Source organism: Hyla sarda, chromosome 6, assembly GCF_029499605.1.
Source record: "Hyla sarda isolate aHylSar1 chromosome 6, aHylSar1.hap1, whole genome shotgun sequence".
NCBI lineage: Eukaryota > Metazoa > Chordata > Amphibia > Anura > Hylidae > Hyla > Hyla sarda.
In genome coordinates, this window is record NC_079194.1 from 289,082,534 (window position 1) to 289,226,712 (window position 144,179).

General features: G+C 45.9%; 3 protein-coding genes across 9 annotated transcripts in view; 1 reads left to right on the forward strand and 2 right to left on the reverse strand.

The window, feature by feature from the left end:
• Window positions 1-1,134: 1,134 nt before the first annotated feature.
• On the reverse strand, window positions 1,135-121,428 carry AMBRA1 (autophagy and beclin 1 regulator 1; the record flags this gene model as incomplete). Of its 6 annotated transcripts, none has more annotated exon segments than XM_056527654.1 (17): window positions 1,135-1,325; window positions 1,784-1,873; window positions 12,072-12,211; window positions 28,957-29,111; window positions 29,195-29,383; window positions 29,482-29,592; window positions 40,239-40,339; window positions 40,624-40,722; window positions 47,421-47,600; window positions 50,137-50,223; window positions 75,384-76,876; window positions 82,050-82,116; window positions 91,117-91,289; window positions 94,337-94,520; window positions 97,577-97,635; window positions 99,586-99,806; window positions 121,111-121,428. In XM_056527654.1, coding segments are annotated over 16 exon segments (3,454 nt in total), but the record flags the coding sequence as incomplete, so codon positions are not given.
• Window positions 121,429-129,191: 7,763 nt separating this feature from the next.
• Window positions 129,192-140,985, reverse strand: HARBI1 (harbinger transposase derived 1). Of its 2 annotated transcripts, none has more exons than XM_056527661.1 (3): window positions 140,849-140,985; window positions 134,999-135,726; window positions 129,192-131,116 (listed from the first exon to the last, which is right to left on the reverse strand). In XM_056527661.1, exons 2-3 carry the CDS (start codon window positions 135,666-135,668, stop codon window positions 130,743-130,745), a joined length of 1,044 nt encoding a protein of 347 aa, XP_056383636.1. In that variant the 5' UTR covers window positions 135,669-135,726; window positions 140,849-140,985; the 3' UTR covers window positions 129,192-130,742. The 2 variants fall into 2 exon arrangements, with proteins under 2 accessions (XP_056383636.1, XP_056383637.1); XM_056527662.1 differs by having other exon boundaries at window positions 140,744-140,901.
• ATG13 (autophagy related 13) overlaps window positions 135,492-144,179 on the forward strand; it is a gene marked incomplete in the record, with an annotated part of 53,449 nt that continues 44,761 nt past the window's right edge. Inside the window, 1 exon segment of the mRNA XM_056527660.1 lies at window positions 135,492-135,631. Within this exon segment, the coding sequence (XP_056383635.1) occupies window positions 135,612-135,631 (20 nt within the window).

Here is a 144,179-nt window from a genome sequence, read left to right on the forward strand (position 1 = left end):
TGTGTCTATGACCTATATATCAGTAACAAATAGCATTTATATGTTGCTCACTTGCTTTGTGTTCTTGCCTTGTGGAGGGGGCGTGTCCATCTCTCTCCCTCACTGTGATGACTCATCTGCTGAGTCTGGGAGCAGCCTGGCAGTCTGCAAATCACTGCACAGTAGTTTTTATTCATACATTTTCTATCTGTTCCTAGTAAAGCTGGATGCTAACCAACATAGTGGTCACTATGTGTGTCATTCAGCTTTCACAGACTCCTGAATGTCTGATCAGCTTCTTTGGCATTCAGGAGTCAGAGAAAGCTTTGGCTGTTCAAGCATGCTGGGAGTTGTAGTTTTGCATTGCAACCGCTGGAGCTGTAGAGTTTGTAAAGCACTGTGTTAGAGCAGTGTTGCCTTTAGCTGTTGTCAAACTACAACTCCCAGCATGCCCACACATCCTTTGTCTGTAATTTTGCAAGAGCCGGGGACACACAGCTGGAGAATACACAGCTCTAAAACAGAGTTTTACAAAGATTGTACCCCCCCAGCTGTTGTAAAACTACAGCTCCCATTAAGGGATTTGTAGTTTAGGAACATCTGAAGGCTGTAGTGGTGCAATGGTGATCTCCTATACTGGATACCAACTCACTTTACGGCCGGTATCCAGTATGCTGCAAAATACAGAGTAGTCAGTCTGCATAAAGACAGATGACCCCTAGTGGTGGCTATTTAGATTTTTGATTTTTTTCAGTAAATTTTTGTATATGTATATTTAAAAAGTCATCTTATCAGTAGTACTACAAATTTTTTAATAATGACAGTGCCTCTTTAAAGGAGAAATCCAGCAAAAATAAACATATCCCCTATCCACAGATAGGGGATAAGTAGCTGGTTGAGCGGGGTCCAACCTGCTGGGACCCCCCCCTTGCAGCACGCGCTTCATTAATTTCTATCAGAGCACCATAAAGACTCGAGTACAGCTCTCGGAGGATAAGTAGCTGATCTCAGAGGGTCCGACCACTGGGACCCCACGCAATCAGCTACTTATCCCCCATCATGAGGATAGGGGATAATTTAATTTTCATTGGAGTTCTCCTTTAAGCCAAATATCTAGTTAACCATTACCCTGCTGACTAAAGATGCGTGACTTACCTTCAGCGTTTGGTGCAGCAGGCCGGGTCTCCGGCACCTCCCTCTCAGTCTGCGTCTCAGCGTTCTGTAACTGTGGGGCAGGGGTCTGTGTGCCCTGTGACGTCACGGAGGTGCTGGGATTTCGAGGTTGGAGGCCAATGGCGTTCATTAGACCCATTTCTCGGTCTGATCTCCAGGAGGCACGGCTGGTCCTGGAGAAGTGAACATGAAATGCGACTCTTTAATTTCTTTCCTTATACAGATCCCTTTTATCTTGCCATGACTGAATAAAGCTAGTGTGATCAAAGGGAAGGTCCACAGTCTCCACCATTTTTTTTTTTTTTTTTTTTTTTACCCGCATCCAATGTATTGCGAATAAAAAAAAAAAAAAAAAAAAAACTTTTCCAATAGTCTGTCTCGCTTACTGTCTACAGCCCCTCGTCTTTATGACAAAGGGGACTATGCCAAATTTTCTATTTTAGTTGCAAGGTGGCACCTAAAATAAGGTTCTCCAAACATGGTGTACCTCCAGCTGTTGCAAAACTACAACTCCCAGCATGCCCGGACAGCCGAAGGCTGTCCGGGCATGCTGGGAGTTGTAGTTTTGCAAAAGCTGGAGGCAGCGAGGTTGGGAAACACTGATCTAAGCGATCGCATCAGATCTTCTTACCCAGGTCTCTCAGTGGTTCGAGTAGTGTTATGCTGGAGAATAGCTTCATTCATTTGCTCCCAAAACTGGTCACAGACGTTGTCGAATGCCCTGAAAACATAGAATAAAATATATTATAGAAAAAAAAATATATATACTGACGAGGGGCAAGCACCCCGAAACAGCTGTCTGCAGATGGGTACTCTTTCCTTCTGGAGAGAGAGTTCTGGCTTGGCATTAATCCCGATTAGCTTTTTATATTCCGTAACTGGAGCTAAGCTGATACCAGGGAACATCGCCTGAAAAGGTGATGTAATGAGCTGATTTGCTTATTCCCCTATATATATATATATATATATATATAATATGGAGTGTATGAGATAGCATCGGGCCTCGACCTCTGTGCTCGTGGTTGCCCAGGCAGCCAGCCTAGGATAAATGTACAAGAAGTCCAAAAACACAGCACCAGTCAGGTCATGGATCATAGAAAAGCTGGGTTGTCTTTATTTTCCCCACAACAATAGCAATGTTTCGGCGATAGTAGCCTTTATCAAGCTTGTGTGTATATATGTATGCGTGTGTGTGTGTGTATATATTATATATAAACACACACTTATATATGTATATAATGTATGTATGAGTAAGTGGTATGACTAAGGCGGACATGCTCCGCTGAAACGCGTCACCTTTGTTCATGCCGCAGTGTTTGTGTCCGTCTAATGAAGAATAAAGCTGTCATTTTTACCGCATGCCGAGTGCTGGACGCCCATTTCTTCCTCGTCTATGTGTACGTATGTATGTATGTGTATATATATATCCCTATCTCATATATATATATATACACACATACATACACACATATTACCGCACCCACATCATTGTGCATTTGTAAACCAAAATGGAGCCTGTCCCATACCTGCCACATCAGCAAAAAGAGGTAAGCGAAAGGCATACAGAAGAACCTCTACATTATTTTCTAACAACAACCTATACTTTACTATATATAAAAGAAAAGAAAATTCCCTAGAGTACTTCTTTAAAGTTGACTAGACCCACCAATTTCAACAGGAAAGACTGAATGGCTGAGTGACGTGTATGGTGCCCTCCCAATTCTCCTCCAATAGAGAACAATTGGGTATTTAAAAAAAAAAAATAAAAAAAAAAAAAAAAATTTTTTATACAAACATGATCCCTTTGTTTTTAGGAAAATAAGCCGCCCTCCAGAGGTGTCTGGCAGCGGTTTTGTCCCTTATCCAGGCTATGTGCGTGTGCAAACACATAGCAGATTCTTCCTAGCCAAGCTGGAAGCCAGATAAATCTGTTTTTGCAATTTAGATATAAAGGAGAAGAATGCATTGCAGAGAGGGACGGGTCCAGCGAAAGCCTCAGGCTTTGGGCCTGTAAGTTCAAACTGGTCACGGCATACAAAATAAAAATAATTATATATTATATATTTTATATATATATATATATATATATATATATATATATATATCTCTATCTATATCTATACACACACACCCCCCCCCGTGTGTATATATATATATATATATATATATATAAATATATATATATATATACACACACACACCGTGTGTGTGTGTGTGTGTGTGTGTGTGTGTGTGTGTGTGTGTGTGTATGTATATATATATATATATATATATATATATATATATACACACACACACATATACACACACACACACACACACACACACACACACACACACCCCGTATGTGTATATATTTATACAGTGTTCCCTCAACTTACAATGGTCTCAACATACAATGGTTTCAACATACAATGGTCTTTTCTGGACCATCGTAAGTTGAAACCAGACTCAACATACAATGTACAGACAGTCCAGATCTGTGATACCTGTCAATGGCTGGAAGAATCGGCCAATCAGAATGGGCATTCACTTGTAAAACCCCTGTATTACTGAAGTGTATGCACTGACTGGTGTCTGGTAGCGCCCCCTACAGTACAGGGAGGTATTACATGTTCTGTACTCTTTACCTGTCCCAGGGTTAGCTGCTCCTTTGGACACCAGGTGAGGGCGACTCCATTACTTTTTAGGACAGTGTGTACTGTACAGGACCCTGAAGAAGCTCCTGTCCTCTACATAGACCAGTGTTTCCCAAGCAGGGTGGCCTCAGCTGTTGCAAAACTACAACTCCCAGCATGCCCGGACAGCCGTTGGCTGTCCGGGCATGCTGGGAGTTGTAGTTTTGCAACAGCTGGAGGCTCCCTGCTTGGGAAACACTACATAGACAGTGATTACAGCTCCCAGCAGATCTTTCTTACTTTTATATATAAGGATTTGCTTTATCTGTATTACTTATCTACTTATTTTTGTTTAATCCTCACTTTTTCCTATTTTTGGATGACATTTTGGTGCCTTTACAACCAATGACCAGGTTTCCATAGAGCTCTGGTCTCAGCATACAATGGATTCAACATACAATGGTCGTCCCAGAACCGATTAATATTGTAACTTGAGGGACCACTGTGTGTGTATATATATATATATATATATATATATATATATATATATATATATATATACACACACTGTGTATGTGTGTATATATATATATATATATATATATATATATATATATATATATATATATATATACACACACACACACAAGCAAAAAGAAAGATAGCCAGAACAACAGCCTAATACACGGGTGCACACGGCTATGGCAGATACAGAGTATACAATAAAAGAGGATTGCAGCAGCACACATTGGTCAAAAATTGCGGCTCTTAGCGCACTTTTTGATCAAAACGTGTCCCCCATCCACCACGGGGAGGTAGCCTAATTTGGGATGGGACCCTAGCACAAATTCTGAGCCTAACACTCACCTCTGCTGGGCATATATTTTTGACCAATGTGTGCTGCTGCAATCCTCTTTTTTTGTATACTCTGTATCTGCCACAGCAGTGTGCACCCGTGTATTAGGTTGTTGTTCTGGCTATCTTTCTTTTTGCTTGTATGTACAATTCAGGGGGTAATGGCACCCTCTTTAGCTGTGCACCCCTCCCCCTTTTTCACAGGTGGAGTTTTAAATTGTTTACGGATCCAGCATTGCGCCCAGTCAGAGGATATATGCCCAGCAGAGGTGAGTGGATAGTTGAGTGTTAGGCTCAGAATTTGTGCTAGGGTCCCATCCCAAATTAGGCCACCTCCCCGTGGTGGATGGGGGACACGTTTTGATCAAAAAGTGCGCTAAGAGCCTCAATTTTTGACCAATGTGTGCTGCTGCAATCCTCTTTTTTTGTATACTATATAATATATATATATATATATATATATATATATATATATATACACACACACACACACACACACACACACACACACACATACTAGAATCTCCCAATAGTGGACACTTACCGAATACTAAATGACCGAATACTGTACTGTACTCACTCCAGAGTGTAATTATCTATAAAACACCATTTAATTCCCCCTTTATCCTCCGTGCCACTTAATATCCCCTGTGCAAAATCTTCCCCCCCTACCAGGCTCAGGTGCAGGGGCTCTTAGCGAGCTTGACGTCCTATTGACGTCCTCTGTGCGGCACTGACAGTGAGCAGCTGCCGACACTGCTCACAGTCAATGCAGTGCAGAGGACGTCAAGCCCGCTAAGAGCTCTTGCACCTGAGCCTGCTGGCCAGGTAAGAACAACAACAGGGACGGGAAGGAAGGGGAAAAGTGATGTGGCACAGAAGGTAACAAAAGGGGGGGGATGCTTTGGCACATGGGGAATAAGTGGCATTGGGGGTGTGTGTGCGCGCACGCATGATGTTGGCAGCGGATGTAAAGAAGCAGGAGGCTGCTGTTTAAACAGCAGTCTTCTGCTTATGTGTTTGGGGGGGGGGGGGGGGGCAGCGTGGGCCAGGGCCTCCTTTGAGCCTGAGCCCCTTACTAGAGGAATTGGTTGTACGCCCCTGACAGCGGCCCAGTGTACCAGGTAGGGATGGCACATAAGCCTGGTTGTCCGTTATTGGGAGTGTTTTGCTCACTAAGGGCAAGTCCGTGTCTGCTATTGGGAGTGTCCCCTAGTTGGAGGGTGCAAATACATTAACACTTATAGGACTATGCAAGGGAATAAAAAAACTGTCCGCTATTGGGGGGTGTCCACTAAGGGAGATTTTACTGTATATGTGTGTGTGTATTAAAAAAAGTAAAAAATAAAAAAAGCTAAATATTATTTTAATGTACAATTAAAAACAAAACAGGAGACCCACAAGCCCTGATAATAGGGAGAATATATTTCAATTACGCACAATAGTCTTTACGATGATGCTTAAAGGGGTACTCCGGTGGAAAACATTTTTTTTAATCAACTGGTGACAGAAAGTTAAACAGATTTGTAAATTACTTCTATTTAAAAATCTTAATCCTTCCAGTACTTATCAGCTGCTGTTTAACAAAGAGGAAGTCTATTTCTTTTTTAATTTCTTTTCTGTCTGACCACAGTGCTCTCTGCTGACACCTCTGTCCATGTCAGGAACTGTCCAGAGTAGGAGCAAATCCCCACAGCAAACCTCTCCTGCTCTGGACAGTTCCTGACATGGACAGAGGTGTCAGCAGAGAGCACTGTGATCAGACAGAAAATAAATTAAAAAAGAAAAGAACTTCCTCTGTATTTTACAGCAGCTGATAAGTACTGGAAGGATTAAGATTTTTTTAATAGAAGTCATTTACAAATCTGTTTAACTTTCTGTCACCAGTTGATTTAAAAAAAAATAAAATGTTTTCCACCAGAGTACCCCTTTAAGGACAGTGGTCTCCAAACTCTGACCCCCAAAACCCCCCGCGATGTTGCAAAACAAGCAGTTGGCTGTCCGGGCATGCTGGGAGTTATAGTTTTGCAACATCTGGAGGTCCACAGTGTGGAGACCTTTGCTTTGGATTGGCGCGAGGCTCAGATGTCGCACAAAGCTCTGTACAGGTCACATAGGACAGAAGTCTGTGTCTTATCTCAGTATTCTCTCTCCAATGATGCATTGTTTAGGCTGAACATGGCATTTCTGCATTCAGAACAAAGCGCATCCTCCGCTGGTTGCTAAGCAATGGCCCCGATGCCAACGAGAGTTGTGATTAAAGAGTACGTCTTTGGCAAGCCTTCCCTTTCCACATCTGATCAAGTTACAATTATGGATCAAATCCCGGTCGACTCTCATTTAACGCAATTAAGGAATAAACCGCGGTACAAAAGTTAAAAAAAAGTTCTCCGCCTCACCAGTTAAAGGGACAGTGAACCCAGATACCAATCGGAGAAAACATTACACTGTCTCCCAGCTGTACTATGAGGCAGCACTCCAGGAATTTTTTATTCAGGTTTATATAATACAACATAGACTATAATTAGAGAATAATTAAGAGGTTCTTGTGTATGCCTTTTGTTTACCTGTTTTAGCTCATGTGGCAGGCATGGGTTTGCAGCTATACTTCGCAATTGCACGAGAAAGCGCAATTCCATCACTGAAATGATTTCCTGATGCTGCCTACATTTCCCATCAGTCCTCTGGCTTTGCAGAGAGGGGGACACGGGCAGAGGGGCAAGAGGGGAATGGGCAGAGGGCCAGAGAGACCGACCGAGAGACAGAGGCAGACCGACCGAGAGACAGAGGCAGACCGACCGAGAGACAGAGGCAGACCGACCGAGAGACAGAGGCAGACCGACCGAGAGACAGAGGCAGACCGACCGAGAGACAGAGGCAGACCGACCGAGAGACAGAGGCAGACCGAGCGAGACCGACAGAGGCAGACCGAGCGAGACCGACAGAGGCAGACCGAGCGAGACCGACAGAGGCAGACCGAGCGAGACCGACAGAGGCAGACCGAGCGAGACCGACAGAGGCAGACCGAGCGAGACCGACAGAGGCAGACCGAGCGAGACCGACAGAGGCAGACCGAGCGAGACCGACAGAGGCAGACCGAGCGAGACCGACAGAGGCAGACCGAGCGAGACCGACAGAGGCAGACCGAGCGAGACCGACAGAGGCAGACCGAGCGAGACCGACAGAGGCAGACCGAGCGAGACCGACAGAGGCAGACCGAGCGAGACCGACAGAGGCAGACCGAGCGAGACCGACAGAGGCAGACCGAGCGAGACCGACAGAGGCAGACCGAGCGAGACCGACAGAGGCAGACCGAGCGAGACCGACAGAGGCAGACCGAGCGAGACCGACAGAGACAGCGAGCGAGATCGAGAGACAGCGAGCGAGATCGAGAGACAGCGAGCGAGACCGACAGACAGCGAGCGAGACCGACAGACAGCGAGCGAGACCGACAGACAGCGAGCGAGACCGACAGACAGCGAGCGAGACCGACAGAGACAGCGAGCGAGACCGACAGAGACAGCGAGCGAGACCGACAGAGACAGCGAGCGAGACCGACAGAGACAGCGAGCGAGACCGACAGAGACAGCGAGCGAGACCGAGACAGCGAGCGAGACCGAGACAGCGAGCGAGACCGAGACAGCGAGCGAGACCGAGACAGCGAGCGAGACCGAGACAGCGAGCGAGACCGAGACAGCGAGTGAGACCGAGACAGCGAGCGAGACCGAGACAGCGAGCGAGACCGAGACAGCGAGCGAGACCGAGACAGCGAGCGAGACCGAGACAGCGAGCGAGACAGAGACAGCGAGCGAGACAGAGACAGCGAGCGAGACAGAGACAGCGAGCGAGACAGAGACAGCGAGCGAGACAGAGACAGCGAGCGAGACAGAGACAGCGAGCGAGACAGAGAGCCAGACAGACAGAGAGCCAGACAGACAGACAGCCAGACAGACAGACAGCCAGACAGACAGAGAGCCAGACAGACAGACAGACAGAGAGAGAGGGGGACACACAGACAGAGGGGGAGAGAGAGAGGGGGAGAGAGACACAGAGAGATGTGTGGGGGTGGAGTTTGATCACTGCACCTGGTCACCTATTCAGGCTACTTGTGCTGGAGTTTGATCCACCCGATGTACTCCGGGGAAGTCAACTTAAGTCTTGGGTGCCAAACCCTGGTACAATAATGGGGTGCAGTGTTTGATCCCTGCTATACGGCACTGTGCATTCATACCATTTTATAACATATAAACATATATGGATCGGGATCTCTCTAGGGATTCCCCCAGTCCAATGTACTGTGCACCTATTCCTACTCTTCATCAAATTACATGTTGTTGTCTGTGCTTTATGACATCCCTGGAGGACACAACAATGTATCTGGAAGGTTCCTGTTCATCAGGGATATTGATTGACAGATCAATAACCACAGGAAGCCATAAGTTAATGTTGCTAAGATGATGACCTGTTTTAGAAGAAATTACACAAACTACATAATATTACACTGACATAAGTGGCCAGGCCTCTGCGTGTCACCCCCGGGAGGTCGGCACCTAGAGGAATAACCTATATCCAATGCATATACAATCTATGCTGACTAATTAATGCTTTAAAGGTGGGGGGAAGAGACCATAGGGACCTTTATGCCTTAGGGCCGCACACATCATAAAAAGCTATTTACAAATACTATCCGAGATGACCGTCTCAAAGGAAAACTGGTTAAAAAACAACCTGAACAGTGTTTCCCTACCAGGGTGCCTCCAGCTCTTGCAAAAATACAACTCCCATCATGCCCGGACAGCCAAAAGCAGTGGCTGTGAATGTGCACCGCAGCATCATTCATTTGGGGGGAGTCCAAGCGGTGGGACCCACCACCATTAAGATACTTAGAACCTATTCTGTACATAATTATAATATCAGGATAACCCCTTTAACAACACAGGGTCACAGTCCGGGTGTATAAAGTGAACTTCCTACCCAGTGAGTACCGGCTGCCACCAGCAGCTAGGAGTCGCTGCTAATGAGTGATGGCTGAATTTTCAGAAATTAATTCTTTAGATGCCGCAATCAAAGTCGAATGTGGCATCTAAAGTGTAAAAAAAAAGCATTACTGGTTGCATAGAGGGGTTGATCGGGACCCCCCCACAAAAAAATTGTGGGCGTTTCTGAGAAATCGTAGTTTAAAAATACTGTCAGGACCTCGTTTAGTAGCCACTGGGGTGGTTCTGGCGGCTCCTCTCCACTCTGCAAGAGCTGTGGGACACGCCGCTCCCTATCTGTGTATAGGGAGAGGAGTGTCACACAGCGTATGCAGGGCGATCAGCTTGCCGGCGCGATCAATGGGCCGGCGCTGTGGTGTTACAGTCACGGAAGCCTGTGGCTTCCGTGATTGTGACGCCACACCCCCTCCATTCATGTCTATGGGAGGGGGCGTGACGGCTAGTACACAGCAATCACGCCTCCTCCCATAGATAGTGAATGGAGGGGGCATGGTGGCTGTGATCGCCAGTCATCCGCCAAGGAGTGGCGTTCGCTCTATGCACTGGATGAATGGGGTGACGCAGCGGAGATCGCGGGGTGACGCAGCGGAGATCGCGGGGTGACGCAGCGGAGATCGCGGGGTGACGCAGCGGAGATCGCGGGGTGACGCAGCGGAGATCGCGGGGTGACGCAGCGGAGATCGCGGGGTGACGCAGCGGAGATCGCGGGGTGACGCAGCGGAGATCGCGGGGTGACGCAGCAGAGATCGCGGGGTGACGCAGCAGAGATCGCGGGGTGACGCAGCAGAGATCGCGGGGTGACGCAGCGGAGATCGCGGGGTTCCCCAGTGACCAGATCCCCGTGATCAGACGCGTTATGTGTATCATATAACGTGTCTAGCGGCAGAGTACCCCTTTAAGGGGAGCTACAGAAGTACCCATTAGCCCTGTGTGGGATCATTTTCTACAGCGATGGCCTGTGCCCTCATATGATGGGGACTTATCGGCAGTCTCAGGGTTCACAGACTTATTTTCCAACCTTTAGTATCAGACTCAATTCATTAGGTCTGAAATTATTCTCCATAAATACATTTTATTTCAGAAGAGAAGCAGTTCTGTGTGATCGCTCAGCGGGGAGGAGAGGCAGAACTAAAGGGATATTAAAGATATGAAGGCATCAGCTAAATACTTGGCACATCTGAGGTTATAGCTATTACACCATCTGACAGCGATACGGTTAAAACAAAGGAGCGGATTCAATGGTCATCTGTGATTGCAGTAAGCCATGTGACGGAAACTAGGGCAACCCCATCCATTCAGAACACCTAAGGGCCAAGTCATCCTAAACACTTCAAATGTCTGGCACACTAATGTTGCCAAGACCACCCCCCCAATATCCAGGGGCAAGCCTGACTGTAATATTCAATTCTCCCTCAGCTAGTGGGTATAGCCTAACATCTATGATGGCTCCTATACACACTGCACACACAGAATAAGGGAATCACACTCTTTTATATCTCCATGTATAACCTAAGAAGCAGTATGGAGGACATCATAGAGCAGTAGTAACGAGTCTAAGCTGTGAATCAAGCCCTAGGGTGAGATCTAATACACAGCTGTCTTTGCAGTCTCTCTGAACTCATGTGTTTGTAACCTGATGCCTCAGTGAGCTGCTAGTCTGTAAAAAGAGGATGGAATTGAGCAGTTTTTTCTCCCCAGAGTGAATGAAGGTTTAGTGGGCGGCGGAGGGAAAAGAGACAGATAAGAGGATAAAGGAAGCATTTTTCTCTGATAAGACATATAACAAAGGTCCTTATACAAGTTGTACTACTAGTATGCTAAGTCTATTGACCATTTAAACAGTTTGCATAAACATAAATTTAGGAAATGACCAACACATCTTAAATAGGCACTGTTCGATCCAAAAACTTTTTATATGTTGTTACTGACAAAAAATCACCTTTTGTAAAATGGTTGTTTACAAAATGTTGAACATTTCATAAAGAAAACGGCTCCTGAAAAGCCCACCTCTAGGGGTCCCCATACCTCCTGAACACTTACCAGTCCTGCAGCAGTATCAGGCTTGTCCGTGAGTCATGGACAAGGCTGCATGAGCAGGCGCACCAATCACCTCCTACCACCACAAGGGAGGACATGCCCCCTCCCATCACTACAAGGTAGGGTCAAGCCCCCTTCCACCACACACCAATCATCTCCCACCACCACAAGGAGGGACAGGCCCCCTCCCACCACACACCAATCACCCCCCTCCCCCAAGGAGGGACACGCCCCCTTCACTTGAGAGGATTTCTAACACTGTGAGCTAATAAAAAGATGGATTTTTATAATAAATATAGGTTATAAAGACATAAAAATTAGATTTACATGGTCAGGATTAGGTACTGAGTAACATTTATTTTTGTGGCATCTGACAGGTTCGCTTTAAGCTTAGAAGGGGGCCAATACTTACTCTGGTCGACAGATCACCAGATCCCCCTTGTTGGTACCATAAGCTAATCCCAGGCCAGGCTCGGGTAGCCAACGAGCTGAATTGATGCTGACATGTCTCCTCTGATCCGCAGGCATAGGATATAGCACATTGAAGACACGCTAGAGGGGAAATAAAGAACAGTCAGTACAATAACTATATGGTTTTCTGAATCAAAGAAGGGAACATTTTTATGGAATGAATAAAAAAAAAAGGTACAAAAAAATTGACATGTTAAATGGACACTAGTAATTTAAATGGAAACTGTGTATTCATTTCCCCTGTGATGGCGCTGCTGGGGAACAGAATACTTGCTGATCACTGAGGTTCCAAGAAGCAATAACAACCAATATGGCTGCCACTGCAGCTCCCATACAGAGAGACAGCCACTAAGCTTCCCTAGAAGTGCAAACCCACCTAGCTATCGATCAATTCAGCAACAATAGATTCTTAAAGTCTACCTTTTATTTCAGGGGAATTGTCAGGATAAGCCCCCTGTGTGTACATAGCACTATTTCTTATCATTATTTAACTCATATATAGCATTTTTACCCCATTTCTGCTCTGCAGGGTCCATCTCTAGCTTTCAGTTCTCTCAGAGCTGGTGGGCAGAACCTTATGTCTATGATGTCTCCCCATACACTGCACACACAGAGGAGGAGATCCTGTACTTCTATGTCTCTATACACTGTACACACACAGAGGAAGAGATCCTGCACTTCTATATCTCTATACACTGTACACACAGAAGAGGAGATGCTGCACTTCTATATCTCTATACACTGTACACACAGAGGAGGAGACGCTGCACTTCTATATCTCTATAAACTGTACACACAGAGGAGGAGATCCTACACCTCTATATACTGAACACACAGACGAGGAGATCCTGCACTTCTATGCCTCTATACAATGTACACAGAGGAGGAGATCCTGCACTTCAATGTCTCTATACACTATACACACAGAGGAGGAGATCCTGCACTTCTATGTCTCTATACACTGTACACACAGAGGAGGAGATCCTGCACTTCTATGTCTTTATACACTGTACACACAGAGGAGGAGATCCTGCACTTCTATATCTCTATACACTGTACACAGAGGAGGAGATCCTGCACTTCTCCTCTGTGTACAGTGTATAGAGATATAGAAGTGCAGGATCTCCTCCTCTGTGTACAGTGTATAGAGATATAGAAGTGCAGGATCTCCTCCTCTGTGTACAGTGTATAGAGATATAGGAGATCCGGCACTTCTATATCTCTATACACTGTACACAGAGGAGGAGATCCTGCACTTCTATGTCTCTATACAGTGTACACACAGAGGAGGAGATCCTGCACTTTTATGTCTCTATACACTGTACACAGAGGAGGAGATACTGCACTTCAATGTCTCTATACACTGTACACACAGAGGAGGAGATGCTGCACGTCTATGTCTCTTTGCACTGTACACACAGGAGGAGATCCTGCACGTCTATGTCTCTATACACTGTACACAGAGGAGGATATGCTGCACTTCTATTTCTATACACTGTACACAGAGGAAGAGATCCTGCACTTCTATGTCTCTATACACTGTAAACACAGAGGAGGAGATCCTGCACTTCTATGTCTATACATTGTACACACAGAGGAGGAGATCCTGCACTTCTATGTCTCTATACACTGTACACACAGAGGAGGAGATCCTGCACTTCTATATCGCTATACACTGTAAACACAGAGGAGGAGATCCTGCACTTCTATGTCTCTATACACTGTACACACAGAGGAGGAGATCCTGTACTTCTATATCTCTATACACTGCACACACAGAGGAGGAGATCCTGCACTTCTATGTCTCTATAGACACAGCCTAAACAACAAAAGCAGCATGGAAGGCATGATAAAGCAGCATATGTTACTTACAGAGTTGTCTCTTTGCTGTCTCTTAGCAGCTTTTGTGTTTTACCTCCCATATACTTTTATTGCTTGCAATTTGACCTAGGAGTTAACAGTAGGCTGCGTTTTTGTCTAATAGGATATTAACTTGTACTATTGATTTATGCAAAGTTTGCTGTAACGACAGTGTCTATTTAAAGGGGATCTGTCAGCAGGTTTTTAGGGTAGAAAGCAAGGGCATGACTGTATAAGGCATTTGACCTGAATCTGTACAGACTAATGAGAGGTATGTACGGATTCAGGGTCAAAAACCCTATACAGTCATGCCCTTACTTTATACCCTTCAAACCCACTTACAGATCTGCAGTTCAGGAGCCTAGGAAAGTTGGTTGACGGCTCTATGCAAGCTATGATAATGTTAATTTTGGTCACCTAGCTTTCCCCACAAACAGATTGCTTGACCACGACGACACATTGTGTTCACAGGGTCATCTGATGGTGCTAGATGGAAATGCCCTTTAAACATCATAACCCAGTACAGCTAATAAGTTTCCATCAAGTACACAGGCTTAGCATGGGGGCTGCTAATCTCTGTAAGAGCAGTGAGTGGCGCGTAACGTGGTGATCCCCCAGCCACGGAAATACCCGTCTGTTGAGCGTCACCTCTCTGGCGTTATCTATCTTAAGAGCGGGGGATTGGAGGCAATGTGGTATTGACAGATAAGCCATTAAGGCATCATAAAGATGAATCAATGGCAGCAATAGGATACTGGAATCCGCAGGAGGTGCGCTGGTTAAAAGACGTTTATTGACATTCGGTGATTTCAAGTGACAGGGGGTCTTGCAATTACGATATGACGTCAATCCCGCGCCGGAACCTCCCGGGCCTACGAAAACAGACACTTTCACCTGTCCAGCTCAAGATATCTATGTCTTAAAGCTCAAGATTGTCTCTCTCCCCCCCCCCCCCCCCCAAATTACATTGTATTCGATTTGTCTTGTTCCTAAATCAACGCGAAAGATGACTAACAGAGAACCTACCTCTATGATCTTTAATGGGTTAACTGTTCGAACGGCCATAACAATCCCTGCCCCCCACATAAACATGTATGTGAATGAAATGCAGTCCAGGCATGTGTACCACCCAGGTAAATCCCTACTATGGCTTATGTCAGTGTTTTCCAACCAGGGAGCCTCCAGCTGCTGCAAAACTACAACTCCCAGCATGCATGGACAGCCGAAGGCTGTCCAGGCATGCTGGGAGTTGTAGTTTTGCAACAGCTGGAGGCACCCTGGTTAGGAAACACTGGTTTATGTTTTGTTCGACTCGGCTATTCATCTGAATGGGCTCCATATAATACCAAATTTTCCTCGCTGGTCGCCGTCACCTTTTCTGGCAAAATTTGCGTGTTTGCCAGGAGTGGGTACAAAGGTGATTTGCTGGTCACGCCAAGTGCAGTACGACTACAGCTTTAAATGCAATAGTGATCACACCACAAGTCCTAATGGGGAAACTCCAGTACTAAACTAATTATTCTCTATGCACCCACCTAAATCTACACCCCCCAACTCTCCTGGTGCACAAAGCGGTTTTGAGCACCGCACGAAGCGGAGGTCGACGCGCCGCTTCTATGCATCTCTATGGGAGAGCCAGAGACACACGAGCGCTGCATCTTCGGCTCTCCCATAGAGACGCATGGAGGGGGCGTGTTCACCATCATCCTGTGCGGTGGTCGACACCACTCCATGCACAAGGAGAGCAGGGCAGAAGATACCGTGTGGAGGAGGGGGGGTTACAGCGGTCAGACCCCCTACAATCAGACACTTATTCCCTATCCTCAGTATAAAGGAATAAGTAGTTAAAGTGTACCTCTCTTCAAATGAACTTTTGATACATTTTAGATTAATGAATGTTGAATAACTTTCCAATAACATGTTAATGAAAAATATGCTTCTTTCTATTGTACTTTTCCCGATCAGTCCTGTCAGCAAGCATTTCTGACTCATGCTGGAGTCCTAAACACTCAGAGCTGCCAGCCTGCTTTGTTCACAGCCAAACGGGCTGTGAACAAAGCAGGCTGGCAGCTCTGAGTGTTCTCCTTTGTGAACAAAGCAGACTGGCAGCTCGTAGTGTTTAGGACTCCAGCATGAGTCTGAAATGCTTGCTGCCAGGACTGGTAGGGAGACCCCTAGTGGTCATTTCTTCAAAGTGGAAAATTTAATAGAAAGAAGCATATTTTTTAATAACATGCAATTGTAAAGTTATTCTGCATACATTAATCTATAATATATCAAAAGTTTTTTTGATGAGAGGTACCCTTTAAAGGGGTACTCCAGTGGGAAAAAAAAAAATCTAAATCATCTGGTGCCAGAAATGTAAACAGATTTGTAAACTACAAGTGAAAAATGTAATCCTGCACTCAACTCACCGCATGGGTACCGACTATTCTGCTCCTTCTCCTGGATCCTCCGTCCGCTCAGAGGTGAATGCCGGCGGTTTCGCGCACAGTGATGATGCATCATCACTGTGCGCGAAACTGCCGGCAGTCGCCTCTGAGCGCCCCACGCCATGGAAGTCTGTTGAGCGGACGGAGGATCCAGGAGAAGGAGCAGAATAGTCGGTACCCATGCGGTGAGTGCAGGATTACATTTTTCACTTGCATTGCACTTTATGATTCTGGTTATCATTTGTCCTAGCACCGTCGAGGGACCCATTTACGCCTATAGATCCACTGCCGGTATCCTTTATTGTTCTATTTAAATTGGTAGCATTACTTACCTCACAGTAGGGCCACTTGGACCTTTCTTCTTCTTGTTTATAGATTTGTAAATTACGTCTATTTAAAAATCTTAATTCTTCCAGTACTTATCAGCTGCTGTATGCTCCACAGGAAGTGGTGTAGTTCTTTCCAGTCTGACCACAGTGCTCTCTGCTGACACCTCTGTCCATAAACAGGAACTGTCCAGAGCAGGAGATGTTTGCTATGGGGATTTGCTCCTGCTGTGGACAGTTCCTGACATGGACAGAGGTGTCAGCAGAGAGCACTGTGATCAGAAAGAAAAGAAATTCAAAAAGAAAAGAACTTCCTGTGGAGCATAGAGCAGCTGATGAGTGCTGGAAGGATTAAGATTTTATAATAGAAGTAATTTACAAATCTGTGTAACTTTCTGGCACCAGGTTATAAAAAATAAATAAAAACGTTTCCACCGGAGTTCCCCTTTAAACAGAAAATGCACTTGAAACCCCACACGAATAGGATATATTCTAAAAATGGTCCAGGTAAGTTAACTGATCTTTGGACAGGCAGATATGTAAAAAAAAAAAATAGCCTTGGCGGGGGTCCGTGACATCAAACCCAAGAACGAAGGGCTGTCGCCCTCCAACAAGCATCATGCTATCCCAATCAGGACAATAGAAGTGCCACCACTATAGCTTGAAGGTGTTTACAAGATATTCGGCCGCTTATACATTGAGCACGATTCTAAAACAACATACATTGGCTTCCTCTAGTTTTATCATTTCGTGCTGTCTATTCAGGAGATTTGGAGATCCGTATCAATAAAAGATATATCGGGATAAGATATGTACAAATTATCAGGACCACTTCATTCATTCTGGGCACTGTTCTGGAGAATGGGGTGGGCAGCAGACAGTCCCGCCGCAATCTTAGACTCTATACTGTGTATAAGGATAGGATATGAATACATCTTTAAGTGAGGGGTCACATTACTAATCCAGTGACTATTCGTGTGGCACCAACACTGAAATAACTGGGTGGTTTTAAAGTGTACCTGTCGTCAAATTTTTATTTTTTTATATAGTGTAGATAATACTATTATTATATGTATATTTGCAATATACATTGGTTAAAAAAAGGTGTATATTTTTGTCCCTGCAGCTATTGCCTGTGTGTCTCATTGAGGAGTCCAAATAAAGGAAGTGAGGGTGGACAAGCGGGGCTCTGTGCACCGAGGACAAGCGGGGCTCTGTACACCGAGGACAAGCGGGGCTCTGTGCACCGAGGACAAGCGGGGCTCTGTGCACCAAGGACAAGCGGGGCTCTGTGCACCGAGGACAAGCGGGGCTCTGTACACCGAGGACAAGCGGGGCTCTGTACACCGAGGACAAGCGGGGCTCTGTACACCGAGGACAAGCGGGGCTCTGTACACCGAGGACAAGCGGGGCTCTGTACACCGAGGACAAGCGGGGCTCTGTACACCGAGGACAAGCGGGGCTCTGTACACCGAGGACAAGCGGGGCCCTGTACACCGAGGGCAAGCGGGGCCCTGTACACCGAGGGCAAGCGGGGCCCTGTACACCGAGGGCAAGCAGGGCTCTGTACACCGAGGACAAGCAGGGCTCCGTACACCGAGGACAAGCAGGGCTCCGTACACCGAGGACAAGCAGGGCTCCGTACACTGAGGACAAGCAGGGCTCCGTACACTGAGGACAAGCAGGGCTCTGTACACTGAGGACAAGCAGGGCTCTGTACACTGAGGAAAAGCAGGGCTTTGTGCACTGAGGCTCTATGACATGCCCCTGGCCAACACATCAGGATGATTGACAAGCCAGGAGCCTGCACAGAGCCCTCCCTCACTTCCTGTATTTGGTCTCCTCACATAGACAAACAGGCAATAGCTGCAGGAACAGCATTTTTTCACCCAAAAATATACACATTTTTTAAACAAATATATATATATATATATATATATATATATATATAGGTATTATCTACATTATATAAAAAGTTTTTGTTGACGACAGGTACACTTTAAGGCTCCTACATGATCCGCACTCATCAAAAAGCACCCCAACGTAGGTGATGCCATGTTCTCGTGGCCACTGGAGGCAGTTCCATCACATTTGGGAGCACAGCGATGGGGTCTTCCGTACGACAGTACCGCTTCAGACGGCCCCAGTGTTCATTACGAGCGTCCAAAAAAGTGCCCTCCTTATATACAGGTAAGGATCGAAAACTCCATTCCCGTAAGTATTAACTCCACGTGAATGTTTTTCTTAAAGCTGCTTTTACAGGCCGCCAACTGCGCCATCCGTCAGTTTGTAACCTGCGTGCTTCTCGTGTAGACAAGCTCCCCGGAGAGCGTTCAAACTCGCATTGCCAATAAAAGCCTGTTCACGCAGCCCTACCGCTGAGGTCGCCCGTGTCATCATTACCGAGGAAGCAGCTTTTAATCGCATGACACCGTTCTACAGATAAAATTAACAAGATCGGCCCCAGAGAAGAGATAATGAGCGGCGACGGCCCGAGCGTTAATCCTTCTGCTCATCCCCTCTGCAAAACACGCTTGCAGCGTCTCTTCTTTAGAGACATCGCGCAGCCGAATGTGCTCCGCGCCATCCCGGCCAGGGGCATTGCCTTAAACCTTGTTCCTGATGCCAACCCAATCCTATCTCTATCGCCGCACCTTGGTGCGTGCCCTGCAGCGCTCAGAGCTATTCTGGATGAGCACCCACCCACACAGCAGAGAACTCTCTGTAATGCTCCTTGGTGTATACAGCGTGCTCCTGAGGCTGAACCTGAAACCCCCTCCCCCCCCCCCCCGTATTATACAGCTGACCTGTTGACAGTGACTGGCTGAACAGATGCTCCATGACCCAAAAGATAAACTATCCACGGAAAAGGGCTACTGAATATCTGCAAAAACATTTTGCCGTACTTTAAAGGTGTATTCTCATCTCCAAAAGTGATCTCCTATCCACAGAATAGAACACCGGTCTCCAATCTGTAGGAAAACTACAACTCCCAGCATGAACGGACAGCCGTTGGCTGTCCGTGCATGCTGGGAGTTGTGGTTTTCCAGCAGCTGGATTTCCACAGTGTGGAGACTACTGAAATTGGAGAAGAGTAGCTAAATTTTGTGGGGTGGTCCAACAGCTGGGACCCCCACCGATCATGAGAATGGAGGTCAGTTATCCTCGGAATGAGTGTAGCAGCAGTGCGCTTGCGCTCCATCTGTTCTCTATGGGGCTTCCAAACACTTCCCAAAGAGAATAAATAAAATAAATAAAAATGAATGCATGCAAATGCACGCTCATAAAAAAACATGAATATGGAGGTCAATTATCCTCAGAATGCGCGGCTAGAGCTAGTGTGCATGCGCGGCTAGAGCTTCATTCATTCATTCATTCGCTATGGGGCGTCAAATAGGAATTAATTATAAAAAATGAATGACTGCAAATGCTCATTCATGAAAATGGAGGTCAATTATCCTTCAAGTGAATGGAGCGGCAGTGCGCATGCGCGGCTAGTGCTCCATTCATTTTCTACAGGGCTAAACATTACCCATAGAGACTAAATGAATGCAAAAGCGCAATGGGGAAAATAAGGTAAACTACCCTTAAATGGGTACTCCGCTGAAACATTTTACTCCTATCCAAAAGATAGGAGAAGAGATGTTAGATCGTGGGGGTCCTGCCGCCGGGGACCCCTACGATCTCTGCTGCGGCACTCCGCTCAGTGCCCGATGACTGGCGATGCCAGTCGCCACTAGCCATCATGCCCCGTCCCATAGACATGAACGAGGGGGCGTGGCATAGGGATGTTAAGAGCAGAGTACCCCTTTAAAATTAATGGAGTAGCAGTGTGCATGGCAGCTAGAGCTCCATTCATTCTCTATGGGGCTTCTAAACATTCCTCAGAGAATGGATGAATGCAAAAGCGCACTGATGAAAACGGAGGTCAATTATCTTTTGAATAAATGGGGCGGAAGTGCGCATGCGCGACTAGTGCACCATTAGTTCTCTATAAGGCTTCTAAACATTCACCATAGAGAATGAATGCAAACGCGCACACATGAAAATGAAGTAAATTATCCGTAAAATGAATGGAGCAGCAGTGCGCATGGCAGCTAGAGCGCCATTCTCTCTCTATGGGGCTTCCAAACATTCCTTATGGAGAATTAATGCAAATGCGCACTTATGAAAACTGAGCTCAATTATCATTCGAATGAATGTAGCGGCAGTACGCATGCACAGCTAGTGGTCCAGGTCTTTATGGGGGCTTTCAAACATTTTCCATATCGAATGAACCAATTGCAAATGTGCACTCATTGGATTGGAGACCAAATAATCTTCGAATGAATAGAGCAGCTGTGCGCATGCGCGGGTAGTGCTCAGTTTGTTCTCTATGGGGCTTTCAAACATTACTTAGAGAATGAATGATTGCAAAAGTGCACTCATAAAAAACATGAAAATGGAAGTCAATTATCCTCTGAAAGGAACGCAAGTGCGCATGCGCAGCTAGTGCTCCGTTCATTCTTTGTGGGACTTCCAAACCATTGGCCATAGAAAACTATGTACTAGCAGCAAATAACACACTGCTGCTCCATTCATTCTGAGGATAATTGACCTCTGTTCTCAATATCTGAGGAGGTCCCCCCCCCCTACAGATTAGCTGCTACTTTTGATATTGGAATCACTTTGCCTTTAAGTATATGGGGAAGATGCATCAAGCTGTTTTACAAGAGCACACCTCTCAGAATAATCTATTTTCTGCAGCCTCCGCTAGAATTGGCCTTTAAGTCCGCGCAGAACATTAGGAGCCTCCCCATTGACTGTAGTGCAATTCCAAAAAAATTATCCGCCTCGGAAATTCCGCAACAGAACGTCTGAGTGCAGAGAGCAGTAGAATCCCACTGAAAACAATGGGAGGCTGCTGCAAGCGAAATTCCACTTCGAATTATTTTGAATGGAATTTCCATTGTGGGCATGGGCCCCAAGAAGCTGCGCTCTGATTGGCTGCTATGGGCAGCAAAGAGAATCTTATAAGACAGAAGGATAAACCTCCCCCTATACGTTTAAAGGGGCATTCCAGCCGAAAACATCTTCTCCCCTATCCAAAGAATAGGGTATAAGAGGTCTGATCGCAGGGGGGGGGGGGGGGCGCTGCTGGGGACCCACCACGATCTCTGTGCAGCACCCGCATTATATGCCAGGCTGCTGCTCAAGTCTCGGAAACCTCTTTGTTTCTGGGACTGGAGACGTGACATCACGCCACACTACGCCCCCTCCATTTATGTCTATGGGAGGGGCGTGACGGTAGTCACGCTCCCTCCCATAGACATGAATGGAGGGGGCGTGGTTGGGTGTCACGAGGGGCGTGGCCAGCTGCAGGCTCCCCACGATCAGACATCTTATCCGCTATCCTTTGGATAGGGGATAAGATGTCTTTGGCAGGAATACCCCTTTAAAGTAAAGGTGGAGGACCTTTCTAAAAGGCTATAATGCTAATACTCAGGCTTATCATTTTGCCTTTTTCTGCTTTGTCTTGTCAAGATCATCACGCAGTTCCGGACTCAGATTTTTGGAATTTCCGATTATAAGATGCAGGTTCTCCCGAAATTCAGGAATGCGGCCTGTAAATCCTTCGAGGTGATAAAGATCATCTACATTATCTGCCACAGATTATGTGCTGTTAGTAGAGATCCAACACTGCGCCAATCCTCTGAACAGACAATCTCCATTATGAACTCGTAACATCCCAGGACCATAGAGGTAAAATGTCGTGATGGTCACATGATCAGCTCCGCCACCCACCTTGTATCCGCATCACTACCCAACATACACGTGCAATATGGAAAACTGGCAGAGAAGGCGGCAGAACACGGGAGCTGATGATTTAATGAGGATTTTTGTAATTGTGATAATTTAGGACTAAACGCCAACATGCAAACTAATCCCGGATTAAGTCTGTCACAGAAGGAAAAAATATATATAAAGCAGTTCCATAGTGAAAAATGAATAAGGCACTCACCGGGCTGGAGAACATGCGGAACTAGTTTATTGGAAATGATAAAATAGTGTTATGGATAATAGATACAAAATGAAGATCATTCTTCTGAAATGGTGGTTGCATCCTGTACTACGCCCTATGGGACCATCCTCTTTTGGCACAGAGAAAATATGACGCAATGCTTATGTAAACATATTAAACTAACCAATTAGAATGCTTACACCATGTGCTACCCCCTACTGAAGGATATATCTTGTGTGTAAGCAATACAATAAACCGGTGAACCATTTTGACTCAGCCCTGTGTCAATGTGTTTTTCTCCGTGCACGTATTATCTAATTTGGAACAGGACATCAACCTAGAGTGGGCACTTGGAAAGCATCCAATACAATACAAATATACAAACTTCAGTGCAGGACAGACAGACAAACAGCAACAGGACTAACCTGGCGGGTGACTGTGCCGTTACGTGCACAATAGCGCTTCGACTGGCCCTTTAGGGCCAGTCGAAGCGCTATTGTGCACAAAACGGCTAGGGAATGATCCATGGATACCCATCAGCTGTAACATTACAACAACCAGACTAATCCTGTAGAGGTTCCCCTTTTGTGACCAAAACAGCTCTGACCCATCAAGGACTGGACTCCATAGACCTCTAATGGTGTCCTGTGGTTATCAGGCATCAAGGGGCTAACAGCAGATCCTGTAAGGTGTGAGGTGCGGCCTTTAAGAATCGGGATTGCTTTTCCAGCACATCTCATAGCTGATCAATGAGATTGGGATCAGGAGTATTTGGAGGCCAGAGTCACCACCTTGATCTTTGTCAGGTTCCTAATTCCAGAACATAGTCTGCAGTGCGGCCCTGGGCATTATCCTGGTAAAAGAAGCCACTGCCATTAGGGGACCCCTCTGCCATGACGTGGTCTGTATAATGGTTAGGTAGGTGGTTCTTGTCACAGGAACATCCACATGATGACAGGAACCAAGGCTGGTTTTCAGCAGAACATTGCCCATCACACTGCCCATGCCAGTTTGTTATTCCCATTGTGCATCCTGGTGCCTCCTCTGTTACCAGGTAAGTGACGCCACAGACCAGGCTGTCTTCTGCCATTGCTCCTGTTCCGATATTTGCATGCCCATTATAGACACGTTTGGTGACAGACACGAGTCAGCGCTGGTGCTCTGCCCGACCGCTTCTGGAGACACTCTGCCCGACCCCCTTCTGGAGACCCTCTGCCTAGGGCTGGGCGGTATGACCAAATGTGTGTATCACAGCATTTTTGTAACTTTTGGCGGTTCCACAGTATATAACTGTATTAAGTACTGGAAGGATTAAGATTTTTAAATAGATGTAATTTACAAATCTGTTTAACTTTCTGGCACCAGTTGATTAAAAAAATAAAAATAAATCATTTTCCACCGGAGTACCCCTTTAAGGTCCACTTGGCCTACAGCCAAAGTTCCTAACCCCAATGGGTACATGCCATGCTGGGAGTTGTAGTTCTGCAACATGTTAAGGTCCACAGTTTGAAGGCCATTGATTTCAAGCCAAGGTTCTCAACCCCAGTGGGTACATACCATGGTGGGAGTTGTCATTTTGCAACAGCTGGAGGTCCGCAGTTTACGTGCATATGAAACCTATAAAATCTCTATTCGTACGCATTCTCACTTTGGCGCATTTGATAGAAAAGGTCACCGTACCCCTCGGCGTGGGCATCGCTAATAAGCCAACCTGACAGTTGTTAAGAAATATCAATACAGACAATGAAAGAGACAAAAACACAATTACAATGGAGGAATCTCATCTGCTCATTGCTGCGGTCTAGACACAAGTCCGATAATGAGGAGACTATGTGCTGCGACCTACCCCGCGAGTCTCACAATTATGTCTTATTATCCCATGATCAATGCCAAAGTTTATCAACAGCGTATTGCGGTCTCTGCGTGGCTCGGGGCGCCCGTTGATCGAAAGAAAATGAAGTTTTAGTCCAATTAATAACTATTATATTTAAAGAGCAAGTACAAAAGGATGAGAAAACAGCGCCACATCTGTCTGCAAATTGTGTTTGGTATTACAGATTAAAGGGGTACTCCGGTGGAAAACTTTTCTTTTAAATCAACTGGTGCCAGAAAGTTAAACAGATTTGTAAATGACTTCTATTAAAAAATCTTAATCCTTCCAGTACTTATTAGCTGCTGTATGCTCCAGGGGAAGTTGTGTAGTTCTTTCCAGTCTGACCACTGTACTGGAAGGATAAAGATTTTTTTAATAGAAGTAATTTACAAATCTGTTTAACTTTCTTGCACCAGTTCATTTAAAAAAAAATATATATATATGTTTTCTATTAAAGACAATCACTGCCCCTTTTGCAAAATAGAGGGGGGTGTCAAGAATTCAGCACTTTACTTCTGTCACATTACAGCAAGGCACCTGCAGGGACCGGGACATAGGACTGGTAGTCAAAACAAGGAAATGGATTCATCCTCAATATAGCAAAGTGAGGGAGGCTCCAGCCGACATTTACATGGCACAAGCTCAGATTCCTACACAAACAGAGCCGGCCCCCGCATGCTAAGCTTCTACGCTGCCCACCCTGTGTGCCAATTTATTTCTGGCACTGCCATCACAGCGGAGATCTATGAGCAGTGGCTGTGCACAAACTAATGGGGATACCATAAAGGAAAGCAAACAGCCGGGGCGTGAACAGAAAACACAAACTTGGGCAAAGAAGGAAAACAAGTTACGATGTCGGAGAAAAGACAAAGTGCAGGGGTGATCTATAGAGGTGATCCTAGGTGCAAGTCCAGCAAGACGCTGCTCACGTTGGGCGATACTAGGGATGTCCTGATACCATTAAGACCAAGTACGAGTATGGATTTTTTTTTAAGTATTTGCCGATACCAATTACCGATCCTTTTTTCAGTCACGTGACAGTGTTTTTCTATTTTTTTTTCTTTAAAAAGGAAAAAAAAAATGTATTTATTTTTTATTTTTAGAATTTGTTTTAATTTTTTTTTTTAGGGACGATTACATGCAATCTGTAGATTGAATACACTGATCAATGCTATGCCATAAGTATAGCATTGATCAGTGTTATCGGTGTTCCTTTACTATTGCCTGCAGTAAAGAAGTGACGATTGGACGGCACAGAGTACGGTAAGTAACCTCCGGCCGTCTTTTCAGCTGATTGGGACACCGCGATTTCACTGCAGTGATCCCGATCAGCATCACTGAGCTAACCAGCAGTTAAAGGGGTATTCCAGGCAAAAACTTTTTTTTATATATCAACTGGCTCCGGAAAGTTAAACAGATTTGTAAATTACTTCTATTAAAAAATCTTAATCCTTCCAATAGTTATTAGCTTTTGAAGTTTTCTGTCTAACTGCTCAATGATGATTTCACGTCCCGGGAGCTGTGCATGATGGGAGAATATCCCTTGCATGATGGGAAAATATCCCCAAATGAGCTGGACAGCTCCCGGGACGTGAGTCATCAGAAAGCAGTTAGACAGAAAACAGCAACTCAACTTCAGAAGCTAATAACTATTGGAAGGATTAAGATTTTTTTAAATAGAAGTAATTTACAAATCTGTTTAACTTTCCGGAACCAGTTGATATATAAAAAAAAAAGTTTTTGCCTGGAATACCCCATTAACTTCAGGACTTTTAGAAGCCGCGATCAAAGGTTAATGTGGGTCCCGGCTATGACGCACACTCTGCATAGCTCGGGAGTGGGCGCAGGGGAGTTGATCCGTGCGGAAATTGCAGGCGGCTTACCGCACCTGTGACACCTGCCGGCGGGAGTCCCGCTGGCAGGTATCGGATTAGGTTTCAGGGACATTTGCACGAGTACAAATACTCGTGCAAATGTCCAGTATCTGTCCCAATACCCATACCTGTATCGGGACATCCCTAGGCAATACAGTTGCTGAGGCAAACGTACGACGCCCAGCTAATTGTGTGTGTGTGCATAGAACTTGTTGGGCCTCGCAAACTGTATCCCCTAGTGTGAACAGAGTCTCTCCGCACCGATCTGTGCAGAACCGGCAGGAGACAAACGCTGGACTTAGGTGATAACGTTAAAGTGCAAGTCCAGCGTTTGCCTCCTGCCCATTCTGCACAGATCGGTGCAGAAACATTTGGTTCTGATTGGGTGATACAACCATGCCACACCCAGCAAGTTCCAGTTCATCAGAAAAGGGCTCGTGAACGGAACTCGCTTGGCATCGCCCAGTCTGAGCATCGCCCAGTCTGAGCAGAGTCTCTCCGCACGGATCTGTGCAGAACGGGCAGAGACAAAATGTGCTGGACTTGCACTTTAAATGTATCTCCTATCCACAGTGAGCATGTGCGCTGCTCCAGTCACTCTATGCAACGTCTGAACATAGCCAAGTGTTATATCCGGCTTTGTTTGTAGGTCATAGAAAGCGAATGGAGCGGTGGCAGAGCATGCGTGTTGCCATTCTATATACTCAGGGCTCCATTCTCGTGATCAATGGGAGTCCCTGCAGACCATCCGACCAGCTAGTTATTCCCTGTCCTGTGTATAGGTGATAGTGCTGAATCTAAGGGAAATACCTATATGAGAAAAAAAAATCTATTTACTAGATGCCATCCTGTAACATGGATAATTCCTGACGTGCAGCTGGAGGCAACACCAGGATTCCTGACGGGCAGCTGGAGGCAACACCAGGGTCCCTGACGTGCAGCTGGAGGCAACACCAGGGTCCCTGACGTGCAGCTGGAGGCAACACCAGGGTTCCTGACGTGCAGCTGGAGGCAACACCAGGGTTCCTGACGTGCAGCTGGAGGCAACACCAGGGTTCCTGACGTGCAGCTGGAGGCAACACCAGGGTTCCTGACGTGCAGCTGGAGGCAACACCAGGGTTCCTGACGTGCAGCTGGAGGCAACACCAGGGTTCCTGACGTGCAGCTGGAGGCAACACCAGGGTTCCTGACGTGCAGCTGGAGGCAACACCAGGGTTCCTGACGTGCAGCTGGAGGCAACACCAGGGTTCCTGACGTGCAGCTGGAGGCAACACCAGGGTTCCTGACGTGCAGCTGGAGGCAACACCAGGGTTCCTGACGTGCAGCTGGAGGCAACACCAGGATTCCTGACGTGCAGCTGGAGGCAACACCAGGATTCCTGACGTGCAGCTGGAGGCATCACCAGGATGCCTCCAGGTGTTGCAAAACTACAACTCCCAGCATGCCCGGACAGCCAAAGGCTGTCCGGGCATGCTGGGAGTTGTAGTTTTGCAACATCTGGAGGCACCCTGGTTGGGAAGCACTGGGCTATGCTGTTCTATTCCTCTGTTACTCCACCTGGATATGAACGTATAATAGGCAATTGGGTTCTACCATGGTCACCCACCCCCGTCAATGGGGGCGTGTGCTTACAGTCGGACAATGTATTGATGCAATGTACTAATGGACTCCCAGTTGTAAATTAATTAATACATTTCCAGGAGGCATCAAAGAGTAACAAAACAACGTTCTAAGAAAACATGATCCGGAGCTGTTGTTATGGGGGGAAATACTAACTAGCAACAAGGCAAGAAGACAAAAAGGTGTCATGGTGACTTCACAAATAAAGAACTACTCTAGTATCCAAAAGATGAGTTAGGCTGGGTTCACACCAAGTTTATGCAGTACAGATCCCGTATACATTTTCAATTTGAAAACCGTACGGAACCGTATTGAAAACCGTATGCCAAAAGATGCATTAGGTTGTGTCCGTTTTGCATCTTGTACAGTTTGGTCCATTTTCTTCCCGTACCAAAACCGTAGCCCACCGCTCTTTTTGGTCCGGGTGATAAACTGTATTGAAACCGTACACGTTTACGTTTTTTTTAACATGGGAGTCAATGGGAACCATACAGAACTGTATGTGCGTACGGTTCCATTCGGTTTGCACCATCCGGTTTTTTACTTTGCACACCGAAAGTTTTCTTTTCTTGGAATTTTAATCAAACAAGTGAAACTTTATTCATAATGGAGTGAAAAGTGATAAACATATACTTTTTCTTAAAAAATGGATGCAACTGGACATCATTTTTCAAACCGTATAGGAGTTCAAATTTTGATACAGTTTAGTCCGGTTTTGAGGAATCTGTTTTTCATCAAAAACCTGATACGGGAACTGTATTGCAAAAACGTGGTGTGAACCCAGCCTAAAAGAGAGGAGCACAAGCTCAACCCAAATTATGTGCACAGATATGAACTTACTCTCATAGAAGTCTCTCCTCCATGGGGTTTCTGGAGTCGGAAGACTTGAGCCACCATGTGTTCTGTGGAAGGATGTAGCAGGATCCTACGTGAGGCTAGGCCCACCATGACGTATCGGCCCATAGGGGACAAACTCACAGAGATGGCGTTGGGACCTGCAGGAAGAAGAAAATGGTCACCGTGAGAACTCTGCAGACCGAGAAGGTTTCCCAGGTGATCAATGGAGTCTAAAGCATACCAAAACGCTTGGTGAACAGGATTTCTCCCAAGTTGTGTGGGGCCAAAGAATAGACGGCCAAGATGCCCTCATCGGGGAAACCGCGCTGGCTGCTAGGTATAAAAGCGGCAAGGAGCTGCCCGTCAGCAGAGATGTCACAACTGGCATCGTTGTAGATCTTGCAGTTCTGAACAAGCACGTTCGCGGTGGCTGCGGAAACACAAACGTGGGAAACTATAAAAGACCAGACCACGACAGGTGACCTGCAAAAGGAAGGACGAGAAACAATCCCATTGGACACCACGTACCATTGCTGATCTCCGGTAAATCATATTTGGTGAAGTCCCACCACTGCAACCTGTAGGTCGTGTTCGCAATGTTACTGGCCACGGCAGACTGCCCATCTCCGATCACGGCACCTTTAGAAAGAAAGAGCAAAGCAGTGACCATCATGACAAGACATGGATAAATGCTGATTTAGGGTAGGGTCACACGGAGCGCAACCGCAGCGTATTTTACTGCATCCGGGTAGCTCTGTGTGTCTGCTCGTTGCTGAGGAAATCCACTGATATGAGCAGACATAGAGCTACAAGGCGGCAGCAGGAAGTTCGCTCTAGTGACTGCTGTTTGCACATCTGCAGCGTAAAATATGCAGCGGATGTACTCGGTGTGACCCTACCCTAAGGGTGTATTCACATGTACAGTATCCTTATTTGATGCGCAGGATTTGAAGCTGAAGATTTCAATGTAAAGTACTTGACAGTTTCAAATCTGCAGCTTCAAATTCTGCACACTGGATGTTTCTATCCTCCCTGAGCTCGCCTTAGGACACCTGCGTTACGGTTTGACAGGTATACCGCCCCAGTCAAACTCCCCACCTGCAACTGTGCATGTAAGTAGGTCCTTACGGTATATTCACACCAACAGTATCCTGCAAATATTTGATGCTGCCTATTTGAAGCTGCAGAATTATAGTGAAAGCAAATATGCGCAGGCTTCTGGCTGTAGCTAGGCTCCGGCGGCCATCTTCGCAGATGTCTGCGTAAAAGGACACACTTTGGGCTCCTGAGCACCCCACCAATCACCAAGAAGAGTTCTGGGCCCCAACATTTCTGATCAGATCTCTTTGGCTTTCCTTGTAGAGGATCTATAGAAGTCTACAAGACTTTAAAATGAAAGGGGGCAGGGGGAGAGGGGGGGGGGGTCTCATCACCCCGACTCCTCATTGATCAAAACATTTAATATTTGTCAAGTCACTATTTAAAGTCCCTATGACATGCCAAAAGTAAAAAAAAAAAAAATCTTACAAAAAAAACAAAAAATAAAACCTTTATAACAAAATGTTTTATCTGGTTAGAAAATGGTTTATAGTACCTGAAAACCTCATCCAATATAATCACTTAATAAACCAGAACACAATCAGATCGGCGACAAAGAGCGTATTTCCCTGTTTGCATTACACAGTCAACCCATTGATTTCCATAGACAACATGTAATGCTTCATTTCCCCTGGGGTGGCGCTGCAGAGAATTGAACATATGTCCCCTATTGCTCTATGGGAAGGTTTCCCCTAACCAGTGTGCTTCTAGCTGTTGGCTGTCTGGGCATGCTGGAAGTTGTAGTTTTACAACAGCTGGAGGTACACTGGTTAGGGAACACTGCTCTATGGATTAGTATGGATGGCTAGAACTGCGGGGACACGTGTCACCATTCTTGTCACCTCGCCATTTTGGCGGAGTCCGGAATTCGAATTTCTAATGCGGAAATTCCGCAGTGAGGATAATAGGAGGCGGCTGAATGGGCCCTAAAACTGAAACTCCTATCGTGCCCTGACAGCTGGCCTGCTGGGAATTGTAGTTTTGCGACAACTGGGAGGGCTACGGAATCCCATAAACTGTGGTGTATAAAACAAAACAACATTTTTTATAAAAAATAAATAGATTACAAGATAGGATTACAAATAAAGGAAATAAATTAATATAAATGAAAAAAAGAAAGTAAATTAAAATAAATGTATAAATAAAAAAATAAAATAAAGAAATACATAAAAATAAAATAAATTAATAAAAAAATAACTCCAAATAAAAATAAGTAAAATATAAATGAAAAAATAAATGGCATAAAGTAAATAAAAAATATAAAAAAAAATATATAAATACAAACATTGATAAAATTAAAAATTAAACAAAAACTAAAAAATAATTTTTTTTTAAATAAAAAAAAGAAAAATTATTACAAATAAGAAAAAATAAATATAAAAAAATTATATATATATATATATATATATATATATATATATATATAAAATAAATGAAATAAAGAATAAATAAAAATAAATAAAAAAATAAATAAATAATATTTTTTTTATAAATAAAAAATAACTACCAACAACAAATTTATCCTTACATATTATGGACTTACCCTAACCGCTATGGTATATGAACACTTTTAAGGCATGCAATAGAAGTTAGAGCTATGAAAGGGTTACTCCTCGTCTATATCAGGTCACATTTAGTAGATCACTCAGGAGTTTCATGCCCTGAAAATTTTGAAAGGGAACAGACAGGGAGACGGTGGGGTCAGTGGAACATGTCCCATACAGCCTTTCAAGACGTGGCCCGGGGGCTCGCACACTCCAGGAGTTGGTTTAATGGAGAGAAAGGGGAAAAAACCTGAGCAGACGAGACTTCCTAATGCGGGTCCCATTAGGCCGCCTTCACACTCTGCGAATGTAGAGCTGTCCCCACGAGGCTGATGGCTCATTAGGGGGAACTTATTTACGGCGTTGGGAGCGAGACAAAAAGCCGGACGCTCAATATGGAGATGGTTAATGGAGAGAGACGTGGGCACTGCCGCCCTGTCATTTAGGAGAGTAAACTAATTACTGCTCCACTTTCCTCCGCTGCCGTCGGGTCATGGCGTTGGCGAGTGCCGGACTGTCAATGCCTGCGCAGGGGTCAGGAACAGAAAATACCTAGGCAATGATAGTTAGAGGGAATGCATGCTTATCGGAAAAAGTGACAGCGCTCCGGTGGAAGCGCAGAAAGAACTGGTACCGGCCAACTGCGGATACTGCTGAAAAATACCGTATACAAGTGATATAATGGCCAGAAATAGTGCTGCTCCTCATGTACACACACAGGACAGCCTATCCAAAAAATGTACCTGAAATGACAGGTATGGTACCATGTCACCCCTGGGCTGTCAGTAATGGGTATCTTCTCTCCTACAGAATCACTGTGCCACCTGTTTAAAAAGCTTCCATTTCCAATTTTGGAGGCTGCAGCACTTGATCGGCCGCTCCCATTCCTCTTCTCTGTTCTGCCCAGTTCACACTCATACACCTAATGTGGCCCTAAAGTTCCTCCCTTTTAAAGGGGTACTCCGGTGGAAAAGATTTTTATTTAAAATCAACTGGCGCCAGAAAGTTAAAACAGATCTGTAAATTACTTCTATATTAAAATCTTAACCCTTCCAGTGCTTATCAGCTGCTGTCTGCTCCAGAGGAAGTTCTTTTCTTTTTGAATTTCTTTTCTGTCTGACCACAGTGCTCTCTGCTGACACCTCTGTCCAGAGTAGAAGAGGTTTGCTATGGGGATTCGCTCCTACTCTGGACAGTTCCTGACATGGACAGAGGGGTCAGCAGAGAGCACAGTGGTCAGACAGAAAAGAAATTCAAAAAGAAAAGAACTTCCTGTGGAGCATACAGCAGCTGATAAGTACTGGAAGGATTAAGATTTTTAAATAGAAGTATTTTACAAATCTGTTTAACTTTCTGGCACCAGTTGATAAAAAAAAATATATGTAATAATAATAATAATAATTAATATAAATATATATATATCTATATATATATTTTTTTTTTTTTCCCAGGGGAGTAACCCTTTAAATTGGCTAGCCCGGTCCCTCCAATTGTTGCAAAACTACAACTCCTAACATGCCCAGACCGCTTTAAAAAAAAAAAAAAAAAAAAAAAAAATGAATAATAAAATGCATTCTCGGTATCCAATACTGTCGGTATTGGATTTCTCCTTAAAAAGGGTACACTGCCCCTAGACATCTTATTCCCTATCCAAAGGATAGGCGATAAGATGTCTGATCCCGGGGGTCCCACCGCTGGGACCCCCGCAATCTTTGAGTGCCGGCGGCAGGGGTCGTGACGTCACAACCATGCCCCCCTCAATGTAAAGTCCATGGACTTCCTCCCATAGACTTTTCATTGAAGGGGTGTGGTGTGAGGTCATGCCCCCTCCCATAGACTTTTCATTGAAGGGGCGTGGTGTGAGGTCACCAGGGGGCGTGGTTGTGACGTCACAACCCCTGCAGCCGACACCCAAAGATTGTGGGGGTCCCAGCGGCGGGACTCCCGCGATCAGACATCTTATCCTCTATCCTTTGAATAGGGGATAAGATGTCGAGGGACGTTACGACCCCTGCTCCAAGAGTTCGGAACAAAATGTTCCATTTCTCCTTTAAAGGGGTACTCAGCCCCTAGACATCTTATCACCTATGCAAAGGATAGGGGATAAGATATCTGATCGCGGGGGTCCCGCTGCTGGGACCCCGCAATCTTTGGGAGCCAGTGGCAGGGGTCGTGACGTCACGACCACGCCCCCTGGTGGCCTCACACCATGCCCCCTCAATGCAAAGTCTATGGGAGGGGGCGTGGCGACCGCCACGCCCCCTCCCATAGACTTTGCATTGAGGGGGTGTGGTGTGACGTCACGACCCCTGCCGCCGGCTCCCAAAGATTGTGGGGGTCCCAAGAGTTTGGAACAAAATGTTCCAAACGGTGGGGCAGCAGAGTACCCCCTTAACCCATAAGAAAAGAAGAACTGTTCTTACATAAGAGACCATTTGTAAGAAAGAAATAAAAAAGCAAGACATAAAAAAAAATAAAAAAGAATTCAAATAAATAAATAAACAACACCTATTATTCATGAGTGACAGCAGCTACAAATGGGATCCATGACAGCAGCCCCCACCGATCATTAGTATTGACCCCATTTAAAGACTTGAGAGCAGCCTTTAGGCACTACTAGCCAAGGGGCCCCGATCCGCCTCATCATACACGTTACTGCTTGGTACCTTATTATCTTGCTAATAAGCCGAGACGTTTGACCCTCCAGCGTGGAAATAGAATGGTCAGCAGGCAGTAAAGGGCGAAGAGTCCTCAAATGTTATTTAAAGCTGACCCCTCCAAAACGAAAGGTTAATTATAGGGAACTGCTGCTTTTATTATTGCCGAGCTCTTCGCATATCGTAGACAAAGAGTGAACCTGCTAAGTGAATGTGTCTCCAGAAAATGACCAGAGTTTTTATGTTAATCATATTTTTTAAGGATTTTTGGTGATGTTTTATCATATCTTCTATTTTTCTATATTTTATAATAATCCTGAAATTTTGCAGTTCCCATTCTGGCCACTAGGGCTAAAACTACAGTAATGCCTTTCTTCTCAGGAGTACAGTGATAGGTGACACCAAAGATAACACAGGGCCTACCACCATTATTAACAGCAGAGATCAGCCTCCCCCTCCCTCCCCATAGAATGACCTCTGAAAAGGGCATAGGGAATGCTCAGTAAGGTCTCCAATTCAATTAATAGGACAATTGTGAAGTCATGGAAAATGATTGCTTATTTTTCGAGAGAAATGGAAATTTTTTGTTTTATAAATTTAAAATCATTTCAATGCTGGATGTTGGTCGCACCATTTTACTGAGAGGAGGAAGATGAAACCAATTTACAAGTCAACCAGGGAGGAGGAGAACATTACCCGTGATGGGGGGGGGACGGGGCAGGAGGAGAACATTACCCGTGATGGGGGGGGGGGGGGGCAGGAGGAGAACATTACCCGTGATGGGGAGGGAGGGGAGAGAACATTATCCGTGATGGGGGGGAGGAGAACATTATCCGTGATGGGGGGGAGGAGAACATTATCCGTGATGGGGGGGAGGAGAACATTATCCGTGATGGGGGGGAGGAGAACATTACCCGTGATAGGGGGGAGGAGAACATTACCCGTGATAGGGGGCAGGAGAACATTACCCGTGATAGGGGGCAGGAGAACATTACCCGTGATAGGGGGCAGGAGAACATTACCCGTGATAGGGGGCAGGAGAACATTACCCGTGATAGGGGGCAGGAGAACATTACCCGTGATAGGGGGCAGGAGAACATTACCCGTGATGGGGGCAGGAGAACATTACCCGTGATGGGGGGAGGAGAACATTACCCGTGATGGGGGGAGGAGAACATTACCCGTGATGGGGGAGGAGAACATTACCCGTGATGGGGGGAGGAGAACATTACCCGTGATGGGGGGAGGAGAACATTACCCGTGATGGGGGGAGGAGAACATTACCCGTGATGGGGGGAGGAGAACATTACCCGTGATGGGGGGAGGAGAACATTACCCGTGATGGGGGGAGGAGAACATTACCCGTGATGGGGGGAGGAGAACATTACCCGTGATGGGGGGAGGAGAACATTACCCGTGATGGGGGGAGGAGAACATTACCCGTGATGGGGGGAGGAGAACATTACCCGTGATGGGGGGAGGAGAACATTACCCGTGATGGGGGGAGGAGAACATTACCCGTGATGGGGGAGGAGAACATTACCCGTGATGGGGGAGGAGAACATTACCCGTGATGGGGGAAGGAGAACATTATCCGTGACGGGGGAAGGAGAACATTATCCGTGACGGGGGGAGGAGAACATTATCCGTGACGGGGGGAGGAGAACATTATCCGTGACGGGGGGAGGAGAACATTATCCGTGACGGGGGGAGGAGAACATTATCCGTGACGGGGGGAGGAGAACATTATCCGTGACGGGGGGAGGAGAACATTATCCGTGACGGGGGAGGAGAGCATTATCCGTGACAGGGGAGGAGAACATTATCTGTGACAGGGGAGGAGAACATTATCTGTGACAGGGGAGGAGAACATTATCTGTGACAGGGGAGGAGAACATTATCTGTGACAGGGGAGGAGAACATTATCTGTGACAGGGGAGAAGAACATTATCTGTGACAGGGGAGGAGAACATTATCTGTGATGAGGAAGAACAATAATAGGAATCAGATAAATATCCATTGAGGCCAACCTGAGAGGACAGAAACAATCAATTACTGTTATACCAACAATATATAGCCCAGGCACAACCAAACTGAAACCTCTTCCCTGCAGCGCCCCTAAAGACAGAAATTGCTCTTTAAAAATTGCATTCTCTGTATTTGAATTGTATTCAAAAGGCTGTCCAGGCATGCTGGGAGTTGTAGTTTTGCAACAGCTGGAGAGTTGTCATTTTGCAAAAAGCACTACTATAAAGTGAGGGGCCTTATGTCCAGAACCACATAGGTTCCTTGCAGAACTTTCAAGTTTAACCCCCAAAGTTGTGAATGAAGGAAAAACTGCGAAATTACTGCGAAACTACAACTCCCAGCATGCTGAAGGCTATCATGGCATACCTGGGAATTGTCATTTTGCTACAGCTGGAGGCACACTGGTTGGGAAACACTGCTCTAAGGGGCTTATGAATACTCCCTTCTGGTCATCCATGGCGGTTCCCATTGTTCAGCTGCCCCCAATAAATCGCCTTGTTACCCCCTATCCTCCCTAAAAGCACTGCCATAAAGCGAGGAGCCTTCCGTCCAGAACCACATAGGTTAACACGTACCCATCTGCTGCCCCGTGACCCAGCACTGACAACCGCTGCAGATATGACATTTCAGAGGGAGACTACGAGGCTGACGGCTCATCTGCAGGGGAGGGGGGGATTCATTCATTTCCAAATTATCTTTCGGGAAAAAACACAAACAATTCTGCGGCTGATTTAACGCTCAATCGACTATTAAATGGCAGGGAAGATCATGCAAACAGCACCCTGGGGCACCGAAACACGGCGACAGAGCGAATCCCGGGAACGGCGAGGAGGATGGGGATATTCCATAGGTGCTGTCGGCGAGTGACTGAAGGACGGATGTGGAAGATGGAGACGGGTGACATGAGGACAGGGAAGAAAAACGACAGGGACTAACATTTCAGTGACGCTTATAGTCAAACAAGCGATGACTATAAGCTTCCCTTCGGGAAGATGCTGCTTTAAGGGAGCCCCCCCCCCCCCCCCCAAGGAATGATGGAACTTAGTAACTACGGCAACAGGAAGGAAAGAAGAGTGGGGGGTATTCTGTAACCTGGGCATTGTTTATTGCCGACTCAGGACAGCAAGGGGAGCGTCCTGCTCGAATTAAGCTCTTCAAGGGTCGCATCCAGCTGCACACGGGCTCTCGGTGTTGTCATGGCAACGAATCGCCGGCTTGCTTTTTGCTTGTTAAGAGCGAAGAGGTAATTGGGTTAATTATCCCCTCACGGAAAGGTTTCCTGATGCGCCATTTCATGGGGGGGGGGGGTCACTGGAATAACTAAGGCGGCATCTGCTGTAAATATCTTTTTACGACTTTTGAATTCCCTTAGAGAAAACACCTTACGAAATCCCAAAAGACGGTGCAAAGCTGGAGGGGGGGGGGGGGGGGTCATCTTTCAGTGGATCAAAATGTTAAAGGGGTACTCTCCTGGAAAACATTTTTTTTTTTTTTAAATCAACTGGTGCCAGAAAGTTATACAGATTTGTAAATGACTTCTATTTAAAAATGTTAATCCTTCCAGTACTTATCAGCTGCTGTATGCTCCACAGGAAGTTCTTTTATTTTTGAATTTCCTTTTTGTCTGACCACAGTGCTCTCTGCTGACACCTCTGTCCGTTTTAGGAACTGTCCGGGGCAGGTAAGGTTTGCTATGGGGATTTGCTCCTGCTGGACAGAGGTGTCAGCAGAGAGAACTGTGGTCAGACAGAAAGGAAATTCAAAAAGAAAAGAACTTCTTAAGCATACAGCAGCTGATAAGTACTGGAAGGATTAAGATTTTTAAATAGAAGTCATTTACAAACCTGTTTAACTTTCTGGCACCAGTTGATTTAAAAAATAAATAAAATAAAAAAATTTAAAAAAATATTAAATCTGAGGCGAAAGCCAAAACTGGGTCCGAAAAGCAATGGCACGTTACAGATTTAACAAGTAACACGGCAAAATTGTGCTGTTTCCTAGAGCAACCAATCCATTTTACCATCCACCTCCAATAAGCCACCTGGGCAGTAACGGGAGAACAGCGTCTCTGGCGTTTCAGACTTAGCAGTCTTTAGTCATGGCGTGCCAATTGGTTGCTATGGGCACTAAACTTCTAAAAGACTAACAAACTAGTGGCTATGACAGCGCAACCCAACCTGTGGTTCTCAAGCTGTTCCAGGAATACAACACCCAGCTGGACCACCACAGGTTGAGGAACACTGGACTAAAGCATAGATACAATCAAATTAAAGGGGTACTCCACTGCCCCAGCATCCGGAACATTTAGTTACAAATGCTGGGTGTGGGCTGCGGGGGTATTGTCGTCATGGCCACTCTCCTGTGATGTCATGTCATGCCCCCTCAATGCAAGTCAATGCAAGCCACGCCCCCCCCTCCCATAGACTTGCATTGAGGGGGAATGGCCGTGACATCATGACCCCCTGCAGACCACACCTAGCATTCGGAACTAGATGTTCCAGTGCTGGGGCAGTGGAGTACCCCTTTAAAAGGGGTTCGGAAGAACATGGCTGCTTACTTCCACAAACAATGCAACTCTTGCCCTCTGGTTGTTTGTGGTATTGCAGCTCCGTTCTATTTAAATGAATGGAGTTGAATTTTAATACCTGAGGACAGGGATGGCACCATTTTTGGAAGAAAGCAGCTATGATTTTTTTTATTTTATTTTACTCCTGGATAACTCCCTTTAATTCAAGTATTAAAAAATAAAATGTTATGCCGCCTGTTTTGTCAACTGCACATCATTAGTGTCCCCTCATCTCTCCCTGTGTCACTGTCATTAGTGTCCCCTCATCTCTCCCTGTGTCAGTCATTAGTGTCCGCTCATCTCTCCCTGTGTCACAGTCATTAGTGTCCCCTCATCTCCCCGTGTCACAGTCATTAGTTTCTCTCTCCCTGTATCACAATCATTAGTGTCCCCTCATCTCTCCCTGTGTCACAGTCATTAGTGTCCCCTCATCTCTCCCTGTGTCACAGTCATTAGTGTCCCCTCATCTCTCCCTGTGTCACAGTCATTAGTGTCCCCTCATCTCTCCCTGTGTCACAGTCCTCAGTGTCCACTCCTCTCCCCCTGTCACAGTCATTTATGTCACAAACATTAGTGTCCACTCCTCTCCCCTCATTTGTCACGATCATTAGTGTCCAATCACTTATGAATAAACAAAAACTTTACTTACTCCACCTCCGTTTCTGCACTGATCCTCCGGTCGGTGCTCCGGTGTTAAGCGACATTACAAGACCAACATTGCAGCCAACAAACAACCTTAGCGCTGTAGCTGACTGGAGGCAGAACAGGGGATCATAGCGGGCACAGAAGTGGAGGTAAGTAAAACTGTATTTTTTTTTTTATTCTAATAAAGGAGGACAACCCCTATAGAAAATGGGGCGCCAAAACGAAAAATTCTTAGTAGACATGGCAATCTGGGATTTGTCAAGCCCTGCCTTAGTCTACCTAGTGTCCACTCCAGACAGAGCACGGGGGAGGTTTGCGCTGCAGAAAGCTGCCACCCAGATAGAGACACCGCAGCTCAAGCCTCCCCCATGTCACAAACTTATTGTTTCATAGGCACTGATATACAGGTGCACAAAAAAAAAAAAAAAAATGTATACTTCTACGCAAAGCATTAAAAATACAAAAAAAAAGGAGCAAGTAGAAGAAATTTAAATAAATCAAATATAAATACATAAAAACAAGAAAATAAGAATAAAATAAATAAAATAAATAAAAAACAAATTAAATAAATAAAAATGAATAAATAAATACATAAAATAAAATACACAAATAAAACTAAATAAAATACATAAAATAAAATACATAAATAAAAATAAATAAATAAAATTTAAATAAATAAAAGAAAAAGAAAATACATAAATAAATAAAATAAATAAATAAATGAATGAATGGTGATTTTGCTCTCACCCGCCAAGACTCTGTTGACAGAAGAGTGCGTCGCTAATCCTGGCTGACCTCGCTCATGAAATATTCCAGCATACGGAAGGTATTCAGGCAGTAGAAACCTCCTGCAGCGAGAGGAAACAGGACAAGAATAAAAGGCAAAAATCAGTAAAAAAGCTAAATATACAAAACACAGGGTCAAAAGAAGAAGAAATGTAAAAAACCTAAGGCTGTAAGCACAGTGTTTCCCAACCAGGGTTCCTCCGGCTGTTGCAAAACTACAACTCTCAGCATGCCCGGACAGCCGAAGGCTGTCCGGGCATGCTGGGAGTTGTAGTTTTGCAACAGCTGGAGAAACCCTGGAGGAAAACACTGCTGTAATATTAGAATAAGTCATATATTACTATACCTGGGAACAAAGCGGCCCAATGATGGGGCTGACATCCGAGCATTTCTAGTAGTTCTGTGCCGAGATCGGTCCCCGTTATCCCTGCGGGAAGAATAAAAACTTTTTTACTTTAATAAAGTGGATATATGTATAAAAAAGAAAACTAAAAAAAAAAAAAAAAAAAAGAAAAAAAGAAAAAAGGTAACCTAAAAAGCTTGAGAACATGCACAGGACGATGGGGGGAGATTTATCCAAAACCCGTCCAGAGGAAAAGTTGCTGAGTTGCCCATAGCAACCAATCAGATCGCTTCTTTCATTTTTGAAAAGGCCTGATTGGTTGCTATGGGCAACTCAGCAACTTTTCCTCTGGACGGGTTTTGGATAAATCTCCCCCTATGTCTTTTGCCTAATATATCTTCAGCTACACGTGCACATGGTTAAAGGCGTTGTACAGAATTAGGAAAACATGGCTGCGTTCTACCAGTAACACTGCCACGCTTGTCCATCGCCACGATTGTGCAAGTGCGCCAAACGCTCCATTGATTCTTTATGGGGCTTCTGGACATTGTTGAGCTCCGAGCTCGGCGGCAGCGTTTGGACATGCCATAGAGGATGAATGGAGCTGGCTAGGCACGCGCTATGCACTAGGTTCATTGTGGGGGACATTTCACCCCAGTTGGGATTGGTCGCCCCTCCCCCACCAATGAGCTAGTTATCTCCTATAGGACAGTGGTCTTCAACCTGCTGACCTCCAGATGTTGCTAAACTACAACTACCAGCATGCCCGGGCATGCTGGTAGTTGTAGTTTTGCAACATCTGGAGGTCCGCAGGTTGAAGACCACTGTCCTATAGGATAGTTGCCCTCTCAAAGTAGGACACCTCTGTAGGTAGAACCCCCCCACCCCCCAACCCTTGTATGTAGTTTGCCCGCACATATGTACTCTACCTACTATAAGGGGTTCCTACAAGGGATACTTTGTCCATGTAGGTAGGACTCCTCTGAAGATAGCTTGCCCCCCCTACACATGGGATCCCTTTGAAGGTATTTGCTGCCCCCCTCCCCTATAGGTAGGACCCCATGTAAGTAGTTTGCCCCTTGTTTGTAGTTTGGCCACCCATATGCACTCTGCTCCCTTTATGTAGGAACTCAGTTGTAGGTAGTTTGCCCATGTAGGTAGGCCCCTGAGGGTAGACGTCCCCCCAGCAGATAAGACCCTAAAGGTAGTTTGCCCAAAATGTGTGACCCCAATGTAGGCAACTTGCTACCACTCGTAAGGCATTCCCGGCCTCCTGTGGCTTAGGACGCGCTAGGACTCCTGGTGCTGAGCAACAAGGGTCCTAGAATGTCCAGTCGCCATCTTCCCCACCAAACCTACCGCGGCACCCCTGGCGGGTCCTCACGGCACCCCGGTTGTGAACCACTGCTATAGATAAACCCTTTACATATATGACTTAATCTACTACTGAAGCTGAAACACTGATGTCAATATAGCTTAACCCTCAGCAGCAGTATATATATATATCTTCATTGTCGATTACTACCATTCACGCTATAATGGATATCACAAACACAAACACACACATTCCCGGAACCATAGGGGCTGGAAAACTCCTTTAAATGGGCACTGTCATTAAAACAAATCTTTGCTATTGCCCTCCTTATGGTAAATAAAAAAAAATCTTTCTAATGGACTTTGTTTAAAAAAAAGTGAAGTTTCCTATGTTTTATTTGTGTTTAAATCTTTCTCAATCTCTTGCACAGACTTTGGACTCCTTTGAAGTCCAAAATCAGGAAATGCAGTCTGGAGTGCTGAGGTGGGTGTGTGCGCAGCCTTAGCCAATCATAGCTCATCTCACACTGAACTGCTCTGGGCTGTGTGTAGCAGAGTGAGGGAGGAAGTTCTCCTCTGTATGGCTTCAGATGATGTCACGCTTGCTGGGGAACGCCCCTTCCCAGTCTGTGAATCTGACTGAGACTGAGCAGAAAATAGAGAGCGATATCAAGGTAGAAAACTAAAAAATAATAAAAAATAAAGGCAGGGGGTGGTTTATCATGATGGGGGCAGTGAGCTGGGAGGATTATAAAATTTAACAAGATCATGACAGGTTCTCTTTAACCAATAAGATGTGATTCTTTACATCCATGCATTAGTGTGTGCACAATTGTATATTTTCCTATAAGCACCCCCCCCCCATCCCCCCATATAACCCACCGCTGCAGACCATTGTGCACGCTCCATGGTTCGGCTACATTGATTCCAGTGCCTAAAAGTGGCACTTAAGCAGTTAAAGTATGCACTGGAATATGTGAATTGCTATTTCGGTTCACAAAGAACCTGCAGGTGCACAGACACAAAGATGATACTTCCTGCCTTCTGTAAAAAAAAAAGAAGAGAAAAAGACGGCAGCAACTGGGAGCTGCTGAGCGAGGAGAAAGGACTTTTCCTAAACTGTGTCAGCACCCCGCAGTCTACATCTCACAGCTCGTCTCCGACAGTACCCTGTGCAATGTTCTGACAGCGGAAGTCTCGTCTGCTGTGTGCAGAAATTCCCTTCTAAACATGTACACATAGGGGGAATGTATCATTGGCTTTACACTACTTCAATGTTCTAAATGTCCCTGCAAATTTTGCGCAATTGCATTTTTTTCACAATTTTTTATTTGCACAATTTTCGGTAGAACATCTATAAAAGTAGTCTACTGTTTGGTGCGCCATACACCACTTTTTGCAGTGGAGCTGTGTTCATTATTTGCGCAAATTAAATGTAGAATTTTTTTTCTTTTTTTGTGCAAATCTACACCATCTGACAGAACACGTAAAAAGTGTCAGATGCCAGAGCACAAAGCTTAAAGGGGTACTCTGCTGCTCAGCGTTTGGAACAAACTGTTCCTAACGCTGTAGCCGGTGCTGGGAACTCAAGGCCCCTCTCATAGACTTGCATTGAGGGGGCGTGGCCATGACATCACGAGCCTGCGCCCCACGTTCGCTCCGTGCACCGGATGTCTGGGATGCCACAGCCGAGATCGCCTATCCAAAGGAGTACCCCTTTAAAGAGACAGTGTATATGAAAAATCTTTTTATATTTTGTAGTACTATTGATGACTTTTTAAAATATACATGTCAATAAAAATGTCAATTTTACTAAAAAATCTAAAAAGGAAAATAGCCGCCACTAAGGGTCATCTATCTTTATGTAGACAGACATCTCTGTTTTGCAGCATACTGGATACTGGCCGTAAAGTGAGTTAGTTTCCAGTATAGGAGATCACCATTGCACCACTACAGCCTTCAGCTGTTTCTAAACTACAACTCCTATTTGCAACAGCTGGGGGTACAATCTTTGTAAAACTCTGTTTTAGAGCTGTGAATTCTCCAGCTGTGTGCCTCCAGCTCTTGCAAAACTACAAAGAATGTGTGGGCATGCAACTAAAACTACAACTCCCAGCATGCTTGAACAGCGAAAGCTTTCTCTGACTCCTGAGTCACAAAGAAGCTGATCAGACAATCAGGAGTCTGTGAAAGCTGAATGACACACATAGTGACAGCTATGTTGATTAGCATCCAGCTTTACCAGGAACAGATGGAAAATGTATGAATAAAAACTACTGTGCAGTGATTTGCAGACTGCCAGGCTGCTCCCAGACTCAGAGCAGATGAGTCATCACAGTGAGGGAGAGAGATGGACACTCCCCCTCCACAAGGCAAGAACACAAAACAAGTGAGCAACATATAAATGCTATTTGTTAGATATATATAGGTCCTCAACACATAAAAATTATATGTACATGATCAGGATTGGGTACTGAGTAAAATATCACATTTTTTTTTTTTTATTAAATTTTTTTGCACTATGACAGGTACACTATAAAGCACCCAGACAAGCTCTTAGCCCGAGTCTAACACAATCAGAGGACAAATTTCCGGAAGTCCAGTAGACTATACAAGGGACTTTCGGAAAAAAAGTCCTACGATTGCATCAATTTCGAAGCAAGTCTTGAGCTATGAGCTTTAAACTTCCCGGGCAACCACATAGCTCAGGAAAAGACAAACGTGACCAGTCTGATTCCCAGATGTCCGATGCAGGAAATCCCATGCATGTCCCGTCTCAGTCAGTGAGGTGACCACCGTTCTGCAGCCTCTATATTATGCTCCTGCTTCAGTAATCTTCCATAGTCTCTGTTCAGTCCCAGTCTCGATTCAAGCTTGGTTCAGACTGCGGAATTTCCGCCTGCAATTTTGCTTTGAAATTGCTGGCGGAAATTCCGCTTTCTAAAATGTATAGTGTAGTGAATGATTTTCCGTTCACAAATTCACACTTCGGAATTTGGGAAGCGGAATTTGTGAACGGACAATCCGATTGGAAATTTCCGCCTGAAGAAAGGCGGTGCTCTTTCTTCAGGCGGAAATCCGAACAGAACACATTGCAGTCTATTGGAGACTGCAGTGTCCACGCGGTCCTAGTGCTGACTGATTCAGCCGGCGCTGGCCGCACTCGGAATCTCCGGGCGGAAATTTTCTGCCTGGAGATTCCGTAGTCTAAACCTAGCCTTACTCACCAAACAGGACTGGAGTCGGGAGACTGTAGTTTTGGGAAACGGGTGCAGGATGCAGAGTTTAGACCTGCATATATGAGCCTTATACATCACACCCTGAGGAAAAGTCTTATATATCCAAGATGGGGCATCACTCTTGGTCTAAACATATACAGTGATCCCTCAACATACAATAGTTTTAAATATACAGTGATCTTTTCTGGACCATTGTAACTTGAAACCAGACCCAACATACAATGTACAGACAGTCCAGATCTGTGAAACATGTCAATGGCCGGAAGAACCGACCAATCAGAATGGGCATTCACTGGTAAAACCCCTGTATTACTGAAGCCTATGCACTGACTGGTGTCTGGTAGTGCCCCGTATAGTACAGGGAGGTATTACATGTTCTGTACTCTTTACCTGTATTACTGAAGTGTATGCACTGACTGGTGTCTGGTAGCACCCCCTACAGTACAGGGAGGTATTACATGTTCTGTACTCTTTATCTGTACCAGGGTTAGCTTCTCCTTTGGATACTTATTTAGGACATTACTTATATAGGACACTGTACAGGACCCTGAAGAAGCTCCTGTCCTCTACATAGACAGTGATTACAGCTCCCAGCAGATCTTTCGAACTTTTATATGTAAGGACTTGCTTTCTGAATTAATTATCCACTTATTTTTCTTTAATCCTCACTTTTTCCTATTTTTGGATGACATTTTTGGGGGAACCAATTACCAGGTTTCCATAGAGTTTTGGTCTCAACATACAATGGTTTCAGCATACAATGGTCGTCCTGGAACCAATTAATATTGTAACTTGAGGGACCACTGTACGTTGCTGGCATTGTAGTATGTATGGTTGGTTCTCATTGATGAGATAGATCCAGCTGGTGTAAAGTCTTATAAGTAATGCTCCAAGGGGAACAATGAACTCTCCTCCAGAAGGAAGAAAATCCATCTCTCTACCACCACCTAGAGGCAGCTAATGTGTAAGTCAATGTAAGACCTATTTAAAAAAAATATTTACACAGCCAACAGCTATTTGGCTGACAGCATTCTCTCCTGGCCTACCCATACACATGAAAGTTTTCTTGCGGCTGAATGTTCATGTTTCTCAATGGACAAAGGAGGGGTAAGCCGATGCCAGACTGCTCTGAGCAGTGCCTTATCTCTCTGAAAACAAAAGTGTCACGCAGTTGAAATCCAACATGGCCCATCCTTCTCTGCCCTGACATCATCTGCCAAAGTCGCTGGGTTCGCCTGACTAAAGGTGTATGGGGACCTTAAAGGGTACTCTGGTGAAAAACTATATATTTTTTTTTAAATCAATTGGTGCCAGAAAGTTAAACAGATTTATAAATGACTTCTATTTAATAATCTTAACCCTTCCAGTACTTATCAGCTGCTGTATTTAAATTTCTTTTTTGTCTTGTCCACAGTGCTCTCTGCTGACACTTCTGTCCATATCAGGAACTGTCCAGAGCAGGATATGTTTTCTATGGGGATTTGCTCCTGCTCTGGACAGTTCCTGACATGAACAGAGGTGTCAGCAGAGAGCACTGTGATCAGACACAAAAGAAATTTAAATAGAAAAGAACTTCCAGTGGAGCATACAGCAGCTGATAAGTACTGGAAGGATTAATATTTTTAAATAGAAGTCATTTACAAATTTGTTTAACTTTCTGGCACATGTGGAGTTATATATATATATATATATATATATATATATATATATATATATATATATATATACACACACACAAACAATATATATATTTATATATATCACAGACCAATTGTTTGCTTTTGTTTTTACTGTTTCCGATTACCAGAACCAATTGGAATCAGGTACCAGGATGCGGCGCTTCCGAGTGATAAATCTATGTCCTGTTTACAACGCTGATAAAATAAATACAAGCTCCCCCCCCCCCCCCTCTTTTCAGGGAATTCAGAGAACTGGCAGTGGATATGGAGAACGGCTTCAGAATAAAAGAATTTGATTATTTCATGTGTCCCTATTATATCAGGATTACAGATTACACAAGAAGCGACGCATGCTGAGGGTTGAATATATAAATAAAAAGGAGCCGGCAAACTCATTTGTTAGGGAATTTCAGTGGCCCCACAGAATTTCTATTATGCGGCAACCTATTTAGAAGCGGGGAATAATGGTTCTGGCTGCAACACATGGTCCTTTAGTTCTCATTATAAATGATAAGACGGAGGATTGATACAGGTCTCAGTGTGATGATAAACAAGAGAAGGCCCTTACTCAAACTCCTCGAACTCCAGGTCTCCGGTCTCCACAGCCCCTTGGCCCTCGCTGGAAGAAGGAGCGGTGGCGGAGGATCGGAGGCGGTTCTGCTGGTACCGCATAGAGCGCTGCCGGATGCTGTCCCTCCGAGACAGGTACTGAATCATTCTTTGTGCGTAATAAGCAGCTGGTGATAACCTGCGGAGGGAAGAGAAACGCTGTCTGTACAAATACACAAAATGACATCTGTAAAATCTACAGAAGCTGCGAGACCCCACAGAATCTACAAAACCCCACATAACCTGCAGAACCCACAGAAGATGCAGGACCTCAAGGCACCTACTGGAGCTGCAGGACCTCAAGAGGCCCTACAGAAGCCGCAGGTCCTCAAGGAAACCCTACAGAAGCCGCAGGTCCTCAAGGAAACCCTACAGAAGCCGCAGGTCCTCAAGGAAACCTACAGAAGCCGCAGGTCCTCAAGGAAACCTACAGAAGCCGCAGGTCCTCAAGGAAACCTACAGAAGCTGCAGGTCCTCAAGGAAACCTACAGAAGCTGCAGGTCCTCAAGGAAACCTACAGAAGCTGCAGGTCCTCAAGGAAACCTACAGAAGCTGCAGGTCCTCAAGGCACCTACAGGAGCTACAGGTCCTCAAGGCACCTACAGGAGCTACAATACCTCAAGAGGCCCTACAGAAGCTGCAGGACCTGAAGGAAACCAACAGAAGCTGCAGGACCTCAAGGAAACCTACAGAAGCTGCAGGACCTCAAGGAAACCTACAGAAGCTGCAGGACCTCAAGGAATCCTACACAAGCCGCAGGTCCTCAAGGCACCTACAGGAGCTGCAGGACCTCAAGGAAACCTACAGAAGCCGCAGGTCCTCAAGGCACCTACGGGAGCTACAACACCTCAAGAGGCCCTACAGAAGCTGCAGGACCTCAAGGAAACCTACAGAAACTGCAGGACCTCAAGGAAAACTACAGAAGCTGCAGGACCTCAAGGAAACCTACAGAAGCTGCGGGACCTCAAGGAATCTACAGAAGCTGCAGGACCTCAAGGAAACCTACAGAAACTGCAGGACCTCAAGGAAACCTACAGAAGCTGCGGGACCTCAAGGAATCTACAGAAGCTGCAGGACCTCAAGGAAATCTACAGAAACTGCAGGACCTCAAAGGAAATCTACAGAAACTGCAGGACCTCAAGGAAACCTACAAGACCTCAAGGAAACCTACAGAAGCTGTGGGACCTCAAGGAAACCTACAGAAGCTGCAGGACCTCAAGGAAACCTACAGAAGCTGCAGGACCTCAAGCAAACCTACAGAAACTGCAGGACCTCAAGGAAACCTACAGAAGCTGCAGGACCTCAAGGAAACCTACAGAAGCTGCAGGACCTCAAGGAATCTACAGAAGCTGCAGGACCTCAAGGAAACCTACAGAAACTACGGGATCTCAAGGAATCTACAGAAGCTACAGGATATCAAAGAAACCTACAGAAGCTGCAGGACCTCAAGGAAACCTAAAGAACATGCAGGACCTCAAGGAATCCTACAGAAGCTGCAGGACCTCAAGGAAACCTACAGAAGCTGCAGGACCTCACGTAATGTCAAAACTTCTGACTGGTCAGAGTCTGAAAGTTGAGACCTCAAATGACAGCTAGAACTAGCTGGGAGAGGAGCAGGGTAAGAGTGACAAACTTACAACGTAAGTCTATGGGATTGTCTCGGTCATCCGCGCTTTTCTCTCAGCTCGTTCTAACAATTGGTCGGGGATTTGAACTCTCAGACCCTGACTGATCAAAACTTTTGACATATCTCTAGGACATGTCAAAATTTTTTTGAAGCGGCAAGTACAGTTTAAAGAGTTTGCAATAGGGATATCCTGATAGCATTTTTTTTAAGACCGAGTACTGATACTTTTCTTTATTTTAAAGTACTCGCCAATACCAATTACCGATACTTTTTTCAATGCCATGTGACAAGGTTTTTTTTTTTTCTTCTTTAATGGGAAAAAGGGTGTTTTTTTTTTCAATTTTTATAATAGAAAGGGCTATTTTTTTTTTTTTTTTTTATAAAAAATATATTTAGTTTTATTTTATTTAAACTTTTTGAAAAGGGGGTGATTCCAATATTTTTATTGGGAAGGGGTTAATTCACATTTATTATTTTTTACACTTTTTTTTTTCTAACACTTTTTTTTACATGCAATCTGTAGACTGCATACTGATCAATGCTATGCCATAGCATGGCATTTATCAGTGTTATCAGCACTCCTTTGCTAATGTCTGCCACGGCTGGCCGCAGTAAAGGAGCGACGATCGGACGGCATGGAGCACGCTAAGGGACCTCCGGCCATCCTCTCGCCTGATGGGGACACCGCGATTTCACAGCGGTGATCCTGATCAGCATCCCTGGGCTAGCCGGCAATAAATCTCAGGACTGAAGGCTATGATCTGAGCGCACTGTAAAGCTCGGGAGCGGAGAGTGCAGGCGGTATACCGCACCTCCGTGATACCTGCTGGTGGGAGTCCCGCCGGCAGGTATCGGGGACATTTGTACAAGTACTCGTGCAAATGTCCAGTATCGGTCCCGATACAGATACCAGTATCGGGACATCCCGACTTTGCGATCAGAAAGAAGTTTTCTATACAGAATAGTTTCAGTTTATGCCAATGTGTCCGCTTGCAATGCAGGAAATCCAGTCGGTGTGATGTAAAGCCATGGAAAGAGAAAGCCTTACCTGGCTGGATCAGGGTAAATGGGATGCTCTCGGGATCCAGTGCCATCGTAGCGAGACAGGGAGATCAGCGAGGACTCCAGAAGACGCCTAGAAGAGACAACGGTTCAGAGATTACTCCAATATATTGATTTATTACTCCAATATATTGATTACTCAAAAATATATTGATTACTCCAATATATTCCTTGTCCCACCTACCACAATATAAGGGGCAGCATAGCCAAAAGCATGGAAATGCCCCTAATACATCACAACAAGAAAAGTTGTCTATGCAGTCACCTCCTGGATCAGTGGTCTCCAAACTGTGGCTATCCAGGTGTTGCAAAACTACAACTCCCAGCATGCCCAGACAGCCAACGGCTGTCTGGGCATGCTGGGAATTGTAGTTTTGCGACACCTGCATAGCCACAGTTTGGAAACCACTGTCCTACATCTAGAAGGTCTATGTTGGCATGACTGGTATCAATGGTCACAATCTGTCCAAGGTTCTACATTATGAGACAGAAACTCACTCTTAAAGGAGATCTCCGGTGAAAATTAACATATCCCCTGTCCATAGAATAGGGGATAAGTAGCTGATCGCGGGGGTTCCGATTGCTGGGGTCTGGAGCCGGCAAGTGCTCCATTCTTTCTTATAGGAGTGCCGAAAAGATCCGAGTACAGCTCTCGGGCAGCATCGACGCTCCCATAGAAATGAATGGAGCGCGTGCTGTCAACCGGTAGACCACACGCGCTCCTCACTGAGCGCCGCGCGATCAGCTACTTATCCCCTATCCTGTGGAAAGGAGATAAGTTAACTTTTGCCGGAGTTCTCCTTTAAAGGGGTACTCCGGTGGAAAACTTTTTTTTTTTTTTTTTTTTTAAATCAACTGATGACAGAAAGTTAAACAGATTTGTGAATGACTTCTATTAAAAAATCTTTACCCATCCAGTACTTTTTAGCAGCTGTATGCTACAGAGGAAATTATTTTTTCTCTTTTTGAATTTCTTTTTTGTTTTGTGCACAGTGCTCTCTGCTGACACCTGATGCCCATGTCAGGAACTGTCCAGAGCAGCATAGGTTTGCAATGGGGATTTTCTCCTGCTCTGGACAGTTCCTGATACGGGCATCAGGTGTCAGCAGAGAGCACTGGGGACAAGACAAAAAAGAAATTCAAAAAGAAAAGAATTTCCTCTGTAGCATACAGCTGCAAAAAAGTAGTGAGAGGGTTAAGATTTTTTAATAGAAGTAATTTACAAATCTGTTTAACTTTCTGGCATTTAAAAAAAAAAAAAAAAAAAAAAACAATAATAATAATGTTTTCCACCGGAGTACCCCTTTAAGCCTTGGTTCAAGTACAAAAGTTGCTATGTTACATAACTAGAACTGAATGAGGCTGGTTAATCAGATTTCTTACCTAAAACCGACTACAATCGTACTTCTAGTCATACCAATTCACAATGATAATAATAATAATAATAAATTATTATAATAATTATTATAATAATAATAATAAAAAATTATTATAATAATTATTATAATAATTATTATAATAATAAAATAAATATATATATATATATATATATATATATACACACACACGCTTCAATATATTGAACGCTTTTATCAGATTTTAACGTGCAGTAGGTTCGGAATGGTCTAGTAAGATCGAGAAAGTTCAAGAATTTTTCACAGAAAATAAATCTACCCCCTGTATATAAACTTTTGCAGAAAAGATTCATACACATAAAAAAGAAGGAAGAAAAAAAAGGACTACAACGTGACCGAAAGTTTTGATGTGAACTCACCATTACAGGGGTACTCCGGAGGAAAAAAATAAAAAAAAGGTTTTTAGATCAACTGGTGCCAAAAAATTATACAGATTTGTAAATTATTTTTATATAAAAATCTTAATACTTCCAGTACTGATCAGCTGCTGTATGCTCCATAAGAAGTTATTTTCTTTTTGAATTCCCTTTCCCTGTCTGAACACAGTCCATGTTGGGAACTGTTCAGAGCAGGAGAGGTTTGTTATGGGGATTTGCTTGTACTCTGGACAGTTCGTGACACAGACAGAGGTGTCAGCAGAGAGCACTGTGGTCAGACTGGAAAGAACTACACAACTTCCTCCGTAGTACACAGCAGCTGAGAAGTACTGGAAGGATTAAGATTATTAAATAGAAGTAATTTTGTATTACTTTCTGGAACCAGTTGGCCTGAAACATTTTTTAGTACCCATTTATTTAGTCTTGGTCTTCCCACCCCATCTGACATCAGATGTGGTGAAATGTTGGTGCACATTGGGGTGGACTCTACAACACCCATCAGAATATTGCCCATGCCCTACTTTTTAGAACACAACGCATACACCAGCCGGGCATGATTTGGCATTGAGTGGCAGCGTCTCTCCGTGCTGTTCAGAAAAGAAAAAAAGAGGTGCTGCCCAACTTCCAGAAACAGCGCCATTCATGTCCTCAGTTGGTGTGCGGTACTGCAGTTCAGTTTCAAGGAAGCAAAATGGAGCCAAGATGCAGTACCACATGCAATCTGAAGACAAGGTGGTGCTGATTTTTGGAAGAAAGCATCTGTGTCTTTCTAATCCTGGATGCCCCCTTCAAGGATTAAAAGGGGTACTCCGCTGCTCAGCATTTGGAACAAATTGTTCCGAAAGCTGGAGCCGGGAGTTTGTGATGTCAGAGCCCCGCCCCCTCATGACATCACGTCCCACCCCCTCAATGCAAGTCTATGGGAGAGGGCGTGACTTGCATTGAGGGGGTAGAGCGTGATGTCATGAGGGGGCTATGACGTCACGAGCTCCCGGCGCTGACTCCAGCATTTGCAACAACAGGGGAGTACTCCTTTAAGGACCCCATACCCACTAGAGAAGATTCAGCCGGACCCTATTTCGCAGGACCAACATACTGTCTAATATGTATAGGGAAGGCCTCTGGACTCTACCCGGCCAGATGATGTCAGGGAAGAGATAGACTAAGTTGCAATACCAATAACAACCTGGGATGACAGGTATGGCGCTGTTCTTCTGAAGCAGACGTGCTTTTTCTTCTAATTCTAAGTACATCTAAAAGCCTAGAACAATGGTCTCCAAACTGCAGACCTCCAGCTGTTGCAAAACTACAACTCCCAGCACGCCCGGACAGCCAACGGCTGTCCGGGCATGCTGGGAGTTGTAGTTTTGCAACGGCTGGAAGTCCGCAGTTTGGAGGCAGTTTTCAGACCAATAGGTGACAGAAAGTTATACAGATTTGTAAATGACTTCTATTTAATAATCTTAATCCTTCCAGTACTTATCAGCTGCTGTATACTACAGAGGAGGTTCTTTTCTGTCTGAGCACAGTGCTCTCTGCTGACACCTCTGTCCGTGTCAGGAACTGTCCAGAGTAGAAGCAAATCCCCATAGCAAACCTCTCCTGCTCTGGACAGTTCCTGACACGGACAGAGGTGTCAGCAGAGAGCACTGTGGTCAGACTGGAAAGAACTACACAACTTCCTCTGGAGCATACAGCAGCTGATAAGTACTGGAACGTTCTCAACCCCAGCGGGTCCACACTTTGAAAGCCATTGGACTACAGTAAAGGTTCTCAAACCCCAATGGGTAAATACCATGGGGGGAGATTTATCAAAACCTGTAGAGAGGCAAAGTTGAACAGTTTCCCCTTAGCAACCAATCAGATCGCTTCTTTCATTCTTCACAAGGCCTGTGAAAAATGAAAGAAGCGATCTGATTGGTTGCTATGGGCAACTTTTGATAAATCTCCCCCCATGTCTCTATGGTGGTGTTGCTTAACCTATGGCCGCCCGGGCATGCAGGGAGTTCTAGTTTTGCGACAGCTGGAGGCGCTACCAGTTTGGGAACACCGCTCAAGGGGGTAATTGTTCTCACAGCATATCGTAGCCTTGGGGGCAAGGAGTTCTTGCCATTTTAGGCTTTGCTGGCAAGACAGGACACATCCCAAGCTCTATGCCAACAACAGACTCTTGGAAACCCGGCTCGTTCTAGTGAATATACCTATATTCACGGACGACAAGACGTGACCGGTTGGTTCTACAATGATTCAGCTGACTGGCGGCCTCGGGGCACATTTGTGCCGTTGAGAACCCAAGTTGGAAGACGTCCATCGGGCAAGAGGTTTTGGCCTATAAAACTACATGAACTATAAGGATAATGAAAAAGCGTTGGCTGCGCTCCCGATGGGCCAAATGATAGTCAGGAAAGATTTATATTCAAGGCAATAAAAGTCATAAAGAGCGAGACACAGCACCGGAATACGGCACTCCATGGATTACATGATAATAGGGCTTGTAATGTAAGGCCCGGGCCTATCAGACGGCGGTCAAGCTGGGGCCCATTTATAATTCTCTAGAAGGGTTTTCTCGTCTTGGTCTTCCAAACCTACGCGCAATTGACCCCACCGCATATCAATTCTGATGCTTCCCATGGCTTCGGTAATATGGCACAAATACTAAGTATCTTCCCAAGATAGTATTATATGGATTTTATTAGAGGGCATTAGGCTGTAAAGCGTTCACAGGTCCCCATTGGAAATGCAAGCAATGTAATTACATAACCAATTTAAGCGGCTATAGGAACTGATGGGGTCCCGGGATCTGGGAATGCTCGAATGTTTCAGTATGGAGAGAGCAAAAAATGTCCTAATATACAAGTAAGAAAGGGTATTAGATAGTATCTATGGGGGAGCCGTGTACTAGAGCACTGCAATGGGATTGGGATCCCACAGGACCTGATATAACAGTGGGTCTCCCCCCAAATCCTGTGGAGTCCCGAAAACCTCTGAAGTGCAACAGGGGAATGATGAAATGGCACAAGGGGGAGTGATTAAAGTGTACCTGTCATCAACAAAAACTTTTTACATAATATAGATAATACCATAATATGTATATTTGCAATATACATTGATTAGAAAATGTGTATATTTTTGGGTAAAAAAGTTCTATCCCTGCAGCTATTGCCTGTGAGGAGTCCAAATACAGGAAGTGAGGGCGGGACAAGCAGGGCTCTGTGAAGACTTGTGGCTTGTCAATCATCCTCATGTGTGAGACCATAGCATGTCACAGAGCCTCACTGCACAGGGCCCTGCTTGTCCTCAGTGTACAGAGCCCTACTTGTCCTCAGTGCACAGAGCCCCGCTTGTCCTCAGTGCACAGAGCCCCGCTTGTCCTCAGTGCACAGAGCCCCGCTTGTCCTCAGTGCACAGAGCCCCGCTTGTCCTCAGTGCACAGAGCCCCGCTTGTCCTCAGTGCACAGAGCCCCGCTTGTCCTCAGTGCACAGAGCCCCGCTTGTCCTCAGTGCACAGAGCCCCGCTTGTCCTCAGTGCACAGAGCCCCGCTTGTCCTCAGTGCACAGAGCCCCGCTTGTCCTCAGTGCACAGAGCCCCGCTTGTCCTCAGTGCACAGAGCCCCGCTTGTCCTCAGTGCACAGAGCCCCGCTTGTCCTCAGTGCACAGAGCCCCGCTTGTCCTCAATGTACAGAGCCCTGCTTGTCGACCCTCACTTCCTGTATTTGGACTACTCAGAGATAAACAGGAAATAGATGCAGGGACAAAAATCTACACATTTTTTAACCAATGTATAATGGTATTATCTACATTACATAAAAAGTTTTTGTTGAGGACAGGTACACTTGAAATGGAACGGGGGGGGGCGACGATGACTTGGCACAGGGTGGCGGGGGGGGGGGGCGACGCTGAATTGGCACAAGGGGGACAGATGAATTGGCACACAACTGCACAAGGGGGGCTAATAAAATGCCACAAGGGGGGGGGGGGCTCTCTCAAAAAGCTGTGAACTCAGTTTAGTGGCCAAAACTAAAACATGGTCAAAAAATTTTCATTAAAGGTGAAAGCCTATGTGATCTGTACCTAAAATGACTACTTACCACAGAAAAACTGCTCTAAAAAGGACTATGTAAATATATTTCTTCCTTCTCTGAAATCTGCTGTCCGCTGCCTGTTGGTAGGGGAATTCTGTCTCTAGCAGCAAAGAGTCCAGAAGAGGGAACACAGAAAGTAGGACAGGGCTTAGCTAGCGCTATGTGCAGCAGAGAAAGCCTGAACTGTGTGCATGCACCCTGAGGTCCATGGCCATCACGCCCCCTCCCATAGTCATGAAAGGAGGGGGTGTGGCATGACGTCATGTCTCAAGTCCCGGAAACAAAGAGGTGCTGCACGAAGATTAGACATCGATTAGACATCTTATCCCCTATACTTTGGATAGGGGATAAGATGTCTTTGGCCAGAATACCCTTTTAAAGAAAGTTCTGGGCAGCTGTCCCTTGTGTAGCTTATCATCATCATCAGTGGTTCACTGCTTAGACCAGTGAAATGGGGACTTCAACTTAATAGGAGGATTCCTTACCTAGTCCTGAAGGCTTTTACCTAAATGCTGAGGGCAACTACCTAATAGGTTGGGATTCCCTACATAAATAACGGGGGCTTCTACCTAATAGGGTGGGACTCCCTGCCTAAATAATGGGGGGGGGGGGGGGGGGGGGGTTACCTACCTGCTAGGTGCTTCACCAATTTAGGGGTGGGGGGGGGGGGATTTTAAAGCAAATTCCGCGAAATACTGACCTGCATTGTTCATTGCTTGCAGACATTAGCCAGGGACTAAAACGGGAAACCCTAAATATGCCATAAGATCCGCAAACAACCCTATTGCTGTGCATAATATGAAATGCATGTTGTTTTTATCTTCCTTTCTTAGATATGGTGCCGTTTTTCTAGGTAGGAATGTACCCTAAATATATAGTTTGTCATACAGTCCCCTGTACGGTCACCATCTGACTTTAGACGGAATTCCCCAACCACGCTTCTAGCTGTTACAAAACCACAACTCCCAGCATGCCCGGACAGCCAACGGCTGTCCGGGCATGCTGGGGGTTGTAGTTTTGCAACAGCTGGAGGCACCCTGGTTGGGGAAACCCTGCATCTTTGTGAACTTTGGAGCTACACCGCTTGTCCTCTAACAACAGTAATGGCTGATGAAGGTCCCCTCCGCAACACTAAAGGGAAGGACGCAAACAATGCTGCAATCTAAAGGGACATTCTAGACTGACCCCATATAAAGAATATATAGGATTATATAATAGAACATAAAGGAGGTGAAATTCTCCAACCACACAAAAACATTAGCCAGTCCATCAACCTGTCAGATCGTTATAGGAACCTGCAAGGCCGGCCATAACTCAGACTATATTAGGAAATGACACCGGAGCAGTTACCCCGGGCTCTGCTCAGCCATTAAATCTAATAGACTACATAGTTACTTCAACAAAGGACTTCTGGGAGGTCGAGGGCCCGTGGGTCAAGTTTTTCTGTGTCTAAGTCACCAAACTAAACTTTTAATATATTGTTCCTTTTGTTATTATAAGACATTTTGCTATTTACTTGCTGTTAAAATTCTCAACCTTTATCTGTTCTTAATGTGATTGAAAAAATGGCCACTAGGTGGCTCTGTTCTGTTCCCAAACAGTAAATTTAGTCTCCACCCTGACTTGCAGAAGTCCAAACTCAGGAAGTGCGTGCTGGGCATGGTGAGGCACAGCTCTCGCAGGCTTCAGTGACGTTGTGCCTGCTGGGGAACGCCCACTTTGTCCTCCTGGGAGATCAGACAATGTGAGTAAGAGGAAAAGTATGATACACAGCTTTTTAAAGCTCGGAATTTTTTATTTTTTTTAGGGCGTTAAGAGTAGTTAGTTTAGAAAATATGGTTTGATGATAAGTACTCTTTAAGTCACTAAGTCATTGAGATTTTCATGAACATGCAGGCACCAAAATCCACCTCACTATGACTAGTTTAAGTGTAAAGAAGGGCATTGCCTTAAAGGGGAACCCAGGTGAAATATTTTATTTTATTTTTTTCAAATTAACTGGTGCCAAAAAGTTATATAGATTTGTAAATTAATTCTATTTAATAATCTTAACCCTTCCAGTACTTGTGAGAGGTTTGATATGGGGATTTGTTCCTGACGCGGACAGAGGTGTCAGCAGAGAGCACTGTGGTCAGACTGAAAAGAACTACACTACTTCCTCTGGAGCATGCAGCAGCTAAGTACTGGAAGGATTAAGATTATTAAAAAATTACTTCTTTTTAATTCGGGGTACTCCGGTGGCAAACTTTTTTTTATTTTTTATGAACTGGTGCCAGAAAGTTAAATTAATTCTATAAAAAAATCTCAATCCTTCCAGTACTTATTAGCAGCTGTATGCTACAGAGGAAATTTGAATTGAACACTTTTTGAATTTCGCTTTAGTGTTGTCCACAGTGCTCTCTGCTGACACATCTGTCTGTGTCAGGAACTGTCCAGAGTAGCATAGGTTTGCTATGGGGATTTTCTCCTTCTCTGGGCAGCTGCAGATACGGGCATCAGGTGTCAGCAGAGAGCACTGTGGACAACACAAAAAAATGTTTTTCCTCTGTAGCAAACAGCTGCTAACAATTCCTGAAAGGATTAAGATTTTTTTAATAGAAGTTATTTACAAATCTGTTTAACTTTCTGACACCAGTTGATTTAAAAAAAAAAAAAATGAAGGTTTCCACCGGAGTACCCCTTTAATCCTTCCAGTACTTATCAGCTGCTGTATGCTCCAGAGGAAGTTCTGTAGTTCTTTCCAGTCTGACCACAGTGCTCTCGACACCTCTGTCCGCATCAGGAACAAATCCCAATAGCAAACCTCCCCTGCTCTGGGTTCAACTTCTAAGACCCCTACTATTCCGAATATTTAGATATACAGTGACCTTGCATACATAGGAATGGTCTTACTGGGAATCGGAGGACCTAAGATCTCCCTGCAGAGCCCAGTGCCGTACGGTCAGCGCGCCAGGGACAAGCCAGCAGGGAACCAACGCGCAACCAGAACGCAGGACTATTCATTTTGCCAAGGGGCATGAAAGAACGGACTTGGTTCAACGAGATGACAAGTGTGGAGACAGAGGCCCATTCAACTTCTCCGCAATGTCTCTTCGAAACTCTGAAACCGAGCAGCAGATTCACAAGCGCTGGGATTTTCCTTTCGATTCGGAGTGCTTTTGTACTTAAACATTTTTTTTTCTTTCCATTTTCTTCCAGATTGGAATTTACATATCCTATTAGGACGAACAAAGAAGAAGACGACGCGGCACTGGCAAAGGCCTTTTACTGCGTTCTATGCTGCTCTCTCCCCCCCTCTGAAGAAGGAGGAGGGGGGGGGGACGGATGGTGGATGCAGGCTACCATTCTCTAGAGCGGAAGAATGGGAATTGAGGGCAGAGAAAGATGCTGAATTGTGTTTAACATTACTGGGAAATAAAAAAAAAAAAAAAAAAAAAGAACACTATCTGTGACAGCAGGTTTAGAGCGGCGCGGCAGGAAAACGCCAAGTTGCCTCGAATGCTTGGAGCCCGGGGTTAAGCTTCTTTTCAGAGAGGACAGATAAAGAATGAAGGGGAAAGAGAGAGAGAGAAAAAGAAGAAGCTGATAAGGCGGAGAGAACGAGAGAGAGAAGAGGGGATGGAAGGTACGCAGCGCTGAAGACGCCAGCGAGGAGAAGTCAGAAAGGGAACTCTACCCGGTACGAAAAAGCGGATGTCCAGAATAAGAGCAAAAGGACGATAGTGGCGGCTGAGATTAAGTGCAATTCAATCACATACAATATGGGATTTACATCTGTTTAAAAAAAATAAGGGAACACTAAGATAACACATCCTAGATCTGAATGAACTAATCGTATGAAATACTTTCATCTTTACATAGGTGAATGAGGTGACAATAAAAATCACACAAAAATGATCAATGGAAATCAAATGTATCAACCCATGGAGGTCTGGATATGGAGTCACACTTAAAATCACAGTGGAAAACCCCACTACAGGCTGATCCAACTTTATGTAATGTCCTTAAAGGGGTACTCCGGCGCTAAGACATCTTATCCCCTATCCAAAGGATAGGGGATAAGATGCCTGATCACGGGGGTCCCGCTGCTGGGGACCCCCGTGATCTTCCACGCCACACCCCGTTAGAATCAGCCCCGGAGCATGCTCGCTCCGGGTCCGATTACTGGCGATCACGGGGACGGAGCATAGTGACGTCACGGCTCCGCCCCCTCAATGCAAGCCTATGGAGGGGATGTGAAAGCTGTAGCACCGGAGTGTGTGTGGCCTCCACGTGCCCGTATGACCTCCCTACAATGCCTGGACATGCTCCTGATGAGGTGGAGGATGGTCTCCTGAGGGATGTCCTCCCAGACCTGGACTAAAGCATCCGCCAACTCCTGGACAGTCTGTGGTGGATGGAGCGAGACGTCCCAGATGTGCTCAATCGGATTCAGGTCTGGGGAACGGGCGGCCAGTTCATAGCATCAATGCCTTCCTCTTACAGGAACTGCTGACACACTCCAGCAACATGAGGTCTAGCATTGTCTTGCATTAGGAGGAACCCTGGGCCAACCGCACCAGCATATGGTCTCACAAGGGGTCTGAGGATCTCATCTCGGTACTTAATGGCAGTCAGGCTACCTCTGACAAGCACATGGAGGGCTGTGCGGCCCCCAAAGAAATGCCACCCCACACCATAACTGACCCACCGCCAAACTGGTCATGCTGGACAATGTTGCAGGCAGCAGAACGTTCTTCACGGCATCTCCAGACTCTGTCACATGTGTCACATGTGCTCAGTGTGAACCTGCTTTCATCTGTGAAGAGCACAGGGCGCCAGTGGTGAATTTGCCAATCTTGGTGTTCTCTGGTAAATGCCAAATGTCCTGCACGGTGTTGGGCTGTAAGCGCAACCCCCACCTGTGGATGTCGGGCCCTCATACCACCCTCATGGAGTCTGTTTCTGACTATTTGAGTGAACACATGCACATTTGTGTCCTGCTGGAGGTCATTTTGCAGGGCTCTGGCAGTGCTCCTCCTGCTCCTTCTTGCACAAAGGTGGAGGCAGCGGTCCTGCTGCTGGGTTGTTGCCTCCTACGGCCTCCTCAATGTTTCCTGATGTACTGGCCTGTCTACTGGTAGCGCCTCCATGCTCTGGACACTACGCTGACAGACACAGCAAACCTTCTTGCCACAGCTCGCATTGATGTGCCATCCTGGATGAGCTGCACTACCTGAGCCACTTGTGTGGGTTGTATACTCCGTCTCATGCTACCACTAGAGTGAAAGCACCGCCAGCATTCAAAAGTGACCAAAACATCAGCCAGGAAGCATAGGAACTGAGAAGTGGTCTGTGGTCACCACCAGCAGAGACACTCCTTTATTGGGGGTGTCTTGCTAATCGCCTATAATTTCCACCTGTTGTCTGTTCCATGTGAAATTGATTGTCAATCAGTGTTCTTCCTGAGTGGACAGTGGGATCTCACACAAGTGTCAGTGACTTGGAGTTACATTGTGTTGTTTAAGTGTTCTCTTTATTTATTTGAGCAGTGTATTATACTCTATACAACCATCGTGGCCGTTTTCGCCATATTGTACTATGAGATGCTGCAGAGCAGAGTTTGTCTTTGGGCTCATAAACCTGATGTGTCGTCTTATGGCAGTGGGTGCCTCCAGCTGTTGAAAAACTACAACCCCCAGCATGACCAGACAGCCTTCGGCTGACCGGGCATGCTGGAAGTTGTAATTTTGCAACAGCTGAAGGCACCCTGGTTGGAGAACACTGTCTTATGGTCATAAAACGAGAACGGAGATGTCCTTGCAACATGAAGTTTAAAGGGGTACTCCGGTGGAAAACAATTTATTTTAAATCAACTGGTGCCAGAAAGTTAAACAGATTTGTAAATTACTTCTATTAAAAAATCTGAATCCTTTCAGTACTTATGAGCTGCTGAAGTTGACTTGTCCTTTTCTATCTAAGTGCTCTCTGATGACACCTGTCTCGGGAACCGCCCAGTTTAGAAGCAAATCCCCATACTAAACCTCTTCTACTCTGTGCAGTTCACGAGACCAGCAGAGATGTCAGCAGAGAGCACTGTTGCCAGACAGAAAAGAACAACTCAACTTCAGCAGCTGATAATTATTGGAAGGATTAAGATTTTTTTAATAGAAATAATTTACAAATCTGTTTAACTTTCTGGAGCCAGTTGATCTAAAAAAAAAAAAAAAGTTTTTTCCAGGAATACCCCTTTAAAGGGGTACTCCAATGAAACCCTTTTTTCTTTTAAACCAACTGGTGACAGAAAGTTAAGCATATTTGTAAATTACTTCTATTAAAAAAATCTTAATCCTTCCAGTACTTATTAGCTGCTGAATGCTACAGAGGAAATTCCTTTCTTTTTGGAACACTGATGACATCACGAACACCGTACTCTCTGCTGACATCTCTGTCCATTTTAGCAACCGTGCATAGCAGATTTATCCTAAGGGCAGCATGGTGGCTCAGTGGTTAGCACTGCTGCCTTGCAATGCTGGGGACTTGGGTTCAAATCCCACTAAGGACAACAATAAATAAAGCGTTATTATTATTAATAATTAATCAATTATTATAATAACGTCAGCAGAGAGAACTGTGCTCGTGATGTCATCAGAGAGCATTCCAAAAAGAAAAAAATTTCCTCTGTAGTATTCAGCAGCTAATAAGTACAGGAAGGATTAAGATTTTTTTAATAGAAGTAATGTAAAAACCTGTTTAATTTTCCTGGAGCCAGTTGATTTAAAAGAAAAAAAAGGTTTTCTCCGGAGTACCCATTTAAAAGGATCCTCTCTGGTAGGAAAGCAGAGCCCCCAGGATCCCTGTCTATAAATAATTGTTTCCCCCCACCTTGGAGAGCATCCACAGAATGAGGGCAGCACCTGCCTGCGCAGCGGACGCTCCGTGACAGAAGCAGCTACATCTGGATGCAGCGGGGAAGCCTTTGGCCCACCCATTTATCCAGCTCCTAGAAAAAGGAATTGGAGCAGATACTCCAGTGACCGCCTCTGGTTCATGGACTCATGGCTATTCTCGCTGATCCGCGCCGGACAATCGGACTGCGCTGGCGAACGATCGAGAGGAGTGAACCAGACGTGGCATTCTCTGCTGATCCCAGATTTACGTTCGTACAAACCGGCCTAGGGTTCTGCAATCCTAAAAAGGTTGTTACTAGAGATGAGCGAACTTACAGTAAATTTGATTCGTCACGAACTTCTCGGCTCGGCAGTTGATGTCTTTTCCTGCATAAATTTGTTCAGCCTTTAGGTGCTCCGGTGGGCTGGAAAAGGTGGATACATTACGAGGAAAGAGTCTCCTAGGACTGTATCCACCTTTTCCAGCCCACCGGAGCACCTGAAAGCTGAATTCATTTGTGCAGGAAAAATCATCAACTGCCGAGCCGAGAAGTTTGTGACGAATCAAATTTACTGTAAGTTCGCTCATCTCTAGTTGTTACCCAACCAGGGTGCCTCCGACTTTTGCAAAACTACTACTCCCAGCATGCCCGGACAGCCTCTGGCTGTCCGGGCATGCTGGGAGTTGTAGTTTTGCAACAACTGGAGGCACCCTGGTTGGGAAACGCTGACATAACCAAACAGACTTGCAATTCGGTAAACAGGGAAAATGAAAGTTTATTAAGAGTTATTTCCTGTACAGGTTCCTGGGCAGCTCAGGACAAATCCTGTGCACAAGCAGACGTGCTGGACGTTCACTCTCTGGACTAGGTAAGTATATAGGGGTACTCCGCCCCTAGACATCTTATCCCCTAGCCAAAGGATAGGGGATAAGATATCTGATTGCACGCAGGGGGGGTTGTCCTGCCGCTGGTGACCCCAGCGATCTCGCTGCTCCACCCGGCGTTCGTTTAGAGCTTTGAGTGCAGCGCCACACCCCCTCAATGCAAGTCTATGGGAGGGGGCATGATGGCTGCCACGCCCCCTCCCATAGCCTAGCATTGAGGGGGCGTGACCGTGACATCATGAGTGGGGTGTGACCATGACGCCATGACCCTCCGCCCCCCATCGCCAGTTTGCTCCGTGCATCGGATGTCTGAGGTGTCGCAGCCATGATCGTGGGGGTCCCCAGTGGTGGGATTTCCGCAATCAGACATCTTATCCCCATTGACTCCCATTTTTTTTTTTTTTTTTTTTTTAAACATGGGAGTCAATGGGACCCCTACAAAACAGTACATGCGTACGGTTCCATCCGGTTTTTGACTTTGCACAGTTTTTTTTTTTATTCTTGGAATTTCAATCAAACAAAGTGAAACTTTATTCATAATGGAGTGAAAAGTTAAAAACGTATACGTTTTTTTTTTTTTCTTAAAAAACGGCGGCAACCGGACATCATTTTTCAAAACCGTATACGGATTAAAATTTGTACACACGTTTTGATACAGTTTGGACCGGTTTTTGAGGAATCAGTTTTTCATCAAAAACCTGATACGGGAACTGTATTGCAAAAACGTGGCGTGAACCCGGCCAAACAGAAGCCAACATTTATTACGTGGTCAAGAAGAAGAAGGTGGACCTGCGGCAACGGGATGAGTTAATGATGGGATAACAAATTAGGCTGGTGGTCTGACAGCTGGGAAGGTGGTCTCGGACATATCCATTGGAATAAAGCAGCAGTCGTGTGTTTGTACTTCTGTCCCACTCATCCGTTGCCCCAAGGTTCGGAACATTTTGTTCCAAACGCTTGGAGTGATCGGCAGGGGGTCGTGATGTCACTGCCGCGCCCCCTCAATGCAAGTCTATGGGAGGGGGCGTGGCCACGCCCCCTCCCATAGACTTGCATTGAGGGGGCACGAGGCGTGACATCCAGAGGGGGGGGGGGGGTGGCCGTGATGTCACAACCCTCGCCGCCGGCACCCAGCGTTCTAAACAAATGCTGGGTGCCATACAAAGATAGGGTGGGGGTGGTCCATCAGACATCTAATCCTCTATCCTTTGGATAGGGGATAAGATGTCAGGGGGCGGAGTACCCCTTTAAGCGGATATAAGCTGGAGAAGAATTAGGTCTCGCATTGTCTGCTCCTCCGTACAGCAGACAGCTACATGATGGATCACTTGCCTAATTTGACATTTAGAGGAGTCGGGGTTTTTAGAAAACGTTTGATGGATGAAGCGTGAAGAATCAGGAAGGAGACGTAGATCTGCATACAGAGTCCCGAATATGTCTCGTGTGTACGCAGAGTGATCAATGGTCGCTACGCCAGGGTCAGAGGCAGAACGGTCTCCAACTGATCAGAACATTACAGACAGGTTTCAAGGTCTTTTACCAAAAAAATGGGGAGAGGTGCAGAGTTTACAGACTGGTGTCCATGCCTGGACGAGAAGTTAGGGTGTCAATACTTGTGGCTACAAACTACAATTCCCAGCATACCCCGACAGCTGAATGGGAGAGTTGGCACACATCCATAAACATAAACAGACAGTCCTGGCGAGTTTGGACACCTTAAAGGGGTACTCCGGTGGAAAACTTTTTATTTTTATTTTTTTTAAATCAACTAGTGCCAGAAAGTTAAACAGATTGGTAAATTACTTCTATTAAAAAATCTTAATCCTTCCAGTACTTATTAGCTGATGAATACTACAGAGAAAATTATTTTCTTTTTGGAACACAGTGCTCTCTGCTGACATCATGACCACAGTGCTCTCTGCTGACATCTTAGGAACATCTGCGTCCATTTTAGGAACTGTCCAGAGCAGCATATGTTTGCTGTGGAGATTTTCGACTACTGCCGTCACGCCCCCTTCCATAGACTTGCACTGAGGGGGCGTGACCGTGACATCATGAGCCTCCGCCCTGCATCGCCAGTCATCTGGCACGGAGTGAAATTTGCTCCATGCGTCGGATGTTTGGAGTGCCGCAGCTGGGATCGCGGGGGTCCCCAGCGGTGGGACCCCCTGTGATCAGACATCTTATCCCCTATCCTTTGGGCAGAGTGCTTCTTTAAAGAGAACATTTCATGTGCCTGTACCCCACATCAGACAGGATTCCATCAGCCATACCAGCACAGGCAGCTTAGGCTCCTCTCATCTCACCAGACAGCGGCGGCGTCGTCCCACGTGTCTTATACAGCGTCGAGCGCAGCCATCAGTCATCCCCCGCTCATTACGTATGCGTTATCTGAGTCATTAACCGGAAGAGAGATAATTAACCTGGCACCTCCGATCTGTCGTGTGGAAAACCTCTCATTTTCCATCTCTGTGAACGACACCGGTCTCATCTCCCCTCATGTATCGCTCGCTGCGAGGTCCTGACTCCGGCAAGCGTGTTATTAAAAACGCTCGGGTGCCAACGCTGATCGCGCGCCGCTAATTGTTATATACAAATGAAGCTTCCCCTAATCACACCCTCCAGCTTTCTATATGTCACTACACAAATACACATCTGAAGCAGCTGGCTTTAAATATATATATGTCCACCCATCAGACATGGCAATACCAGATGACGCGAATAACAAGGATACGACACAGGGCGGGATGTATCCGGCGGTAAGGGATCAGTCAGTTCCTGGGGTTCATGTTGGGCGTAGAAAAAAAAAAAGGGGCAAATGTACGAATCAGAGCGAATAATGGCGAGACAACCGGGTCCGAACTTCTCCAAAAGAACCGGTTTTGTCCCTGGTAAGAAGGGGTTAGTACCTACCAAATGGAATACAAGGATGGACAACCAAGGAACTGGTGATGGAGGCTCAATTCTACGTATGGGAAGCAGAGGCTACCCCCCCCCCCCCTACAGTAAAGTGAACTGCTGAAAAGGTTTGTGCTGACTAGAAAGGAGTCAGATCACAGAGGACATCACAGTTTGCTGTATATGGTACCGAGTAGCCCCAGACCGGTAAAAGCGCCCATGCTGATCACTGTCCAGTGAGTATACTAATAATGGTCATTAGAGATGAGCGAACTTACAGTAAATTCGTCACGAACTTCTCGGCTCGGCAGTTGATGACTTTTCCTGCATAAATTAGTTCAGCTTTCCGGTGCTCCCGTGGGTTGGAAAAGGTGGATACAGTCCTAGGAGACTCTTTCCTAGGACTGTATCCACCTTTTCCATCCCACCGGAGCACCTGAAAGCTGAACTAATTTATGCAGGATAAGTCATCAACTGCCGAGCCGAGAAGTTCGTGACGAATCGAATTTACTGTAAGTTCGCTCATCTCTAATGGTCATGTGAGCATCAAAACTGGAGCATGAAGTAACGCAAAAAGGCAGCCTGGACTGTCGGGTCACTTTTTCTTTTCAGTCATGTGAACGTCAGGGTGTATGTGCAGGGATGTGGAATTCCTATCACCCCACGCCCGAGACATGCAGTTCCGGGTGCCGGGCAGGTGAATCTTTCCGGCCCTTAGCCTGGGCAAGAACTGTCCAGAGTAGGAGAAAATCCCCATAGAAAACTTATGCTGCTCTGGACAGTTCCTAAAATGGACAGAGATGTCAGCAGAGAGCACTGTGTTCCACAAAGAAAACCCATTTCCTCTGTAATATTCAGCAGCCAATAAGTAGTGGAAGGATTAAGATTTTTTAATAGAAGTAATTTACAAATCTGTTTAACTTTCTGGCACCAGTTGATTTAAAATATAAATAAATAAAGTTTTCCACGGGAGTACCCCTTTAAGTAATAACTATTGGTCTCCTATGTGAACCTGTGGCTGCACTATTTGTTTTGATCTATACTGTTCTATTATATATATTATTATCCATCTTTTATTACTAGCCCCTGAGGACGTCCGGCTGGTTTATACCAATCCGAACAGAAATGCGCTGGGCTTTATCTTTCCAAGCATTGGGGGTTCTTTAGATCAAGATTGAAGTCCCAGTTTTTGGGATAGACTGTGACACCTGGAATTAGTTGAGACTGTGGGAAGTTTTTGACCTATTGAGAGATTTTTATTTTACAAGGTGATTGAACTACACTGGTTATTTTCTTTTGGTGGCTTTTAGCTTCCCTTATCATTAAAAGTTAAAGGGGTACTCCGCTGGAAAAAAAAAAAACCTTAAAAAGTTAAACATATTTGTAAATTACTTTCATTAAAAACTCTTAATCCTTCCACTACCCATCAGCTGCTTTATGCTCCACAGGAAGTTCTTTTCCTTTTGAATTTATTTTTCTGTCTCACCATAGTGCTCTCTGCTGACACCTCTGTCCATTTTAGGAACAGTCCAGAGTAGAAACAAATCACTAGAGATGAGCGAACTTACAGTAAATTCAATTAGTCACGAACTTCTCGGCTCGGCAGTTGATGTCTTTCCCTGCATAAATTAGTTCAGCTTTCCGGTGCTCCCGTGGGCTGGAAAAGGTGGATACAGTCCTAGGAGACTCTTTCCTAGGACTGTATTCACCTTTTCCAGTCCACCGGAGCACCTTAAGGCTGAACTAATTTACGCAGGATACGTCATCAACCGCCGAGCCGAGAAGTTTGTGACGAATCGAATTTACTGTAAGTTTGCTCATCTCTACAAATCCCCATAGCAAACCTCTCCTGCTCTGGACAGTTCCTGACATGGACAGAGGTGTCAGCAGAGAGCACTGTGGTCAGACTGAAAAGGAAATTAAAAAAGAAAATAACTTCCTGTACAGCATACAGCAGCTGATAAGTACTGGAAGGATTAAGATTTTTAAATCGAAGTAATTTACAAATCTGTTTAACTTTCTGGCATCAGTTGATTTAATTTTTTATTTTTTTTTCCAGTGGAGCACCCCTTTAAGTGTTAAGGCACCTTAATATTTGATTTGCAGTTTTTGCTACCTAAACATTGTACAGACCAAGTTTCACTCATTCCAACCAGCTAATCCAGTGTTTCCCAACCAGGGTGCCTCCAGCTGTTGCAAAACTACAACTCCCAGCATGACCGGACAGCCGTTGGCTGTCCGGGCATGCTGGTAGTTGTAGTTTTGCAACTGCTGGAGGCACACTGGTTGGGAAACACTGAGCTAATCCAATGGCCGTGGGAATTAAAGCAACACTCCACCTCAAAGGGTCTTTGGGGCAATGTATGACACAGGGAAGAACAAGTTATAACTCATCATGACCAACAGGTCTCGTATATAGAAACAATAACGTTATGGGGGTAATATCCTACTGTAGATCTCCCTATAAACCTTTGGCGCACGCACAGTAATGCCGTGACAAATATCTGCTGCATTCACAAGTGACAGCCAGTGTAGGGCGCACATCACAGGATCTATTTTCAGGGGAAGCCTATTAACCTCCCGGCGGGGTTCCTGCACACGATCCACAGTCTACTGGAGGCCGAGTGAATGGATATTACATTACAGCAAATTAAAAGCAAACAATCCGGGAAAGACCAAAAAGCTGAAGGCCATAATGGTCAGTCTTTACTGCAGAACTACACCTCCCAGGATGGGTTGTAAGTTAGCCACAGGAGGGAGGGGACAAGGGTTAACTGTTGTTGAGGGGAGAAAGAAGGAGAAAGAGAGCGGAACGAGAGCCCGAGAGAGAGCGAGAGAACACGAGAGCCCGAGAAAGAGCGAGAGAACACGAGAGCCCGAGAAAGAGCGAGAGAGCGGAGCGAGAGCCCGAGAGAGCGGAGCGAGAGCCCGAGAGAGCGGAGCGAGAGCCCGAGAGAGCGGAGCGAGAGCCCGAGAGAGCGGAGCGAGAGCCCGAGAGAGCGGAGCGAGAGCCCGAGAGAGCGGAGCGAGAGCCCGAGAGAGCGGAGCGAGAGCCCGAGAGAGCGGAGCGAGAGCCCGAGAGAGCGGAGCGAGAGCCCGAGAGAGCGGAGCGAGAGCCCGAGAGAGCGGAGCGAGAGCCCGAGAGAGCGGAGCGAGAGCCCGAGAGAGCCCGAGAGAGAGAGAGCACGAGAGCACAAGAGAGAGAGAGCACAAGAGAGAGAGAGCACAAGAGAGAGCACAAGAGAGAGAGAGCACAAGAGAGAGAGAGCACAAGAGAGAGAGAGCACAAGAGAGAGAGAGCACAAGAGAGAGAGAGCACAAGAGAGAGAGAGAGAGAGAGAGAGAGAGAGAGAGAGAGAGCACAAGAGAGAGAGAGAGCACAAGAGAGAGAGAGAGCACAAGAGAGAGAGAGAGAGCACAAGAGAGAGAGAGAGAGCACAAGAGAGAGAGAGAGCACAAGAGAGAGAGAGAGAGCACAAGAGAGAGAGAGAGAGCACAAGAGAGAGAGAGAGAGAGAGAGAGAGAGAGAGCACAAGAGAGAGAGAGAGAGAGAGAGAGAGCACAAGAGAGAGAGAGAGAGAGAGAGCACAAGAGAGAGAGAGCACAAGAGAGAGCACGAGAGAGAGAGCACAAGAGAGAGAGCACAAGAGAGAGAGAGCACAAGAGAGAGAGAGCACAAGAGAGAGAGCACAAGTAGAGAAGAATGAGAGCGCATGAACGAAATAGAGCACGATATAGAGAGATGAAGAAAAAATACATTATGCACTGAGCAGAATAGTTTATCTTCAGTGTACAAGCAGTGGGGACGTTATCGAGCAGCCATCATAAGTGCCCGACGTGGTGCCAGCTTGGAAGGCTGAGGATTAAATACAAGATCTCATTTGCATTACGCTAAAGTATAGACTTCCCGATAAGAGGAATTGGGCAACGTGAGGGGATTGTTGAGCAGCGCGACATGGATTCCACTTTTCCATATTGCATGGCCTTTGGGCTGAAAAGCAGAGCACGTAATGCTTAAAGAGGAACCTCTCCTGCTCTGGACAGTTCCTGACATGGACAGAGGTGTCAGCAGAGAGCACTGTAGTCAGACAAAGGAAAAGAACTTCCTCTGGAGCATACAGCAGCTGATAAGTACTGGAAGGATTAAGATTTTTAAATAGAAGTAATTTACAAATCTGTTTAACTTTCTGGCACCATTTAGTTTGAAAACATTTCTCTTCCCTCCAGAGTACCCCCTTAAAACACAGGCCAGGTCCACCACCACTTATACGACAGAGGGGTTCAATACAGGGAGCTTCCTCTAAGACACACGACAGGAGCTGTTGCAAAACTACAATTGCCAGCATGCCCGGACTGCCAAAAGCTGCCTGAACATGCTGAGAGTTGTAGTTTTACAACAGGTGGAGACACGCTGGTTGTAAAACGCCGATATAAGGGCTCGGTTTTTGCGCGACCAATTGTACTTTGTAATGACACCTTTTATTCTACTATATATTTTATTCTTTTTATTATACTTTTATTCTTCAGACATTTCTGCACTTGGCGATAGAACAGGTTTTATTTTCCTTCTAGGACCAGGACCGCATTGTAATATCAATAGACATTGTGCAACAGGGTCTTCAGAGACTATCCAAGGAGAGCCAGGGATACCCCAACGCTGTATCTCAGACTGTCCCATATAGACACATGGAGCTTCGTGCAGGGGTCAACATGTCCCCTTCCTGGGGACAGCCGGGGTGCCGAGCTGGAGATTGTGGGGGACCCAGCGGTCGGACCCTCCCCCAGACAATCTAAAACGTATCCCCTATCCTTCGGATAGAGAATAAAAGGAGTACTCCAGTGCAGTATAAAAAATTATTTCCATTCGATAGGGGGAAAAGTTTTACTGCACTGGAGAACCCCTTTAATAGTTGGATTTAAAGGGGTACTATGCCGAAAATCATATGATGCCTGATCGCTGGGGTCCCGCCACTGGGGACCCCCACGATCTCCGGGCTTGGAGCTTCTGATTTTGTGACGTCACGCCACGCCCCCTCCATTCGTGTCAATGAGAGGAGATGTGACAGCTAGTACGTAACCATCACGCCTCCTCCCATAGACATGAATGGAGGGGGCATGGCGGCTGTTGTCGCCAGTCATCCGACACAGAGTGGGGTTCGCTCCGTGCATGGATGACTGGGGCCGCGCCGGAGTCCCACCGCTTTGGAAAAGGGATAAGATGTTTTTCTGCGGAGTACCCCTTTAAGCTCTGGAGTAGTCGCGACTAACTTCTAATCAGAAAATAAAAAGCAGGTTAGGGGAAAAAAAACTAAAACTGGTTAACGCTGCAGATCCGTCAGTGACCCAACCCATAGTGTGCCTCCAGATGTTGCCAAGCCCCCCGTCCCGCTTTGCCCCCTGGCCTGCTCGCAGAAGCAATCCGCCGCTCTAAGCAGCCACACAGGGGCACTGCAGTGTACTTAGACATCGCGGACCAGTAGCTGCAAGCAGGCCAGGGGTTGGGGCGAGGCAGGGCGGGAGGTGGCAACAGCTGGAGGCACACAGATCTGTTACATGTGACCCTACACTAATGCATTTTTTCCCCAACCTGTAGCTCTCTGTTGCAAAGCTATCACTCCCATCATGCCCCGACAGCCTTCGGCTGTCGGGGCATGATGGGAGTGGTAGTTTTGCAACAGCTGAAAAGCCACATATTTGGGGGGGGGGGGGGGGGGGCACTGCTCTAATATAGGTAAATAAAATATTAGTTCCCATTAAACCACTAGGCAGGATACCTACTAACTTCCTGATCTGCAGCACCACCAAGTGGACAGAAGGGATAACTGCAGTAACGGCCGGTGTGCGACAGCTGCGTTTTTTTTGTTTGTTTTTCAAGCGCATAAATAGTCTGGTGATCCTCTAGGCTCTAAAGAACCTCAGACGTCCATTAAGAGCTATAGGCGAGCTTGGATTTGGTCAAGTTTTTGGCTCGTGAACAAGAAAAAAAGATCACAATGCAAATGTGAACAGAGCCAAATATACTGATTCTCTGTTGTTCACCGAGTATCTAGGAAGACTCCGCTTGACATTTGATATCCCCACCTTTTCCTATATGGGGGGCATGACAATGGCTTAGGCCAGTATTCCACAACTTATGGGGGGGGGGGGGGGGGGTCGTATTTTTGCAAAAGCTGAGGAGTCACAAGTTGGGCAAATGCTGCATTAGGCATAAAGCGTAAAGCTTGTGGGGAATGTACGCCCCGGAAAACATGGGCAGGACATTCCATACATTGGAACGTTCCGGCGGGCGCGTGTCTATTCTTTCTGAAGACGCCAGAATGGGAAATTGTACCGTGTGCACAGTGCAGCGGAATCCTATTGAAGTCAACCTGACCCTGCTACAGCGGAATGTCCGTGCGGAATATTCCGGCGGATTTCTGCACGGGCATTCCACCATATGAACATACTCTTAGGCTAAGCGACATTGCTATTTAAAAAAAAAATAAATAAACTGCATCATCTGCAAATCTGGGTGGACTTTAGGTCTATGTTCACCTGAAAAATTTCGGGAAAACGGCAGGTGTTGGCATGTTAGGGCTGCTAAGAAATGCGGATTCCGCTGAAAGATTAGATGCATCAATTCTTTCCGTCCGTGGTGGCCAACATGAAGATTTCCACAGCAGATGTTTCTGCTGTGGAAATTCCACCATGTGCACAGTGCAGGAGAATCCCCTTGAAAACAATGGGACTCTGCTGCAATGAGAACAAGAGAGAGAGAGAGAAAACAAGAGAAAGATTGGAGAAAGCGAGAACAAGGCCATATTGGTCAGCCTTTACTGCAGAACTACACCTCCCAGGATGCCTTTTAAATTAGCCACAGGAAGGAGGGGGACAAGGGTTAACTGTCGTTAAGGGGAGAGAGAAGGAGAAAATGAGAGAAAGAGAGAACAAGAGAGAGAACAAGAAAAAAAAGACACAGAGAGAGAGACCAGAGAGAGAGAGAGAGAGAGACCAGAGAGAGAGAGAGAGAGACCAGAGAGAGAGAGAGAGACCAGAGAGAGAGAGAGAGAGAGAGAGACCAGAGAGAGAGAGAGAGAGAGACCAGAGAGAGAGAGAGACCAGAGAGAGAGAGAGACCAGAGAGAGACGAGAGACGAGAGAGAGAGAGAGAGAGAGAGAGAGAGAGACACAGAGAGACACAGAGAGACAGACACAGAGACACAGAGAGACAGACACAGAGAGACAGAGACACAGAGAGAGACAGAGACACAGAGAGAGACAGAGACACAGAGAGAGACAGAGACACAGAGAGAGACAGAGACACAGAGAGAGACAGAGACACAGAGAGAGACAGAGACACAGAGAGAGACAGAGACACAGAGACAGAGAGACAGAGACACAGAGACAGAGAGACAGAGACACAGAGAGACAGAGACACAGAGAGACAGAGACACAGAGAGACAGAGACACAGAGAGACAGAGACACAGAGAGACAGAGACACAGAGAGACAGAGACACAGAGAGACAGAGACACAGAGAGACAGAGACACAGAGAGACAGAGACACAGAGAGACAGAGACACAGAGACACAGAGAGACAGACACACAGAGACACAGAGAGACAGACACAGAGAGACAGAGACACAGAGAGACAGAGACAGAGAGACAGAGACACAGAGAGACAGAGACACAGAGAGAGACAGAGACACAGAGAGAGACAGAGACACAGAGACACAGAGACACAGAGAGACAGAGACACAGAGAGACAGAGACACAGAGACACAGAGAGACAGAGAGACAGAGAGACAGAGAGACAGAGAGACAGAGAGACAGAGAGACAGAGAGACAGAGAGACAGACACAGAGAGAGAGACAGAGAGAGAGACAGAGAGAGAGAAGAGATTGTGTCCCCCACACAATCAGACGCTGTCCCACCAGTGCCACAACAAAATGACAAAGAACGTCAACACCCAGTTGCCAATTTATTCATACATTACCAGGAGTGATAGCAGAGGAAATAGCACAATGCAGAGTTCCATTTCACGGAGAATACAATAACTCACTAAAACAGACATGTCAGAAGAGCTTATTGGTCCAAGGGGTACTTCTATGTCATAGAGTGACAGTGTATCGCTATGAAATGCTGTAAACCAATACAGGGAATGGCGCCGTAAACCAGCACTGTGGTCCCATCAGCCACCAGGTCAACAGGGAATTGCAGCCGCCCATTGATTTGAATGGAGCTGTACTGCGGTGTCCACTAGTAGGATGACAGGTGCTGTAGTGCAGGATGAGCTCCCCCACCGTTTATATCCTAGCGATATGCCATCACTGTATGGGAAAGGAGTAATCTTGCTGTATTGAAAACCTTCTGACAGGTTATAGTGCATTTCTTACCTTCTAAGAGAGTCGTCCTCTGTGCTCTCCTCGTGGTACTTCTATGTCATAGAGTGACAGCGTATTGCTATGAAATGCTGTAAACCCATAGAGGAAATTATGCCATAAACCAGCATTGTGGTCCCATCACCTGCCAGGTCTGCAGGGAATTGCAGCCGCCCCATTGATTTGAATGAAGCTGTACTGCGGTGCCCACTAGTAGCATGACAGGTGCCGTGGTGTAGGATGAGCTTCCCCACCGTTCATATCCTAGCGATATGCCATCACTGTATGGGAAAGGAGTACCCCTGCTGTATTGAAAACCTTCTGAGAGGTTATAGTGCATTTCTTACCTTCTTAGAGAGTCCTCCTCTGTGCTCTCCTCGTGGAGATCTTGTGGTAAGGCCTCTTGGGATACATTCGGAGCTCTGTTAACAGTAGCCGGTTGACTGTAGACCCGTTCCCAGTGTTCAGTCTCGGGATTATAAGCTACACCTACTGTTCTTTCTTCCTGTGATGTCCCTGGTTCCAAACGTCCACTGCCACTAGGTAAACTTCCTATATCTGGTCTCTCAACCCCTGTGGCACCAGGCTGCTCTGTGCTGCCAGCGGCCAGACCAGCCTGGAAAGTGCTTGGTGAAGGAACTGGGGGTGGTTGCCAGGAGGGCATGCCTGCACTCTCCGGATAAGTCGGCGGGGTCCTTTCCCAGCGCAGAGTGTCATTGTTGAACGTCAGCAGGTTGTGGCAGGCGCGGCAGCGGTTCATGTGCCCTCTAGGCTGATTTGCAGCACTCTCACCACTGTGAGCCTGGTTGGACTGATGCGAAGGACCCGGTTGTTCAGGTTCTAGATTGTTATTGAGCATCTCATGAGCTTGCCCCTGCGTGGTGCCCGGAGTCCCAGGTTCCAGGTCGTATTGCCTGTCATACTCAAGGAAGAAGCGTCTCAGGTCACACTGCAGCTCTGTTCGGGAGGTGGTGGGAAGTACAGGTGGCTGACTTCCAGAGTTATCCTGCTCTGTGGTGGAAAAACCTCGGCCCTCCGTAGCTGAAGTATACACCGAGGATGAGGCCTCGCCTTCCTGTTGCCTCAGAACAGACAGCAGGCTTACGGATGAGGCACTCGTCCGGGGAGGGGGCATGGGTTCCACCATTTCAGAACGGGATCCCATATTAAGCACTGTGCGAGTCCACTCAGAACCACCAATATCGGTGGTCGGCTGTTGATAGCGAGACGGCTGCCCAGCGAGTGAGCGGCGCATAGGTCCCAGACTCAGACTGCGCAGTGTGTTACCGGCGGTGCTGCTGTGCACGCTACTGAAGGCAGAAGGTCGGCTTAGAAGTCCATGGTCGTGCTGGGCAGAGGACTGGTGGTGCTGCTGCTGCCGTTCCAAAGAATGTTGGGGATCAGTTTGCACTGGAGAATAGGAAGTGGAGGTAGCCCCCGATGACGTGGAGGGAGTACCTGGTGCTTCAGGGTGGGGGAAAAGTGAAGACGACAACCGAGCACTAGAGCATCGGACGCAGAGGCACAGCATACTGGGGTCTTGGCAGCATGGAGTGGTGACACCTGGGGGCGGTCGGTCTCTAATGCGAGTATAAATAAGCCTTTGACTGCTTTCCGTTGTTGGGGGAGGGGGTGGAGGTGGCGGCGGCGGGGATGGGGTGGCAGAGTCTTGTACAGGAGGCTGCTCTCCGGCCTGGGTGCCTGATGAGCGCGATGAGAGCATGTGTAGAAAATTATGGAGCAGCGGCGTACGGCGGACTGGTTGAGTCTGCAACAGAGAACGTTGTCGGTAGATGGGAATCTCTGCACTGTCGAGGGGGATCTCCGATTCTTCATCACTCTAAAAAATAAAAATAAAGTGGGTCACTAAATGTACAATGCTAAAGCAGAGGTGATGGGTATGCAGAACTGCCCGCTGGCCGGATAGCCTCCAATAGATAGGACGACATCAAATGTTCCGCAACATTGTTGGCTTAAAGGGGTACTCTGTCCCTGGACATTTTATCACCTATCCAAAAGGATAGGGGATAAGATGTCAGATCACCGGGGTCCCGCTGCTGGGGACCCCAGGGATCGCTGCTGCAGCACCCCGCTATCATTACTGGGCAGAGCGATATCGCTCTGCACGTAATGATGGGCAATACAGGGGCCGGAGCATCGTTACGTCACGGCTCCGCCCCTCGTGACGTCACGGCCCGCCCTCGTCAATACAAGTCTATGGGAGGGGGCGTGACGACCATAGGCCATAGGCTTGCATTAAGGGGACGGGCCGTGATGTCATGAGGGGCGGAGCCATGACGTCACGCTGCTCTGGCCCCTGTACCGGCCGTCATTACGCACAGAGCGAACTCTTTCTGTGCAGTAATGATGGCGGGGTGCCGCAGCGGCGATCCCCAGGGTCCCCAGCAGCGGGACCGCGGCGATCTAACATCTTATCCCCTATCCTTTGGATAGAGGATAAGATGCCAGGGGCGGAGTACCCCTTTAATCCTTCCACTACTTTTTAGCAGCGGATTGCTGGAGGAAATTATTTTGTTTTTGAATTTCTATTTTGTCTTGTCCACAGTGCTCTCTGCTGACACCTCTGTCCATGTCAGGAACTGTACAGAGCAGCATAGATTTGCAATAGGGAATTTCTCCTGCTCTGGACAAATCCTGATACGGGCATTAGGTGTCAGCAGAGAGCACTGTGGACAAGACACAAAAGAAATTCAAAAATAAAAATTTCCTCTGTAGCATACAGCTGCTAAAAAGTACTGGAAGGGTAAATATTTTTTTTAATAGAAGTAATTTACAAATCTGTTTAACTTTCTGGCACCAGTTGATTTAAAAAAAATGTTTTCCACCGGAGTACCCCTTTAAGCAGATCATGGGCAGGCCAGGTTTGCATTGTGTTTTGCGTGTACAGTAGACATATGCTCTGGGATGGTGCCCTCCAGCCAAAAAGATCCAAAGGGCCCCATTGCCAAAAAGAGTGAGCTTACTCCAGGATGATAAGTGAAATCGATTAAAGCAGGTAGGCATAGGCCACAATAGTTCGGGGGCACTGCAGAGCTACATAGATGATCTTCACTTGGATATGGTCACTTTTGCAATCAAAAGAGAGTCACTATCGGGAAAACTTTGACTCTGTTACCAGGTAAGGGTGCGTTCACACGGCCGTCTGTCCCTGTTTTTTTATCCCCGTTTCGGTTCTGTTCATGCAGGCTGAAAACAGATTAAAGACGGTTTTAAAAAAATCCCATTCATGTCAATGGGATTTTTTTTTACAATCCGTTCACATCCGTTTGTACCTGTCTGCGCTCATTTTCATTTTTTTGACAGCAGAAAAAACAGCACATTCCATAAAAAAAAAACTGAAGAAAAAACGGATACAGTAAACTTAACATTAAAGTCTATGGAATACAAATGAGCCTTTAATGTCATCCGTTCGCATCAGTTTTTTTATTTGTTTTTACTTCTAAGCATGCTCAGAACAAAAAAAAAAATGGGGGGGGGGGGGGGGAGTTTATTAGCTGAACAATAACTGATACAAACGGATACAAATAGATAAAATAAAATTGACAATAACTGATGCAAACGGATGTCAAGTCCGTTTTTATTTTTGACGGGAGAAGAACGGGACGGGTCTAGACGGCCGTGTGAACGCAGCCTAAAAGGAGAAAAAGAAGTAGGGCCTAGCTAATATGGCTGACAGGAAGAAGCAAGATTAGCATAGGGCACAAATAATGCCCTCTTTATGTCTCTAAGGTGCACGATCCAAAACGAGAGGGGACGGGTGAAAAGTCTCGTATCATCGTGCAGCTTATTGGACATTGCACGTGCGTTTACCCTGCAAACGAGGATCATAACTTCGCACCCGCTCCCTTCTCGTCTCGGAAGGTATACTTCAGAGACATGACGAGGGCAGACGTGAGTAGTAAAGTAAACCCTCTCCCGTTTTACTGGACAACCCCTTTTTTTTTTAGAGTACATTCACACGTACAGCATCTGCTGCTGATGAGGAAGAAAATGAGCTGCAGCAAAATATGCAGCAGATCCTGTATGTGAAAACGGACTCTAAGGGTACTTTCAGGAGAGCGGATTTACAGCGCGTATTTTACGCTGCAGATCCGCCGCTGAAGGACCTCTGTATGGTGCCTTTGCATGTGCCTGCCCGGAGCGACAATACGCAGCTACGTGCAGACACACTGAAGTAGGGCTGCAGCTAATGATTATTTTAAAAGGAGTTCTCCCACTGAAATCTTTTATCCCCCGCTGTGCCCAGGCTGTAAAACTATACATAATAAACCTTTCACTTACCTGCCTACGATCCCCCGTTGTTCCAATATCGCCATCCCGTTCTCTGGTCCCTGTCAGCTTCCTCTTCCTGCGGGTCGGTGACTTCACTCAGCCTATCAGCAGCCGCGACGGGACATTGCTGCGGCCGCTGATAGGCTGAGCGCAGAGTGAAGTCATCGACCCGCAGGAAGAGGAAGCTGACAGGGACCAGAGAACGGGATGGCGATATCGGAACAACGGGGGATCGTAGGCAGGTAAGTGAACGTTTATTATGTATAGTTTTACAGCCCGGGCACAGCGGGGGTTAAAAGTTTTAGCTTAGAGAACTCCTTTAATAATCGATTAGTTGTCGATTATTTTATCAGGAAAAATTTTTAAAATGCCAAAAAGCTGATTCTACTTGAAAAACTATGTACAATGGCCATATTAAAAGTTTCTAGCATGCGATGTGTCATTATTAATGATCCTGTACAGAAACCAGCGTAAATTTGATACTGACGCATGAGTAACTGTCTGAACTTTAAAAAAAAAATGTTAATGATTCACTAATATTTTAATAGTTCAGACAGTTAGCCATGCGGTAGTATCAAATATGTATAAGAAAAAAATTATTTTACTTTTTTTGCATAGCAATAGGAAAATTTTTATTGGGGGAGCAGTAAATTTACATTTTATTTCTTTACTTTTTTTTTATCTAGAACTCCTATACACATGTGTTTGTGCAGAATGCAGACCATTGCCTTTACAGATCCCTTTAGACAGCAGGGCCCCCCCCCCTTTAGACAGCAGGGCCCCCCCCTTTAGACAGCAGGGCCCCCCCCCCCCTTTAGACAGCAGGGCCCCCCCCCCCTTTAGACAGCAGGGCCCCCCCCCCCTTTAGACAGCAGGGCCCCCCCCCCCTTTAGACAGCAGGGCCCCCCCCCCCCTTTAGACAGCAGGGCCCCCCCCACCCTTTAGACAGCAGGGCCCCCCCCCCACCCGTTAGACAGCAGGGCCCCCCCCCCCACCCTTTAGACAGCAGGGCCCCCCCCACCCTTTAGACAGCAGGGCCCCCCCCCACCCTTTAGACAGCAGGGCCCCCCCCACCCTTTAGACAGCAGGGCCCCCACCCTTTAGACAGCAGGGCCCCCACCCTTTAGACAGCAGGGCCCCCACCCTTTAGACAGCAGGGCCCCCACCCTTTAGACAGCAGGGCCCCCACCCTTTAGACAGCAGGGCCCCCACCCTTTAGACAGCAGGGCCCCCACCCTTTAGACAGCAGGGCCCCCACCCTTTAGACAGCAGGGCCCCCACCCTTTAGACAGCAGGGCCCCCACCCTTTAGACAGCAGGGCCCCCACCCTTTAGACAGCAGGGCCCCCCTTTAGCCCGCAGCCCCCACCCTTGTAGACAGCTCAACTGCAGCTATCCTCTGTCGGGGCTGCCGCTCCGCTGCACAGTTCTCCCGTCCGCATCACGTTGTCCTTTGGAGGACCATGTGACATACACATCACCCTGCTTCCTGCGTAACGTTACGCCGGGCACAGGGGAGGAGGTGGAGTGACGTGTATGTCACATGGTCCTCCATAGCACAACGTGATGCAGACGGGAGAACGGGGCAGCGGAGCGGCAGCCCCCGACAGAGGACAGCTGTAGGCTACTGATCGCAGCTTCAAATCCTGCGCATCAAAGAGGCACAGAGATACTGTACGTGTGAATACACCCTAAAGAAGAAGTACAGTAAAATGTTTTTATTATTATTATACTTTTTTTTTCTTATATAGTGCAGCTTACTATAAAAAATAAAAAAAGCGGAGGCGGTTGAGTACGCCTTTTGTGTATATTTGTTTTAGCTTACGTATACTCTAATGTATAGAAAAAACTAAAAGCAGACAAAAGCGCTAACTATGTGCCGTTATTCTTGGAGTTACCAATAGCAACAATATGGTTGTGCTAACCTGATGGTGTTATGCTGAGAGCACAACACCTTTTGGAGCTTGAATACCCAATCTCTGGGGGAATAGCCGGGGTGCTGTCTGGATCAAACCAGTCTGTAGGATCCCTCCGGACGGAGGGATCCTACAGAGCCGCAGAAGCAGGAGAAGAAGAGAAGAATACGGTCCTTTTTGGCGCTCTCCCGTGGAGATATGTCACAAACCGAATCAGACAAGGAAAATACTAAATAAAAGCGATGTTTATTAAAAGTGCTGTGGACTACGCGTTTCAAGGGGTGGGATCCCTTCTTCGTCAGGACCTGATGAAGAGGTGGTCCCACCCCTTGAAACGCGTAGTCCACAGCGCTTTTAATAAACATTGCTTTTATTCAGTATTTTCCTTGTCCGATTCGGTTTGTGACATATCTCCACGAGAGAGGGCCAAAGAGGACCAAATACTTCTCCTGCTTCTGTGGCTTTTCACAAGAGTTTTAGCTTATGTGGCATGCACGGATTGTCTGCCATCTTGGTTCCTATTTCTCTCTAATATGATTTCCCATGATGCTACAGCAGGGCCCCCACCCTTGTAGACAGCAGGGCCCCCCTTTAGACCCCCTTTAGTGGGGCAGAGTGTCATCATTGCATTACATTACAAGTGCAGTAAGTGACAGGGCAGTGTTTCCTAACCAGGGTGCCTCCAGCTGTTGCAAAACTACAACTCCCGGCATGCCCGGACCGCCGGCATGCTGGGAGTTGTAGTTTTTCAACAGCTGGAGGTACCCTGGTTGGGAAAGATTGGTCTAGTCTATATGAAGCTTACCTGCTGGTTAGAGGGGTTCACAATAGCTGTAAGAAGATAATGCCCAAGAGGATCAAATCGTACCAATCTGTGGGGAAAAGAAACACAAACAGACTTATTGATTTCACTGGATATAATGCCATTCTTATTCCTCCTAACTATTGATCTCCGCTAACAGAGATGTCTAAAGGGACATTTCAATGGTCCTTGGTGGTTTAGTGGTATTCATCCCTCCTCCAAAGGTGGGGAAGGGGTTGTCTTACCTAGCCTTTAAGAGGTACTACGGTGAAAAACATAATTTTTTTAAAAAAAAATTTTTTTATCAACTGGTGCCAGAAAGTTTAACAGATTTGTAAATTACTTCTATTAAAAAATCTTTACCCTTCCAGTACTTTTTAGCAGCTGTATGCTACAGAGGAAATTAATTTATTTTTGAATTTCTTTTTTGTCTTGTCCACAGTGCTCTCTGCTGACACCTGATGCCCGTATCAGGAACTGTCCAGGGCAGCATAGGTTTGCAATGGGGATTTTCTCCTGCTCTGGACAGTTCCTGATACGGGCATCAGGTGTCAACAGAGAGCACTGTGGACAAGACAAAAAAGAAATTCAAAAAGAAATGAATTTCCTCTGTAGCATACAGCTGCTTAAAAGTACAGGAAGGATTAAGATTTTTTTAATAGAAGTAATCTACAAATCTGTTTAACTTTCAGGCACCAGTTGATTAAAAAAAAAATATATATATATATATATATATATATATATATATATATATATATATATCTCAAATACTAAAATTGCTGATTACAATATTTCAGTGAAATCTGTGCTCTGTTGATTGAGCCTGCCCTAGGTAATCTCTATCAATATGAAGATCCTGGAAGGTTAAAGGGGTACTCTGGTGGAAAACATTATATATATTATATATATATATATATATATATATATATATATATATATATATATATATATATATATATATATATATATATATATATATATATTATTTTATTTTTTTACAGGATAAGCATCAACCGCCGAGCCGAGAAGTTCGTGACGAATCGAATTTACTGTAAGTTCGCTCATCTCTAATATATTATATATATATATATATATATATTTAATCAAAGGAATTAAATATATAAAAAAAAATTCTCTTTATACACATACATATATATATATATATATATATATATATATATATATATATATATATATATATATATTAGTCTTTTTAATTAAATTATTTTTTTAATTCACACTATTTAAGTCCCCATAAAGGTACTATAACAAGCAATCTTTCGATTGCAAACACCGTTCAATTCTATCCCACAGCACAGCATTGATCAGTGTTATAAGCACTTGTCCAGCCTGCTGAAGCAGACTAAATTAGCAGAGCACCGATCAAACAGCAGGGAGGCAGGTAAGGGAACTCCGCCTTCATTTCAGCTGATCGGGAACTCGTGATTACCAAGCGGAAGTCTAGATCAGCGCCTCTGGAACTAGGAATTTACAATTTTAGATGCCGCAGCTACTCACCAGATCCTGAGCTCGCTATAAAGGGGTACTCCGGCCCCATGACATCTTATCCCCTATCCAAAGGATAGGGGATAAGATGTCTGATCGCGGAGGTCCCGCCACTGGGGACCCTCGCAATCTAGCATGCAGCACCCACCTGTAAGTACTGCCAGAAGCGCTGGAGGTTCGCAGTCTTTTGCCTCCCGACCACGGGGACGGAGTATTGTGACATCACGACTCCGCCCCTGTGTGATGTCATGCCCCGCCCCCGCAAAGAAAGTCGATGGGAGGGGGCGTGACGGCCTTCAGACTTGCATTGAGGAGGCGGGGCATGACATCACACGGGGGGCGAGTCGTGACTAGGGATCGACCGATTATCGGTTTGGCCGATATTATCCGCTGATATTCAAGATTTTGGGCGTTATCGGCAATTACCTTGCCGATAATCCGATAATGCCCCGAGCCGCACCACCCACCGCACCGTGGCGAGTGCTGCATGCTAGAATGCGGGGGTCCCCGGCGGCGGGATTAAAGACCCTTAGTGCACACAGGACGTACACGTACGTCCTGTGGCATCGAGGGAGTAATAAATAATTTCAGGATCAGACTAAAGTTTTTTACATTCTGTAACCTAAAAGAAATAAAAAAATAAAACAACATTTGCGTGGAAATTTGCGCAAAAAGGAGATTTTATGCTTATCGTAAAATCTTTCTCGAAGGATCCATTGGGGGACACAGACTGTGGTAAATGCTGCTGTCTCTAGAAGGTTCGACACTATGGCAACAGGAAAAGTCAGCTCCTCCCAGCAGGGTATACCTGCCCACAGGCACCTGAGGTAATCAGTTTTAGTCCCAGAGCAATAGGAGAAGACCGACAGGTCCAGAGAAAAAAGCCACAGACTGTCCAAGCAACCAGAAGAAAAGGTAACTGAACACACCCTCGGACAGATGACTGAAATAGAAACACCAGAACAGGGGGGGAGCTGTGTCCCCCAACGGATCCTTCGAGAAAGAGATTTTACTGTAAGTATAAAAAATCTCCTTTTCTCTATCGGCTCCATTGGGGGACACAGACTGTGGGACGTACCAAAGCCGTCCCTTGGGTGGGTATGGAATCAGACAGGTGGACGGTTGGACCATCACCACCTGCAACGTCTTACGGCCCAGAGTAGCATCAGTTGATGCGAGGGCATGAATCTGGTAGCACCTTGTCACTGCAAACCCCTCCGGATGAAGGGACCACTTGCCTTGGACGGCTAAGGACGTCTGAGAAAGACCACAACCCAGAAACGTCTGGAATGAAGATCGCTGAGATGCCGGAACAAGAGTTCCGCACCGAAGGGAATTTCCCAAGAAGCAGGCCAAGAAAGAATTGAACTAGGCCTAAACATGTTGAAGGGGAAAAAGGGCTTCTCGGAGGACCAAGGCCCCGAAAATGATCTTGCGGTCGAGAGACAATGGAGACCTGTCCCACCAGAAGAGAATCACCAGTTGAAGGGGTCGGTGATGACACTGGGCAAATGGCATGGCCTCCATGGCCGCCACTAACTGATGCAGGACATCCATGCAAAAGCGAATGTAAACTGGAGCAGGATGCCGAAGTCATCGGACTCATGGTAAGAGAGTCAGCCGACTGGTTGGCGGAAACGAAAGCGGGTAGAGGCCGCGTCGAACTAGAGCCCCAGGAGAGCAGTTGGACTTGTCCCGATTGAACACCCAACCTAAGAGAGACAAAGGTCTGGAGGTTGAGACTAAGACTGTCAAGGATCTGTGCCCTGGCTTGAGCTCTGATCAGGAGGTCGTCCAAGTAAGGAATCACGGAAACAACTGTTGTCCGTAAAGGGGGTTATCACAGGCGCCAGGACTTTGTGAAAGGTCCGCGGAGAAGTGGTGAGACCGAAATGGAGAGCCACAATAGGAAATGACTGTCCGCTGCAAAGCGGAGCTACCGCTGATGACTGGGAAACAATGAGATATGGAGGCAGGCATCCTTGATGTCCACCGAGGAAAGAAAACTCCCCATGAAAACTCCCCGGCAATCCCAAGGAAGGGAAGCAAATTCGATCCTGTATCCGTGGACTACCACATCCCTGACCTAGGAGTCCTGAGTGTGTGTAGTCCAGGCATCCCGGAAGAGTAAGAGGCGACCAACCACCCGAGAAAGGTCGGCGGGTGGGGGCGACCCTTCAGACTTAGGAAGGCCTACGGGTGCCTGATGGGGCCGCAAAATGTCCGGAAAGGATAGCCGACCTCCGGGGCAGGTCCGAAAGGAGGGAGCCCTCTTCCCGTGAAAGCACCTGGCTGGACCCTTGTTGGTACCCCTTGATGGTACCAAAGGTCCGCAGAACCAGAAGGAGGACTTACGATGGAAAGCAGTTCTGTGAGCCTTATCAGTGGTAATAAAGAACTTACTATGCCCATCGCCTCATTTCCTGAAGGCGGCGTTCGCATTTCAGGCTTTAAGCCATAAGGAGGGACGGTGGCTACCAGGTAAGCTTGTGGCAAAGGCAACACAGTGGCTGCGCATGGAAGCAGAACAGAGAAAAACTCCAGCTACGGAGCATCGGAGAGCTAGATTAAACAAATCCTCTAGAGGGATCATGAGCTGAAAGGGCCTTTGACACCCAGGCTGAAGCAAAAGCAGGAAGAACCTGCTGTCTCAAAGGCAAAGTTTGCCAAAGTTTCCACCTTCATGTCTGCTGGATCCTTATATGCAGCCGCATCAGCCAAACGTCGGGTAGGCGCCTTAGAGAGGCGGGAGACCGATATATTCACAGTTGGAGAGAAGGTCCACCTAGCAATGAGGTCAATGGCGAAGGGATACTGCGCTCGAACTTTCTTGTCAGGGTGCCTCCAGGCGGATACCAGCAGGGCGTAAAATTCAGCTTGAGAGCTGAAAGCCTTGGTGCCGGTCGGGCACGAAGCAAGGAGACTTCTGGAGCCACGTCCAAAGTTCCTGGGTCCTTTAGATGGAAGGTGTGTCTTATGGCCGAAACCAATGAATACACCACATCAGGCATCCGTGCGTTCCTTGAGTCAGAGGCCGAATCAGAAGCCTCACCCACAAGTCCTCCAGTTGAATGGGAACGAGGTGAGGCAGCCCTGGAAGAGGTCGGGCACGATGAGAGGAAACTTCTGGACCACGTCCGAAGTTCCTGGGTCCTTCAGTTGGAAGGAGTCTCTTACGGCCGAAACCAATGAGTACACCACAACAGGATTATCCATGCGATCCTCTATGAAAGGAAACTTCTGGAGCTACGTCCGAAGATCCTGATAAGAGGAAACTTCTGGACCGTGTCCGAAGTTCCTGGGTCCTTTTGCTGGAAGGTGTCTCTTTTGGCCAAAACCAATGAGTACACCACATCAGTCATATCCGTGCTGTCCCCTCTGAAAGGAAATTTCTGGAGCCACGTCCGAAGTTCCTGGGTCCACTAGATGGAAGGTGTCTTATGGCCGAAACCAATGAGTGCACCATGTCAGATGTATCCAATCGGAAACACCATCCACAAGTTCTCCAGTTAAACGGGAATGAGGTGAGCCAGATGAAACATCTTTATGACGCTTGCAAGAGCGGTTAGTATAGGGGGAGAGCGTGCCCCTCTGGAGGGCCAGCATAGGACGGACCTCTCCAAGGCTGTCACCACAGAACGGGAGACCTGAGCCAAGTCGATATAGACTGGGAGAGTGGTAGAAATAGCAGGGGAAGCAGTGGTGCAGGCAGAGCAAGTGGGTTTAGCAGAACCAAGTATGGTAGAGTTGCTAACCCCTACAAGAACAATAGGTGACCAGGCCGGACACCTCCATTCTATATAGTTAATTACATTTATTTTATTTATTTATTTTTTAAAGAAACTGCTCACTCAGTGTATGTGTCCCCAATAAGGTAGCGGCTGTGAGGAGCGCTGTACGGCTGAGGGGAGAGAGCGAAGGAGAAGAAGGATAGCCAATGAGAATAGAGAGAGAGACCGGCCTAGCCAAAGGGTGCCACTCATTGGCCCTCAGAAATCCTCTGCACGCGTTTAGCGCTGATGGGCAGAGAAGGGACTAGCCGCATACAGAGCAGGAGAGAGAGAAGGATTCCCGCAGCTGTGAGTGGGCGGGGCTAGAGCCAGACAATGGCCCGAGGCCAGAGAAAGAAAAATGGCTGGGCTCTAATGGCATCCTCACTCCCGTAAATAAAAAGCACCGCTGGCAGCACGCCGATGCCGACAGGAGAGCAGGGCTGTGTTCCGGCGCAATGAGCGACATGGCCGGAGATAGGGGCCGCGCTCACTGAGAGCTCAGGTGGAGTCGGCAGTGCTCCGCTGCCGAAATAAAATCCTAGAACACTAAGCTAAAACTGATTACCTCAGGTGCCTGTGGGCGGGTATACCCTGCTGGGAGGAGCCGACTTTTCCTGTTGCCATAGTGTCGAACCTCCTAGAGACAGCAGCATACACCCACGGTCTGTGTCCCCCCCCAATGGAGCAGATTGAGAAATTTTTTTTTTGTGTGCAGTTTTTCTGCATAAGGGCAAGCTGGGAGTTGTAGTTTTGCAACACTGGGAAAAAGTGACTGGTTGAGGGGAACATCGCAATGAAGTGGAACAACAAAAATGTCACCTTAAAGTGGTACCCCGATGGAAATTTATTTTTTTAAATCAACTGGTGCCAGAGAGTTGTACAGATTCTTATCAGCTGCTGTATACTACAGAGGAAATGTGGTCAGTCAGAAAGGAAATTCAAAAAGACAAAGAACTTCCTCTGGAGCATACAGCAGCTGATAAGTACTGGAAGGGTTAAGATTTTTAAATAGAAGTAATTTACAAATCAGTTTAACTTTCTGGCACCAGTTGATTTAAAAAATAAAATAAAAAATTTCATCGGGGTACCCCCTTATGGTGACATTTTTGTTGTTCTACTTTATTGCGATGTTTAAATAGAAGTCATTTACAAATCTGTTTAAACTTTCTGGAACAAGTGGATTTAAAAAAAAACTTTTTTTCCAGAGTAACCCTTTAAGTCAGAGTTTCCCAACCAGAGAGCCTCCAGCAGTTGCAAAACTACAACTACTAGCATGTCAGGACAGCCTTTGGCTGTCCCGTCATGCTGGGAGTTGTAATTTTGTAGTTTTGCAGAGTTACCCAACCAGTGTGCCTCCAGCAGTTGCAAAACTATAACTCTCAGCATGCCCGGACAGCCAAAGGCTATCCAGCCATGCAGGGAGTCGTAGTTTGGCAGTGTAAATTTGCTATGTTGTAGTTTTGCAGAGTTTCCAAACCAGGGTGCGTCCAGCGGTTGCAAAACTACAACTGCCAGCACGCCCGGACAGCCTACGGCTGTCCGGGCATGCTGGAAATTGTAGTTTTGCAGTGCAGATTTCCAATTTTGTAGTTTTGCAGAGTTTCCCAACCGGGGTGCCTGCTGTGGTTGCAAAACTACAACTCCCAGCATGCTCAGACAAAGGAATCTCTCCGCTCAATGAAATCTTCTTAAAGATAACACCACCTAGATCTAGACATGTCCTCCTCATACATAAGGGTACAAAAAACAAACAAAAAAAATGAGCGACTGAAGACTGAAGGGGTGCTTAGACAGATAAAAAAAAAAAAAAAACACCACATTTCTCGCTGCTCCCGATACACAGCAAACCGCAGTTTGTTATCGCAACAGAGATAAAAGCCGCGAGAAATCAGGCGAACAATGGCTGGAGCAAGAACATCTGCAAAATTCCCAGCTCTCCAATGAATGTACGAGATTGCACAGCGGCGCTCCCTTTAACGAACGATGGAGACGGAGACACAATGAGGACGTTCTCCTGACAATTATATCCTTCCCAGGCTTCCTGTAATGCGTTACAGTGTCAGGTAGCAGAAAGCGAACAGGGACAGCGACATTCAGAATGACACGTCCGTACATTATATACAAACACGTGGCGGGGACAGATAGCTACCAGGATGGCGGCCTATTATGAGGATGGTGAATGTACAACATGACAAGAACAGGGAGGAGGGGGGGGGGGGGGGACAGAGTTCTAAATGAGAAACGTAAAAAAACGAAACACGTTGGCCAGTTTCATACCTTTCCCCATGGGGTGCATGATGGGTAAAGGTCTTATTGTGAATTGTTTCCTATTGCAATTTGAGTGTACTGCACTGCGGAATTTGTGTGCCCTATATAAATATTATAATAATATTTTATAAATAATAATGATAATAATAAGAAATAATATAAAATAAGAAACAATATTTTTAATTAATTAAATTATTATTATTTCATTTATTATTTAATTAATTAATATTAATATTGTTTCTTTAATTTTATATTATTATTTCTTATTAATAATAATATTCTTCATTAAAGGGGTACTCCGGTGGAAAACATTATTTTTTTTTAATCAACTGGTGCCAGAAAGTTAAACAGATTTGTAAATGACTTCTATTAAAAAATCTTTACCCTTCCAGTACTTTTTAGCAGCTGTATGCTACAGAGGAAATTCTTTTCTTTTCGAATTTCTTTTTTGGTCTTGTCCACAGCGCTCTCTGCTGACACCTGATGCCCGTATCAGGAACTGTCCAGAGCAGCATAGGTTTGCTATGGGGATTTTCTCCTGCTCTGGACAGCTCCTGACACGGACAGAGGTCAGCAGAGAGCACTGTGGACAAGACAAAAAAGAAATTCAAAAAGAAATTAATTTCTTCTGTAGCATACAGCTGCTAAAAAGTACTGGAAGGATTAAGATTTTTTAATAGAAGTCCTTTACAAATCTGTTTAACTTTCTGGCACCAGTTGATTTAAAAAAAAAAAAATTTCCACCGGAGTACCCCTTTAATATTTATTAACATTATTATTTCTTATTAATATATTATTGCAGATCAGGGGGGGGGGGGGAGGGCTCATGCTTACAAAGACATAACATGTGATCACAACTAATAATACTACAAATCTGCAGAGCCTATAGCAAATATTATTATAATTGTGGGTTTGTACTAAGGAATCGATGGCCGGAAAACCTTTAGACACGTGAAGACATTGCCGTCCCCATAGATGCGCTGATTGGTGGCGGAATCCCATTGACAGCAAAAGTTTGAAAATTTTAGCGAGAAAGGTTTGACCCTATGATAAGTCGTTGCTATTTTCCAAACAAAATTCAATCCAATCCAACAATGGTAGGTATGGTGAACCAAGTGGATTTATTAAGCAAAAGTTAAACAAAATGTAACGTGTTTCGGTAGAAACACCCTCTTCTTCAGGTCAGTATTGTGAGCAACAGGATTCTGGGTTTTCTGAGCATAATTTCTAAGCGGAATTACGGAAATTCTGAATCTAGATGCGGAATATCCGCCCAGAAAAATTTCAGGTGCATAGTCTGTGTGGGACATGTTCTGACTGAATCAGGAAATGCAGCAGCTCCATAAACTGTGCAACATCTGGAGGGCCACAGTTTGAGACCACTGCTGTTTTTTTTTGTTTTCTTTATTTTTTTTTTAATTGACAGTAATGTTTAAAAAGATACACAAAACAAACCATTGGAAGGACCTTAAATCACCCACAACCCTACAGTTTTCTTGGGCCTCGCAAAACAATGAACTTACCGAACTCGCTCCATTTCACTGGCCGTCTTTACCACAGCAAAGGGCTCCCGCCGACTCCAGTCCCAGAAATGGATTTCATTGACAGTGGCAATAAGAAGCAGCTGAACGGTGGGGTGAAAGGCCAAAGATGCAATAGCGTTGTTACTATCTGTAAACCAGCTCTCGCTCCCACCCTAAGGAAAGAAAGAGTAGAGAGACTGTTATACACCTCAAAAGACTCTGCCATCCGCAATAATTGCCTCCTCCCTCCCAAAGGACAGAGAACCACCAGCAGCAAACCAGCACTCAAGGCGTATTCACACGTACAGCATCCTCGGCATATTTGATGCGCAGGATTTGAAGCTGCAGATTTGGAGGTTTTCAGTCAATTAGTTTACATCAAAATCTGCAACTTTAAATTCTTTGCATAAAATATGCAGAGGATACTGTGTGTGTGTGAAAACACCCTTTAAAGGGAAACTCTGGTTATGCAAAACATATCCACTATCCACAGAATCGCGTGGGGTCCAACCGACCACTAGCACCCACCATAATCTCCAGAACGTTACGGTCTTTTAACTTATGAGCGCTTTGGCCCCCACCTTCAAAGATGAACTGGTCTTGGGAGTTTCGGCGGCAGCAACGTCCTTCCTTATCCGATTGGCTGAGCGGGTCATCACTGTTGAGACCAGTTCATCATGGAAGGTGGGTGTCTAAGTGCTCAGCAGTAAGAGATGGACCCCATTCTGGAGATTGAGGGATGGGGGTCGCTGCAGTCAGGCCCACTACGATTGGACACATAGTTAACATATACAGATTGTAGAATCTTTCCCATATACAGATTAATGTGACTGTAAGCATCGGACTAGTTAAAGGAGATCTGCAACCATAGATACCCCGGCTCTGTCGCAGCTCTCTCGTGAAGATGGCATGTCGGCCGCAGCATGACGCCGCGGCAGACACCCCCTCCATGTGTCTCTATACATCTCTCCCATAGAGCTGTATGGAGGAGGCGTGTCGTCTACCTCAGTGAGGTCAACAACACGCACATTAGCCGCGCAGAGCAGCAGCAATACCGTGTCCCCGTATGGGAGTTCCTGCGGATAGGGGATAAGTGTCTAAGACTGCAGTACTCCTTTAATTGAGCAGTGAGAGCTAGGCACGTCCTCGAGATCATGGGGGGGGGGGGGGGGGGGTCCAAGAATGTCAGACACTTATCCCCTGTGCCAGGGAATACAGTGGTCCCTCAAGTTACAATATTAATCGGTTCCAGGACGACCATTGTATGATGAAACCATTGTATGTTGAGACCAGAACTCTATGGAAACCTGGTAATTGGTTCTGAAGCCCCCAAAATGTCATCCAAAAATAGGAAAAAGTGAGGATTAAAGAAAAATAAGTAGATAACCAATACAGATAAAGCAAATCCTTACAGATAATAGTAATAAAGATCTGCTGGGAGCTGTAAATCACTGTCTATGTAGAGGACAGGAGCTTCTTCAGGGTCCTGTACAGTACACAGTGTCCTAAAAAAGTAATGGAGCCGCCCTCACCTGGTGTCCAAAGGAGCAGCTAACCCTGGTACAGGTAAAAAGTACAGAACATGTAATACCTCCCTGTACTGTAGGGGGCGCTACCAGACACCAGTCAGTGCATACACTTCAGTAATACAGGTAAAGAGTAGTCCAGAACATATAATACCACCCTGTACTGTAGGGGGCGCTACCAGACACCAGTCAGTGCATACACTTCAGTAATACAGGTAAAGCGTACAGAACATGTAATACCTCCCTGTACTGTAGGGGGCACTACCAGACACCAGTCAGTGCATGCACTTCAGTAATACAGGTAAAGAGTACAGAACATGTAATACCTCCCTGTACTGTAACATAACAACATAGTTCATAAGGTTGAAAAATGACCAGAGTCCATAAAGTTCAACCTATAACCCAAATAAGTCCCTATTGAGTTGAGTTGATCCAGAGGAAGGCAAAAAACCCTCATACTAGAGGTAAAAATACCTTCCTGACTCCAAATATGGCATCAGAATAAATCCCTGGATCAACCTTCTGTCCCTATCAATCTAGTATATATAACCAGTAATGTTATTAATCTCCAAAAATGCATCCAGACCCCTTTTGAACTCTATTACAGAGTTCACTATGACCACCTCCTCCGGGAAAGAATTCCACAGTCTCACTGCTCTTACAGTAAAGAATCCCCGTCTGTGCTGGTGTAGAAACCTTCTTTCCTGTAGACGTAGAGGATGCCCCCTTGTTATAGATACAGTTCTGGGTATAACTAGGTCATGGGAGAGATCTCTGTACGGCCCCTGATATATTTATACATAGTTATTAGGTCTCCCCTAAGCCTTCTTTTTTCTAAACTAAATAACCCCAATTCTGATAATCTTTCTGGGTACTGTTGTCCTCCCATTCCCCGTATTACTCTGGGTGCCGTCTTTGAACCCTGTAGGGGGCGCTACCAGACACCAGTCAGTGCATGCATTTCAGTAATACAGGTGTTTTACCAGTGAATGCCCATTCTGATTGGTCGGTTCTTCCAGCCATTGACACGTTTCACAGATCTGGACTGTCTGTACATTGTATGTTGAGTCTGGTTACAAGTTACAATGGTCCAGAAAAGACCATTGTATGTTGAAACTATTGTAAGTTAAGGAATCACTGTATGTTTTTACCAAACCGGGAGCACCCCTTTAAAGGGCACCTCTCATCAAATAAACTTTTGATATATTTTAGATTAATGAATGTTGAATAACTTTCCAATAGCATGTTAATGAAAAATATGCTTCTTTCTATTGTATTTTTTCCCGATCAGTCCTGTCAGCAAGCATTTCTGACTCATGCTGGAGTCCTAAACACTCAGAGCTGCCAGCCTGCTTTGTTCACAGTCAAACAGGCTGTGAACAAAGCAGGCTGGCAGCTCTGAGTGTTCTCCTTTGTGAACAAAGCAGACTGGCAGCTCGTAGTGTTTAGGACTCCAGCATGAGTCTGAAATGCTTGCTGCCAGGACTGGTAGGGAGACCCCTAGTGGTCATTTCTTCAAAGTGGAAAATTAAATAGAAAGAAGCATATTTTTTAATAACATGCAATTGTAAAGTTATTCTGCATACATTAATCTATAAAATATAACAAAAGTTTTTTTGATGAGAGGTACGCTTTAAGAAAAGGAACAATTCAGGCAATATTCTTCCCGTGTGAAGCCCAAAGTTAATACTCACATGTAAATCCCATATTCGCACTTCCCCATCAAGGCAACCGGATGCAATGAGGCCTGGAATGGTGGGGTGAAAGGTTACACACCACGGGGTGCGGCGATGTCCTACCAGAGAATGTATACATCGCCCCGTCTTCACTTCTGTTATGTAGATGTTGTGATTGACGTGAGTGGATGCCAGCAGGGTCCTGCGGGGATAAAGCACACGTGACTGATGGGCTCCGGGGGACATATGGCTATATTACAGCAAGGTTACCTATAACAGTCTGCACTGAAGAAGCAGGAGAAGGCTTGGAACCACTGTCACTCTATCCTATAGGGCAGTGTTTTCCCAACCAGGGTGCCTCCAGCTGTTGCAAAACTACAACTCCCAGCATGTTGTAGTTTTGCAACAGCTGGAGGCACCCTGGTTGGGAAAACCTGTGATAAGGAACAGCAAGCTGAAGGGTAGGGTCTAACAATTGTAAGAACATAGAAAAATTGCCCCACAAATGAATGGCGCATACAGCGAGTGCGCGGCCAGCGCTGCAAATGTTTACTGCTGATCGTCCTGTTTCAGGATTGTCTCATTCAAGTGAACAGGGCAGCACTGCCGTTTATTTTTTGCACCGCCGTTACAAACGGTACAAGCGGCAGTAGACATTGGAAGAGGCTGCAGCGCTCGCACGCAAGCAGCTGATCAGCAAGGGAGGTGTTAAGAATCGGACCCCTGCCGATATAAGGCCGGGTTCACACCACGTTTTTGCAATACAGTTCCCGTATCAGGTTTTTGGATGAAAAACTGATTCCTCAACACCTGACTAAACGGTATCAAAACGTGTGTACAAATTTTAACCCGTAAAACGGTTTTAAAAAATGATGTCCGGTTGCATCCGTTTTTAAGAAAAAAAACGTATACGTTTTTAACTTCTCACTCCGTTATGAATAAAGTTTCCCTTGTTTCATTGAAATTCTAAGAGAAAAACACTGTGCAAAGTCAAAAACCGTAGGGTGAAAACCGGATGGAACCGTACACACATCCCGTTCTCATTGACTCCAATTAAAAAAAAAAAAAAACGTATACAGTTTTTCACCCAGACCAAAAACCATGGAAGGCTATGGTTTTGGGTACGGGGGGAAAAAAAACAAAAAAACGGACAAAACCATACAGCACGCAAAACTGACACAACCTGATGCATCTTTTGGAATACGGTTTTCAATGGAGAGTCAATGCATAAGGTTTTCAATACGGTTCCGTACGGTTTTCACATTGAAACGTATACGGGAACTGTTTTGCAGCGAAGTGATGGCGGCGACAAATAGAGACAGTGCAGTGGCGAAGTAGTGATACTGCAGGAGAGGATCGGCAAACGGACAGGCCAGAGCAGCGGGGACATGCGAGTATGATCCATGGTACGAATCCCTCAACAAACGATGGTCCGCCCGGAACCAATTACCATCGTATGTTGAGGGACCACTGTAGTCTGCCCTTAGAGATGAGCGAACTTACAGTAAATTCAATTCGTCACGAACTTCTGGGCTCGGCAGTTGATGACTTTTCCTGCATAAATTAGTTCAGCTTTCAGGTGCTCCGGTGGGCTGGAAAAGGTGGATACAGTCCTAGGAGACTCTTTCCTAGGACTGTATCCACCTTTTCCAGCCCACCGGAGCACCTGAAGGCTGAACTCATTTACGCAGGATAAGTCATCAACTGCCGAGCCGAGACGTTCCTGACGAATCGAATTTACTGTAAGTTCGTTCATCTCTATCTGCCCTCTACTGATCCTAAGGGGAACTACGGAGGGGGAAAAAATAAAAAAATAAAAAACATGTTTTCAAATAAACTGGTGCCAGAAAGTTATACAGATTTGTAAATTCCTTCTATATAAAAATCTTAATCCTTCCAGTACTTAGTTGCTGTATGCCGCAGAGGAAGTTGTATAGTTTTTTCCAGTCTGACCACAGTACTCTCCGCTTATACCCCTGTCCATGTCAGGAACTGTCCAGAGCAGGAGAGGTTTGCTATGGGGATTTGCCATTTGAACATCTGGACAGTTCCTGACACGGACAGAGGTGCCAGCAGAGAGCACTGTGGTCAAACTGGAAAGAACTACACAACTTCCTGTGGAGCATACAGCAGCTGATAAGTACTGGAAGGATTAAGATTTTTAAATAGAAGTAATTTACAAATCTGTATAACTTTCTGGCACCGGTTGATTTGAAAACATTTTTCTCCTCCTCTGAAGTACCCCTTTTTAAGGATAGGCCATCAATATTAAAGTTTTAGAAAACCCCTTTAAAAGGGTTGTACAGTAAAAAAATAAATAAATAAATAACTTACCCCTATCCACAGGATAGGGATAAGCATGTGATCGTGATCTCCAGAACAGAACCCGGGCTTTCAGAGAGAGCGTGTACTTTAGACGGCACGCACTCTATTAATCGCTATAGGAGCGCCAGAGATGACCTTGAGTGCAGAACTGGGCATTTTTGGAGCTCCTAGAGTAGTGAAAGGTCGGGGCCATTTTTGGAGATCACGGAGGGTCCTCGAGGGCAGACCCTATGCGTGCGATCAGATACTTATCCCCTATTTTTTTTTTTACTGGACAACCTCTTTAAATGGGCATTGATATTAAAACAAATTTTTGCTATTGCCCTCCTTATGGTAAATAAAAAGAACACATTTCTCCTCCCACCCCCCCCCCCATCTCTTGCACAGACTTTGAACTCCTGCTGGCCTGGCAAAAGTCCAAAATCAGGAAATGCAGTCTGGAGTGCTGAGGGGGGGTGCAGCCTTAGCCAATCATAGCTCATCTCACACACTGAACTGCTCAGGGCTGTGTGTAGCAGAGTGAGGGAGGAAGTTCTCCCCTGTATGGCTTCAGATGATGTCACGCCTGCTGGGGAACGCCCCCTTCCCAGTCTGTGAATCTGAATGAGACTGAGCAGAAAATACAGAGCAGTATCAAGGTAGAAAACTAACAAATCATTAAAATAAAGGCCGGGGGCGGTTTATCATGATGGGGGCAGTGAACTGGGAGGATTATAACATTTAACAAGATCAATACAAGGGTTGCAATGGCCTCTCGAAAAGAACATCTTGGAAGATATTTCTAGACTCAGATCAAAGTATTCTACGTTTCTTTTTTTTTTTTTTTTCTTGGCAGAGGAGAAGAGCTCTTGTAGATGATCCCCTGCCAGCAGGCTGAGCAGCTTTAGACAGGCACGCCTGCCAGAAAGAGCGATGGAAGAGGATGAAATTCACCTGTCTGGGCTGAACGCCAGTAGGAATGTAGAACGCGGACTGTCTGGAAGTTCCACCTTCTGCAAAGTAAACAAGACAGGAGAAAAGAGTCATAAGGTTGGTCACAGAGGAGAGTCCCCATTGCTTTATCCACATGATACATTTGTCGCCACCTCTCGCGATACCAATAAAATACTACGCTGACTGTAAACTGGAAATTACACCCAGGCCTACAATTCACCCCCCAGTTCATTCCTATGCGGAATCTATGGAAAAGAGCAGCATGCTATTTCCGCTGCGGAAAGAGTCTATATGGAAAGATTCCACTGTGTGTATATGAGGTTGCAGAAAACCGAGTCACATGCACAGAACACAGACTTTGATTTGCATTGCACCGAAAAGCCATGACAAATTTGGGCTATGTTCACACTATGGAACGTCGGCACGAAAAAGCTCTGTGCAGACATTCCGGAGACTGCACAGAATGAGACGGTGCATTCCTGTGCGGTCCTGGCGCCGGCATATTATGCCAGCGCCAAGACCGCGTCTTATAGATGAGTATCTGCCCTCTTGCTAATTTGGTATCAGTATCACTGCATGCACGAGAGAAGAAAATCAGTGACACAAAGTTCCGCAAATTATACTTCCTGTATTTAAAACAGTTTCAAGGGTTTTTATAGTCTGTAACAATTGTGCAGTGTGCAAAGCTATAAGTCATGAATAACTGTACTTATGATTGGCTTCTTCCATCTGTAGGTGTTCCTCATCCAGCACGTGGGTCTTATCTTGGGTGTAGCTCTTTCTGGAGGCGCAGTCTTATACACATTGTTTCAAACACAATGGGAGGGGGAGCGAGCTAGTAAGTGGCTATTTTAGCTAGCATATTCTTAATAGGCATTTTAGCTTATCCATTACACAAGGATTTCAGAATTTCTGTGCCGGAAACATCTGGCACGGAAATTCCACGGTGTGCACAGCGCAGCAGAATCCAGTTGAATTCAATGGGACTCTGCTGAAGCGAAATTTCTGTGCAGAATTCCATACGGAAATTACGAGGTGTGAACATGGCCCCACTAAGAAAAAGTAAGAGCAGAGACAGGAGCAGTGTGTGCTGGCGGATCTCTAGCAGAAGCATCAGCAAAGTCAGCTATGTGAAAGGAGTTGCACAGATTGTACTGCAGCAAAATGATAAGGAATTTTTAAATGAAGGTTGTTTAGAATACATGAAGCAAATGAATGCAAAACCATTACAGTACATATAAGTCCAAGTTACTTGTCAGTGAGTACTTGTGTTTTCTACTACTAAATTACTAGTTGCCTATGACTAATAAAGAACATATTTTAATTGCAAATGTGTTTTACATAATCCATGTCAGTCACCTCAGCCAGTAAGTAAAACAGGTTCTATTAAGGATACAGGAATAGGGAAGGTGTCGGACACATCACTGGATTTTTACTTGGTGGCTTTAAAGGGGTACTCCACTGGAAAACATTATTATTATTATTATTATTTTTATCAACTGGCGCCAGAAAGTTATACAGATTTGTAAATTACTTCTATAAAAAAATCTTAATCCTTCCAGTATATATCAGCTGCTGTATACTACAGAGGAAGTTCTTTACTTTTTGAATTTCTTTTCTGTCTGACCACAGTGCTCTATGCTGACACCTCTGTCCATTTTAGGAACTGTCCAGAGTAGGAGCAAATCCTCATAGCTCCTGCTTTGGACAGTTCCTAACATGGACAGAGGTGTCAGCGGAGAGCACTGTGGTCAGGCAGAAAAGAAATTCGAAAAGAACTTCCTCTGGAGCATAGAGCAGCTGAAAAGTACTGGAAGGTTTAAGATTTTTAAATAGAACTAATTTATAAATCTGTTTAACTTTCTGGTACCAGGTGATTAAAAAATAAAAATTTATTTATTTATTATATATATATTTATTTATATTTTTACCGGGGGAGTACCCCTTTAACAGGGACGAAATGCCTGGTTTCTGGCTCCACCTTATTGGCAATTTATCTGCTCACTCACCTTGCCTTCCCATTTCATAAAGCGGGTTTTGTCCTCCACCAAACACTGTAGGAGTCGCTGGGCTCCCTGCGCCTGCGTACCCCTCTCTCGGCCCGAAAGAATCCGGACCGCATTCTTTTCAGGCACAACCCTCATGGCACCGCCGGCGCCGTCACAACAGCTTCTCAGAACAGGACGAAGGCGCTGACATCCAGATGCAGACAGGCAGACTTCATGGAAGCCTAGAAAATAACGAAAAATCTATGATCAGAAGAAATGTTAGGAAATTATAAGGATAAGGCTCTGTGCACACGTATTTCAAAATTCATAACATTTCAACTTTTCTTCTGGATAGGTTTTGATAACTCTCCCCCCATAGTCTCTTTGTGCATGCTATAGGCACAGACAGTACTGCCTCCCCGTCTTTTTCTACGTGCTATAGGCACAGACAGTACTGCCTCACTATCTTTTTTGGTATCTGTGCCTGCATGATCCGTGTGTGTGTGTGTGTGTTTATCAACATATGCGTGTATGGGTGTAAATAAATGTGTGTGTGCGCACATGTATGTACTGTATTTATCTCTATCCAGTCATGGCCGTAAATGTTGGCAGCCCTGAAATGGACCAAAATTATTGGCACCCTTTCAAAATTGTGGAAAAATAAGTTTTTAGCATGTGCTGCTCCTTTACACTCACCTGGGGCAAGTAACAGATATGGGCAATATAAAAGTCACACCTGAAAGCATATTAAAAAAAAAAAAAAAAAGGAGAGAAGTTCACTTAGTCTTTGCATTGTCTGCCTTTCTGTTGTCCACTAAGCGTGGACAACAGAATGAGGAGAAGAGAATTGTCTGAGGACTTGAGAACCAAAATTGTGTGGAAATATCAAGAATCTAAAGGTTACAAGTCCATCTCCAGAGATCTAGATTTGCCTTTGTCCACAGTGCGCAACATTATCAAGAAGTTTGCAACCCATGGCACTGTAGCTAATCTCCCTGGGCATGGACGGAAGAGAAAAATTGATGAAAGGTGTCAACGCAGGATAGTCCGGATGGTGGATAAGCAGCCCCAAACAAGTTCCAAAGATATTCAACCTGTCCTGCAGGCTCAGGGAGCATCAGTTTCAGCGCAAACTATCAGTCAACATTTAAATTAAATGAAACGCTATGGCAGGAGACCCAGGAGGACCCCACTATGGAGGAGACCCAGGAGGACCCCACTGCTGACACGGACATAAAAAAGAAAGAATACATTTTGCCAAAATGAACTTGATTAATCCAAAATCCTTCTGGGAAAACGTCTTGTGGAAAGATGAGACCAAGATAGAGCTTTTTGGTAAAGCCCATCATTCTACTGTTTACCGAAAACGGAATGAGGCCTACAAAGAAAAGAACACAGAACCTAAAGTGAAATATGGTGGAGGTCAATGATGTTTTGGGTTGTTTTGCTGCCTCTGGCACTGGGGGCCTTGAATGTGTACAAGACATCATGAAATCTGAGGATTACCAATGGATTTTGGGTCGCACTGTACAGCCCAGTGTCAGAAAGGTAAGTTAAGGGTGCCTATAATTTTGTCCAGCCCATTTTTGGAGTTTGGTGACATTATGTCCAATTTGCTTTTTTTCCTCCTTTTTTGGTTTAGTTCCAATACACACAAAGGGAATAAACATGTGTATAGCAAAACATGTGTTACTGCAATCCTTTTCTGTGAGAAATACCCAAGAAATACTTTTCTTGAAAAAATTCAGGGGTACCAACATTGACGGCCATGACTGTAAATTCCAGGATGGCTTTCAAACGGCTGGAGATAGTTCAATGAAAATTGGTGCACATTACTTTACAATATTATATATATATATTGGTTGTGTATCAGAATGTGCTGACAAACTTCTACCTTTCTTTGTATTGTATATATGGGGGGAGTGGCTGCCTCCATGTTGGTTCATGCACCCCACCCATTTCATTAGGTGCTGGATGTGCCAGATCTTGTAAGTCTAGAAACTGCATGCTCAGAGGCATATTCATAGTGTAGGGTCCATCACAATAAGGTCACCTTATCCTGGTGGGATGGTGCACACTATTTGGCCAAATGGTAAGCTGAGAACCTTTATTTTTCACTATAGCAGTATTGCTAAGTTAAAGGGGTATTCCAGGATAAAACTTTTTTTTTATATATCAACTGGCTCCAGAAAGTTAAACAGATTTGTAAATTTCTTCTATTAAAAAAATCTTCATCCTTTCAGTACTTAGGAGCTTCTGAAGTTGAGTTGTTCTTTTCTGTCTAAGTGCTCTCTGATGACACCCGTCTCGGGAACAGCCCAGTTTAGAAGCAAATCCCCATAGCAAACCTCTTCTACTCTGTGCAGTTCCCAAAACAAGCAGAGATGTCAGCAGAGAGCACTGTTGCCGAACAGAAAACAACAACTCAACTTCTGCAGCTGATAATTATTGAAAGGATTAATAGAAGTAATTTACAAATCTGTTTAACTTTCTGGACCCAGTTGATATAAAAAAAAAAAAAAATATATATATATATTATAAATAAAAAAAATAAAAAAGTTTTTTCCTGGAATACCCCTTTAAACATGTCAAATTTCATATATAGTTCTGTGCTGCTGTAATTCTTTTTCTTGTATTTGCAGTCCAGGCGCAGCAGTGTGCACCTGTATGCCTGGTCCATACAATGGTTGTGTATCAGAATGTGCTGACCAACTTCGAATATATATATATATATATATATATATATATATATATATACACACACACACAAAAAAAATAGTGTAGTGTTTATACAAATCAATAAAACTCTACCACAGATGTAAAAACATAATATAAATCATTATTGAGAATTCACCAACAAACAGGGGGATGCAGACCTCCCTAGGTAAGGTTGATAAGAGATATTAACTTACAGTAAATTCGATTCGTCACGAACTTCTCGGCTCGGCAGTTGATGACTTTTCCTGCGTAAATTAGTTCAGCTTTCAGATGCTCCGGTGGGCTGGAAAGGGTGGATACATTACTAGGAAAGAGTCTCCTAGGACTGTATCCACCTTTTCCAGCCCACCGGAGCACCTGAATACTGAACTAATTTATGCAGGAAGAGTCATCAACTGCTGAGCCGAGAAGTTCGTGACGAATCGAATTTACTGTAAGTTCGCTCATCTCTAGTTGATATCCATGGCATGCTGGGACTTGATGTGGTTATTTGTTATTCTGTACAGTGGTCCCTCAAGTTACAATATTAATTGGTTCCAAGACGACCATTGTATGTTGAAACCATTGTGTGTTGAGACCAGAACTCTATGGAAACCTGGTAATTGGTTCTGAAGCCACCAAAATGTCATCCGAAAAAAGGGAGGATTAAAGAAAAATAAGTAGATAACTAATACAGATAAAGCAAATCCTTCCATATAAAAGTAATAAAGATCTGCTGGGAGCTGTAATCACTGTCTATGTCAGTGTTTCCCAACCAGGGTGCCTCCAGCTATTGCAAAACTACAACTCCCAGCATGCCCGGACAGCCGTTGGCTGTCCGGGCATGCTGAGAGTTGTAGTTTTGCAATAGCTGGAGGCACCCTGGTTGAGAAACAATGGTTCATGTAGGACAGGAGCTTCTTCAGGGTCCTATACAGTACAAACAGTGTCCCAAATGGAGCCGCCCTTACTTGGTGTCCAAAAGGAGCAGCTAACCCTGGCACAGGTAAGGAGTAGTACAGAACTTGTAGTTCCTCCCTGTACTGTAGGCCCCCTGTTCCGGGACACCACAAACCCCCTTACTTAAAATAAGTCGTCCTCAATGTAGGTCCCTAAAGACAGACATATCTGGACCGTCCATAGCATTGTATGTTGAGTCTGGTTTCAAGTTACAATGGTCCAGAAAAGACCATTGTATGTTGAAACTATTGTATGTTGAGGCCATTGTAAGTTGATGGATCACTGTACTAACCTCTAATGATTATGTTGGCATTATGCTCTTTATTAGTGGTTGGGTTATTCTATCAATAGTACTGTGTGTGTGTGTGTGTGTGTGTGTGTGTGTGTGTGTGTGTGTGTGTGTAAGTATTTCCCCTTTTCTACTTCTCCTTAGCTCTTATACCTTACAGGGTATGTGCTCCTGAGAGAACTGTTTGTTGGTGCCAATTCCTTTTTTACTTTAGTACTATTTATACGTGAATTCTCAATGAAGATTTATATTTTGTTTACATCTGTGGTAGTGTTTTAGTTTGGGGGGGGGGGGGGGGGTCTACATTCCTTAGATTAAATTTGCTATATTTTAAGTTGACTTCTAAGCCTGCGATGGTGCAGGTTTATTCTCTCAAGTCCCATGTAAGTCTATAGGACATCCAGTACATTCCCTAATAGCTTTACTCTAAGGCTAGGTTCACACTACGGAATTTCCGCCTGCAATTAATTCCGCTTTAGAAATTGCAGGCAGAAATTCCGCTTACTAAAACGTACTGTATAGTGAATGGGTTTCCGTTCACAAATTGAAAACTTCGGAATTTGTGAACAGAAAACCCGCTTGAAAATTTCCGGCAGAAATACTTGCGGAACACATTGCAGTCTATTGGAGACTGCAGGGTCCGAACGGTCCTAGTGCCGACTGATTCAGTTGGCGCTGGCCGCACATTTTCTGCCTGGAGATTCCGCAGTGGGAACCTAGCCTTACACCTCCTGCTGACTGTCTGGCAAGGACGGCAGGCTGCAGGCAAGGACTGGCACTCAGCTAGAGTACAATTAAAGACAGGACTAAATGTGCAACAGTATGTACAATGAAACGAGGAAGCAGTACTATCTGTACTGCTATGTACATGCTGTAGGCACATATAGTTCTGCCTTACTATCTTTTATTGTATATTATTCAGGCTCAGATACTATAAAAGACAGGGAGGCATATACCGTGTATACTCGAGTATAAGCCGACCAAAATATAAGCCGAGGCTAGGGCTGGGCGGTATGGCCAAATATGTGTATCGCGGTATTTTTGTAACTTATGGCGGTTCCACGGTATATAACGGTATTACCCCCCCCCCCTCCCCCAAAATTAATTATTAGCCCGGCGCTGCACTGTCCCCATCGAGGTACTACTCAAGTCACGAGCAAGCGCTGCCCTCCTCGTCCTCCTGTCCTTCTTACATGACAGTGGGCTCAGCCTATCACCGGCCTAGGCGGAACATCGCTGCGGCCGGTGATAGGCTGACGGCTCTTTGACGTTCCATTCTTTGGGAAGCAAGTCCGGACCGACGGGGAAGGTGAGTTAAAGTAAATTTTGTTTACCTTTTGCAGCCCGGGCATAGGGATACAGTATAGAGCAGTGGTTTGCAATCTGCGGACCTCCAGATGTTGCAAAACTACAACTTCCAGCATGCTGGGAGTAGTTTTGCAACATCTGGAGGTTGAAGACCACTGGTACAGAGTGTCAGCGCCGGCGGCCGCAACAAACAGGAGGACCAGGAGGGCAGCGCTTGCGGGTGACATGTGAGTAGAAGCACCAGGCTGATAATTAATTGGGGGGTGCAGAACAGCGCTTGCGGGTCACATATGATTAGTAACGGGGAACAGCACAGCGCTGGGCTGATAATTCATTCCCGAGGGGGAGGGGCCCAACCGGTATTGCGGTATGGGTTCAAATTCATATCGTGCAGCACAAAAATTTCGGCATTCGGTATGAACCGGTATACCGCCCAACCCTAGCCGAGGCCCCTAATTTCACACCAAAAACCCAGGAAAAGTTATTGACTCGACTATAAGCCTAGGGTGGGAAATACATCATATCCCCCCCCCCCCCCCAATGTCATCATCCAGACCCCCGTCATCATCCACCCCGCCCCCTCATCATCACCGCCTGTCAATCCCTTCAGCCATAGGCTGTCCGGGCATGCTGGGAGTTGTTTTGAAACCTCTGGAGGTCCGCAGGTTGAAGACCACTGCGGCCTTCGTCATCATCCAGACCCCCCCCCCTTTAGTTTTCTACTCCTCTCCCCTCGGTGGGAAGGAAGGGTGAGCTGGTCCGGGCAATCTATGCTGCAGGGACCGTCCGGTGGGGAGGGTTAGTCATTCCACGTTGTCCATTTTCACCAGGGGGGCCTCTTCTCCGCGCTCCAGGCCTGCCCCGGACTAGTGACGTTGCCTTGACGATGACGCACAGGGACGTTCATGCGCGTCCCTGTGCGTCGTCGTCAAGGCAACGTCACTAGTCCAGGGCAGGTGCGGAGAAGAGGCCCCCCTGGTGAAAATGGACAGCGTGGAATGACTAACCCTCCCCACCGGACGGTCCCTGCAGCATAGATGGCCCGGACCAGCTCACCCTTCCTTCCCACCGAGGGGAGGTGAGTAGAAAACTAAAAGGGGGGGTCTGGATGATGATGAAGGCAGCAGTGGTCTTCAACCTGCGGACCTCCAGAGGTTACAAAACTACAACTCCCAGCATGCCCGGACAGCCGACGGCTGTCCGGGCATGCTGGGAGTTGTAGTTTTGCAACATCTGGAGGTCCGCAGGTTCAAGACCACTGGGAAGAGATTGACAGGCGGAGAGTTCACTCGAGTATAAGCAGAGGGGGGCGTTTTTAGCACGAAAAATCGTGCTAAAAAACTCGGCTTATACTCGAGTATATACGGTATGTGTCTATAGCATGTGTTAAGAAATGGGGAGGCCGTGCTGTGTGTCTATCTTTTACCGTACATTGTATTGGCACAAACAGTACCGCCACTATTTGTAAGTACAAATAGTACTACCTCCTTGTCTTTCCTTAAATTCAGGGCAAAAATAATCCCTGCCACCTTGACTTTCCTTGTACAATATCCAAGCACAGACAGTAACCGATACCCTGTCTTTTTTTTTTTTGTACATGCTGCAGGCGCAGACCGAACATTATGGAGGCACAGATACTATCTGCACCTGCAACCTGAAGGGGAAAAAAAAGAGACAGGGTATCAGTTACTGTCTGTGCAGAGAGAGAAGCCCAGGACCATTATGAGTCTGCCTCTTCTCTGTGTATCTATGAGTCCATAGACTTCAATTATGAGTCCATAGACTTCCATTATGAGTCTGCCTTGGTCATGTGACACAGACTTTTAGATAACACGATAAGAAAAAAAATCGTAACCCTTCCAGTACTTATCAGCTGCTGTATGCTCCACAGGAAGTTGTGTAGTTCTTTTCTGTCTGACCACAGTGCTCTCTGCTGACACCTCTGTCCATGTCAGGAACTGCCCATAGCAAACCTCTCCTGCTCTGGACAGTTCCTGGCACGGACAGAGGTGTCAGCAGAGAGCACTGTGGTCAGACAGAAAAGAACTACACAACTTCCTGTGGAGCATACAGCAGCTGATAAGTACTGGAAGGATTAAGATTTTTAGTAGATGTAATTTACAAATCTGTTTCACTTTCTGCCACCAGCGGATTTAAAAAAAAATATATATATATATGATTTTTTTATTTTATTTTATTTTGTTTTCAATGGATGCTACGCTCAAAATCCGAATGGGTCAAAAACGAAAGAAATATCACAATAAATAGGATGGGTATAAAATACAAACACCTACTTACATGCATTTTGGGGGGGGGGGGATTTGCTATACAGTAGTTTAATAATTGGGGGGGTTGCTATAGTTTAATAAATGGGGGATTTGCTATAGTTTAATAATTGGGGGTTGCATTGCTACAGTTTAATAATTGGGGGGGGGGGATTTGCTATATAGTTTAATAATTGGGGGAGGGATTTGCTATATAGTTTAATAATTGGGGAGGGATTTGCTATAAAGTTTAATAATTGGGGGAGGGATTTGCTATATAGTTTAATAATTGGGGGATTGGCTAGTTTAATAATTGGGGATTGGCTATATAGTTTAATAATTGGGGGATTGGCTATATAGTTTAATAATTGGGGGATTGGCTATATAGTTTAATAATTGGGGGGGAGGTATGCTATATAGTTTAATAATTGGGGGGGGAGGTATGCTATATAGTTTAATAATTGGGGGGGGGATTTGCTGTAGTTTTAAAGTGCCCTATTTAAAAAAAAAAATGTCCCCAAAAGACTGCACCAAGAATCTCACAGAAACGCTTGTTACTCATAATGGCGGCGCTATCTGCATTTCGCCTCCTCAGGTCGCACTTGCTGAGATAAGGAAGCCATTGCACGGTCCTGGCTGCGATAGCGCGGTACGTGGCCAAGTGGACAGCTGGGCGGTCCGAGATAATCTGCGGACGGACGTGACATCTGAGACCGAATGTCATTTGTTATATACAGCAGTGTTTCCCCAATGGTTACAGAACTACAACTCCCATCATGCACCGACAGTCGAAGTAAGGCACCCCCCCCCCACCCTCCCGAATGGCGGTACTACACACTTTTTACTGCTCCTCACTGACTCCCCCATGCTTTACACCGCAGCTCCGTCCACTCAAGATGGCTGCTGTGTATATACAGGACAAACAAGAAAAAAGGGCCAGCCCCGATCTCCGAGGAGCGACTATGAACAGGATGCACCCTCCTCCCATCAGATTAAAGGGTATCTGAGGATAAGGTTTTCATCCACAGCCCGCAGAGCGAGATCTTCACGAAAATGAGGAACTGAATGTAAAGTATATTGGGAAGCGGCGCGTACACGGCCATAGGGGGAGAATTAACAACAACAGTGCAGAGGAACAGTTGCTTAGTTGCCCATAGCAACCAATCAGATCACTACTTTCATTTTGCAGAGGCCTCTGCAAAATGAAAGAAGCGATCTGATTGGTTGCTATGGTCAACTGGGCAACTTTTCCTCTCAACAGGTTTTGATAAATCTTCCCCCATAGTGCCTGGTCTGCGGGAGAAGCTTCTATGGCAGTGGTCTCGAACTGTGGCCCTCCAGATGTTGCAAAACTTCAACTCCCAGCATGCCTGGGAGTTGAAGTTTTGCAACATCTGGAGGGCCACAGTTTGAGACCACTGCCATAGAGGGTGTATAAGCTAAGTTATGACTGACATATAGCTGATAAACTGCTATACCATATATAATGGACACATTTTTGGCCTGTTAGTATATATGCCGCCATATACTGTGGTGTGACTATAAAGATATGCCGCCATATACTGTGGTGTGACTATAAAGATATGCCGCCATATACTGTGGTGTGACTAAAGATATGCCGCCATATACTGTGGTGTGACTAATGATATGCTGACCTATACTGTGGTGTGACTATAAAGATATGCCGCCATATACTGTGGTGTGACTAATGATATGCCGCCATATACTGTGGTGTGACTAATGATATGCTGACCTATACTGTGGTGTGACTATAAAGATATGCCGCCATATACTGTGGTGTGACTAAAGATATGCCGCCATATACTGTGGTGTGACTAATGATATGCTGACCTATACTGTGGTGTGACTATAAAGATATGCCGCCATATACTGTGGTGTGACTAATGATATGCCGCCATATACTGTGGTGTGACTAATGATATGCTGACCTATACTGTGGTGTGACTATAAAGATATGCCGCCATATACTGTGGTGTGACTATAAAGATATGCCGCCATATACTGTGGTGTGACTATAAAGATATGCTGACCTATACTGTGGTGTGACTATAAAGATATGCCGCCATATACTGTGGTGTGACTATAAAGATATTCCGCCATATACTGTGGTGTGACTATAAAGATATGCCGCCATATACTGTGGTGTGACTATAAAGATATGCCGCCATATACTGTGGTGTGACAATAAAGATATTCCGCCATATACTGTGGTGTGACTATAAAGATATGCCGCCATATACTGTGGTGTGACTATAAAGATATGCCGCCATATACTGTGGTGTGACTAATGATATAAGGGTATATACTGTGGTGCGACTATAAACATATGCCGCCATATACTGTGGTGTGACTATAAAGATATGCCGCCATATACTGTGGTGTGACTATAAAGATATGCCGCCATATACTGTGGTTTGACTAATGATATGCAGGTATATACTGTGGTGTGACTATAAAGATATGCCGCCATATACTGTGGTGTGACTAATGATATGCAGGTATATACTGTGGTGTGACTATAAAGATATGCCTTCCTATAGAAAAGGGGCAATTTATAACCCCGGGAACGGTGGCTACTTGGTTGAAATTTGCATACAGCGCGGAACGGTTCGAAACCTTCTTTTATAAAGATCATTGGCATCGCCACCTGACAGAGGCATTGTAAAGGGGGGGGGGGGCAGGTTACGTCAGGTTCCCTTTAAGAACTGGAGTAGATTTCCTGCGCTGAGCGCTGGGCGGCTGCCAGGGGCACATGACCCAGTCTGCGATGAAGCTGAAGAGGAGAAGTGGTTTGATCTCTCATCAAGGATACCAGACGGAACCTAATGATTCCGCAGCCAAAAACGAGATCCTGACAGGAGAAAAAAATAAATAAAAATTGCGCATTGGCGCCCAAAACTAGAGGATCGGAAAGCAGGGTCCACACTGTAATCCAGGGTCTCGCTATATAACCCTATTCAATTTCATCTACTTAAAGGGGTACTCCGCTGCTCAGCGTTTGGAACAAACTGTTCTGAACGCTGGAGCCAGGAGCGTGTGACATCATAGCCCCTCCCCCTCAATGAAAGTCTATAGGAAGGGGCGTGACAGCCGTCACGCCCCCTGCCATAGACTTGCATTGAGGGGGCGGGGTGGGATGTCATGAGGGGGCGGGGCAATGACATCAGGAGCTCCTAGCGCCGGCAGCAGAGTACCCCTTTAATGTGGTTTAAAGGGGTTATCCTTTTATACATCAACTGGCTCCAGAAAGTTAAACAGATTTGTAAATTACTTCTATTAAACAAAATCTTAATCCTTTCAGTACTTATGATCTGCTGAAGTGGAGTTCTTTTCTGTCTAAGTGCTCTCTGCTGACACCTGTCTCGGGAACTGTCCAGAGTAGAAGCAAATCCCCATAGCAAACCTCTTCTACTCTGTGCAGTTCCCGAGACAAGCAGAGATGTCAGCAGAGAGCACTGTTGCCAGACAGATAAGAACAACTCAACTTCAGCAGCTGATAATTATTGGAAGGAGGAGTAAGATTTTTTTAATAGAAGTAATTTACAAATCTGTTTAGCTTTCTGAAGCCAGTTGATAAAAAATAAAAAGTTTTTTCCCCGGAGTACCCCTTCTTATTTTACATGAAATTTAAACGGGGTTACGAAAGATAGGAAAATCATGTCTGCCACAGTGCCACACCTGTCCACAGGTTGCGTCTGGTATTGCAACTCAAAGCAAAATGGGACCAAGCTGCAATACCGCAAGCAACCAGGTGTGGTGCCGTTTGTGGAAGAAAGCGGATACGTTTTTTCTGATTCTAGACAACGTGTGCGCAGTTTTTTTGATCTATACTATGTTCTCACACGGCATTTTGGTCCCCTTTTTTATTAGCAGTATAATGGCCGGCCCCCCACGTGGACGCATTTTTGGCAATATAACCTTATTCACTTTCATTAGCTGCAATGCAGAGCGGCACGGAAAGCCCAGGCGCGGCCAAAACCACCACGTGGACCCAAGCCTCCGGCACTCTACCGCTTCACAATTTTACCCAATTGGACACCAGGGCGACTGTTGTCCCATCACTTAAAAAGAGCCATAATGCAGGTCCCTACGCAAATGTTGCCCGAGCGCGCAGCTGTGTAGGTGAAGCGCTAAAGGGACCGCCATCTTCCTGTTTGTAGCATTAACGTGTCATAGCCGGGAGCTAATGCCAAACATCACCGATCATGGTGATGTCCGGCATTCACCCTACAGATGCCGCGATCAAAGTTGAATGTGGCGTCTAAAAGTCCTGAAGTTAACTGCCGGTTAAGCTCAGGATCCCCGCGGTGAAATCACAATGTCCCAATCAGATGGGAGGACAGCCGGAGGTCCCTTACAGTACTCCGTGCCGTCAGATCTTCGCTCCTTTACTGCTGACAGCCATGGAAAGCCTTAGTAAAGCATCACCGATAACACTGATCAATGCTATGCTATGGCAATCTACGGATGTAATAGTCCCGTTAGAGCTGGGCGGTATGACCAAATATGTGTATCACGGTATTTTTGTAACTTATGGCAGTTCCACGGTATTTCTTTCACCACCATCATGTGACCCGCGAACGCTGTACTGCTCCCCCCCCCAAATCATGTTACCTGCCAGCGCTGTTCTGCTCCCCCCAATTAATTATCAGCCCAGCGGGGCACTACTCACATATGTAACCCGCAAGCACTGCCCTCCTCCTCTTTGTTGCGGGCCGCCGGCGCTGGAACTCTATACTGTACGCCAGTGGTCTCCAACCTGCGGACTAGAGATGAGCGAACTTACAGTAAATTCGATTCGTCACGAACTTCTTGGCTCGGCAGTTGATGACTTTTCCTGCATAAATGAGTTCAGCTTTCAGGTGCTCCGGTGGGCTGGAAAAGGTGGATACAGTCCTAGGAAACTCTTTCCTAGGACTGTATCCACCTTTTCCAGCCCACCGGAGCACCTGAAAGCTGAACTAATTTATGCAGGATAAACATCAACTGCCGAGCCGAGAGGTTCGTGACGAATCAAATTTACTGTAAGTTTGCTCATCTCTACAGCGGACCTCCAGATGTTGCAAAACTACAACTCCCAGCATGCCTGGACAGCTAACGGATGTCCGGGCATGCTGGGAGATGTAGTTTTGCAACAGCTGGAGGTCCGCAGGTTGGAGACCACTGCTGTACGCTGTATCCCTATGTCCGGGCTGCAAAAGATAAAGAAAATAAACTTTAACTTACCTACATCGGCCTCACGCTGGGGATGGGAACGTCGGACAGCCGTCAGCCTATCACCGGCCGCTGCGATGTCCCGCCCTGGCCAGTGATAGGTTAAACGCACTGTCATGTAAGAAGCCGTCCAGAGCTCCTTACATGACAGTGGGCTCAGCCTATCACTGGCCGGGGCGGAACATCGCTGCGGCCGGTGATAGGCTGACGGCTGTCCGACGTTCCCATCCCCAGCGTGAGGCCGATGTAGGTAAGTTAAAGTTTATTTTCTTTATCTTTTGCAGCCCGGGCATAGGGATACAGCGTACGGCAGTAGTCTCCAACCTGCGGACCTCCAGCTGTTGCAAAACTACAACTCCCAGCATGCCCGGACAGCCGTTGGCTGTCCGGGCATGCTGGGAGTTGTAGTTTTGCAACATCTGGAGGTCCGCAGGTTGGAGACCACTGGCGTACAGCGAGTTACAGCGCCGGCGGCCCCCAACAAAGAGGAGGAGGGCAGTGCTTGCGGGTGACATATGTGAGTAGTACCCCGCTGGGCTGATAATTCATGGGGGGGGGGGGGGGGGGGGGGGAGCAGAACAGCGCTGGCGGGTCACCTGATCTGGGGGGGGGGGGGGGGAGCAGAACAGCTCGCGGGTCACATATGACTAGTGCCCTGATGTGGGGACAGCGCAGCGCTGGGCTGATAATTCATTCCCAAGGGGGAGGGGCCCACCGGTATTGCAGTATGGGGAAAAAATTAAGCAGCACAAAAATTTCGGTATTCGGTATGAACCAGTATACCACCCAGCCCTAAGTCCACTATGAGGGGGGAAATAGATGGTGCGATGGTCGAGGGACTTCACCAATTACTACATTAGGGCAGAAACCAGTGACACCTTAGGCCAGTGTTCTCCAACCTGCGGACCTCCAGATGTTGCAAAACTACAATTCCCTGTATGCCCGGACAGCCAACGGCTGTCCGGGCATGCTGGGAGTTGTAGTTTTGCAACATCTGGAGGTCCGCAGGTTGGAGACCACTGCCTTAGGCTATGTTCACACGGCGGAATTTCAGAGTTCAAAAAAGCAGAACAATTCTGCTCGAAAAATTCCGTTGCAGCAGAGTCCCATTGTTTTCAATGGGATTCTTCTGCACTGTTCACACTGCGCTTCTGACATGGAAATCCCGATTCCGGCATCTGCAGAAATACTAGACGTGTCTTTTCTTTCTGCAAATTTTGCTTGAAAATTCATTAACGTCTACGAGGCGGCATAGTGCCCGTCCGCTGGATTATTCAAATGTGCGGAATGTCTGCACGCGTTTTCCGTGCTGACATGCCACACATTTTGAGGTTGTGTGAACATACTTAAAAGGGGTATTCCAGGAAAAAACTTTTTTTTTTTTTTTAATATAAACTGGCTCCAGAAAGTTAAACAGATTTGTAAATTACTTCTATTAAAAAAATCTTAATCCTTTCAGTACTTATGAGCTTCTGAAGTTAAGGTTGTTTTTTCTGTCTAAGTCCTCTCTGATGACACGTGTCTCAGGAACCGCCCAGTTTAGAAGCAAATCCCCATAGCAAACCTCTTCTAAACTGGGCGGTTCCCGAGACACGTGTCATCAGAGAGCACTTAGACAGAAAAGAACAACCTTAACTTCAGAAGCTCATAAGTACTGAAAGGATTAAGATTTTTTTTTATAGAAGTAATTTACAAATCTGTTTAACTTTCTGGAGCCAGTTGATATATAAAAAAAAAGTTTTTTCCTGGAATACCCCTTTAAATGTGACCATAACTGTTGGTCAAACAAAGTTTTCTCTTCCGACCTCCCTATAACTCATGGACATTCAGAAGAGCCAAAACGTTCATGTTTCAGGGGTAAGGTGAAGGCAGACAGTTCGGGCACCGTTTAAAAGGGGGTACCCTGGTGAAATTTTTTTTATTTTTATTTTTTTTTATTAACTGGTGCCGGAAAGTTAAACAGATTTGTAAATTACTTCTATCAAAAAATCTTAATCCTTCCAGTACTTAATACCTGCTGAATACTACAGAGGAAATTATTTTCTTTTTGGAACACAGAGCTCTCTACTGACATCATGACCACAGTGCTCTCTGCTGACATCTCTGTCCATTTTAGGAACTGTCCAGAGTAGGAGAAAATCCCCATAGCAAACATATGCTGCTCTGGACAGTTCCTAAAATGGACAGAGATGTCAGCAGAGAGCTCTGTGCTCATGATGTCAGCAGAGAGCACTGTATTCCAAAAAGAAAAGAATTTCCTCTGTAGTATTCAGCAGCCAATAAGTACTGGAAGGATTAAGATTTTTTTAATAGAAGTAATTTACAAATCTGTCTAACTTTCTGGCACCAGTTGATTTAAAAATAAATAAATAAATAAATAAAATAAATAAATAAATAAAGTTTTCTACTGGAGTACCCCTTTAACACATCATAGCCCGTTATTAATAACGGATATTATTTTGTGACGGGAGTAAGAAAGAAAGAACCATTGCATGTATTATTTCTCCCGTCACAAAATAACATCCGTTATTAATAACGGACTATGACTGGTCAAAACCAGTAATGTATAAAAACCCCATAGACTATAAAAGGGATTTTGTAACCGTCATTTTTTTATGGTTTTGTTAACGGAACATTAGAACGGATCTTTAAGACGGAGCATTCTATCGTGTGAAAGTGGCCTTCAGGCAGCAGGTTCAGCCCAATTCAGTCTAAGGGTACGTTCACACGCGCGGATTTAGCTGCGGATCCGCTGGTGAAGGCCCCGCTCTATGCTGGTAGCGGCAATACGTTCTTGCACATCGCGGCCGCTCTCCCTGCTCTGAGCTAGGCAGAGAGCTCCCGCGATGTGCGAGTATACTGCGTATTGCCACTACCAGCAGGCACATGTAAAGCCAGCATAGAGCGGGGCCTTCACCAGCGGATCTGCAGTGTAAAATACGCACGTGTGAACGTACCCTAAGGCTGTGTTTTCCAACCAGGGCGCCTCTAGCTGTTGCAAAACTACAACTCCCAGCATATCCCAGACTGGCAGTGCATGCTGGGATTTGTAATTTTGCTTGAGAAGAGATAGGCGGCACCACTACTATCTAATTCGGACCAGGGCAGCTACTTGGATCCACATTAGCACTGGAGTGGGAATAGTCCTAATTTTATATATATATATATATATATATATATATATACACACACACACACACATCTCAAGGCTGATTTGTGAGTCGCTCACCCCGTGCACACCCACCTCGCCACTTGTGCCGTAGACCGGCCGGTACCGCCTCCGGCTACTCACTTGTAGAAGAAAGGACAAGGTCCGGCACTAGGTTGCAACCTAGTGCCGGACCTTGTCCTTTCATATATATATATATATATGAGAGTCATCTGGAGGTGATAGGAAGAACCGAGGATAAACTGCAGCAAATAAGATACAAAGTCAATTCTGTATCCTGTACTCACCGCTAGGACTGCGACCTGAAGCTTCTATGTAGATTGACTGGTGGAAATGGCTTCCAGACATGCGTGAGGCGCTCTGAGGCAACTCTGTCGCTTCTGAGCGCCCCACGCACTTCTGGACGCCAGTCTCGCCTATCACTGAGCGCCCCTCGCACCTCTGGAACCCAGTCTCGCCTATCACTGAGCGCCCCTCGCACCTCTGGAACCCAGTCTCGCCTATCACTGAGCGCCCCTCGCACCTCTGGAACCCAGTCTCGCCTATCACTGAGCGCCCCTCGCACCCTCTGGAAGCCAGTCTCGCCTATCACTGAGCGCCCCTCGCACCCTCTGGAAGCCAGTCTAGCCTATCACTGAGCGCCCCTCGCACCCTCTGGAAGCCAGTCTCGCCTATCACTGAGCGCCCCTCGCACCCTCTGGAAGCCAGTCTCACCGATCACTGAGCGCCCCTCGCACCTCTGGAAGCCAGTCTCGCCGATCACTGAGCGCCCCTCGCACCTCTGGAAGCCAGTCTCGCCGATCACTGAGCGCCCCTCGCACGTCAGGGTGCCTACAGCTGTTGCAAAATGAACTCTCTCCCACCCATCGGTCGCTCCACCCATTGAAGCAGGACAGGCTCCCTCTGATCACCTGACTAGTGATGTCAGGCCTCGACGCACTGCAACCAGGGAAATCCAGAGACCTGGGTCATTTTGTATGCTGTTAAAAATAAAAATAAATACTGGGGCGAAAATTAGAGATGAGCGAACTTACAGTAAATTCGATTCGGCACGAACTTCTCGGCTCGGCAGTAGATGACTTTTACTGCATAAATTAGTTCAGCCTTCAGGTGCTCCGGTGGGCTGGAAAAGGTGGATACAGTCCTAGGAAAGAGTCTCCTAGGATCCACCTTTTCCAGCCCATGGGAGCACCTGAAAGCTGAACTAATTTATGCAGGAAAAGTCATCAACTGCCGAGCCGAGAAGTTTGTGACAGAATGGAATTTCCTGTAAGTTCGCTCATCTCCAGCGAAAATCACAGAAGAATTGTGGGAAAACCATCACACACAGGTACAGACACTATATTATGAACTACACTAACTTTACAGCCCCTGTAGCACAGTCAAATAAAAAAAATTCCTGGAATACCCCTTTAAAAAACACACAATATCAAAAGTTTAAATCATTCTGGGTCTCAGTGTTGAGACCCCCACCCATCAGAAGAATGGCCCCCATAGACTTTTAAACGGAGCCGTGGAGGGAAGCTACTGTGCCCTTCTTCTGGCTCATTCTCCTGATGAGTGGGGGGTCTCCCGACTGATCAAAACTTGACACGACACAATATTTTTTTTTTTTTAACTACAAGATGGCCGCTCATACAGGGAACAGGGTTGGCTTCTGTTAAAGGGCACTAAGGCTGGATAACTTGTTCACAAAGAGAGACACACACACAGACACACTTGTGCCGCCGGTATAACAGAGCTCCCCTCTGCGCAGGAGCGAGAAAGACGAGAGCGTTACTGAGGGGACATGTACATAAACCTGTGCAGAGGAAGAGTGGTGCAGTTGCCCATAGCAACCAGATTGCTTCCTCCATCTTTCAAAAGGCCTGTGAAAAACCAAAGAAGCAATCTGATTGGTTGCTATGGGCAACTGCACCACTTTACCTCTGCACAGGTTTTGATAAATCTTCCCCGTTGTCTTTACTTACCCCCTTCCCTGACCAGATGTTTATATTAAAAAATAAAATAAAAAAAGACAATTTCTCTGGACTATGCCCTTAAAGGGGTACTCCGCCCCCAGACATGTTATCCCCTATCCAAAGGGGATAAGATGTCTGATCGTGAGGATCCCGCTGCTGGGGACCCCTGCGATCTCCCTGCTGCACCTGGCGTTCGTTAGAGCGTCAGGTGCAGTGCAGGAGGCTCGTGGAGTCACCGTCACGCCCCCTCCCATAGACTTGCATTGAGGGGGCATGGCCGCGATGTCACGAACGGGGCGTGACCGTGACATCATGAGCCTCCACCCCGCCAGTCATTCGACACAGAGAGAAGTTCGCTCCGTGCACCGGATGTCTGGGGTGCCGCAACTGAGTTCGCGGGGGTCCCCAGCGCCGAGACGCCCGCAAACAGATATCTTATCCCCTATCTTGTGGATAGCGGATAAGATGTCTAGGGGCGGAAGACCCCTTTAAGAGCAGGGTCACACAGGGTGCATCCGCAACCTATTTCACGCTGCGGATGCGCCGACGGCTGTCACAAGAGGGACGACAGAGCGAGCTCCTAGCTGCAGCCAGGTAGCTCTGTGTCCGCTCATAGCGGCACAATACAGCGGGTAACCCGCCACTACGAGCGGACATACAGAGCTGCAAGGCCGCAGCCGTGTGACCGTGCCCTAATGGTGTATTCACACGTACAGTATCCGGCACATATTTGAAGCTGCAGATTTGAGGCTGTGTTTTATCAAAACCTCTGTAGAGGCAGAGTGGTGCAGTTGCCCATAGCAACCAGATCGCTCGTTTCATTTTTCAGAGGCCTTTTAAAAAAAAAAAAAAATGAAAGAAACGACATGATTGGTTGCTATGGGCAACTGGCCAACTTTTCCTCAGCACAGGTTTTGATAAATCTCAAACCTGCAGTCAGGACAGACGACGCGATCATTCGCGAGACCCTTCACTTCCTCCACTGTCGGCTGCACGTCTTCCTCATACACAGCGGCCGACCAACAACGAATTTAGGGCCACTAACGCCCAGCATTCATCGGGACAATAACTAAAATTTATTTATTTATTTTTTATCTTTTTTTATTTTATTTTGTCACAATCCGCACCAAATCTCTGCCCATTGGCATGAAATGCTACAACGCTGCTCCACGTGGTCACATACCGGCCGCGATGTTCCGTCATCAACCTGTCACCCCAGCCGTAGTGCTGGGCGGTTTAACCAAAAATGTATATCACTGTATTTTTCTAAATTATGGCGGTTTCACGGTATTTCAGGTATTTTGTGTGTGGGGTCCTCAGTATAGTATCAGGTGGCCGGGGGGTCCTCACCATGGTACCCGGGGTCTCGATCAGGCCACCCGATAACTCTCCTCCATGTCTCAGCAGTTGTGCTCGAGTTTCCCCGCGCCCGCCCGGAAGTCACGTGCCCGCCAGGAGATGTAGTCCCCTCCCAGCTCCTCACAGTCAGTTCAGTGCGGCTCGGACTACACTTCCCAGAGACGCTGGGCGGCCGGACATTTCTCTAGGCCATCACACATTGGAGTTGGTTGCTATGGAAACGGTAATGCGGTATGTGAAAAATTCATATCGTAAAAGAAAAAAATCACACCGGTATTCGGTAGGAACCGGTATACTACCCATCACGACCCAACCGTCACGTATATATCCTACAACACGCCACCATGGCTGCCATGTTGGACGAAACACAGACACAATGCAGAGATGGGTAAGTACATCGCTGTTTTTTGTAGATTGGAAACCACCATTGTTAAATTTTTTTTATACTGGGAATGGATTCTGCTTTACGGTAAACAAACGGCATCTGTATTAAAGGAACCGAAACTCCCGAGGAACCAATCCACAGGAGCCATCTCCTGAACATCCCTGCGTGGTCAACAAGGCCTCTCCATGCCTTTCTATGGGAGCGCTGGAGAGAGAGGGACCACCCTTCATTTATCTCAAGTCTAGTGGTCGGATCCCCCCCCATGTGCATAGGGTGATAATTGTCCGATCACTGGGACTGGTCCTCGGCGCACTCTGGCCACCACCTTTCGAGACGATCGTACGGGACAGCTCACTAAGCCAATCACCAGCTGAGATGGGGTCCTGTAAGACACTTCTCCATTATAAGTGATAAAAGGCTAGAGTACCTCTTTAATTCGGAACTCCCATAGAAATGAATGGAGCACGTGCAGTCTACCAGTAGATAACACAGCCCGCACAGTGATCACAGGGGGCCCCAGCAATCAGACCCCTCACGATCAGCTCCTTGTCCCCTATCCCAGTGTTTCCCAACCAGGGTGCCTCCAGCTGTTGCAAAACTACAACTCCCAGCATGCCCGGACAGCCGTTGGCTGTCCGGGCATGCTGGGAGTTGTAGTTTTGCAACAGCTGGAGGCACCGCTGGTTGGGAAACACATGTCTATACTATACAGACCAACAGCTGCTGGCTGTCTGGGAATGCTGGGAGTTGTAGTTTTGCAACAGCTGGAGGCACCCCTGGTTGGGAAACACATGTCTATACTATACAGACCAACAGCTGTTGGCTGTCTGGGAATGCTGGGAGTTGTAGTTTTGCAACAGCTGGAGTATATAGTCAAACATGCTGGAAGTTGTAGTTTTCGTTTGGGGCAGCTGCAGAGCTGGATCAGAGCATGCTGGGAGTTGTAGTTTTGCAACACCTGGAGACACCCTGGTTGGGAATCACTGCTCAACACTATATAGCGTAGTTTTTGCAAATGGTAAAGAAGACAAAAAAAAAATAAAAATAAAAAAATATATATATATAGATGCAAATCAAAAAATGTTGCAGTATCTTGTACTTAATAGGAAAAAAAAAAGGGTTAAACATATCAAAGCAACAACACATTATATATATATATATATATATTCCAAAATGTCACACCAGTAGCGGTAAAGGCAACAGTTTTACCGCCATAAAGATTGGTCCAATAGGCTCTCGCCATATGTAATGCCAATACACGATTTCTATTTTTTGAACTAGATGCGGAAAAAAAACATAATAAAATTAAACGCATTGTACCCATAAAAGACACATTTTTAAAACTGATCCTCCCGGCTCTCGCCATACGTACTGGTGATACACAATTTCTATTCCTTAAAATCTAAGTCGTATAAAAATGAATAAATAAATAAAAAGACATAGAGCGCGTAGAAGGAGCCGTAAAAGCGACAACTTCAAAATTGGTCCTCATGGCTCCCGCCGTACGTAAGGCGATACCTGACTTCGATTCTTTAATATCTAGAATGTCAGACAAGTCGCATACGGAAAAAAAAATGGTAGAACGCGTAATCTGAGGTACCGTAAAATCGACAATTTTAAGTTGACTTTCGCTGTACGTAAGTAGAAAACAATGGCGCAAGACATGATAAATAGATGACAGTCTACAGACCGGTAATATAAAAACACAACTGTCGCAACGGTTACCATGGCAAAGTGATCACCACTACATGTGACAGTTACTATACCGGGGCCACCTGTGCAGAGCCCCGGACCCTGTATACAGCAGTCACTACATGTAATGTGAACGTGTGGCCAAGAATAACACGCGATCCCCCACCAGCCACACACACGGCAGCCACACGTCACCCGTGCCCGGTACAAGCCCCGGGATCAGTCACCTCTCGGGCGGTGCAGGCCTTACTGGCTCCGGCCTGGGTGATCGCGGTGAGTCCCGGGCCCGGCAGGCCGCTCTGTGTCCCCGCTTCGGGTTACGGGAGGAATCCTGGGCCTCGTACGGACGGCGGAGGGTGTAAGGGAATCGTTCTATACAGGCAAAAACCGTGCACAGCGACCATCCGGGACAATGGCGGCCGCCAGACCGAAGCAGCTGCAAGCCGAAAGTACCGGATGCCCGAGCGAATCGATGGGGAAGCCAACTAGGATCAAACTGAGCCAATCAGAGGGCGGCGTCTGGTCCAGGCCGGAGTAATGGAGCGCCGAGCGGTGTCATCAGCCGCAGGCTTATTAATGGAGCGCAGAGCAGCGGAGCTGTAGACATATGGGGGGATCTTCGGTTTAGTTAGTGACTGTGGGGGTGCAGGTCTATGACACATACTGGGCTGGATCCTGGTGAAGATAGGGCAGCGTTTTCCAACCAATGTGCCTCCAGCTGTTGCAAAACTAAAACTCCCAACATGTCCTAACAACCTGTTGCAAAACTGCAACTCTCAGCATTCTGGGAGTTGTAGTTTTGCAACAGCTGGAGGCACCCTGGTTGGGGAACACTGGAGTGCAGCATTGTTTAGAGCAGTGTTTTCTAACCAGTATGCCTCCAGCTGTTGCAAAACTACAACTCCCAGCATGCCTGGACATCTTGTTGCAAAACTACAACTCCCTGTATGGCCGTATAGCTGAAGGTATGGAGCAATGCCAGAGTTTCTCAACCAAGGAACCTCCAGCTGTTGCAAAACTACAACTCCCAGAATGCCGGACAGCCTTCAGCGGAGCTGTAGACATGAGGCTGTCCGGGCATGCTGGAAGCTGTAGTTCTGCAACAACTAGAGCCACCCTGCTTGGGAAACACTGGAGTACAGCATTGCTTATGCTGAGAGCTGTAGTTTTGCAACAGGTTTTCCGGACATGCTGGGTGTTGTAGTTTTGCAACAGCTGGAGGCACACTGGTTAGGAAACACTGCTGTACGCAATGCTGTACTCCAGTGTTTTCCAACCTGTGTGGCTCCAGCTGTTGCAAAACTACAACTCCCAGAATGCCCGGACAGCCTTCGGCAGAAATGTAGACATGAGGCTGTCTTGGCATGCTGGGAGTTGTAGTTCTGCAACAGCTGGAAGCACCCTGGTTGGGAAACGCTGGAGTACAGCATTGCTTATGCTGGGAGTTGTAGGTTTGCAACAGGCTGTCCAGACATGCTGGGAGTTTTAGTTTTGCAACAGCTGGAGACACACTGGTTAGGAAGCACTGCTATACGCAATGCTGTGTGCCTCCAACCTGTGTGCCTCCAGCTATTGCAAAACTACAACTCCCAGAATGACCGGACAGCCGAAGGTTGTCTGCACATGCTGGGAGTTGTAGTTTTGCAACTGTTTGGAAAACAGAACTAAAAAAAAAAAATGGCGTATGGTTGCACGGTGGCATGTTGCGCAGGTTCACGCTCCAATTTTTTTTCTCCATTTCGCTGTTTCTGTTGCTGTATGCCAAAACATGGTCAATCTCGTTATTGTGTGCCCCCCACCCCCCCCCAAAAAAAAAATAGAATGGATACGTTATGCTATGTTTTTTCTTTGTAGTATAAGTCAATGGGAAACGGAGACTGCAGCATGTAAACAAAGGGTAGGTTCATATTTGTCTTTTTTCCCTGAAAAAAAACTGCCCTGTTATTTTGTGCTCCCAAGATGCAGATTTTATATATATATATATATATATATATATATATATATATATATATATATATATTAGGTTTTAGTCTTGATGTTTTCTCCTGCATTTTTATCCTTACAAGTCATGTGATCTTTATTGAAGAAATGGGGGGGGGGGGGTGCCAGTGCTAAACCCATGGGGGGAGATTTACCAAAAACTGTGTAGAGGAAGAGCAGTGCAGTTGCCCGTGGCAACCAATCAGATCGCTTCTTTCATTTTTCACAGGTCTCTTTAAAAATGAAAGAAGCCATCTGGTTGGTTGCTATGGGCAACTGCACCACTTTTCCTCTGCACAGTTTTTGATACATCTCCCCATGTGGCGTTCTTTATGGCTCCAAATTGTCCCAAAAAAAAAAAAGCCATAGTTGCAACATGCTGCGATTTTGGAAACCTGCCATAAATCCAAGATGTGAATGCATCCTTAGAGGGGTACTCCGTTGCTGAACATCTTATTCCCCTATCCAAAGGATAGGGGATAAGATGTCTGATCGTCGGGATCTGGCCACTGGGACCCCCGCTATCTGCACGCAGACACCCAGCGTTCTGAACATTATAGGGGGAGATTTATCAAGACCTGTCCAGAGGAAAAGTTGCCGAGTTGCCCATAGCAACCAATCAGATCGCTTCTTTCATTTTTCAGAGGCCTTTTTAAAAATGAAAGAAGAGATCTGATTGGTTGCTATGGGCAACTGGGCAACTTTCCCCTCTGGACAGGTTTTGATAAATCTCCCACCCCCCTTGTTCAGAATACTGGGTTTGGGTGGTCATGGTCGTGATGTCAAGCCACGCCCCCCTCGTGATGTCACACCACGCCTCCTCCATTCATGTCTATGGGAGCGGGCGTGATGGCTGCGCAAACCTAGCATTCTGAACCCAGCAGCCGGACACCTGCAATCAGACATCTTTTCCGCTATTTTTATTGGTCTTTAACCTGTGGACCTCCAGATGTTTCAAAACTACAACTCCCAGCATGCCCGGACAGCCGTTGGCTGTCCGGGCATGCTGGGAGTTGTAGCTTTGCAACATCTGGAGGTCCGCAGGTTGGAGACCACTGGTATAGGAGATCAGATGTCTAGAAACGAAGTACCCCTTTAAATGTATCCACCAGCATCCCGCTGAAAATAGGATGCCGACTAGAGATGAGCGAACTTACAGTAAATTCGATTCGTCACAAACTTCTCGGCTCGGCAGTTGATGACTTTTCCTGCATAAATTAGTTCAGCCTTCAGGTGCTCCGGTGGGCTGGAAAAGGTGGATACAGTCCTAGGAAAGAGTCTCCTAGGACTGTATCCACCTTTTCCAGCCCATCGGAGCACCTGAAAGCTGAACTAATTTATGCAGGAAAAGTCATCAACTGCCGAGCCGATAAGTTCGTGACGAATCGAATTTACTGTAAGTTCACTCATCTCTAATGCCGACATATACTCCTAATGGGAGCAGCAGACCCTGTTAATGGCCAAACAGAGTCACATGTGACCTGCGACTAAACATCCACTTGGAATTTTTGGCTACTGACGCAAGTCACAACACGGCTACGTTGACAATCAGATGTGATGTTGTGATGCGACATTGCGATCTTCATGTCGCACAAGCAAACTGTGAAGCCCTATAGCTTTAGATGACTGGTCACACTACCAACATTACGCGCAACATCAACAAATTGTGATCTTCATGTCATGGGACCAAAGTCATCATGTGACCCAAGGTTATACTTTTGGCAAATGCAGCACCAATGAGGCCAAGTTTCCAATCATTAGCTGTGATGTTGTGAGGCGACATTGCAATCTTGATGTCACTAGAACAGTGTTTTTTCAAGCGCGGTCCGCAAGACCCCCCCCCCCCCCCCAACAGGTCATGTTTTCAGGATTTCCTTAGTCTTTCACAGGTGATAGAAGTATGGTAAGTGAATCAGGCATCACCACAGTTAAAGGGGTACTCCTGTGAAAACCTTTTTTCTTTTAAATCAACTGGTGGCAGAAAGTTAAACATATTTGTAAATTACTTCTATTAAAAAATCGTAATCCTTCCAGTACTTATTAGCTGCTGAATGCTACAGAGGAAATGCCTTTCTTTTTGGAACACTGATGACATCACGAGCACAGTGCTCTCTGCTGACATCTCTGCTTAGTGGTTAGCACTGCTGCCTTGCAGTGCTGGGGACTTGGGTTCAAATCCCACTAAGGACAACAATAAATAAAGTGTTATTATTATTATAATAACGTCAGCAGAGAGAACTGTGGTCGTGATGTCATCAGAGAGCATTCCAAAAAGAAAAGAATTTCCTCTGTAGTATTCAGCAGCTAATAAGTACAGGAAGGATTAAGGTTTTTTAATAGAAGTAATTTACAAATATGTTTAACTTTCTGCCACCAGTTGATTTAAAAGAAAAAAGGTTTTCACCGGAGTACCCCTTTAAGATTGTGAAAGACTAAGAAAATCCTGAAAACATGACCTGTTGGGGGTACTTGAGGACCGCGCTTGAGAAACACTGCTCTAGAACCTTAGGTCTTTAGGAAATTGGAAAGAGAAAAAATCCCTTTTTTTCAGGCAGTCCACAGTATGACTTTTTTATTAATAAAAAACAAAAGCAGAACAATAACACGTTTTGGGGTCACTCCCTTCATCAGGTTTCAATTTGATGGAGGGAAAGGTGACCCCAGAAACATTATATCACCAACAAAAAGAGAAGGGGACCTAGCCCAAAAAGGGAAAAGCCACCACTGGTTTGCAACAAATACATATACACCAACAAAGAAAAAACAGTAATGAAAGATATTTATTTAACAAATATGCAATTTGACATACATTTAAAATATAAAGAGATGTTAAAATCAAGGCACAACAAGAACAACTGCAGAAAAGTGGAGAGGGTATAGTAGGTACAGATACATAAAGTACAGGGAAAACGCACTTATGAGCAAAGCGTTAAGCCAAAAAGGGCATATATACCACCAGAGTATACATAAAGTCAAATAGTAAATAGTATATTACATGAGTATAAATGTCAAAGTTAGCACAGAAACACAAAAGATCAATAACATCCTGCCATGCATTGCCTACCTACCACCTCCAACCCCAACATACATTTTGCTTGTGCTTTGTCAGGACACACGCCCCCTGACGAAGCACAAATTAAACGTACGTTGGGGTTGGAGGTGGTAGGTAGGCAATGCATGGCAGGATGTTATTGATCTTTTGTGTTTCTGTGCTAACTTTGACATTTATACTCCTGTAATATACTATTTACTATTTGACTTTATGTATACTCTGGTGGTATATATGCCCTTTTTGGCTTAACTCTTTGCTCATAAGTGCGTTTTCCCTGTACTTTATGTATCTGTACCTACTATACCCTCTCCACTTTTCTGCAGTTGTTCTTGTTGTGCCTTGATTTTAACATCTCTTTATATTTTAAATGTATGTCAAATTGCATATTTGTTAAATAAATTATATCTTTCATTACTGGTTTTTCTTTGTCGGTGTATATGACCCCAGAAACATGTTGATTCAAGGGTGATAAGCACATGTCCTATTCATTTTAAGTGTACCTGTCGTTACAAAAAACTTTTTATATAATGTAGATAATACCATTATATTTCTATTTGTAATATACATTGTTAAAAAAAATGTGTATATTTTTGTCCCTGCAGCTATTGCCTGTGTGTCTCTATGAGGAGTCCAAATACAGGAAGTGAGGGTGGACAAGCAGGGCTCTGTACACTGAGGACAAGCGGGGCTCTGTACACTGAGGACAAGCGGGGCTCTGTACACTGAGGACAAGCGGGGCTCTGTACACTGAGGACAAGCGGGGCTCTGTACACTGAGGACAAGCGGGGCTCTGTACACTGAGGACAAGCGGGGCTCTGTACACTGAGGACAAGCGGGGCTCTGTACACTGAGGACAAGCGGGGCTCTGTACACAGAGGACAAGCGGGGCTCTGTACACAGAGGACAAGCGGGGCTCTGTACACAGAGGACAAGCGGGGCTCTGTACACCGAGGACAAGCAGGGCTCTGTACACCGAGGACAAGCAGGGCTCTGTACACCGAGGACAAGCAGGGCTCTGTACACCGAGGACAAGCAGGACTCTGTACACAGAGGACAAGCAGGGCTCTTTACACCGAGGACAAGCAGGACTCTGTACACCGAGGACAAGCAGGGCTCTTTACACCGAGGACAAGCAGGGCTCTTTACACCGAGGACAAGCAGGACTCTGTACACTGAGGACAAGCAGGACTCTGTACACAGAGGACAAGCAGGGCTCTTTACACCGAGGACAAGCAGGGCTCTGTACACCGAGGACAAGCAGGGCTCTTTACACCGAGGACAAGCAGGGCTCTTTACACCGAGGACAAGCAGGACTCTGTACACTGAGGACAAGCAGGACTCTGTACACTGAGGACAAGCAGGACTCTGTACACTGAGGACAAGCAGGGCTCTGTACACTGAGGACAAGCAGGGCTCTGTACACTGAGGACAAGCAGGGCTCTGTACACCGAGGACAAGCAGGGATCTGTACACCGAGGACAAGCAGGGATCTGTACACCGAGGACAAGCAGGGATCTGTACACCGAGGACAAGCAGGGATCTGTACACCGAGGACAAGCAGGGATCTGTACACCGAGGACAAGCAGGGATCTGTACACCGAGGACAAGCAGGGATCTGTACACCGAGGACAAGCAGGGATCTGTACACCGAGGACAAGCAGGGATCTGTACACTGAGGACAAGCAGGGATCTGTACACTGAGGACAAGCAGGGCTCTGTGCAGTGAAGACAAGTCTTCCTGTTGCAAAACTACAACTCCCAGCATAACAGGACAACCCAAGGTAACATGAACGTTTGGCTGTTCTGAACATCCATGAGAATGGGGAGATCAGGAGAGAAAACTTTGTTTATTGAAACTTTAGGGTCACAGTTACACAGACAAGCATTTCCCAACCAGGGTGTCACCAGCTGTTGCATAATTACTGTAGTTTTGCAACATCTGGAGGCCCCCCTGGTTGGGTAACACTGACACAGACTGTTTGAGTGAGATGCGCTGTGTTCTGGCTAAGGTCCCAAACATGTATCATGGTGTCAAACCAGCTTGTACAGGCAGAGCGTTCACAGTGTGAATGGATAGTAATAAATTCCCTCCGCTACATATGTAGCCAATGGGAGTTTTCCTCACTACATGACATCAGATCTGAACATATATAAATATTAACAAGGAAGTGGTTAGTAGCACAAATCCATTTACCTATAAATAGAATTCTATAGTTACCTCTTATTTATTTCCTTCAGTGTCGGCTTCATTTTAGATTTCATTACAGTCATATTCTCACCTTGAACATTAAAGGGGTACTCTGGTGGGAAACTATTTTTTTTTATATAAATTGGTGCCAGAAAGTTATACAGATTTGTTAATTACTTATATATAAAAATCTTAATCCTTCCAGTACTTATCAGCTGCTGTATGCTCCAGAGGAAGTTGTGTGGTTCTTTTCTGTCTGATCACAGTGCCCTCTGCTGACACCTCTGTCCATGTCAGGAACTGTCTGGAGCAGGAGAGGTTTGCTATGGGGATTTGCTCCTTCTCTGGACAGTTCCTGACATGGACAGAGGTGTCAGCAGAGAGCACTGTGGTCAGACTGGAAAAAAAACACACAACTTGCTCTGTGTGCCAGTTCGTGGCTGCCGACTGGAAATCCACCACTACGAGCGGATAAACAGATCTACAGGGAGCTCGCTCTGCAGTCGCTCTATGCATCCGTAGCGTCAAATACGATGCGGACGCGATGTATGTGACCCTACCATTATAGTGTATACACTAGATCAGTGGACCAAAGTATTGGGACATCTACACATCCCATTCTAAATCTATAGGCTTTAAAGAGGTACTCCGACCCTAAGACATCTTATCCTAAGAATAGGGGATAAGAGGTCTGATCGCGGGGGTCCCGCCGCTCTGGACCCCCGCTATCTCGAATGCAGCACCCACCTCCTGGAGTCTGCCAGGTCATGACTACGGGGCCGGAGTATTGTGACATCATGACACGGCCCCGAGGGATATGACGCCCCGCCCCCGCAATGCAAGTCTACGGGAGGGGGCTTGACGACACGATACTCCGGCCCGGCAGAGTATATAGCCGTGACCCGGCAGACTCCGAGGCTGCAGCGCTGCCTGCAGTTCGCAGAGGCGGGTGCTGAATGCGAGACAGCGGGGGTCCCTAGCGGCGGGACCACCGCGATCAGACATCTTATCCCCTATCTTTCGGATAGGGGATAAGATGTCTTAGGGCTGGAGTACCCCTTTAAAGGAGACCTCCAGCCAAATGAAATTACCTTTATATAGCTGCACGATAGTTATATAACATTGCAATATGAAGTGTAATCTTTGCTGGGCACATACACTGTTCCTCTCCAGGCAGAAAGTCCAGAAGATCTTATCACATTCATGACTGGCCTCTACGGTAGACAACACTTCACACTCCCTTCTCAGCTCAGAGATCTGACAGCGTCAGTGTGGTATGTTTGAGTGTCCCTGATTGGCAGAAGGGCAATACACTCCCCTCACTGCTCACTCTCACAGCAGCCCCTCCCTGCAGCAACACAGGAAACAAGCCCAGTGTGTGTAGTTTTTTTGCTCACTCAGCACGATTTTCAAAAGCTGGGGGTCCAATTTTGAAACAAATCAGCCTTGTGGAGTCATGGTGAGCTTATATATATAACTTAAGTAGTTTTTTTTTTTTTTTGTATCACTTTTGGCTGGATATCTCCTATACTATGAAGTTGTTCCCTCATATATAACAATATCCACTCAGACGCCACATAGAGAAGTGTGACCCATCACTCCACAGAACATGTTTCCATCGGACCAGAGTCTAGTAGCAGAGGCTTTACATCCTTTTATCCTTTTTATTTTCATTTCCCAAAAATAAAACAGAGGAAGAACTCAAACAAATATTTCCATGAAGAAATAATAACCCCCACTCCGCAATAATGATTATTTAAAAGGCTGCACAAAAGATCTAAACAGATCACTGGCCCTTTAAAGGGGTACTCCACTGCCCCTGTGTTCGAAACATTTTGTTCTAAATGCCGGGTGCGGGCTGCGGGGGTCGTGACGTCCCGCCATGCCCCCTCAAAGCAAGTCTATGGGAGGGGACGTGGCAGCTGCCATGCCCTCTCCCGTAGACTTACATTGAGGGGGCGTGGCGTGGTGTCACGAGGGGCGTGATGTGACGTCACGACCCCTACATCCTGCACCCAGCATTTGGAGCAAAATGTTACGAACGCTGGGGCAGAAGAAGAAGTGGAAGTGTCCAACCAGGGTGCCTCCAGCTGTTGCAAAACTACAACTCCCAGCATGCCCAGACAGCCTTCGGCCCCAGTGTTCGAAACATTTTGTTCCAAATGCCGGGTGCGGGCTGTGGGGGTCGCGACGTCCCGCCATGCCCCCTCAATGCAAGCTGCCACGCCCCCTCCCGTAGACTTACATTGAGGGGGCGTGGGGTGGTGTGACGAGGGGCGTGATGTGACGTCACGACCCCTACATCCTGCACCCAGCAATTGGAACAAAATGTTACGAACGCTGGGGCAGAAGAAGAAGTGGAAGTGTCCAACCAGGGTGCCTCCAGCTGTTGCAAAACTACAACTCCCAGCATGCCCAGACAGCTAGCATCATTACCCTAACATAGAGGCATTATATAGTTTTTTTTAGAGCAGTGTGTGCCTCCAGCTGTTGCAAAACTACAACTCCCAGCATGCCCGGACAGCCTTCGGCTGTCCGGGCATGCTGGGAGTTGTAGTTTTGCAACAGCTGGAGGCACCCTGGTTGGGGAACATTGCCCTACAGGGATAACAGAAAATTCAGAATGTCCTTTTGTGACATCAGCTGAAATGATTCCCGATCAGTTCTTGTCTCATACGAAAAGCTTCCGTCTCTACCGCTTCGATGTTATTGCAGTCTTCTTCCACCTCCATGGAGGAAGCTACGGGATCGCACCAAATGTCCAGGCCGTGCCGGAGCGCGATGTTGTGCAGTATGCAGCAAGCCAAAATTATCTGAGCGGACTTGTCAGGCGAGTACTGCAGGGTGGCGCGCGACACGTCCAGACAGCGGAAGCGATGGCGGAGCGCCTGCTGAGTGCGCTCCATGACGTTGTGAGTGGCAGAGTGCGCCATGTTGTATCTGTACTCCTGAGGGCTCTCCGGGATTTGCACCGGTGTCATCAGCCAAGGCCGCAAATGGAAAGCGCTGTCGGCTATAAAGCACAAGAGGGCGGAAGAATGTTAAAGCAATTCTTTTTCTCCATTTTATAAATAGTATAACAAATTAAAGGGGTACTCTGGTGGAAAACAAATTTTTTTTAAATCAACTGGTGCCAGAAAGTTAAACAGATCTGTAGATTACTTCTATTTAAAAATCTTAATCCTTCCAGTACTTATAAGCTGCTGTATGCTCCACAGGAAGTTGAGCAGTTCTTTTCTGTCTCACCACAGTGCTCTCTGCTGACACCTCTGTCCATGTCAGGAACTGTCCAGAGAAGGAGCAAATCCCCATAGAAAACCTATCTGCTCTGGACAGTTCCTGATATGGACAGAGGTGTCAGCAGAGAGCACTGTGGTCAGACTGTAGAGAACTCCAGAAAGAAATACAACTTACTACAAATACAAAATAGTTTTTTCTTAAATCAACTGGAGCCAGAAAGTTAAACAGATTTGTAAATGACTTCTATGTAAAAATATTATTCCTTCCAGTACTTATCAGCTGTTGTATGCTCCACAGGAAGTTCTTTTCTTTTTGAATTTCTTTCCAGTCTGACCACAGTGCTCTCTGGTGACACCTCTGTCCATGTCAGGAACTGTCCAGAGTAGAAACAAATCCCCATAGCAAACCTATCCTGCTCCAGACAGTTCCTGACATGGACAGAGGTGTCAGCAGAGAGCACTGTGGTCAGACAGAAAGGAAATTCAAAAAGAAAAGAACTTCCTCTGGAACATACAGCAGCTGATAAGTACTGGAAGGATTAAGATTTATAAATAGAAGTAATTTACAAATCTGTGTAACTTTGTGGCACCAATTGTTTTCCACCGGATAACTCTTTTAATGCCAGCCTGTGCTTGACCTTTCCAACCATTGGCTTCTGGGTAACATAGGTCCATTCTGATGACATGCCACGTAACCACAGCTGCTACTAACAACCACAGTGGCTAATACAGTCACGCCATATGACATCAGTATGGAGGACACATCATAGGACCAGAAGAGGACCTGAAGAGTGGTGTCATGGCCACATGTGGGATTCTCAGTGGCAAGTACAGTGGTCCCTCAACATACGATGGTAATCCGTTCCAAATGAACCATCGTTTGTTGAAACCATCGTATGCTGAGGGATCCGTGCAATGTAAAGTATAGGAAGTTATACTCACCTGTCCCTGCCGCTCCGGACCCGTCACCGCTGCCCTGGATGTCGCCCTCCATCGCCGTGGCCACGTCCCCGTGGTGTCCCAGACGCTCCGGACGTCTCTGCTTCTCTGGGATCCTTGCTCTCCGCTCTCTGTCGCCGTCATCACGTCACTACGCACGCCGCTCCTATTGGATGACGGGACGGCGTGCGCACAATGTGATGACGACGCCCCGAGGACAGGTAGGAGATCATCACCGGAGCACACGGGGCACCGTAAACGGCTATCCGGTGGTAGCTGAAGCAGTCAGCGCTGCCGGATAGCCGTTTATGCGATGGCCCAGACATAAAAAAAGCATCGTATGTTGATGCTGCCTCTGAGAGGCCATCGTATGTTGAAATTATCATATGTCGGGGCCATCGTAGGTCGGGGGGTCACTGTATATGGTTGGGTGCTGTACAAGATAAGACCTCAAGCCCACAATAAAGATGAGACTGAGGCCTACAGCTCAGCTATACAGAACGGGGCATGTGCCCTATAAAACGGCATTGTAAATTCTGCTGGGCATGGACCCTGATCTTGCTGGGACCCATGATCCTCCTGCAGGGCCAGTCCAACCCTAAGTGTAGCAAGAGAAGAGTCCTGTCTGTCAGTAGTGATACTCCATTGTAAAGCTATTACCTCTTAAAAGATTATTCCCATTTTAGACATATATGGCATCTTCTATATCTGATAGAAGTGGGTCCCATCTTTGGATCCCGCACCTGTCTTTAAAGGGGTACTCTGGGGGAAAACTTTTTTTTTTAATCAATTGGTGCCAGATTTGTAAATGACTTCTATTAAAAAATCTTAATCCTTCCAGTACTTTTTAGGGGCAGTATGCTACACAGGAAATGCTTTTCTTTTTGGATTTCTCTTCTGTAATAACCACAGTGCTCTCTGCTGACACCTCTGTCCATTTTAGAAACCGCCCAGAGCATCATATGTTTGCTATGGGGATTTTCTCCTGCTCTGGACAGTTCCTAAAATTGACAGCAGAGTTCAGCAGAGAGCACTATGGTCGTGACAGAAGAGAGATTCAAAAAGAAAAGCATTTCCTCTGTAGTATACAGCCGCTATTAAGTACTGGAAGTATTAGAACTTTTTAATAGAAGTAATTTACAAATCTGTTTGACTTTCTGGCACATGTTGATTTAAAAAAAAAAAAAGTTTTCCATCGGAGTACCCCTTTAATCAGGAGTCCCCAGACCCCTAGTCATCCCGGTTAGATTGCCTTTGACACATCTAGGAAAAATAAAGACGTGCGAATGGAGCCTAAGGGTCTGTTCACATATGCATATTTTGCTGCGGACTTTCAGACGCTTATTTTCTACAGCTTTTTTTCTGATGTCTGATTTCTGATTTTCTGATGTCAACGATAAAATAAGCAGCAGAAAATAAAAAACTGAAAATCAGCTGCAAAAAATTAGCAGCAAAATCCGCAAGTGTGAGCAGTCCCCAGGGTCACACATACAGGATCTGCTGCTAATTTGATGTTCAGTCATTAAGTTTACACTGAAAGCTGCAGCAAATTACGCGAGTGTGAATGTACCCCTAGGGTAGGGTCACATGTAGAGCATTTTCCTACCCATTGACTCCGATATGTAGGAAAATACGAAGCAGCAAAATACGCTGTGTGTGTGACCTACCCTTAGGGTGAGTTCACACATCCTTATTTTTTGCTGCAGATTGCTGGAGCAGATTTTGATACCCATTGACCTAAACGGGTAGCAAAATCAGCTGCAGAAAATCTGCAGCAAAAGATGCACCCTAAAAATATATACAATACATAAGTATTAAAGGGGTACTCCCCTGGAAAACATTTGTTAAACAGGTTTGTAAATTACTTCTATTTAAAAATCTTAATCCTTCTAGTACTTATCAGCTTCTTTTTGCTCCACCAAATCAACTGGTGCCAGAAAGTTAAACAGATTTGTAAATTACTTCTATTTAAAAATCTTAATCCTTCCAATACTTATCAGCCACTGTATGCTCCACAGGAAGTTCTTTTCTTTTTGAATTTCCTTTTCTGTCAGACCATAGTGCTCTCTGCTGACATCTCTGTTCATTTTAGGAACTGTCCAGAGTAGGAGCAAATCCCCATAGCAAGCCTATCCTGCTCCGGACAGTTCCTAAAATGGACAGAGGTGTCAGCAGAGAGCACTGTGGTCAGACAGAAAAGGAAATTCAAAAAGAAAAGAACTTCCTGTGGAGTATACAGCGGCTGACAAGTACTGGAAGGATTAAGATTTTTCAATAGAAGTAATTTACAAATCTGTTTATTTAAAAAAAAAAAAAAAAAGTTTTCCTGGGGAGTACCCCTTTAAAATCAAAGCTTCACGTGCACCTGTCATTATAAAAAAAAAACTTGGGATATATCACAGGAACATATAATGGGTTTTAATTGGTCGGGGTCTTAGTGTTTAGACCCCAACCGATCAGTAGAACTAGCCGGAAAAAGTGCATACTTGGCAGTGTTCTCTCCTGGCTCTGTGTCATGTGACCAAGGCAGACTCATAATGTAAGTCTATGGGACAGAGAAACTGGGCAGGGGACTGAGAAGCACTTCTTCTAATGATCGGTCGGGGTCTGACTTCTCAGATGGCGACTGATAAAAAAACTTTTGACGCGTCAGAAAAGACAAATTAGATGCTGACACATGCTGAAGCCTTTCCAAAAAATCTTTCCATTGCACCTACCCAGCATCCAGCCCTCTTTGTGCAATTTTGTCTCAAACAGACAAGATAGGTCGGACTGGTGAAGAACCACATTATCTTGCATGCTGCCCGGACGGTGGGTTTCGGCCCATAAAAGGACCCCCTGAGTGTCGCACACAAGAAGGCAGTTTAAAGAGTGCAAGCCCTTCCGGTTTACATACGACAAGTCTTCAGCATTGGGGGCTTTAATGGTCACATGTGTGCAGTCGACAACGCCCAGCACTCCAGGGACCCCCGCCAAGCTGTAAAAGTCATCCTTCAGCTTCTGTACACATGCCTCTTCCTGCGGGAAACAAATGAACTGGGAGGCCCTCTCCACCAGAGCGTCCGTGACGTTGGACACGCATCGACTCATGGAAGCTTGGCTGATTCCAATGGTGTCTCCCATACGCGTCTGGAACGAACCGGAGGTGTAAAACCCAAGAGCTGCCATGATCTGGGTCTCGGGGCTTATGGCGCGAGATCGCTGAGTTGGCCGGGATAGGCTGGTACCCAGAAGATCGACGAGATAATCGATAAATGGTCGGGGAAAGCCATAGGTGGAAACCAAGTACTCGTCAGAAACCTCATCCAGACGGAAGCGGTCGAGGGTGCGATGTCCGCGGCCATAAAGGAGTAAGTCGCAATCGAGGATGGTTATAGGGATAGCCATGGGGAAATCGGCAAGTACTATTTGTCAGGTGTTACGGGTATCTTGGGCCGCATCATATCTGAAAATAAAGAAACACAATATGGTCAGAAGTAAAGCACATGGCGGTTTTCAGTCAAAATGTGACCCTTCAGATATTGCAAAACTACAACTCCCAGAATGCCCGGACAGCTGGAGGATGTCCGGGCATTCTGGGAGTTGTAGTTTTGTAACATCTTTGGAGGGCGGCTACCCCCATTACAATATACAGAAACTCATTATTTTTAATGGTGGCCTTGTTGCCTCATTGTGACCATTTACCTCATTGTAACCATTTACCTCATTGTGACTATTGAGCGATTCCCCTGGCAATAACATCTATCGGAGGCTGTCTGGGCATGCTGGGAGTTGTAGTTTTGTAACATCTTTGGAGGGCGGCTACCCCCATTACAATATACAGTCACTCATTATTTTTAATGGTGGCCTTGTTGCTTCATTGTGACCATTTACCTCATTGTAACCATTTACCTCATTGTGACTATTGAGCGATTCCCCTGGCAATAACATCTGCCGGAGGCTGTCCGGGCATGCTGGGAGTTGTAGTTTTGCAACATCTTTGGAGGGCAGCTACCCCCATTACAATATACAGACACTCATTATTTTTAATGGTGGCCTTGTTGCCTCATTGTGACTATTGAGCGATTCCCCTGCCAATAACATTTGCTTGTGTTGGGGTCCGCAGGCGGGATCCCCTCTGATCTGTTATCACACTAGCAATAACATGCGCCCGCCATAGGACGCCTTTAGAAATATTCCCCTCTTGTTTTGTCGGCACAGTCGGAATAGATGATATTAAAACTCATCGATCTTTGTGGACATGTTCTCGAGCGTTGGGTCAAGTGCAGGAGACGGCTTTTATTATGGCTTTTCCCTCGGCGCCAGTTATTGATATATAAATAAAGACGAGATCTACGGAAAGTCAGACAGGCCAGAAAGATACTAGACCGTTATGCAGAGGTCTAGAATGCTGGAACCTGTAAGAGTGGGCGCCGCTCTGCCAGGGTAGTTTACATGGTGGCGCCCATACAATGCAGAGTCATGTCTGGGCGATGTACTTGAGCTGTATGTGGGAGATGTATTCTCCGAGAACAGTGGTCTCCCAAAATGTGGACCTCCAGATGTTGCAAAACTACAACTTGAAGGTCCAGAGTGTGGAGACCACTGCCCTAAAAGCTTTTCAACATTTGGGGGGGGGGGGGGGGGGCACAGTTTGGAGACCACTGTTCTAGATGCTTCTAGGGTCAAGGGTCTCCTACCTGCACTGCAACTGCACAGCGGCTCAGTGTGTGGCACTGCTGTCCCCCTTTAAAGGGGTATTCCAGGCAAACAAATTTGTAAATTACTTCTATTAAAAAATCTTAATCCTTCCAATAGTTATTAGCTTTTGAAGTTTACTGTCTAACTGCTCAATGATGATGTTACGTCCCGGGAGCTGTGCATAATGGGAGAATATCCCCATAGAAACTGCACAGCTCCCGGAACATGAGTCATCAGAGAGCAGTTAGACAGAAAACAACAACTCAACTTCAGAAGCTAATAACTATTGGAAGGATTAAGATTTTTTAATAGAAATAATTTACAAATCTGTTTAACTTTCCGGAGCCAGTTAATATATAAAAAAAAGTTTTGGCCTGGAATACCCCTTTAAGCAGCTTCCTACTATCATGTTACGTGGCCATGACAGGGGTTGTGCAACCAAAAAAAGTGATGTGTTGCGCTGCAGCTAAAGTCACTTAAAAGGGTACTCCGGTGGCAAAAAAATTTTTTTTACAATCAACTGGTGCCAGAAAGTTAAACAGATTTGTAAATGACTTCTATTAAAAAATATTTGTCCTTTCAGTACTTATTAGCAGCTCTATGCTACAGAGGAAATTATTTTCTTTTTGAATTTCTTTTTTGTCTTGTCCACAGTGCTCTCTGCTGACACCTCTATCCGTGTGAGGAACTGTCCAGAGCAGCATAGGCTTGCTATAGGGATTTTCTCCTGCTCTGGACAGTTCCTGATACGGGCATCAGGTGTCAGCAGAGAGCACTGTGGACAACACAAGAAAGAAATTCCAAAAGAAAAGAATTACCTCTGTAGTATGTAGCAGCTGATAAGTACTGGATGGACTAATATTTTTTAATAGAAGTAATTTACAAATCTGTTTAACTTTCTGGTACCAGTTGATTTAAAAATAAATATATGTTTTCCACCGGAGTACCCCTTTAAGACAAGGGGTCAAGCCAAGACTACACTGTGGTAAACCTCTTTACAGGTATCCCAGGATATTTCTCGGACATGTGAACTTTAAAGAGTATCTCTCATGAGCTTATTATATTTTATAACCCTCCCAGTTCACTGCCCCCATCATGATAAACCACCCCCTGCCTTTATTTTTATTATTTTTTAGTTTTCTACCTTGATATTGTTCTGTATTTTCTGCTCAGTCTCAGTCAGATTCACAGACTAGGAAGAGGCGTTCCCCGGCAGGCGTGACATCATCTGAAGCCATACAGGGGAGAACTTCCTCCCTCACTCTGCTACACACAGCCCAGAGCAGTTCAGTGTGAGATGAGCTATGATTGGATAAGACTGCACACACACCCCTCAGCACTCCAGACTGCATTTCCTGATTTTGGACTTCTGCCAGGCCAGCAGGAGTCCAAAGTCTGTGCAAGAGATGGGGGTGAAATGTGCTCTGGACAAGTAGGGAGACACCTAGTGGCAGCTTTTTTAAACACATAAAACTTCGTTTATTTTTATTTTTTAAACAAAGTACATAAAAAAGATTTTTTATTTACCATAAGGGATGCAATAGCAAAAATATGCTTTCATGAGAGTGTCCATTTAAGGGCCTGTGCACATGGGCATTATTCACGCTCATATGTAACGCTGTGGGTTGGCGCTGTGGGGCGGCACTGACGAGATGAGCGATTATACTGTATAAAACAGGCTGACAAGATCGCAGGTGCCAGTGCCAAATTCTTAGTCACCAAATTTCAAGCCAAATTATTATTATTTTATTAAATGACAGATACACTAGTCTAGAAGGCTAGGTTCATACCGGGTCACATGTAGATCAGTATGCCAACAGAAACCTGTGAGAGATAAACACAGTATAAAACCGGCCTTAAAAGGGTACTCTGGAGGGAAAAATGGTTATAAATCAACTGGTGCCAGAAAGTTAAACAGATTTGTAAATGGCTTCTATTTAAAAATCTTAATCCTTCAAGTACTTATCAGCTGCAGTAGACTCCAGAGGAAGTTGCGTAGTTCTTTCCAGTTTGACCACAGTGCTCTCTGCTGCCACCTCTGTCCTTATCAGGAACTGTCCAGAGTAGAATAGGTTTACTATAGTGATTTGCTCCTTCTCTGGAAAGTTCCTGACAAGGACAGAGGTGGCAGCAGAGAGCACTGTGGTCAGACTGAAAAGAGCTACACAACTTCCTCTGGAGCATACAGCAGCTGATAAGTACTGGAAGGATTAAGAGTATTAAATAGAAGTTATTTGTAAATCTGTATAACTTTCTGGCACCAGTTGATCTGAAGACATAATTTTTTCCTCTGGAGTACCCCTTTTAGGGTGTTTGATCATTACATTACCATGCTATCTGCAGCACATCCTGTACGTGTGAATGGGGCCATAGGGTACGTTCACACGGGAGGATTACCTGCGGAATTTCCGCTGCGAAAAATCTGCAGCAGATTTTGCTACCATTGACTTTAATCAGCAGATATATAAAATCCACAATATAAGCAGATTTTCCTTTTGATCTCTTGAAGTCAATGGTAGCAAAATCTGCTGTGGATTTTCCACAGCAAATACCTTGCAGAAACTCTGCAGGCAATCTGCCTGTTAGAACATACCCTTTGGGTATGTTCACACAGCCGGATCTTCTGCGATTTAACTGGGAAACTCTCTGCAGATCCAGCCATGTGAACATGCCCAAAGGGCCCATTTACACAGCAGAATATCCGAGCGGAATACATTGTTTTTAACTCTGCCATGGAAATTCTAATTCTGGACTCCGCAGAAAGAATCAACATGTTTATTCTTTCAGCGGAAGCCTCTGGGAAACGCATTGCCGTTTATGAATATGGCGCATGCCCAAGCAGTCCTGGCACCCACTGGTTTGTTGGCGCCTGCGGCACACAGAATGTCCAGCCGAAATATTTTCCGGGTAGATATTCTGCCCTATGGGTATGTTCACACACTGCAAATTTGCTGCGGATTTTGATTTGCCTATTCCAGTTTATTCATCAAATCTGCGACTAATCCACATTGTGTGAACATACCCTATGGGTACGTTCAGACGAGCGGATTTTCCGCGCGTATTTCCCTGCGGATCCGCCGCTGAAGGACCTCTATATGCTGCCTTTACATGTGCCTGCTCGGAACGGCAATACGCGATGTGCGAGTCGCCGCGCGCATGCGCAGTATACTCGCACATTGCGGCAGCTCTCGGCCTAGCTCATTGAGCAGGGGGGGCGGCCGCGATGTGTGCGCGGCGACTCGCACATGGCTTCAGTGTGTCTGCACGTAGAGGTGTATTGCCGCTCCGAGCAGGCACAGGTAAAGGCACCATACAGAGGTCGTTGAGCATAAAATACGCTGTAAATCCGCTCGTCTGAACGTACCCTATGGCTGAGTTTACACGGAGAAAAATATGTGCGCACATTTTATTGACGCTCACATTTTCATACGTCTATTTTTTTTGATGGAGGAAGAAAATAAACGAAACTGCAAATATGAGCGTCAATAAAATATGCATGCATCTCTTTACGTTGCGTGAACTCACACCTAAGGGTATGTTCACATGCTGCAGATTTTACAAACCAACTTTAATGGCGAAATCCCTCAAACTAGTGTTTCCCAAGCAGGCTTGTCCGGGCATGCTGGGTTTTGCAGTTTTGCAACAGCTGGAGGCACACTGCTTGGAAAACACTGCAAACAAAAGTAAAGGTGTTGCTCATAGCAACCAATCAACCAATAAGCTCTAAGCTCTTAAGATTCTGATTGGTTGCTGAGTAACGCCTGGCAAAAGCAGTTAGCAACCATGTTCTATAGTAATACATATCCCATCGGTCTATAGGCCACAACACTTGTTGCCATCGTAACATCCCCGGTTCTTCCGATCCCCCTCATTATAATCCTATTTACCTGCACGGATCCCGGGACCTCTATACGTTAGCGCTCAGCCCGCTATCAGCCTTATCATTGGGATTCGCAGATTCCACACCACCGGGACCTGTCGGAACCTGAAAAAATAAAAAAATATAAACGGTCCGATAGACAATAGGAGACTAAGGGAGTGGACTGCCGCGGTGTTGGGTGAATTGTGGGGTTAAGGGGTATTTTTTTTTCATGTGTATGGAATGTGCGGCTGAGAAGCGGAAGATTAGTTCTCCCCGCAGACAGACAGCAAAACACAAACAGTAATGGCGGCTGTGATCGCTGTACAGGGGACGTGAGAGGCGCCAGCGGAGAACCGAGGACCCCCCCATCATCCGGGGGACGGGACCTTTCAAGTACTGAGGGCGGTTACAGGGGCCTGGAGCAGCCGAACAGGTCGGAGGAGACATAGTCCTGGAATGAGAACAGGTGAGTGGGGCCCTGGGGAAAACTACACAGTATTATACAGAACTACAACTCCCAGCATGCCATTTTACTGCTTGAGAGCCACAGCTGATATAGGGGAGTTCTTATAAAGCAGTGGTCTCCAAACTGTACACCTCCAAATGTTGTAGAACTACAACTCCCAGCATGCCAATTTGCATGGAGAGACCCAGGTTAAAGGGGTACTCTGGTGGAAAACTTTTTTTTTATTTAATCAACTGGTGCCAGAAAGTTAAACAGATTTGTAAATTACTTCTATTAAAAATGTTTTATCCTTCCAGTACTTATTAGCTGCTGAATACTACAGAGGAAATTATTTTCTTTTTGGAACACAGAGCTCTCTGCTGACATCACAAGCACAGTGCTCTCTGCTGACATCTCTGTCCATTTTAAGAACTGTCCAGAGTAGGAGAAAATCCCCATAGAAAACATATGCTGCTCTGGACAGTTCCTAAAATGGACAAAGATGTCAGCAGAGAGCACTGTGCTTGTGATTTCAGCAGAGAGCTCTGTGTTCCAAAAAGAAAATAATTTCCTCTCTAGTATTCAGCAGCTAGTAAGTGCTGGAATGATTAAGATTTTTTTAATAGAAGTAATTTACAAATCTGTTTAATTTTCTGGCACCAGTTGATTTAAAAAGAAAAAGTTTTCCACTGGAGTACCCCTTTAAGGACCACTGATATGGAAGGGTTCTTATAGAGCAGTGGTCTCCATACTATGGACCTCTGGATGTTGCAAAACTACAAAGGCTGTCTGGGCATGCTGGGAGTTGTAGTTTTGCAACAGCTGGAGGCACCCTGGTTGGGAAACACTGATTTAAAAGAATACTCCAATAATTGGTGTTGGAATTCCCCTTAAAGGGGTACTCCAGCCCTAAGACATCTTATCCCCTATCCAAAGGATAGGGGATAAGATGTCTGACCGCGGGGATCCCACCGCTGGGTACCCCCGCAATCTTGCATTTGCCACCCACCTCTTTGAGCTGCACGCCGCGGTGCCAGCGCACAAACTGCCGGGTGCCGACCATGGGGCTGGAGTATCGTGACGTCACGCCCCCTCCCATAGACTTGCATAGCGGGGGCGGGGCGTGACATAACATGGGGGCGGAGTCGGGACATCACAATACTCCGGCCCCGTGGTCGGCAGTTTGTGAGGCTGGCAGCGCGGCGTGCGGCTCAAAGAGGTGGATGCCCAATGCAAAAATACTGGGGTCCCCAGCGGTGGGACCCCCGCGGTCAGACATCTTATCCCCTGTCCTTTGAATAGGGGATAAGATGTCTTAGGGCCGGAGTACCCCTTTAAATACACACAATGGCGCACCCAGCACATCTCTATCACCCCCTCTTGGGGATAGACCCGCCAACTGGTTACGGTATGGGTCGGTGATGTATCGCTGTTATCTACACTGGACATGTGAGCATCAGACATGGAGTAATAAAAGAAGGCGGCCTGGTCTGATGAGATCATTCTTTCGGCGGAAAAATTTTCCGCAACGGCAAGCTCTGCCGCCAAAATTCCGTTGTGTGCGCCGTGATGGCAATGGAATTCCACTCAGACATTTCATAGTGTGAACCAGGCCTTATAGTATTGGGCCCCATTCACTCCGCCACGGACATTCAGCAAAGAATTCCTCGCTGAATTTCCTCAGTGTGAACGGACTCTTACTGTCATTAAAGGGGTACTCCGGTGGAAAACTTTTTTTTTTTTTCTTTTAAATCAACTGGTGCCAGAAAGTCAAACAGATTTGTAAATTACTTCTATTAAAAAATCTTAATCCTTCCTGTACTTATGAGCTGCTGAATACTACAAAGAAATTCTTTTCTGTTTGGAACACAGAGCTCTCTGCTGACATCATGAGCACAGTGCTCTCTACTGACATTTCAGGAACTGTCCAGAGCAGCATATGTTTGCTATGGGGTTTTCCTCCTGCCCTGGACAGTTCTTAAAATGGACAGAGGTTTCAGCAGAGAGCACTGTGGTCGTGATGTTAGCAGAGAGCTCTGTGTTCCAAAAAGAAGAGAATGTCTTCTGTAGTGTTCAGCAACTAATAAGTCCTGGAAGGATTAAGATTATTTAATAGTAGTCATTTACAAATCTGTTTAACTTTCTGGCACCAGTTTTCCACCGGAGTACCCCTTTATAGAGAATGGGAAATCAATTCAAGTGGAATTTCCATCTAAAAATTGCAATGTTAGACACGACCTATGGACAGACCCGACATGATTTTCCTATCTTGAACCCATTTAAATTTCACGTAAAATAAAACGCCTCCATACCGCCCCCCGGCTTCCAACATGATTATATACAGCCGCACAGCAGGTGAACAGAAGTTTCTGGTCCCTGTAACCATTAGCAATAGGTATCTAAAGCAGTATTTACCAACCAGTGTGCCTCCAGCTATTGCAAAACTACAACTCCCAGCATGCCACAGGATAGTGGATAAGTGTTTGATCGCGGGGGTCCGACCGCTGGGACCCCCCCCCCCCCCGATCTCCCTGACGGGGCACCGTCATAAGCGCTCATGCTGCCTCCCCGCCTCTCCCATAGAGGATAGGGGATAAGTGTTTGTAACGCTGCAGATGTCCTTTAAAGGAGATATTCAGTGCTGAAAAACCTATCCCCCATTCTAAGGATAGAGGATAAGCTTCAGATCATAGGGGGTCTGACCGCTGGGGCCCCCCGCGATCTTCCGTACGGGGCCCCGGCTCGCTGGCCAGATAGTGGGTGTTGACCATCGCATGAAGCGTCGGCTGACACGCCCCCTCAATACAACTGTATGGCAGAGCCGGAGCGCTGTATTGAGGGGGCGTGTCAGCCTCCGCTTAGCGCGTGTTGACCATCGCACGATCTGGCCACCAAGCCGGGGACCTGTACA

What these genes read in the sequence shown, in the direction of transcription:
- HARBI1 (XM_056527661.1), bottom strand. Translation starts at nt 135,668, where the DNA reads ATGGCTATCCCTATAACCATCCTCGATTGCGACTTACTCCTTTATGGC. An exon ending in CAAAGAGGGCTGGATGCTGG is followed by an intron (nt 131,117 to 134,998) that starts GTAGGTGCAATG and finishes TGTGCTTTATAG; the next exon opens with CCGACAGCGCTTTCCATTTG.